The sequence below is a fragment of the Bos grunniens genome, chromosome 18, assembly GCF_055505025.1.
Source record: "Bos grunniens cultivar Pamir isolate PY7600 chromosome 18, Bosgru_T2T1.0, whole genome shotgun sequence".
NCBI classification, from domain to species: domain Eukaryota; kingdom Metazoa; phylum Chordata; class Mammalia; order Artiodactyla; family Bovidae; genus Bos; species Bos grunniens.
This window is the reverse complement of record NC_141182.1, coordinates 55,721,463-55,823,453: the sequence shown is the minus strand read 5'-3', so window position 1 is coordinate 55,823,453 and position 101,991 is coordinate 55,721,463. Positions and strand designations below refer to the sequence as shown.

At 50.4% G+C, this 101,991-nt stretch overlaps 7 protein-coding genes and 2 long non-coding RNA genes across 35 annotated transcripts in view; 5 read left to right on the top strand and 4 right to left on the bottom strand.

Annotated features, from left to right (window-relative positions):
* Positions 1-267, bottom strand: part of DHDH (dihydrodiol dehydrogenase) — an 11,040-nt gene extending 10,773 nt beyond the window's left edge. For 2 of the 4 annotated variants that reach the window (XR_015146251.1, XM_086353501.1), the window contains exon 1: positions 89-259. Coding sequence is in view for 2 of the 4 variants with exons in the window: in XM_086353501.1 (XP_086209627.1) it covers positions 89-178 (90 nt within the window). In the remaining 2 variants the exon portion in view is untranslated. Of the gene's footprint in view, positions 1-88 lie in introns of all 4 variants that reach the window. The other 2 variants (XM_086353498.1, XM_086353499.1) reach the window with 2 other exon arrangements.
* Positions 268-7,071: 6,804 nt separating this feature from the next.
* On the bottom strand, positions 7,072-23,216 carry NUCB1 (nucleobindin 1). Of its 2 annotated transcripts, none has more exons than XM_086353492.1 (13): positions 22,873-23,216; positions 22,604-22,740; positions 18,930-19,037; positions 17,577-17,709; positions 16,375-16,478; positions 13,838-14,023; positions 13,481-13,571; positions 9,666-9,724; positions 9,275-9,367; positions 9,092-9,184; positions 8,622-8,792; positions 8,079-8,175; positions 7,072-7,964 (listed from the first exon to the last, which is right to left on the bottom strand). In XM_086353492.1, the coding sequence occupies exons 2-13, from the start codon at positions 22,727-22,729 to the stop codon at positions 7,852-7,854; spliced, it is 1,374 nt and encodes a 457-aa protein (XP_086209618.1). In that variant the 5' UTR covers positions 22,730-22,740; positions 22,873-23,216; the 3' UTR covers positions 7,072-7,851. The 2 variants fall into 2 exon arrangements, with proteins under 2 accessions (XP_086209618.1, XP_086209616.1); XM_086353490.1 differs by having other exon boundaries at positions 23,129-23,216.
* On the top strand, positions 17,586-19,300 carry LOC147354196 (uncharacterized). The gene is made up of 2 exons (XR_015146255.1): positions 17,586-18,171; positions 18,813-19,300. It is a non-coding gene; the product is annotated as an uncharacterized LOC147354196 (long non-coding RNA).
* A 514-nt stretch (positions 23,217-23,730) lies between the features above and the next one.
* Positions 23,731-31,904, top strand: TULP2 (TUB like protein 2). 5 transcript variants are annotated; one of them, XM_086353486.1, is made up of 13 exons: positions 23,731-23,951; positions 24,244-24,276; positions 24,725-24,776; positions 25,191-25,317; positions 25,974-26,111; positions 26,357-26,479; positions 27,285-27,406; positions 28,065-28,367; positions 29,948-30,060; positions 30,555-30,669; positions 30,754-30,852; positions 31,088-31,259; positions 31,747-31,904. In XM_086353486.1, exons 2-13 carry the CDS (start codon positions 24,245-24,247, stop codon positions 31,878-31,880), a joined length of 1,530 nt encoding a protein of 509 aa, XP_086209612.1. In that variant the 5' UTR covers positions 23,731-23,951; position 24,244; the 3' UTR covers positions 31,881-31,904. The 5 variants fall into 5 exon arrangements, 4 of the variants coding, with proteins under 4 accessions (XP_086209612.1, XP_086209611.1, XP_086209614.1 ...); XM_086353485.1 differs by lacking the exon at positions 23,731-23,951 and having other exon boundaries at positions 24,092-24,276; XR_015146249.1 differs by lacking the exons at positions 23,731-23,951; positions 30,555-30,669; positions 30,754-30,852 and having other exon boundaries at positions 24,094-24,276.
* Positions 31,905-33,001: 1,097 nt separating this feature from the next.
* On the bottom strand, positions 33,002-36,671 carry PPP1R15A (protein phosphatase 1 regulatory subunit 15A). Its single transcript, XM_086353483.1, has 3 exons — positions 36,451-36,671; positions 33,832-35,754; positions 33,002-33,422 (listed from the first exon to the last, which is right to left on the bottom strand). Exons 2-3 carry the CDS (start codon positions 35,743-35,745, stop codon positions 33,078-33,080), a joined length of 2,259 nt encoding a protein of 752 aa, XP_086209609.1. The 5' UTR covers positions 35,746-35,754; positions 36,451-36,671; the 3' UTR covers positions 33,002-33,077.
* A 1,843-nt stretch (positions 36,672-38,514) lies between these two features.
* On the top strand, positions 38,515-62,803 carry PLEKHA4 (pleckstrin homology domain containing A4). 15 transcript variants are annotated; one of them, XR_015146247.1, is made up of 20 exons: positions 38,515-39,080; positions 39,556-39,645; positions 40,756-40,863; positions 42,591-42,718; positions 42,835-42,935; positions 43,093-43,202; positions 44,717-44,935; positions 45,292-45,571; positions 46,201-46,275; positions 47,522-47,569; positions 47,699-47,779; positions 47,945-48,094; positions 48,814-48,912; positions 49,019-50,417; positions 51,941-52,040; positions 52,123-52,199; positions 59,450-59,611; positions 61,479-61,537; positions 61,935-62,047; positions 62,369-62,803. XR_015146247.1 is itself a non-coding variant. In XM_086353471.1 (20 exons), the coding sequence occupies exons 2-20, from the start codon at positions 39,562-39,564 to the stop codon at positions 62,629-62,631; spliced, it is 2,343 nt and encodes a 780-aa protein (XP_086209597.1). In that variant the 5' UTR covers positions 38,515-39,080; positions 39,556-39,561; the 3' UTR covers positions 62,632-62,803. The 15 variants fall into 15 exon arrangements, 11 of the variants coding, with proteins under 11 accessions (XP_086209597.1, XP_086209600.1, XP_086209598.1 ...); XM_086353471.1 differs by having other exon boundaries at positions 42,646-42,718; positions 50,277-50,417; XM_086353474.1 differs by having other exon boundaries at positions 50,277-50,417.
* A 418-nt stretch (positions 62,804-63,221) lies between these two features.
* Positions 63,222-83,739, top strand: HSD17B14 (hydroxysteroid 17-beta dehydrogenase 14). Of its 2 annotated transcripts, XM_086353502.1 has the most exons (9): positions 63,222-63,369; positions 64,012-64,050; positions 64,240-64,322; positions 64,851-64,917; positions 69,261-69,352; positions 82,536-82,640; positions 83,015-83,082; positions 83,183-83,279; positions 83,370-83,739. In XM_086353502.1, the coding sequence occupies exons 1-9, from the start codon at positions 63,282-63,284 to the stop codon at positions 83,541-83,543; spliced, it is 813 nt and encodes a 270-aa protein (XP_086209628.1). In that variant the 5' UTR covers positions 63,222-63,281; the 3' UTR covers positions 83,544-83,739. The 2 variants fall into 2 exon arrangements, 1 of the variants encoding a protein (XP_086209628.1); XR_015146252.1 differs by lacking the exon at positions 69,261-69,352.
* Position 83,740: 1 nt separating this feature from the next.
* On the bottom strand, positions 83,741-88,944 carry LOC147354190 (uncharacterized). 2 transcript variants are annotated; one of them, XR_015146254.1, is made up of 4 exons: positions 88,910-88,944; positions 88,066-88,182; positions 86,287-86,373; positions 83,741-85,949 (listed from the first exon to the last, which is right to left on the bottom strand). It is a non-coding gene; the product is annotated as an uncharacterized LOC147354190 (long non-coding RNA). The 2 variants fall into 2 exon arrangements; XR_015146253.1 differs by having other exon boundaries at positions 83,741-85,902.
* Positions 85,742-99,013, top strand: BCAT2 (branched chain amino acid transaminase 2). 3 transcript variants are annotated; one of them, XM_086353493.1, is made up of 11 exons: positions 85,742-85,787; positions 89,276-89,350; positions 89,671-89,874; positions 93,903-94,013; positions 94,110-94,229; positions 94,377-94,540; positions 96,919-97,061; positions 97,226-97,311; positions 97,492-97,632; positions 97,732-97,806; positions 98,598-99,013. In XM_086353493.1, exons 1-11 carry the CDS (start codon positions 85,764-85,766, stop codon positions 98,634-98,636), a joined length of 1,182 nt encoding a protein of 393 aa, XP_086209619.1. In that variant the 5' UTR covers positions 85,742-85,763; the 3' UTR covers positions 98,637-99,013. The 3 variants fall into 3 exon arrangements, with proteins under 3 accessions (XP_086209619.1, XP_086209620.1, XP_086209621.1); XM_086353494.1 differs by lacking the exons at positions 89,276-89,350; positions 89,671-89,874; XM_086353495.1 differs by lacking the exons at positions 85,742-85,787; positions 89,276-89,350; positions 89,671-89,874 and adding an exon at positions 90,900-92,550.
* The last annotated feature ends 2,978 nt before the right edge of the window (positions 99,014-101,991 follow it).

The following is a 101,991-nucleotide window of genomic DNA, read 5'->3' as shown; positions in this document are numbered from 1 at the left end:
TGTGGGGCTCGGAAGTCCAGAAGCCTAGTTTCCTCCTCCCTCAGACCCCCCGCCCACTCTTCCCCAGGTCTCTGGAGAGAGGGAGGACCTGGTGCTCAGAGCGAGGCAGCATCCGCAGCATCGTCGTGAAGTCGCTGGAGATAAGGCCAGCCGACACGATGCCCCAGCGAAGCGCCATCGCCGCAACCCGGAGTCCCAAATGTCCCTACCTTTTCCCGGCGGGAGTTAAGGACCAGATGCCCGGCGCTCCGGGGGGCGTGGCCCGATTCCCCGCCTCCATTGCTCTTACGCCGCTCCTCATTGGCCACGGCGCCTGTGCGCCCTGTCAGTCCCAAAGGATATTTAATTCTAGCATCCCCATTGGAAGAACCCACCGAAGGCTCCGCCTAACAGGGATGGACCAAAAACACTTCGAGAGTCGTCTTCCCTAGAGACTAGCCATGTGACACAAGGAGAGGCGCTTTCTTTTCCATTCAACTTCGAGCCTTTGAACTTACCCCTCTTTTGTTCAGAAAGCCGCGTACCCTTAGGAACTGTTCAGAGGGAGAGAGAGGATAATAATAGCAAAGGTAATATATTCATTAATTTTTACTAATATTTCTTAACTATTAATATTTATAGAACGCCCGTGGAAGTCCAAGGCCCCTAGCTCCGTGCTTTCCTTTCCCCATCCCTAATTTCTCACCACAAACCTGCGAGTGAGATTCTATTGTGCCCTATTTACTGACGCAGAAACAGACCCAGAAAACCATGATCATTTTTAGCTAGGAACGTGAGCAATAAATAAAAAGACTGGCCAACTTCACCCACAACAAATTCGTCAATTTTCCTTATAGACATTTAATCTGCTGTCGCCTCCTTCTCCTCCTGCCCTTAGTCTTACCCAGCATTTACCCAGTCTTACCCAGCAGTCTTACCCAGTCTTTTCCAATGAGTCGGCTTTTCACATCAAGTGGCCAAAGTACTGGGGCTTCAGCTTCAGCATCAGGCTTTCCAGTGAATATTCAGGGTTGATTTCCTGTAGGATTGACTTGTTTGATCTCCTTGCAGTCCAAGGGACTCTCAAGAATCTTCTCCAGCACCACCATTCAAAAGCATCAGTTCTCTAATGCTCAGCCTTCTTTGTGGTCCATCTCCTACATCCATACACGACTACTGGAAAAACCACAGCTTTGACTATACAGACTTCTGTCAGCAAAGTGATGTCCCTGCTTTGTAATATGCTGTCTAGCTTTGTCATAGCTTTCTTTCTTTCCAAGAAGAAAGCTACTTTAAAAAAAATTCATGGCTGCAGTCACCGTCTGCAGTGATTTTGGAGCCCAAGAAAACAAAGTCTGTCATGGTTTCCACTTTTTCCCCTATTCATTTGCCATGAAGTGACAAAACAGGATGCCATGATCTTAGTTTTTTGAATGTTGAGTTTTAAGCCAGATTTTTCACTCTCCTCTTTAACTAAAGAGCTTCATCCAAGAACCTCTTTAGTTCCTCTTCACTTTCTGCCATTAGAGTGATATCTGCATATCTGAGGTTGTTGATATTTCTCCTGACAATCTTGATTCCAGCTTGCAAGTCAACCAGTTCGTGATTTTGCCTGATTTACTCGGCAGAGAAGTGAAATAAGCAGGGAGACAATATACAGCCTTGACGTACTCCTTTCCCAGTTTGTTATTCCATGTCCAGTTCTAACTGTTGCAATAAAGCCTCATCACGGGACTTACTCTGTTCACGTAGGCTACAGGTGCCCTCTCAAATCGCGGGAGGTGCCCCACCTTAGGCACCTTCTCGAGTGGGTCTTAGAAGCCCAGGCAGGAAAGTGAATGCAGAGAGCCCCTGCGCTCCATGGAATCAGCCTGAATAGGAAAAGGAAAGAGAAAGAATGACATGCGGAGACCAAGCTTAGGTGAGCAAGGCCCGCACTTTATCTTCCAAAGTAGTTTTTATACCTTAAGTTGTGCATAGAGGATAATGGGAGGTGGGGGTGGGGGTGGCGGGTAGAGTCATGCAAGGTCAGCAGTCCTTGATCCTTATCAAAGCCAAGCTTTCTTTCTGCAAACTTATCATATGCAAAAGTTTTAGGTAATTTACATCATCTTCAGGCCAGGAGGCCTGTTAACATTTTATGACCCTTCAGAAAACTTATTTTTCTCTAAAGGTGATTATTCTAAAGTCAGGTGCCACCCTCTGAAAGCATTAGATGAAGTTGCATTCCTATAGGGCAAAAGTGTGGTGGGCTATAACAAGAAAAGAATTAACTCAAGGGTCCAAGGTTACAAACATTAAAGCTACTACTTACATTTTTATACATCAAAATATTAATCAATACACTCCCAGGGACACAGTAGGTAAGGGATATGGAAACTTGGCAGCAAGCATTAGCTCAACAAAGAAATCCTCTACTAGTTCTATTCTAACAATTTTAACTCTCTGAGAAGCTCTGCATTGTTAGAATGTCTTAAGCTTCCCATGCCTCTCATGGTTGGGAGGCTGTGAATCTGAACAAACCTGTCAGGCAAGCTAGAAAGTCATCAGAGGGGTTTGAATTGAAACACTCCTATTATGCCCAGGAGACATATTAACTAGAATTTTAAGTTGATTTTCTTACAGAGAAAGGTGGTCGGGGATAGCCCCGCGTTAATGTCAGAAGAGTTGGTGAAAGTCATAAAATAGTAAAACAGATTCTGGTTTTGGCGTAGATGCTCGGGCAGGTCCAGGGGGGCCCCTTGAGCCCTGACTCGCCTTTGCATATCAGGCCTCTCCGCATGACCTTTGTCATGGGTGGGCACTCCCGTGCTGGCTCCCAGCAGTCCAGCATACAGGTTTCTCAGGAGACAGGTAAGGTAGTCTGATATTCCCATCTCTTTAAGAATTTCCCACAGTTTGTTGTGATCTACACAGTCAAAGGCTTTAGTATAGTCAAAGAAGCAGGTGTTTTTTTTGTTTTGTTTTGCTTTTAATTCTCTTGCTTTTTCTATGATCCAGTGGATGTTAGCAATTTGATTTCTGGTTCCTCTGTCTTTTCTAACTCCAGCTTGTACATATGGAAGTTCTCAGTTCACATACTGTTGAAGCCTAACTTGAAGGATTTTGAGCATTAACTTGCTAGCATGTGAAATGAGCACAATTGTATGGTATTTTGAACATTCTTTGGCATTGCCTTTCTTTGGAATTGGAATGAAAGCGAACCTTTTACAGTCTGTGGCCACAGCTGAATTTTCCAAATTTGTTGACATATTGAGTGCAGCACTTTAACAGCATCATCCTTTAGTATTTGAAATAGCTCAGCTGGAATTCCATCACCTCCACTAGCTTTGTTTGTAGTAATGCTTCCTAAGGCCCACTTGACTTTACATTCCAGGCTGTCTGCCTCTAGGTGAGTGACCACACCATCGTGTTTATCTGAGTCTTTAAGAGTTTCTTGTACAGTTCTTCTGTGTATTCTTGCCACCTCTTCTTAATATCTTCTGCTTCTGTTAGGTCCATACCATTTCTGTCCTTTCTTGTGCCCATCTTTGCATGAAATGTTCCCTTGGTATCTCCAATTTTCTTGAAGAGAGCTCTAGTCTTTTCCATTCTATTGTTTTCCTCTATTTCCTTGCATTGTTCACTTAAGAAGGCTTTCTTATCTGTCATATTTCTCTGGAACTCTGCATTCATTTGGGTATATCTTTCCCTTTATCCTTTGCCTGTCGCTTCTCTTCTTTTCTCAGCTGTTTGTAAGGCCTCCTCAGGCAACCACTTTTCTTTTTTTGCATATCTCGGATGATACATGTCGTAATGGTGGGAACACTCGGCAGTATAGAGGCTGGGGCTGGGGGCACTCGTAGCCGAACCTGAAGACCAGGAAAGCCTGGGCAGACGAGGGCATGATTGAAATGCAATTTGAAAGATTTTTTGAAAAGAGTGGATTGATTTATTTACTTATTTCTGGCTGTGCTGGGTCTTCACTGCTGCACGCGGGCTTTCTCGAGTTGTAGAGATGGGGGCTGCTCTCTAGATGTGGTTCACGGGCTTCTCACTGCAGTGACTTCTCTTGTTGCAGAGCACAGGCTCTAGGTGCTCAGGCTTCAGTAGTTGCAGCACAGAGGCTCATTAGCTGGGGCTCTCAGGCCCCAGAGCACGTGGGCTTTAGCAGTTGTGGCGCGTGGGCTTAGTTGCTCCACGGCATGTGAAATCCTCCCAGACCAGGGATCGAACCAGTGACCCCTGCATTGGCAGGTGGACTCATCCACTGCACCGCCTGGGGAGTGCTGCATTTTGCAAGATTTTGATGTAGGTTTTCCTGGTATAGAAACAGAGATGGCCTTCCAGACAGAAGAAACAACCCATGCAGGAAAAAAGCTGAATCCAGTTAGAATTGAGAGCTTGGAGTGCAGGGGACGCATGAAAGATTCATTTACAGACAATAATTGGGCCATTTGTGAAGGGTCAAAGAGCTCACCCTGCAGGTGATGAACTGTGAAGGAGCAGGGAAAGGAGATGATGACCTGTGTCATATTCAAACGTTAGAAAAAAACCTGTGAAATTAAAGGTCACACAAACTGTCAGCCAGGCAATGACTGGGTGGATGGTGTGCTAGGAAGAGACCAATAGCATTTATACATTAACTCTTTTGTTCATCAGAATTTTTTTGAGTGTTCATGCTGTGCCAACCCCCCAACCCCCCGCCCAAACCAACCCCTCATCATTCTTCAGAGAGCGAACTTTGGATCCAGCCTGCTGGGGCTCCAGTCCCCACTCTGCCACTTACTAGCTGTGGGACATCAGGCAAGCATCTTGGCTTCTCTTATTAGCCTCATCTGTAAAATGGGAGTGATGAATGTTACCTCCCAGGGCTTTTGTGAGGATGAAATGAATTTTATTTATAATATATAATGTGTTTGGGACAGCACCTGCTACATTCTAAGTGTTGCGGGACTGTTAGCTACTGTGCATTCATTTCCATCTGTTGCTATAAGAAATTACCCACCATCAGTTGGTAATATTAGGGTTTATACTATGAGAGTTCTGGTGGCTGCTCAGAGCCCATGAAAAAGGTGAGGAGGTACATGATGGAGAGTTTAGACTATGTTTTTTTTCAAAACAGCTTTTTTTGAAGCGTAGTTGGTTTACAATGTTATTTTCAAGTGTACCACAAAATGATTCACATATATTTGTGTATGTGAATATATATGTATGTGTGTGTGTATATATATATATTCTTTTTCATTACAGGTTATTATGAGGGGCTTCCCTGATAGCTCAGTTGGTAAAGAACCCACCTGCAATGCAGGAGACCCAGGTTCAATTCCTGGGTCGGGAAGATCCACTGGAGAAGGTATAGGCCACCCACTCTAGTATTTTGGGAGTTCCCTTGTGGCTCAGCTGGTAAAGAATCCGCCTGCAATGCGGGCGACTGGGGTTCGAGCCCTGGGTTGGGAAGATCCCCTGGAAAAGGAAACAGCTACCCACTCCAGTATTCTGGTCTAGAGAATTCCATGGACTGTATGGTCCATGGGTCGCAAAACGTCAGACACGACTGAGCGACTTTCACTTCGCTTCACTTCATGAGATACTGAATATAGCTCCCTGTGCTATACAGTAGGTCCTTGTTGCCATGATCTTAGTTTTCTGAGTGTTGAGCTTTAAGCCAACTTTTTCACTCTCCTCTTTCACTTTCAACTCTCTTCAGCCCCGTGGACTGTAGTCTGCCAGGCTTCTCTGTCCATGGGATTCTCCAGGCAAGAACACAGGAGTGGGCAGAATTTCCTCCTCCAGAGGATCTTTCTGACCCAGGGATTGAACTCGATTCTCCTGCATTGGCAGGTGGATTATTTACCACTAGCGCCACCTGGGAAGCCCTAGTTGTATAAACATGTCCACTTAATACCAATAACAGCTATTACTTGCTAACCTTATATTTCAGGCCAGAGGAAATGCCACTCATGTATAGGCTTATTAGATCCTTCAAAGAATGCTGCAAAGTGGCTACCATTTTAAGCCTAGTTTCCAGATTGGGTCACTGAGGCCCAGCTTCCAGTTTTCCAAGAGAAGCAGAGAGGCTGTGGCTGAAGTTTGTGAAGGTCATTGTTGAGGTTCCTAAGGGAAGGGTGGGTGCAGCACTGTATCTTCCCAGTAAACTTCCTTGAACATTCCAGGATCTAGGAATATGTATTGCTTTTTTGTTTTTAAATTATTTTGCTTGCACTGGGTTTTCATTGCTGTGTGGGCTTTTCTTTAGTAGCGGCGATCGGGGGCTACTCTTTGTTGTGCTGCGAGGCCTCATCATTGCTGTGGCTTCTCTTCTTGTGGAGTATGGGCTCTAGAGCACACAGGTTTCAGTAGCTGCAGCACACAGCCCCTAGAGCACAGGCTCAGTAGTTGTAGTACTCAGGCTTGGTTGCTCTGCAGCATGTGAAGTCTTCCCAGACCAGGGATCAAACCCGAGTCCCCTGCATTGGCAGGCAGATTCTTATCAACTGGGCCACCAGAGAAATCCTGAGAATATGTATTGTTAATGACCCTCACAGATAATTTTTTATCACTGGGGCCTCCTTTACATTTCTTCCTTTTTGTGGATGCTAAACTAGACCTGTCTCATTCTCAGTAACATTCTGGTAAACAGGTTCTGGGTGGGCTCAGGAGGCTGATTTTTAGCCTCTGCCAATTTCGTCAGTTGTCAGTGCAGACAGGTGTGACATCCAGAGCAGCCGCAGCCACTTTGGGACAAGAGGAGTACAGGTTCCCCCCACCTTCCACGCACACCTACCACAGCAGGGCTAGCAGATGGGAGAACCTAGTTCCCTGAAGGCTTTGGAGTCACTTTACTTTGAGACTTCTTGTTTGGGGCGATAATACACTTTTCTTTCTTGTGTAAGCCTAGGTTTGGGTTTTCTGTCCTTGTGGCTGAACGGATTCTACTGAAGGTATGCACATGTGTGTAGGCAGCAGACCCATCAGGACAGGACAAAGATGCCACGATGGAGCCTCTCAGAAATGATGCTTGAATTGATTCTTAATGAAGAGGGCTTTGGCAGGTGAAGCACAAGTGGAGTTTCAGAAGAAACAGGGTTTCCAAAGAAACAGAGGCATGGCTTTGTTCCAGAAAGTGTATTTGGATGGAACCAGCATATAGAGCAGAACAGGGAGCCGTGTGAGATAAAGCCAGAAAGGCTGAGGGGCTGGAACCTAATCCTGCGGTGGGGTCAGTTCTGTGATCCTTCTGGGGATGTGGAAGGAAGGGGCTAGGAGCCATGACATCAGGGAGGGGGCTGAGATGGCTGGAAACCAGGGGTCAGGAGAGTCAGGGCTCCTGGGATCAGAGTTGATCAGCGATGCAGAGGACTCTTCTGGCCCTCACACCCAGCTGCGGGGGAGACACTATCTTTGAGGCATCGCCAGTCCCACAAAATGTAGAGAAAGGTGTTGAGGGGCCACTGAAGCCCCACAGACCAGCGGAAGCTGGGCCCAGAGCAGCAGGCAGGATTTCAGCAGCTGTGGGGATGCGGGATGCTGGAGTGGCCACAACCTGGGCGTCAAGGCCAAACCAACTAGAAAGGCAGGTGTGAGCAGACCCTCCATGGAGGGAGGGGGCTTCCCTCAGTGAAGCTGAGGCCAGTGAGCACTCAACTGGATACGAGAAGGCAAGTCCCTTGGAGGGGAACAGAAAGAGGGGACCACAGACTGGAAGGCTGTGGAGACTGAGGTGGCAGATACAGGGCCTGGGCAGCAGTATGAGAAGGAAACAGCCAGCCTGTTCCCCCTCCCGCAGGAGGCCACAAGTGTGGCCGGGTTCCCAGAGGAGGTTGATTGTGACACTCCACCCCCCTCCCATCAGCCTTGGGAGGAACCCTGAGTGTTGGGGTCCTGGAATGATCACAGGTGCTGTGAATCCAGCTGGGGAGGCTCAGGGGTCTGTTCTGGGACCTTCTTTTCTGAAGCATCCACATCCTTCTGGTCACCAGCTGGAGCTGGGACGGGTACATCATCTGAAAACGGAGGGAGAACATGGCAGGGCTAGACATCGCAGCCCCTCCTCCCTCAGACACGGAAGTCTGGGCCCCCAGCTCCCTCCCTGGCCCCTGGGCCCAGCGGGCCAGCACCTGTGTCCGGGTGGAACTTGAGCTGTCCCTCGGGGCCGGGGGCTGGGTTGTTGTGGCTTTGCTGCTGCTGTTTCCTCTGTTCCATTTGCAGAACGGCCTGCAGCGGGTGGGGGAGATCACAGAGGCAAGACGGTAGCATGCTGAGTCTCCATGGCAACCTGCTCTGTGGTCATGGACCAGTCCTTTCTCTAGGGCCTTCAGTTTTCCTCTCTCACTGAGAGTTGGACTTAATACTAGTTAAAGATCCAGTTCTCCCTTACCTGTCATGGCTTGTGTCACACCTTGGGACAGGGAAGCCGCTTCCTCCCTCTTTGGCCTTCCCCTCCTTTCCTGCTTACAACCTCACTGCCCTTATCCAACATGGCAGCTGCGCAGCAGCCAGGGATGAGAACAATGTCTGCCCTTACTCAAGATGGCGGCGGCTGCCACCCATGGATCTACCAGTGATTAACATAGTGGCCCCAGGCCTTCCCCACTTGTGGACACACCAGGACAAAGGCCACCAGGGAATCAGAGAATGGATCCATTTCCCTGGCCAGTCACCTGCTGCAGCTCTCTCTTCTGGGCCTCCAGGCGGCCCTGGGAGCGCCCCAGAGCCTCGGTTTCCTGGCTGAGGCGCTGGGCCTTGGCATTGAGCTCTGCCTCCCGGGCAGCCAGCTCCTCCTCAAAACGCCTCAGCTCCTCCTCCGTGTAGGCAGGGTGCATCTCTACCGTCTGCAGGGTGAGAACAGGGGACGTCGGCAGGGGGACTCCACCCTTGCCCTGCTGATGGAGGAGGTTCAGGGAAGATGGGGAGGCCTGGGCCAGGCGTGTGGATGGAGAGACCTAAGCCAGAACTAGGGAAAGAGGATAAAGGCCAGAGTTGGGGGGAGAGAAATTCCAGGGGGTTGGGGGAACAGAGAGCTGAGGGTGGGAGGCCCAGAGAGAAACCGAAGTGGCCAAAGACCCTGAAGGAAGGGTTAGGTCTGTGAGAGAGGGATAGTCAGGACCCAGAGTATCACCCATGTCCTCACCTCCCAGCCCTCCCCGGTGTCCCCGAACTCCTTCCTCTGCGTGGATGCGAGGAACTCCTCCAGGGTCACGAGGCGGTCCTGGTTGGTGTCCACCTGGGGAGCCAGGTAAGGGTAAGCAACGGAGCAGGACCTCCTCCACCTACCTATCTCACCCCCGCCCACGACCCAGGTCCCTGCACTCACATTCTTCATCACGTGCTCGCGCATGCGCAGCCGCTCCTCCTCCATCTCCCGCATGTCATCGTCCTCATTCTTTGGGTCATACACCTTCTCCAGCTGCAAGGGTCAAGTGAAAGGCAGGATGTACTGAGAGGTCCAGGGTTATGCTCCTTCGCAGGCTAAACTAACCACCCCCCCCCCACTCCCACATGCACAGACACAGCAAACTTCAACTCCCATCAGTCTTTGGGGTACCCTGCCACTCCTGGCAGCCTCTTTTTGCCCAAGGGACTGCTGGGAGTTGTAGTTTTCACCCTGAACCCACATCCAGGGGCACCTTAGGGGATCCTGAGGATCCTAAGGGGACATGTGGTTGATATGGGCATCCTTTTCACCCACGGCCTACAAGACACACCTCCTTGGTGAAGAGGGCCTCTAGTTCCTGCTCATCCAGGACACCATCGCTGTTGATATCTGAAGAAGAGACAACAAGGTTTCTTGGGGGACTAAGCACAGAGTGGGTCAAGTCCCTAAGTGATCTGCTAGAGAAGATCTGGCTGATGCGAGGTCTATTCTCAGAGGACGGGCAACAGCAGGGTGGTTGTTAGGATGGTGGCCTTCAGACTTCAGTGCCCCACAGACCTGATGTTAGGACACCCCTTTCCCAACCATTCTCAAGAATGGAATAGATGAAGGTCAGGCTCCATTGGGACTATTCGTGGGCCCACTGTCTTGCAGAATAACTTGATCTCTAGCTACCAGTGATCTGGCCACAGGATCAGCCCCTTTGCCCAGGATCCAGGGGTGTCAGCGGCACCTCCCTGAGAACCACCCCAGGGCTGACTCCCATCGCCAGAGAAGCTTCTCCCTGCCAATGTGCCATATGTGCCTTGCTCACTGCCCCAACAGAGGTGGCCAGGAACCCTGATCTTGCAAATCCAATGGTTAGTCTTTAGCCTGCACTTTAACTTGACTTTCTGCCTTTGGCTCCCAAAACATCATTCTCTCCTCTCCAGCTGCCCTTATTTTCCTTAGCCGGCCCTGCCCTCTCCCTGACCTCTACACTTTGGTGTACCCCAGGGGTCAGGGTCATCTTTCCTATCAAGTATTCAGATTTGTCCATTACGGTTGCCACTAGTCAGATGGGCTGTTTAAATTTAAATCAGTATCAAATAAGATTAAAGTTTCAATTTATCAGTCCCACTTGCTACATGGCAAGCATTCAATACCCATAAATGGCCAGTGGCCGCCATATTGGGCAGCACACAGAACGTTAGCCATCATAAGGAGAGTTCAATTGGCCCAGACTTCCTTAGATGGATTTCCCTCACTTTAATGCCATCCATGAGCTGCCTCCATACTTGAATATCCCACTGCCTACTCTCCATCGCCACCTAAATGTCTAACAGACATCTCTTAACTTGATGTGAACAGACCCAGCTCCCAATCTTGTTTGCTTTTCTCTCCCATTCCTTCCAGTTGCTCAGGCCAAAAACCTCAGAGTCACCCTTGACTCTCTTGTTCCATTACAGTCCTCATCCAGTCCATCTCTGAGTCCTACCAGCTTGACCTTCAAGATGAATCCAGAATCCTATCACTCTTTCCTACTTCCATGGTCCAGCCATCAGCATCTCATGACTTCTGACTTGGATCCTGGTTTTGACCCTCGACCCCTACAGCCTGTCCTTGACACAGCACCCAGCACTCAGATGAATCCTGTTAACACTTGACAGGTGAGGTCAGTTCCTCTGCTCAAAATCCGTTTTCAGTGTCTCACTCAAGACAGAATAAAATCCAGCTTTCTCACTCTGATTGTAGAACTGCTCTTATCCCCCCAACAGTCTTTCCTATCATTCTTTTCTTTTGGTTGAGCCACTCAGCAGGTGGGATCTTAGTTCCCCGACTAGGGGAACTAAGTAAAAGCTCGGAGTCCTAACCCCTGGATTGCCAGGGAATTCCATTTCTCATCATTCTTCTCTTCCAGCATTCTGTTCCAGTGACCTTGGGAAACCCACCAAGTTCATTCTCCCCGGCCTGTGTTTGCTGTGTCCCCAATTTAGACACGTATCTGTGAGACTCAACCCCTCACTTTACTGAGGTCTTGGTTCAAATGTCATCTCTCTTGAGCTGTGCTGTGCCATCCAGTGGCTGCTAGCTACACGGGGCAAATGAAATTTCAATGAGCAACAATCACATACAATGAAAAATTCATTTCCTTGACATTATGCTAAGGGAAATAAGCCAGTCACAAAGAAGACAAATGCTGTACAATTCCACTTCTATGAAGTAGTTAAGAGTCAAAAATCATAGAGAAAAGAAAACAGAAGTAACTAGGGGCTGGGGGAAAGGTCATGCGGAACTGATGATTAACATAGAGCTTCAGTTTTTGCAAGGATGAAAACACTTGCATAACAATGTGAGTGTACTTAACCCTATTGAAATGTACGTTTAAAAATGGCTAAGATCGTAGATTTTATGTCAAGTGTATTTTACTACAATTACAAAATTTTAAAAATTTAACTGCACACCCCCACCACTATACTGTTTCTTAGTTGTAAAACCCACATTTCAAGTCCTTAATTAATAGCCATGGGAACTAATGGAACACATGGGAACTAATAAGAACCGATTGTATGGCACAGGGAACTCTACTCAATACTCTCTAACGATCTACGTGGGAAAAGTAGCTTAAAAAAATAAGCTAAAAAAAAAAGCTGAAACTGAGTCACTTTGCCACAGCAGAAATTAGCACAACACTGTAAATCAACTATGCACCAATAAAAATGAATTTAAAAAGAAAAGAACAAAGGATGCTGGGTTAATAAACTTCCTCATTCATTTCAAAAAAGACTTCGCTGGTGATCCAGTGGTTAAGACTCTATGCTTCTACTGCAGGGGGCACAGGTTCAATCCCTGGTTGGGGAACTAGGATCCCATACTCTGTGTGGTATGGAAAAAAAAAAAAAAAGCAATTGGGCTGGCGGCTGCTGTCTTGGACAACACAGGCGTGGAACATTTCCATCAGCAGAGAAAGCTCTGCTGGACAATGCTGATCTAGCAAACACCTTTCCAGACCAAGTTATCTCAAAATCATCTGTAGACCCTAAATTCCGATGTCGTTGTTTCCATGGTACATGTGACTCTCTGATCATCTACAATAGAACCAACTTCACCAACTCTAAAAATGTACTTTTTTTGCTCCCCATATTTTATCATGCATGAAATTGGGAGGTATCTTATCATTGAGGGTGTGTCAGTTTAAAGGACAGTTTGTATAAAATTCGAGTGTGTCTTATACTCCAAGGTCACTTTGATTCACTGAAATAGAGTATTTGCCTCGTCACAGGCTCTGTGATGGCAGGGAGGCTTTCTTTTGTTCACATCTGTACCCACAGGGTCTCCATGAAACTCAGTCCTTAAGAGGTCACTTAGCAAACCTTTGTTGAATAAATGAATCAGACCCTGCTAAGCTCTGGTGACAGGCTATAGCTTTTGCGTGGGGATCCTGGGCACACCTGAGGGGGCCTGGCAAGAAGTGACATCAGGGGGATTCCCTGGTCATCCTGTGGTTAGGACTCTGCGCTTTCACTGCCAAGGGCCCCTGGTTCAATCCCTGGTCAGGGAACTAAGATCCTGCAAGCCTCAGGGCACAGTTAAAAAAAAAAAAAAGTGACGTCAGGATATAAGACCCAGCACGGGCCAGATTTAGAGTCAAATTCCTGTCATTTGGAGGTTTTGGAATTTGAGGCTGGATACAGAGGTGATGTTTCCAGGCAGGAGGAGGATGAAGGGGAATATGCCCCTGAATTAGCATGCAGAAGGGGCTTCCTGGCTCCTTGGAGGCCCAGTAACTAGAGCTCAGCACCCCCACCCCCAATACCCCTCCTTAGCAATAGGACCCCCGGGGGGACCAGGGCTTCTGTACTGCCATGAAGTAGGGCGGGGGCCGGGGGTGGTCCATACCTAGCCAAGCCTGGTTTGCTCTGTTAGGGATACTGATCAGTCCTTACAACCCAGAAGTCTGGTGTACCTCAGAAGAAAGGACCAGCTCTTGTATGCAGGATCTTGGCCCCAACAACAGGGAGTGACAGGGTCTTTCTGACCACCAGGGGAGAGGGGCTCAGCATTCTTAAGCCCCATGACATAAGGGAGACCCCTTTCCAGCATTCAGGCCCCAGACAGGTCAGACCTCAGTGTTAGCCTGGGTCCTGGACTCCCTCCCCACCTTACCATGCAGTATGAAGAAGGTCTTGGGGTTAAACCTGTTGGGGTCCAATCCATCCAGTTCCTCCCATACCTCCTTCAGCTGGGCTTGGCTGCCCTGTGGAAGGGAGAGCCAGGGGCTCATGAGCAAGAAGGCTGGGTCCCACAGGATGAAGCTAGAGAGAACCCTTTACCCCCATCCCTCGAATGTCTTACCCCTCAAACAAAAAAACTACAACTCCCAGCAGCCCCTGGAGGTAGCTAGGCACATTAAAAGGGAGCTCTGCCTTAAGGTCTGCTGGGAGTTATAATTTTTCAGCTGCTTTCCTGTGGAGCTCGGAAAGTTGGACGTGGTGGGGGCTGGGCATAAATGGGGGTTCTTACAGGCACATTAACTTTGGGGTGTTCTCGGTGCCGGCGCTGTTGCTCTTCCAACTTCCTCTCCGCCTCCTTCCGCTGCTCTTCCCCCAGGGACTCCAGATAACGGCGTCTCTCATGTTCCTTGAGCATTTCGTAGCGTTTGAACTCTTCATGATGGGCTGCGTCGTACTGGGCCAGGTCCCGAGTAGCCTGGGGAAAGGCAGCTGGTCATTCCCACCTCACCTCTATACCCAGTTCCTAATTCCAACCTCTGAATAGCCAGGCCTTTGGCTCTGAATCTGGACCGCCCCCCCCCTCCCCGTTCCACCTGTGCTGGGTCTTAGGTCCCAATGTCACTTCTTGCCCCATAACACAGAGCCTCCCTTCTTTGCTCAAAAAAAGATGAGGATGGTTACACAATAGCAACATTAACTCACCTGTTTCAAGTCCTCCACAATCTCAAGATCTTGGAGGAATAAATACTAAGGAATAGCTCATGAGGTGGCTTACAATGGAAAGCAGTACAGTTAAGAGGGTAAAGAACATGAGGGCTCTAATTATTCTGTCCAGGGTTCAAATCTAAGCTCTGTTATGTGAGCAAGTCCCAGTCGCTGTATGACCTGGGGCAAGTCACTCATTCTCTCTGTGCCTCTGTTTCTGCCTCTGGAAATTGGAGATAACAATACATAGTGGGTGGTCCAGGGTCTCCCCTCCCCCACCTCAGAATTCATGTGAACAGAACTGCAGAATGTGACTTCTTTGAAACAGGATCTTTGAAGATCTAATTAGGTAAGATGAGGTCCTGCTGGATGAGGGTAGACCCTAATTCTAAGGACTAGTGTCTACAGAGAGGACACAGAGAGAGACAGAGAGAATGCCATGTGATGGTAGAAGCAGAGACTGGAGTGAGGTGTCTACAAGCTAAGGAATGCTGGCAACCCCCAGCAGCTAGAAGTAGAAAGGAGCAGATGCCTCTAAAGAAACTTTGGTTTTGGCCCAGTGATACTGATTTTGGACTTCCGTCCTCCAGAACTGTGAGAGAAACCTTTGTGTTGTTTTAAGGCATGAGTCTGTGGTAATTTGTAATATGGCAGCAATAGAAAGCCAATACAGCTGTTGTGTGGGGAACAGACAGAGGTTCTCAACCTGGGCTGACTGCGGTCCCCAGGGGACAGCTGTCAATGTCTGCATATATTGTTGGTCACAGAGGTCTATTGGCATCTAGTGGGTAGAGGCCAGGGATGCTGCTAAACACCACACAATGCACAAACAGCCCCACAACAAATTATTCAGCCCCAAATGCCAAAAGTGCTGAGAAACCCTGCTGGCATGCGTGAAAGGCAGAAGCAAGAAGCCTATTTCTCAATATGATAGGGGTTGAGACCAGGAGAATGACAGTGGGGCTGGAGGAAAGCACAGAGTTTCCAGAATGTTTTGGAAAGAAGCGGCAGAAACATCCCTCAGGGACAGAGGTCAGACATGGACCCAATCAAATGACTGCTATTAGCTTTACAGCCACTAGATGGCGCTCCAATCAGCCAGGAAAGCAGGCTCAGGTTCAGGCTAGGAGGAAGGGAGTGGGTTCTGTCCAGGGGGTGCTGGGCAGCTACAGCAGGGCTGTGAGCCAGGGAGAGGCAGAGGCGGGGGCAGGCCTGAGTATCCCTGGCCACTCCCCAGCCCCACACTTGGCTTTGCACACGAGGCATGGTTGTGGATCCCACTTCTCACATGAGGACTATTTAGTTGCTGGGCTAGTCTAACAAATTACTGCCAATTTTGTGGCTTAAAAAACACACACTTATCATCTTACAGTATGGAGGCTGGAGTCTGAAATTAGCTTCAGTGGGCTGCAATTACAGTGCTGGCAAAGCCGTGCTCCCTCCGGAGATTCTAGGAGAGAATCCTCTTTGCTTTTTCCAGCTTTTACAAAGACCTTTTTTTCTTGGCTGCCCTGATCAGGGAAATGAACCTGCACCCTCAGCAGTGAAAGCTCAGAATCCTAACCACTGGACCCCCAGGGAACATCCAGAAGTAAACTCAATTTCTTTTTTTCTTTGCCACGCAACACACTTGGCAGGATCTCAGTTCCCTGACCAGGGATGAAACCTGGGCCCTTATAGTGAAAGCCTGGAATCCTAAACTAGGATGCCAGAGAACCCTATAAGGACCCTTTTGATGACACTAAGGGCCCACCAGGATAACTCAGGCTCATCCCCCATCTCAAGATCCTCGGCTTAATCACATATGCACAGGCCCTTTTGCCGCATCAGGTCATATACTGAACAGGTAACGTCTTTCAAGGGGCCGTTATTTTGCCTACAACAAGGACACAGAGGAGAGAGGGGAGAGATCTGAATCCAGGTGTGAGTGAAGCCAACTCCCCCCACCCCCCAACTCTGCTTTCCTGTAGAGAATCTGGGGAAGGCGTTTAGGCACAACCAGCCCTCTGCAGCCTGCTGGCCTGTGAGAACACCAGGCAGGGGTGAGCAGGCTCAGTCCTGGGCTCCGTCCCCTTCTTCCCCTGGGGGCAGTCCTCTGCCTTCAGGTCCCCTGTAAGTTACCGTCTGGATCAACAGCTCTAGGTCCCGGGCCTCGAATGTGTGCTGATTCTGAGGGTCCAGGTGTTCAAACTGCTTCAGGAGGTTCAGGTGATCCAACTGTATGTCTGGATGAGAGGGAAGAGTGGGGGGAAAGCATGAACTCATGGAATGTTCCTTCTTCCAAAATCCCTATCCTGGACTGGATGGGCTGGATGTGCTCTAAAGGAGGTCACAGAGGGCATGGAAGGATGTCACAGAGGACAGCATGAATGGGCCTGGAGCAATCAGGGAAGGCTTCCTGGAGGAGGCAATGAACACAATTGAGTCTGATGCTGAAAATGATAATAACCAACATGTGTCAAATACATATTATATGCCAGGCCCTGCTCCCTAAACACATTAAATATATTAATGCATTTACTTTTCACAAAAGTCTCACATAGGTTCTGCCATTATCTCACTTTATGGTTGTGGAAACAGGCTCAGAGAGGGGAAGGGACATCTAGGTCACCATCTAAGAAGAGGCAGAATGAAGATTAGCTGGGCTTCAGAGCACATGATACTCAGCCTCCTTATGGGTTGAACTGCCTTGCCCCCACATTCACACAGGGGTTCAAATCCTGACCCCCAGTATCGCAGAACTTATTTGGAGACAGGGTTTTAGAGGTGATCAACTTAAAATGAGGTCATGAGGGTGAGCCCTAATCCCATATGACAGGAGTCCTTATAAAAATGGAAAATCTGGGGGCCTCCCTCGTGGTTCAGTGGTGAAGAATCTGCCTGCTAATGCAGGAGACACAGGTTCAATCCCTGGTCTGGGAAGACCTCACATGCCTTGGAGCAACTGAGCCTGATCGCTGCAACTATCTAGCCTGTGCTCTAGAGCCGGGGAGCCGCAACTACGGAAGCCCACTGCGCCTGGAGCCCGTGCTCCACCACAAGAGAAGCCCCTGCACGGCAACTAGAGAGTAGCCCTTGCTCTTTCACCGGTGGTCTGCCCAGCAAGGAAGACCCAGCACAGCCAAACAAATAAATTAAAAGAAAAAAATTTTAAGTACATTGTGGTAGGAAGAAAATTTGATCAATCTTCTACACAGATTTTACAAAGGCCTTGAGAAGGAGGCCCCGAAGGCGCCCCCCCGCCCAAATCACTTAGACGCAGGGGAGGGAGGCCGCCGGCCCCCGCACCGCGCCGCCGGCCCCGCCCACCGCGCCACGCTCACTGGGCTCCTGCTGGGCGTCCATCTTGGCCTTGAGCAGCATCCTCAGCCTAGACACCTCCTGCCGCTTGAGCTCGTCCAGCTTGGTACGGACGTGGTGGCTGACGAAGTCCAGCTCCCGGCTCAGCTTCCCACTCTGCCCAGGAGAGAGGGGACACTGGTCAAGCCGCCTTCTCTGGAGCCTTCTGCAAGCTTTCTGATGCCTTCCTGGGGTGCCCCAGAGCCCCCAAAACAGGATCGACATTTAGCGAGGGCTGATTCACACGACACCCCCCACTCCCGTCCCTGAAACAGAGAAAGTGCTGCGTGAGCCTGTCTTTTTCTGGGGGTGGGGGGAAAGGCACAGAGGGGTGCGTCCACTTGCTCAGAAGAGCGTGAGGGGAGGGGCTGGGATTGGAACCCAGCACCATACCACTCCAAAACCCGCCTGCCTACGTGGCAGCGTTTCTGACGTGGCAGCGTTTCTGACGTTATTTCGCACTTGTATGACCTTGAACAAGCTAGGTAGGCTCCAGAACTGCTGTTTCTCTGGCTAGGCAGCGGGACGGGCTGGGCTCATTGATCTCTGGTTCCACCCATCCATTGTCCGGGGGTCCAGGTGAGTGGGGACAGATGAGAACCCCAGGAATGCTGGGAGGTTTGCGGGGAGCAGGGCTGCCCTCCTCATCAGTCCTCGGTCAAGGAGTTTGGGGTAGGGCGAGGAGCGAGGCAGCCGTGTGTGTGTGTGTGTGTGTGTGTGTGTGTGTGTGTGTGTGTGTGCGCGCGCGCATTCTTTTCAAGAGACTCTGCTTAGGGGTTAGGGGATGGGGCAGGGTATGGGCTCAGGGCTCAGTCAGTCCAGGGACTGAGACCCAGGCCTCCTGGAAGGACAAACACTGCTACCAGGACCTCAGGGTCCGCCTCTGTAAAATGGGGAGAATCCCAGTTCCTCTGGAGGCTTAAGGTGAGAGTTAGAGGAGATGTGTGTGATGGCAGCATCTCCCGTGTTTTGAATTCTTCCTGTGTGGACAGCACTTTGCTGCGAACTCACAGAACCAGCCCTTTCAGGGTACAAACTGAAGACAGCCACTGTGCAGGTCCACGTCTTTTACACATCAGATAGTCCTGTCATCGCCCCACTTTACAGATGGGAAAGCTGAGGCACAGCGCAGGGAGGCCACACAGCTGGTAGAGCTGATACTGGAAGCCATGGGCCACCCATATCCACACTTAACCACACATTCTGTCTTCCCCGCCCAGATCCTTTCTCAGCTGTGCGACCTGGAGAAGCGACTTCTTCCGCAGGCTCAGACTCTGCCCTCTGAGCACGCATCCCCTCATCCCTACCCAGCGCGCTCGAAACCAGCCACAGCGCACCTTGATGTCCTCGGCATTGGCGGCCTGCAGCTTTTCCCGGAAGTGCCCATCAGTCTCCAGCACATTGATGACTTCCTGGAGGTACCGGTGATAGTACAGGCCTGTGTCCTGGGGCAACAAAGATGAACGTAGCAGTGCCAGCCCTGGGCCTCTCTCTGGTTCTGCCCTGCAGATAGGACCCAGAGACCACCCCACAGCCCTGAGCAGGAGATCTGCCCCATGGGACACAGGCTCTGGAGCCAGTGACCTCGGTTGCTCTGTAATCCCAAATTACCCGACCCTATGGGCCTCAGCTCTCACCTCCTCTTAGATCTGTCTGTGCTGGAGATGAAATTAAAATCACATGGGTAAACACCAAGCCCAATACTGCCCCCAGAGTGGACATACTGCAATTTATTGGCAAGCAGTGAAGCCGTCATTCATTCGATAAGCATTCACTCAGCCCCTACCATTTCCCAGGCACTGTTCAAGAGAACACAGCCAGTGAACAAGACAGACAAAAATCAGAACTTCCCTCCTGGTCCAGTGGTTAAGACTTTGCACTTCCAATGCAGGGGGCGCAGGTTCAATCCTTGGTCGGGGAACTAAGATCCCACATGCCTCATGGCAAGGCCAAAAAAAAAAAGACTGACAAAAATCCCCAGGCTCCTAGTCCTAGCCCTGCCACTTTTCTTTTCCAGGGTCTCACTCTTCCACAGACAATAAAATTCCCTACTTCTCAGAACTGTAGTGAAAAGTGATGAGATAAAAAGCCTGACACATAGTAAGGCTTTAGAAGAAACTCAGTCTACCGTAGCAATCATTACACGTGTTGAGGAAAATAAATGGGAAGAGATTGCCCAGCTATGGGTGTAACAGCTTCCTATTGCTGCTCTAACAAATATTACAAACTAAGTGACTTAGAGCTGTAAAAATTTATTCTTTTACAGAGTTCTGGAAGTCACAAGTCCAAACTGGTTCAGCAGGACTGGGCTTATTCTGCAGACTTGAGGGAACAATCTGCTTCTTTGCTTTTTCCAGCATCTAGAGGCTGCCTGCTGGAGAAGGCAATGGCACCCCACTTCAGCACTCTTGCCTGGGAAATCCCATGGATGGAGGAGCCTGGTAGGCTGCAGTCCATGGGGTCTCGAAGAGTCGGACACAACTGAGCAACTTCACTTTTACTTTTCACTGTCATGCTTTGGAGAAGGAAACGGCAACCCATTCCAGTGTTCTTGCCTGGAGAATCCCAGGGACGGGGGAGCCTGGTGGGCTTCCGTCTATGGGGTCACACAGAGTCGGACACGACTGAGTGACTTCACTTTCACTTTTCACTTTCGTGCATTGGAGGAGGAAATGGCAACCCACTCCAGTGTTCTTGCCTGGAGAATCCCAGGGATGGCAGGGCCTGGTGGGCTGCCGTCTGTGGGGTCGCACAGAGTCGGACACGACTGAAGCAACTTAGCAGCAGCAGCAGCAGAGGCTGCCTGCATTCCTTGGCTTATGGCCTGGCCTCACTCTGACCTCTGCTTACATCATCACATCGCCTCTGACACTGACCTTCTTGCCTCTCTGTTCTAGGGGACCATTGTGGTTACACTGGGCCCATCTGAACAGTACCAGACATACAGAAGGAAATAGCCAACCCACTCCAGTATCCTTGCCTGGGAAATCCCATAGACAGAAGAGCCTGGCGGGATCCAGTCTGTGGGGTCACAAGGAGTCGGACAGGACTTAGCAACTCAACAACAAAATACTACAGTATACAGAACTGTGAAAAAGAAAGTGAAAAGTGTCAAGGAGAAAAACAAAGTTTGCAGCATGGAATGTTTTTGCAACTCTTTCTGCACATGGATACTCCCTTGTGTATGCCAGCAACTAGACATATGTATTCAGATACAAGGTGTTTTTTTTTGTTTCATAAAAGTAAAGTCATACTCTGTAAACAAAACAAACCAGACAGGATTACTTCTCCACCTAACTCAATCACACCCGCAAACACTCTTTTGCCATATATTCACAGATTCTGGGCATGGACATCTTTGGGGGCCATCATTCAACCACACAGAGTAGGCTAAATCCCAAATCTGCCAATGACTAGCTATGTAATGACTAGTGGAACTGCTAGGATGCCTTCTTACATTTCAATTTCAGCTAAAACAACAAATAACTTTCAGAATATGGATACTGCATGGAGGGCATTTATATTAATAATTATTCACTGTGTATGTGAAACTCAATTTTAACTGAGCAAATCCTTTTTTTGCCAAGTCTTGCAACCTTAGTCCTTGGTCAAGATACTTAACTCTGTGCCTCTGTTTCCTCACCTGTAAAGTAAGGTTAAGGAATACCTACCTCATAGGGGCTGTTATGAGGATTAGAGGAGTTAATATCGCTAAATATTTAACTCAGAGCTTAGTTGTTGATCAGTTGCTCAGTCCTGTCTGACTCTTTGTGACCCCATGGACTGCAGCATGCCAGGCTTCTCTGTCCTTCACTATCTCCTGGAGTTTGCTCAAACTCATGTTCATTAAGTTGGTGATACTATCTAATCATCTCATCCTCTGCTGCCCCCTTCTCTTTTTGCCTTCAGCACTTAGTAGGAGCTGTCAGTGTTATTATGACTGCTGTCATCGCCATTTATAACCTTCTATTCACCTCAGAATAAAGTCTCCACCACGGTCCACAAGGCCCCGTGTGATTTGCCCCAGCCCGTCTCTGACCTCGTCTCCCCTTCCCTCACTCTGTCTCAAGCCACACTGGCTTCCTCTGCGTCCTTCTACTCACTCTGCTCTCCTCCACCATACAGCCGTTGCGCAGGCTGTCAGATCTCAGTTCAAATGATCCCTCCTTCCTCCCTGACTATCATCGCTGGTGGTCCATTCTTAGCAGCCCCAGCCTTTCCAGTGAGCTAGGCTGGTCTGAGAGGGCAGGGGGCTTGCTCTAAATGAACTAAGGGAAAGGGAACTCAAGCTGCACTTCTGTATCTGCAGAGAATTCACAAGGCAAAGGTCTCAGCTGCTGGGTGGGGACCTGCCACACCACACACAGGAACTCGGAATGATCTGTTCCAGAGACAGTAACGTGTCCATTCCTAGTGGAAGCTGTAGGATTCGGGCCACGAATCAGGGCACTGGCCTTGAGGATCTTTTAAAGTTCCAAATTCCCTAAGACCATAGGTTTCATAGTGTTTGACAGACACGCACTGGAATAAATGAGCATTTTCCATGCCCCATGCCCATCATACTTTAAACTACAACTCCCATGAGCTCCCTGAAGTGAGAACACCCCAGTTAGCTAACATCACCAGCTCAGCGTGCTACTGGGAAATCTTTTTTTTTTTTTTTCCCAGCTTCCTTCTTGAGGGGAGGGCGTCTTAAAGGAGCAGAGAGATTTAGGTGTGTGTGGGGTGGGGGGCAGGGGCCCGGGGGCGGGATGCAGATTTTCTATCTAAAATCTGACCTGATTCCCCATACCTCATAGTCAGAGAGAGACTTAAAATCTGACAGACAGACAGACACACACACACACACACACACACGCCCTCAAGTTTTTCACCACGTCAAAGCCCTGGGACTGCAAAGAATGGCAGGCAAACTCCAAGCCACATCCGTAGCCACCCAGGGGCCACGGGGGAGCGGGAACTGTAGTACCACTGTAAACACATGGCTGGCAAGCAGGGCAGGGCCACTCACAGGGCTCTCGGTCGCGGGATTCTCCTCCTTGGGCGCCCCCCGCTCCAGGGGCACGGCCAGAACAGCGCGCAGCAGCAGTAGAGATGGCAGAAGGAAGAGGGCTGCACGGGGCCCAGAGGGAGGCATGGCGGCGTGGTCTGTGGGGGGCGGAGAGGTGGAATATGTCTGTCCCAAGACTCCTCCTCCCCTGGACCCAGGAGTCTGGACTTCCAGCGCCGCTCCCCGCCCCCTTCCAAGAATCAAGATCCCAAGCGTTTAGTTATCCGGACCTAGGAGTCTGAGCCTCCAGCCTTTCCTTCCTCAGACCCAGGAGTCCTGGCTTCCAGCATCCTCTTCGCTTAGACTCAGGAATCCGGGATCTCGACCCCCTCTTTGCCTAAACCCAAAGGTCGAGGCCCCAGCCTCCTCTTCTCCCAGGACCTAGAGGTACCGGGGTCCTCCCCCGAGATCCAGTTTTCCAGCCCTCCGGTCCCCCGCCTCCCTTCTTCCCAGGACCGAAGAGTCTAGGACCCTCCAGCCCCTTACCTCTCCTTCACCGCAGAGGGCGTCTTCCTGGCATAGGACCTCCGGAGCTTTCTTGGTGTTTTCCCCCCTAGGCCACGCCCACTTTCCCGCATAGGACCCGATCTCAGCAGCCTGATTGGTCCACGCTGACTCCAGGTTCCTCGGGCCTCTGTCTAGCGGCTCCGCCCCTTGTCGAAGTCGCTGGCCTTTTCTCGAAAGCCTATCCTCCTTTCTTGGAAGTCCTACCTTTTGACGCCACATATCCTGCTTTTTAGGAGAAAGAACGGAGACTTTCAAAGAGAACTACAACTCCCTCTCGACCGGGGCAAAATAAGTCTACTTCCGCGGGCATCTTGGCCTCTTTGGCTCATGGGAGTTGTAGTTTTCTCATTTATTTTCTCGCCTGGACGTGGCTGTAAATTACAGATCGATAGTAGTTGGCACAGGTCACATTATAACTTTCTTATGTAAGAGAGAAAAGAGCTTGCGACGAGGCCCCTCGAAGGTCCCTTTAAGGAACACTTGCACGTTCTTCCAATTTAGAACCCCTGGAGTAGGGTTGCCTGGCTGCAGCAGAGGCCAAAGGTCATTGCTTTGTTGGAAGTAGAGCGCGGGGTGGGGTCAGAAGGGAGGGGGATTAGGGCAGGTTCCAAGGGAATCCCCCGTCCTCCCTCTAAGCCCTCTTCTCTCCCCTGCTTACTTCCCAGAGACCCAGAGATTATGTCCCTGGTTTCCAAAGAGAGGGTCAGTTATGTTTAGAAATTGGCCAGACAGGCAAGGAATTGAGGTGTGAATGTGAAAAGTTTCTCCAGGTAGGAGAAGAGGTCTCCAGGATCCCAGGCAGGTGGGTACTGAGGGTCTGGGATCACTGGGGATGGGGTGTTTGGAGTCCAGTCTTGAGTTCTCATGTCTGGGTGAAGGAGAGAGTTAGGTATTGGGAGAAGAGCAAGCTGGACTCCTGGGCTCCTGATAGTGGTGAAAGCTGGAACAGGCTTCAGGGTCCCTAACTAATATTAGCACTGGAATTTGGGTTGCCTGGGTCCAGGAGAAAATCTCAAGCTTAAGATCAGGTGTTGGAGGGCAGAGCCTATTGGGATGTTGGGTCTGGTTCCTGACTCCTTGTTTTGCTTCTCCAGAATGTCTCGGGAAAGTGATACATGGAAGAAAGAGTAAGTGGGGGAAATGGGATGGGCAAGGGTAGAGATGGAGGGGGCAGCACACCTCCACAGCAGCTGTGGATTATGCCCACACCTGCTCAGCAGCTCTGGTCTCCTAATGATGTGTGCCTTGCAGGGAGGGGCTGGGGGCTTGGACTTCTGGGTCCTACCTACCTAACCGGAGGGAGCTACAGATGAGGACCCCTGGGTCTGAAAGAGGAAGGGCTGGGGGCTTTGAGTCCTGAGATAGGAGGGGCTTGAGATCTCTGACCCCTGGACTCTAGATAGGCCAGTGCAGGGAAAAAGAACTTAAGCACTGGCGGAGCAGACTCAGGTTCTATCTCTTCTGTGACCTCACAAGTGTTCAGAACCCTAAGTTGGGCAGCGGGAAGAAGGGGAAGGGCTCTTGGGCAACGGGGGTGCCCTGCTTGCTGTCACTATTAGCCTGCACCTCTCTCAGGGCCCTGGGAGATGAGCTAGCCGCTATGAGACTGCAGAAGCTGGAACAGCAGGTACTGTGCCCAGGAATCCTGCCAACCCTCCCCTTCTATCTTCCATACCCCCTCAGGAGTCCCACCCCCAGGACTTGCTCTGGGAGTGGTCCTCGTTGTGTCTCTCGTAGTCTCAAGTTTTGCAATTGGGAAACGAGAAAACAGAAATTCGGAATCCTCAGGAAGCAAATCTTGGTGACGAGACTCTGAAATTTCTAAGGAACAAGAGTTCTGGGTCCTTAGGACTTCTAGGTCCTTCGGGAGGAGGGGCCTGGATGCCAGGACTCAGGGTTCTATGGAAGGAGTTGCTGAGAGACTGAAGGCCTGGAACTCTCCCACCTATGCAAGGACTCCCCTTGCCCCAGGTCCCCTTTCACCCCAGTCTTCCGGTTCGGTTCCTAGACCCCCCACCCCACCTCTTTCCCGCTCCCGCAGTGGCGTCTGTTTGAGAAGAAGCAGCGACGGAAGCGCCAAGAGCCCCTCATGGTTCAGGCCAATCCTGACGCTTCAGTGCGGCCGCGGAGACCGAGGCGGCGGGAGGAACGCTTCTCGGCTGACAGCGGTGAGGAAAGGTGCCCGGAGTCCGGCAGGAGCACAGGCTGGAGGGAGGGGCCTGTGGGTGTGTGATGGCGGGTGGAGCTAAAGGGCCTAGAGGGGAGGGGCCTAGTGGAGCTCGTGGAGGGTGGGGGCGCTTTGATAGAGCGCGGGGGCGGGGCCTGTGAGAGTTCGGGGACGTGGCCAGAGAGATCGAGAGTGCAGGGTATGGTGCAAGTAGAGGTGGGCCCCGAAAGAGATCTGTGATTCGGCTAGGGTGGAGCCTGGGAGAGCCGGGGACCGCCCAAAGAGTGCGGGGACGGGGTCTAAGGAGTCGTGGAACTCGTGGGCTTGGGAGAGTTGGGGGAGGTGCCTGGAAAAGCGCCGGGACGCAGCTCCTAAGAAACTGGAGGGCTGAAGTAGGCAAAGCCCCGGGGCCAGGCCTGGGTAATTGAAAGCCGATTTACTGGAGAGCCCGCGTGGGACTGTTTACACACGGAATCGCGACAGTTTAGTGGTAGGACTGTGCTTCTTTGAGACTTGAGGTTCGGGTTCTGAGTGGGTCTCAGGGGTTTGGGTAGTCAATCAGGGACGAGGTTTGGGAGACCAGCGAGGAGGCGGATCTTCTCAGAGGACCAGGATTTTATGCTTCGTGTTAATGGGCCTCGCCACACCTTCTTCCAGGCCCCAGGAACCCTTTCCTTCAGGAGAATGTGCCAGAAGCGCATTTGTGCCCTGGATCCCACGGTATCCTGGGCACCGTGAGCTGTGGTGGAGATGGCAGTGGCGAGCGTGACCCTCTGTTACCGCCGACAGAAGCAGGTAATCTCAAATCCTTGGGCAGTTGATACCCCAGAACTCCACTCCCCCTAGAACCCAGAAGTCTAGAACCACTCAGTCCTTGATGTCTCCAAAGGGCCCCCGCGGGCCCGGATATGCTTCACCGCCAGGAGTCCAGGTCATGAAACTTCTCCTCCAATACCCAGGAATCTGCATCTCCAGCCCTCTTCCTTCCCTGGTATTCAAAAATCCCAGTCTCCAGTTCTCCTCCCTTTCTTGACTACCAGGCAGTTCTGATCTGGAGTTGGAGGAAGTCTCCGTGGAGGATGTTCCTGCCTCGCCACCTCCTTGTGAAGAGCCTCCGGGGACTCTTTTGCAGCGCAAAGGCTGGCCAGCCCGCCAACGATCTGGTAATTTCTGTGACACTGGGTGAAATCTGGTGCCCTGGTCCATTTGGCACTTCCTCCCCCTTTTTTTTGTAATAGCTCTGTTGAGATGTATTTCACATATTATACAAATTCACTCATTTAAAATTTTACAATTCCATGGTTTTCAGTGTATTTACTGAGATGTGCAACACACACCACAATGAATTCTAGACTATTATCATTACCCACAAAAGAAAACGCTATACATTTTATCAGTCACTGCCCCATCCCCCATTTCTCCCAGACCTAATAACTACTAACTTAATTTCTCTTTAGACACTTCATGTATAGAATAATACAGTATATAATTTCTTGTGATTGGCTTCTTTGGCTTAGCATGTTTTCAATGTTCATCTATTTTATAGCATTATCAGTATTTCATTCCTTTTTCTTAATACTATTCAATGGTAGGGAGATTTCCTTTTATTCTCATGACTTGACCAGTGATTTCAATAACAGGACTCTGGGTTATAACCCCAAATTTGCTCCCTCCTCCCATTTTAGTTCCCCAGTCTCGCGGATGCTCTCTCTGGGACAAAGGAAAGAGAGGACTTTAACCCCTCCCTGTCCTTAGATCCAGGGCAGTCACAGACTTCTCAACTTGTATAGACCCCTGTGCACATAGAGGAGGAGAAGAATCTGGCAAGTGAGGTTGATGATAAATAAGTAGGAGTCGGAAACCTAGGAGTTCTGAGCTTCTCCAGCTAGCACTGATGACCTTGTCCCAAGCTCTTGGGTCCCAGGTGCCCTGAGCTCAGTCTTTTCAGGGCTTTTTTCTACCCCTTAGGCACCAGTGCTGAGGACGAGAGCGAATTACAGGATGTTGGAATTGAATACGAAGTGCCCAGTGCCAGATCAAGCCCTGGAATGGATGGTGACGGTGGCCTTGGAGACTTGGCCTCCAACAAGGTGGGAGGTGGCACAGCCAATAAGGATATAGGAGAAAGAGGGCTAGTCTCAGGCTCGCGGGGCGCTAAAATTCTGCAGTCTAATCAAGGGCCCTTTTTACTGGTGGGTGGAACCTGTTATGTTTGGGCTAGCAGAAGTTCTTTGTGTGCAGCATTTATTTTCAACCTAGAGGATCGGAATTGATGTGAGCATATACCTTAAAACCCAGCCCACCAAAAGGCAGTGAGCTTTGGAGAGGGTGAAATAGTGATAGGAAAGGGCCAGATGGCACTCATTTTGGTATGAATGAAAGCGAGATAGTTTCAGTCGAGAAAATCTGGGCGGTGTTATATGTTAATATATAGACCTGGTGAACACGGGTATTAAAGGAATGGGCAGTACTTTCAAGAGGATTCTCCAATTGGTAGGTGAAATGGGTGTGGCTAATGTTACTGGCCAATCAACAAATGAAGCGATCTTGGGGTTTGAGCTTGGGAATTGAACGTACTGGCCAATCAGCAGGCGGCTGAAATATTTGACCAATAGACAGAAACTTGGTCGAGAGACAGAGCTGGGATGGCCAATCATCAGTTGGCAAAGCAGGGAGCCGGGGAGGGTGAGCGGGCTGAGGAGGGCGAGTCTCAGCTGTCTCTCAACTTGAATTTGGTGCGTGGGCCAGGGCGAAGACCTCGAAGAGAAGAAAGAGGAGCCGGAGTTTACCATGAGGAAATCCCCAGGGACAGCCGACGAAGTGGTGTCCGAGGGCGCGCGCAGCGCGGGCAGCGGCGATGTGGGGAACTCGCCCCGCACGCCTCCCTGCGCCCCAGGCCCTCGGCTGGGCGAGGACATGAGAGCATATGTGCTGCGGCCAGCGATGCGCGGTCGCACGGTGCAATGTCGCATCAGCCGCGACAAGCGCGGGGTAGACAAGGGCATGTTCCCGTTCTACTATCTCTACCTGGAGGCGGCCGACGGCCTAAAGGTGTGGTCTGGCAGCTTGGAAACAAGTCCCACCTCGCAGGGTCTGAGTGAGGTCAAGACTTAGGCGAATCGAAGCCTAGCTCTTCATTGAACTAGGACTAATCAGCTCCAACGCCAGGCCCTGCCCTTCAGAGAACTGGGCTCCTTTATTCTCAGAGCCCAGTGGCATAGGCCCTCTCCATCCCATAACCCAGGCTTGTCCACTTTCGAATTGAGCTGGCCTTTATCACAGCTAGGCCACGCCCCCTCAGAGTCCCAAACCCCACCCCTTACAGACCCTCCAGGTATTGGCCACCTTTTGTTGGGGCTTCCCTGGTAGCTCAGCTGGTAAAGAATCTGCCTGCAATGCAGGAGACCCCGGTTGGACTCCTGAGTCGGGAAGATCCCCTGGAGAAGGGAACGGGTATTCTGGCCTGGAGAATTCCATGAACTGTATGGTCCATGGGGTTGAAAAGAGTTGGACACGGCTGAGCGACTTTCACTTCTCACTTGGTCCAAATCTAGGCCCTAGTCCCCCCCAATCCTGAGACAGGTCCCGGCCTCTCTCAGGAGCTAAGCTTTTCCCTTCGTGGATTTTCCACTGATAGCCAAGCTACGCCCCTTTGAGTCAGGTCATTTCTCTCACGTGTGACCGCCTCTCAATTATTCATTCTCCCCCAGAAAGAGGCTTTTCCCCTACTCAGTGCCAGACAGGGTTTTCACAGATGAAACACTGAAGTCCTGCTGTAATGTTCCAAGTGAGGCCCGTCCCTATTCTAAAGCCAGGCCCTGCCTGCCAGGCAAGTTCACCCCCTGCCTTGGCTTTCCCTCAGCCCTGGGCCCAATATCCAAAGGATTAGGGGGAGATATTAAGATGTGAAATGAAACTCCCCTTTCGGGACCCAGCTGACACCCTGCATCTACCAGCAAGCCTCAGTTCAGTTGTTCAGTCATTTTCGACTCTGTGACCCCATGGAGTGCAGCACGGCAGACTTCCCTGTCCATCACCAACTCCCAGAGCTTACTCAAACTCGTGTCCATGAGTCATGATGCATCCAACCATCTCATCCTCTGTCATCCCCTTCTCCTGCCTTCAGTCTTTCTGAGCATCCAGGGTCTTTTCCAATGAAGAAGACCTTTGCATTAGGTGGTCAAAGTATCGGAGTTTCAGCTTCAGTTATCAGTCCTTTCAATGAATATTCAGGACTGATTCCCTTTCCTTTCCAGCAAGCCTTAGGACACTTACTGCTCCATTACCCTTTCCTCTGTCTTGGGACATGGTATTTCCTTGTTTTTGAACCCCTGTGTGCACGCTAAGTCACTTCAGTCCTTTTCAACTCTGTGACCCTATGGACAGTAGCCCACCAGGGTCCTCTGTCCATGGGATTCTCCAGGCAAGAATATTGGAGTGGGTTACCATACCTCCTCCAGGGGATCTTCCTGACCCAGGGATTGAACCCTCATCTCTAAGGTCTCCTGCATTGGCAGGTCGCTTCTTTACCACTAGCACCACCGTCACCAGGGAAGCCCCGGTGTTTTGGACCCCTAGCTCTAGCCAAATATCAGAAGTCGATTCTAATGGGCTATTTATCACATCCACAGCACTTCCTTCTGGCGGGGCGCAAGAGAAAAAGGAGCAAAACCTCTAATTACCTCATCTCCTTGGACCCTACAGACCTGTCTCGGGATGGGGACAATTTTGTGGGCAAAGTCAGGTGGGCAGAGTTCTGATGTGTGTGCTAAACAGGTGGCAAGGGGTGGGAGGAAGGGGACAATTGAACTACACTTCCCAGCAGTCCAAGGGTACAAGTTCCACCTGTTCTAGAACTTTTTCTCGTAGGGACTGATGGGTTATGTAGTCCTTCAAGTTTTAACTCCAGGGTGGTTGGGAATAGAACTGAAGACTTCGGAGGCAAGGCTGGCATTAAAGACATTTGACTTCTTGAGCAGCAGAGAGCTGGGACTTCTAAGTTCCTGTGACAGAAGAGGGCTCGTGTATGTGAGTTCTGTCTTAGAGGAAGAGCGTTGCTAAAGGCCCAAGGCAGGAGCCTAAAAATCCTTCTCCCCAGAGGAAGAGAGGGACCTGGGACTGGTAGATGGAACAAGAGTCTTATGTAGAGGATGGATCGAAAGACTTGATGAGATGACATGGGAAAGCAAAACAGAAATAATTATTGTTTTTATTCTGACCATTTCCCTCCTGGAGCAGATCTAATGTCTTGGGCACCAAGTTCAGCATCTTCGACAATGGGGTGAATCCGGAAAGGAAACATTTTTTTCCGGAGACAGCTCGGATCAGGGAGGAGCTGGGGGCTGTATGTTATGTGAGTGTCCGGGCGGATGAGAGAGAGGAGTAGAACGGTGGGGAGGGAGAAAGAAGCAGGCCAAATAGAGCATACCACCCTCAGGAGACCAACGTCTTGGGATTCCGAGGGCCCCGGAAAATGAATGTTATTATTCCGGAAATCAACGCCCAGAACCAGAGAATCTGTGTCCAGCCACAAAATGTGAGTCCACCAAACTTGAGAATCTCTGGGTCAGTGGAGGAGGAAGGTCTAGGGGACCGGCCACAGGTGCTAAGAGGAGAGGGGGCCGATGGGTTGCATAAGGTCACATAAGCCTGGAGGATTTTGTCAGACTTAAATGTCTTAGGAAGGGAAAACTAGGGACTCAAAATTCTGCGTTCAGAAGAAAAAAGCTGGTTGGTAGTTGGCTAACCACGCCTCCTACTTTACCCTTAAGGAACAAGAATCGCTACTGAGTCGCCTCCAACGGGGGGCCAGCCAGGGCCTGGTCCTGCTGCAAAATAAAGCCCCATCGTGGAACGATGAGAGCGGCGCCTACGTGCTCAATTTTCATGGTCGGGTCACACGGGCCTCGGTCAAGAACTTCCAGATCGTTCATCCGGATGACCGTGAGCTCCTAGGAAACGGTTTACCTTGGCAAGGGGGCAGGAGGAAAAGTACTTGTCCCATTAGCACTTGAGCGTTTTTGCAGGGAGGGCCGACTCCACGCTATTGCAAAGCCTATGGGGAAGTGTAGTGTACATGGCTGAAAGTGAAGTCGCTCAGTCGTGTCCGACTCTTTGCGACCCCATGGACTGTAGCCCACCCGGTTCCTCTGTCCATGGGATTTCCCAGGCAAGAATACTGGAGTGGGTTGCCATTTCCTTCCCCAGAGGATTTTCCCGACCCAGGGATCGAACCTGGGTCTCCGGCATTGCCGGCAGACGCTTTACCGTCTGAGCCACCAGGGAACTCGGCTAAGGGCCCTGTAAACACACTTCCGGGATTCTGGGCGGAATAAGGGCGCCGCACAGCCTCTCGGGAGCCGTAGTTCTCGCGGCTCAGAGGCCCGCGGCAGGGAAATAACACACCCTCAGTTCCTGACTTCCTCTTCAGCGGACTACCTCGTGCTCCAGTTTGGTCGTGTAGCCCCAGACACGTTCACCATGGACTTCCGCTTCCCACTTTGCCCGCTCCAAGCCTTTGCCATCTGCTTGTCCAGTTTCGATGGGAAGCTGGCATGTGAGTAAATTCAATAAACAACTCTCATCAGCTTCTGTGCCTGCTCATTTAAAGGAAGGGCCTCAGCATGCCTTTTTTTACATGAGTTTACTAATAACCAATACTTACTAGATGGCGCCTGGGCGCTCTGTTCTGTGCCCTAGGGAGTGGGCTTGTGGGCAACACTTGCTCTCCTGAAATCATAGTCTGATCATGGGGGATGGGTCTTAACAAAAATTCAAAATGCTCGCCTGCTATAAAGGAGGAAAATATAAGGTGGCTGGGTCAGAGCAAGGCATCTCTAAAATATATATACTTTTATGCTACATCTGAATAACCACAAGGAGCTAGCTGAGCCAGAGAGGTCAGGGACGAGCTACATAAGGCAGCGGCTCATACAAAGGTGGAAGGGGGATTAGTGGTTTTCGGAAAGGGTGGTGTAGCATCAGCTTGCTGGGGAACCAGTGGGGAGGCGCAGGGTATGAGGCTGGACCGGGTGCAGGACATTTGGAGCACTCTTGTTTGAACTGCTGAGAAGAGTTTTTGAAGTTGGCGCAATAAGTAGGATGGGTAATTGACATGCATGTGTGGATGAAAGAATAATTACAGTAGTAGCCAACACTGAACAGGTTAACAAACATTGTTTTAATTATGACTTATTTTGGGATCTTACAAGCTCTTAAGGTATGTGCAGTTGTTAGCCGCATTTTACAGATAAGGAAACAGTTTATGGACATAGGATTTATAAATGTGAAATCAGGTACATTTATAAGTTTAAAAGTCTTGGGGAACTCACTACATCTGCCAGTAGGGAGGATAAGTCTTTGTATTTAAGGAGCACACAGAAAACTGGAGCTTAACCCTTTTTTAGGAATTAGTGAGTTCAGCTCCCAGACCCTTTGGGGATATAACTGTCCTAGGTTTAATAAAATGTAGGCAGAAGCCAAAAAAAACACAAAAAAAGAAACCCGACAAAACCCACCAGTCCTTGGTTCAAAGAAGCCTCAGGATGGGAAGAGGCAGATTTAAGGGATGATGGGAAATGTAGTTTATCTTCCATGAAAGTGCTGGCCTTTATGTATTCCCCTAACCGTCCTGGGGACTCAGGAGTAGTGAATGCTGTCAGTTCAGACACACACGGAGACGCTACTTACTACAAAAAGCTTTATTTATTATATAAACCTACATTCAAATAAATAAATAGTTAACACAAAAACTACTTCACATTAGCCACGCCTCCCACTGAGGTCTAGGCTAGGAGACACACAGGGAGGGGAGGGAGAGGCCAGAGCGTGGCTCAAGGGCGTGGCCTGGATGGGGGACATCGGTGAGGTCTGGGTAGGGGCAGGGACAGTGGCCAGGGAAGTGGGAGGGTTCCCGAGACGTGCCCAGGCCCTGGCCCGGGCAGCAGGGGTGAGGTAGGGACCCAGCTCCTCTTGGACCTGGGCGATGCGTCGGGCGAAGCGGCTTCGATCCCGGGCAAACTGCTCCCAGGGGCCTCTGCGGGCGGCCTGAGCCGGTCCTGCCCAGACAACCAGGGGATGGATGGAGACCTTCTCAGAGAAGCGCACCTGGAGATGGACGGGCACAGATACGGGGAGACACACACACACAAGATCCAGAGGGCCGCAGGTGGGGAGAAAGAGAAACAACAACAACAAAAATGAGTTGCACAACAATGCTTGTCATCTGGCTTGTTATCTTGCCTGCCAAGTGATTCCCCAGCTGACTCACTGAAGGTAGAGGTGGGGCCCTGGGGTTGACATGAGCTCAGAGGCTCCTTCCTCCCACAGGGGCCAGCCTCTTGCAAAGGATTGCATTAACGTGAACACAGCCCTCCCAATGGAGCTCACATGCAACCCTCTGCAAGTTGGGGGAGCCAGGAGTCGGGGCCTCCAGTCCTTTGGTCCCCAGGCCCAGGAGTGCCAGCTCCCAGCCCTCTCCTCCCTAACCTCAAGAATCTAAGTTCTCAGTACCCACCTTTCTGGTCTTCAGGAGAGGTTCAAGGTCCTGATGCCTGGTGGGGGTTTGTGCAGACTTGAGCCGTCTTTGCAGTCGGAGGGGCAACCGAGGAGGAGCCCAGGGAGGTGGGGGCTTCTCTCCAGGTAGATAGATGGCCACTCGGAAGGGGCAGGACTCAGCTTCTCCCCACTTCTCAGCAGCTTCTCCTCCGTCTGTTTTCTCTCCAGGCTGATAAATCTGGTCCCTGAGGAGGGCACTCTGGGTCTGAAGGGAGGGGCTGGGCCCCAAGTCAGCTGCTCCTGATTCATTATCTTCGTCCTCATACTCATCTTCTTCCTCCGTGTCTTCTCCTGGTCGATACACCCAGGCGCTCAGGAAGGCACTGGGGGGTGGGGTGGCAGAGGAGACCTCGGCTTCTCCCTCATCTTCAGTTGCTTCTGAATCACAGTCCTCCTCTTCCTCTGTGTCTCCTGGTCGATACACCCAGGCACTCAGGAAGGCACTTGTCGGTGGGGTGGCAGAGGAGACCTCAGCTTCTCCCTCATCTTCAGTTGCTTCTGAATCACAGTCCTCCTCTTCCTCCATGTCTTCTCCTGGTCGATACACCCAGGCACTCAGGAAGGCACTGGGGGGTGGGGTGGCAGAGGAGACCTCGGCTTCTCCCTCATCTTCAGTTGCTTCTGAATCACAGTCCTCCTCTTCCTCCATGTCTTCTCCTGGTCGATACACCCAGGCACTCAGGAAGGCACTTGTCGGTGGGGTGGCAGAGGAGACCTCAGCTTCTCCCTCATCTTCAGTTGCTTCTGAATCACAGTCCTCCTCTTCCTCCATGTCTTCTCCTGGTCGATACACCCAGGCACTCAGGAAGGCACTTGTCCGTAGGGTGGCAGAGGAGACTTCAGCTTCTCCCTCATCTTCAGTTGCTTCTGAATCACAGTCCTCCTCCTCTTCATCCTCCTCCTCCGTGTCTTCTGGTTGATACACCCAGTCGCTCAGGAAGGCACTTGTGAGTGGGATGGAAGAGGAAGCCCCCATTTCCTCTGAATCACAGTCCTCCTCCTCCTCTGTGATCGCACTGGATGGATGCTGCCAGGTCCTGAGAGAGGGCCTCTGGGCTAGACTTGTGAAGTGTGGCCCTGGGTCAGCATCTCCTTTCTCAGCCTGTTTGTCCTTCTCCTCCTCCTCAGACTCCTTTCCTGAACAACATTCCCAGGCCCTGAGGTGGGAGCCTACAGATGAGGGGGACATGGAGGTCTTCGTGGCTGCTTCAGTCTCTGTTCTTTCTTCTGTGGCTCCATTCACCGGGCGGCACACCCTAACAGCTTCTCCATTCTCTTCCTCCTCTTCTTCCTCCTCCCCTGGGCAACACTTCCAGTGTGACAGAGGAAAAGAGAACGCGGTCACTTCGTTACCTCCACCTCCAGTAACGGCTTCTTCCTTCGATTCCTCCTCCCCAGGAAGGTCTGGCAGAGATCTTATCAGAAGGCTGAGGGGCAGGGGAGCAGGCTGGCCATCCATAAATTCTTTCTGCTCTCTAGGGACACCAGTTGCTTCTTCCCCACCGTACTTTTCATCATCATCATCTGAAAGTCCCCAGGCTTCGGGAAGAGAATGCTTGGCTTCCAGGTTGGGGCAGGCCCCCGGGGAGGCTTCTCGGTCCTCCTCAGCCGCTCCACTGTCTTTGGTCTCCTCTTGAGGGTGCCTGCCCCAGAGGGCATGGTAGGTGGCCAGAGAAGCCTTTGCTTCATCCTCCAGGCCAGCTCCTCCCTGATCTGCTTCGGTTACTGCTTCCACTAGCCAGGGCTCTGGAGGTCCTGGGGCCCTCAGGAGGCTCCAGGCCCGGCTGAGAAGGCCCATCAGTGGGGACAGGAGGAAGAGGGGGTGGGTACCTCTCCAGGGGGCAGGCTGATAGGGCATTTGGCCTGGAGCCATCTGTCTGGGCTGGGGAAAGGGGAGGAAAAAAAAAGGGGGTCAAGTTTAGAAGCCATTTAGGGAATAGCATCAGAGGATGATGACCTTGAGTCATCGCAACGGAAATAGTAACACAAATAGCAACACAAATAGCAACGTAAGAGTTCCTGCCTCACATTCTTTTCTGATCCCAGCCACTCCCATCTCTGACCTTTGTTTCCCCACCTCTTCTTTCAAAACCCAGGAGTTCCTAGTTCTCTCCTTCCCTTAGTCCAACAAGCTCCCAGCCCCATCTGCTCTCAAACCCGTAAGTCCTGGTCCCAGGAAGCCAAAACTCAGGTCCTCTACTTGCTTCTCTTGGGAACAAAGTCCTAGTCCTTGCTTCTCTCAACTCCCGAGGACTGACAAATCAGCTCCCATCACCCACCCCCGCCTTGGAAACTCAAAAATTCCGATCCCTAGATGGTTACTTTTCTGGGGACCCAAGAGTCTGGCTCCCAGACCCCTCCTCCGTCTGCCTCAAGACTCTCAAGTTCCCAATTCTTTCTGCTTCCTAAGTCGGAGCCCTGGGGTTCCTCCCACCCCTCCAGAATCCCTCAGGTTCCCAGGCCTTCCTTAGTACCCACCGGAATTGAGAAGTCTGACCTCCCGCCTTCTAACTGGCCAGGAGTCCGGTCCCAGCCCCCAACCCCTGGGAACCTAGGTGTTCCGATTCCCTCAACTCACCAGCTCTGGACTGCGCGTCAACCCGGAGGCAGGAGCGCCGGCTGAGGTTGCCACAAGTGATCGCAGGTTCGGACGGCTCGGGAGATCAGCGCGTTCATCTCGCCCTCCGGCGTCGGGCTCGAGGACTCAAGTTGTCACCGGCTGCTGCAAGCGCTGTCGCGACAAAGAGGCATACGATCGTCCAGGGAAACATACAAATACATTCAGGCCGGAAACTTCATGAAGAGGTGACGCCACCCTCAGCGTTTTTATGGACCAAGGCAGCCGGACGTGCTGACGTCAAAGGGGAGGCGGGGTTTCGAAACGTAAACGTGAGGGAAGGGAACGGAAAACAAGGTTGGACTTCTCGCGGAGATTCCGGGCTTTGTGACATCACGCGGCGGCGGTGTTTCCAAGCGTGGCCACGCCCCAAGGGAGCGAGCTGTCACTCAAGCGCGTGAACTGCTCAAGCAGAATGCGAACTCGTTTAACCCTTGTTCCAGGCAAATGCCTCGCCTCTCTAATTTAAAACCAGGCCCCGCTACCTGGTGTGGGAGAGTATTATTGTTCCCATATCACAGATGGGGAAACTGAGGCTTGGGAATGAAATCACTTGCCCAAGGCGATCACAGCAGAGTCTAGATTCATTGCCAAAGAGACAGAATGTGTAAGGCCCCTGAAGGCAGGCACTTTGCTTTGCTCACTGCATGGCACATAGTAGGTACTCAACAAATACGTGGTGAAAGTGAAGGTGTTAGTCGCTGAGTTGTGCCCGATTCTTTGTGACTCCATGGACTGTAGCCTGCCAGGCTCCTCTGTTCCTGGAATTCTCCAGGCAAGAATACTGAAGTGGATAGCCATTCTCTTCTCCAGGGGATTTTCCCGACCCAGGGATCGAACCCAGGTCTCCTGCATTGCAGGCAGATTCTTTACCGTGGTGAGGGGATACTTAACCAAAAATTCACACGCCTTCCCTGTCTCGGGCACAAGTCTCCACTCGTAGGTTTCACCTGCTTCAAATTTATCAAAACAAAACAAAAAACCTCTGCTTACACAAACTGAAATTCTGGCTGTGTAGCACCAACGGACTCTTGCCTGGAAAATCCCATGGACGGAGGAGCCTGGTAGGCTGCAGTCTATGGGGTCGCTAAGAGTCAGACAAGACTCAGCGACTTCACTTTCACTTTTCACTTTCATGCATTGGAGAAGGAAATGGCAACCCACTCCAGTGTTCTTGCCTGGAGAATCCCAGGGACGGGGGAGCCTGGTGGGCTGCCGTCTATGGGGTCGCACAGAGTCGGACACGACTGAAGAGACTTAGCAGCAGCAGCACCAACGGAACCTCATGGGAGTGAGGGGGGGGGGGGGGAATCTTCTGTCACAAATTCCAGGCCCAGGAACACAGTCCCAGTCCTCCCCCCGCACCGCCCTCCGCCACTCACCCCTTCCCTCCCGCCCCACCCCGTAATCCTGTTCTTCAAAATATGCCCAGGACTCAAGTCTCCCTCCTGAAGGGGTCATCCCCAGTATAGAATGGAATTCTCACGTGAATCCGAGGTGGACATTGACCCTGGCCACTTGACCCTGCTCGCTCAGGAATCTGGGCCACTCCTCGTCACTGGCACACTTGGACCCGTCCACTTAAAGCCACCCTTCCAGATCCCAGCTCCATTTACAGCCCAGCAGTCCTGAATCCTAGCTCACACCTTTCCAGGTGTCCAGGAGTCTGAGCCCCCGCTCCTTCCAAGATCCTAGTGATCTCTACTCAGGGTGCGCCAGTGACCCCGGCCCTTGACAGCGACCAATCCACTGAGGCCCTGGAGTCCAGGCCCAGTTCCAACTCGCCAAATATTTAGGAATCCTAGCTTCAGCTTTTATGGGACCCCGGTGGCCCAGTCTCCAGTCCAGCAGGGATCTAGCGGTCGGGGAAGGGGCTGGACCTCGCCCCCAACCCCTCCCCTCGGCTGCGGGGGCAGCTGAGCCAGAGGTCAGGCTGCGGTGGGGAGGCCAAGAGGGGCGGGGTCAGCTGGGATTGGGAGGGGAGACAGACGCGTGGGCGGCTGGCAGAGGGAGGGAAGGACCCGCAGAGAGGAAAGAGAAACTGGGCGAGCGAGGAAGAGAGAAAGTGAGAAGGGGAATCCGGGAGAGGAGGAAAGAGCGGTCGTAGAGGGCCATGGAGAGAAAGAGAAAGAGATTGTAAGGGAGAGGGAGAGACGGGGCGAGACAGCGAGGGAGAGAGAGAGAGAGAGAGAGAGAGAGAAAAGGGGATGGAGACTTAAAGACGAGAACTCCGTGAGTCCCAGAGAAAGAACTGGACAGAAACAAGAAAGACGGAGAGAAAGTGGGGTGGGGGTGCTGCAGAGGAGAGAAGGAGTGAGGGAGAGACTGGGAGAGACAAGAGATTCGAGCGCCAGAGACGCGGAGACAGAAGGTGAGACTGGAGAGAGAGAGACAGGGTAAGAGGAAGAGAGATCGTCCGAGGAAGAGACACCATCAGAGACAAAGAGACAAAAAGGGTGTGGATGAGCAGGTGAGAGCGGAGGGCTATGAGAGGCGACCCCTGAGAGGCAGCCGAGTAGGGGGACTGAGGCTGGGTGTCCCAGCACCCACGCTGCCCTCGTGTGCTCTCTGCCCTCCGGACCCCAGAGCTGGTAAGTCCCCTGGCTGAGCTGCGAGGAGCTGCCAGAGTGCACATTCCTGGTGTCCTGGGACTTGGCAGGGATGTTTTAGGGGTGCAAGTGGGAGGGAGGGCAGGAGACAGGTAGCTGCCGGGGCGGGGGTAGCCCCGGAAAGAGTCAGGGAATGAAGGGTTCCTGAGCACAGAGAGGGTCAAATTCCTGGCCAGAGGGCAGGGGGGCAAGAATAAAGGGGCCCCTATTCTCTGGCCCGGGCTACAGATGACTCCCCTCTCCCCTCCCCACAGCTGCCAGGGCCGCCCACCTCTCTTGGCATCACTCTTGGTATGCGGTCCCAGGCCCGGGCCTCCCCCAGCACCCCCCAGGCTTCAAACAACAGGCTCTTTCTCCTCAGCCTCCTCCGACCTGCAAGCCCTTGACCCTGTCTCTGTCCCCACCCGGGTCATCTGCAGAGAGAGGCGCACACAGCTCCCTTTTTTCTCTCCTCAAGCCCCCAATGGAGGACGGCAGACCTCGGAGCAGTCTCAGCCTAGCCAGCAGCGCCTCGACTATCTCCTCGCTCAGCGGCCTGAGCACCAAGGTTCGACTTCTTGGTGGGGCTGGGGAGGAGCCAGGGGGTGCTCTGGGCTCCCCCATCCTCCTGTTTCCAAGCCCTGCTTTTGGCGCCACCCAAGGGACTCCGGTTGTCAAGAGCAAGGATCTTTAGCAATGGGGTCTGCCAGACCTAGCAAGGTCCCAAATTGCCCACCCGCCAAAGCTAGGAATTCAGAGGCACTCCCAGCTGTCCCCACCCCGCGGTATTTTCCTAATTTGAAGCCAGACTAACAACCCTGCATGACTCTGGTTGCTAGGATAAGGCCACTCCCCAGCCGTGACCTCCCCCCTCCCCAGCCAGGAACTCAGTGTCTACACTTATTAGGGACTAAGAAATCCTGTCTCTAGCCATGCCATCTCCCCAGTTCTGAAATCTGATAAAGGAAAGACCTTTCTCTGACCATAAGGCCTCATGGGGCCCGAGATACTTGCCTCCCAAATCATCTTCCCAGACCAAAGTTCAGCAGTGACATTCATTTTCTTGTCCTCCAGCCCCTCCCCTCACTCATTTCCAGCTTCCCAAGTTCAGATTCTGTAGATTTGATTCTGACCTTCGTCAGCACCATTGCCAAGGAAGGGCATTCTTTGGGAATCTGGCCTGGGATATCCGTGGGGACGGGGGTTGGGGGGGTGGCATCTATTGGAATGGAGGGATTTGGAGCTCGCACCACCACCCTGGATGTGGTCACTATGGAATGCCATTCCCTGGCAAATCAAAGGTGTCCTTTGATTCCAGCTGACTCATCACCAGGGACTCAGCCATGTTGCTGGTTCAGATCCCAAAGGCTTCGGATCTCCATCTCTGGCTTTGGTGGCTAAGGGCATGATCTCCTTGGCAATGGACCCTTTATTCCCAAAGTCCCTCCCTAGTGGTCAATGGCCTTTTCATTGACTCCAGACACCTCTCTCCACCCATGGAAAGTGTCTCTTAACTCTGCACTATGCACATACAATTCTAATGCCCAAACTCAGCTCCCTCCTTGACCAGGTTTCTAAAGACAGCTGAGCGAGGGCCTTGGGTTGCCTGGGTCCCACTGCATGCCTTACCAAGCCCATCCCAAGTCCGTGTTCACTTCTGTCCTCCTTGTCTCCTCAGAAGTCCACCCGGGCAGTGAGCAAGGTGCACGCCTTCGGCAAGCGGGGCAATGCTCTCAGAAGGGACCCCAACCTCCCTGTGCACATCCGAGGCTGGCTTCATAAACAGGTAGAGTGAGTGAGAGAAGGGAAAGGACCCTCCAAGTGATGTCAGAGGCTGTGCCTTTGGCTGTCCACTGTTTCTCTCCTTCCAAGTCTCCAAATATGTTTTTTTTTTTTTTTTCCCCTATCCCTGCTACCTCCCTTATTCTGTCAACTCGTTCATTCCTGCCATGACTACTTCTTGAACATTTACCCTGTGCCAAGCCCTGGGGCACATATCATGTCAATAAACAAGTATCTAGCTACATCCAAGATGGCAGGGATGAATAATAAATTAATGTATATAAAAATGGATTCGATGATTTCAGATGGTGGGAAATGAAGCGCTGTGAAGAAATAACACAGGCTTCCCCAGTGGCTCAGTGGTAAAGAACCCACCTGCCAATGCAGGAAATGCAGGTTTGATCCCTAGGTTGGGAAGATCCCCAGAGAAGGAAATGGCAACCTACTCCAGTATTCTTACCTGGGAAATCCCGTGGTTAGAGGAGCCTGGTGGGCCACAGTCCATGGTGTTGCAAAGAGTTGGACATGACCTAGTGACTCAGCAGGAAGAAATAACATAGGAAAATGTGCTGGAAGGTGGCTGAAGGATGAGAGCTACATTTGACTGTTGGTCAGGGAAGGTGTCTCTGGGGAGATGACATTTGAGCTGAATTATATGTCAAGAAGGATCCCACTGTGTTAAGATCTGGGGAGCAGAGGGAATCTGAAAGCAAAGGACCATGCAGCAGGCAAAAATTTGGTGTTTTGTGGAAGCTAAAGTGAGAGAAGGAGGAGCGACAGGAGGTAGGGAAGGGTTCTTTAAGAGTGGTCCCAGACCAGCAGTATCAGCATCACCTGAGAACTTTCTAGAAATCCAAATTGTCAGCTCCCACCCCAGATCTACTGAGTGGAGAACGCCGGGGGTGGGAACCAGGGGTCTGTGTTTTAATAAGCCCTGCTGCTGATTCTTATGTGTACCAGAGTTGGAGATGCCTTGTAAGGCAGCAAGTTAGGGTAAGGAATTTGAGATTTATTCTAAGTGTGACAGTCATCTCTGTTTTGAGCAGGGGATTCACATGATCTGATATATAATTTTAAGGAATCATGAGTGGGGACTTGCCCAGTGGTCCAGTGGCTAAGACTCCTCACTCCCAATTTGGGGGCCCAGGTTCCATCCCTGAATGGAGAAGTAGATCCTACACGCTGCAACTAAAAATCCCACATGCCAGGATGAAGATCAAGAGTGTTGCAGTTAAGATCTGGCACAACCAAATAAATAAGTTAAAAAAAATACTTTTTTAAAAGATCATGCTGCTCCTGTGGGAAGGGATGGAAGAGAAGAGGAGAACAAGGTTGGAGATGGATTAATTCTGTCAGAGGAAATGGGGAGATGCAGGGTATGGTTCAGCATCACCTTCTTGACCTCTCTGTCTCACATGCCATATTAAATGGGCCAAGTTATCCTACAGAAAGCTGATGCCAGTGTGTGGTGAAGTATCTTTCTGTCCCAGTCTTTCTGTAATTTCTCAATCCCCGAATGACAGATGAGAAACCATGAGGTTCCTAGTGGAGAAATGACTTGCTTAAGGGCACGGTGTGAAAGTGCTGGGGTTGGGAGTCATACTCAGGTCCCGCTGTGTCTAAAATCTGTGTCCCCTCAGCTGCAGCCCACTGGTTTCCAGTTCTCCACCTGAATCTGTTCCATCTAATATGTCTCTTTTCCTCCCCTTTCTGTGGGTCTTTGCTTCCAAGTGTCGCTGTCTCCACCTTTTCCCCGCCCCTCTCTACTTCCACTCTGTCTCCCCAGGACAGCTCCGGGCTCCGGCTCTGGAAACGCCGCTGGTTCGTCCTCTCTGGCCATTGCCTCTTCTATTACAAGGGTCAGTGCCCCAGCTGTAATGGGGTGGGCGGGGGCCCCCCTCCCCGTCTCCCTTTCCTCAAGTCTCTGGGCCTCCAGGTCTCTGTGTGATCCGTTATCCCAGCCTCTCTTTTGCAGACAGCCGCGAGGAGAGCGTCCTGGGAAGCGTCCTGCTGCCCAGCTACATTATCAGGCCAGATGGGCCAGGAGCTCCCCGAGGGCGGCGCTTCACCTTCACCGTGAGTCCCTTCATCCCCAGTGGGAACTAAGGCACTGGGCGGTGGGGGCAGGCATGCAGCATCCATTACTGGAGATAAAAGACCTTTACCAGGGTCCATGGCATCCTTCTTTTTAGAGGGCCCGATATCCTGGTCCCCCAGCTCTCTCTTCTCGCAGGCAGAGCACCCGGGCATGAGGACCTACGTTCTGGCTGCTGACACGCTAGAGGACCTGCGGGGCTGGTTACGCGCGCTGGGACGGGCCTCTCGCGCGGAGGGGGACGATTGGTGAGTATACGCCTAGGCCACGCCCCTGATCCTATACCTCCAATCTGGGCCCAGCTAATCATCCCAAACTCCTCCCCTTGAGACCCTGACACCTTCACTGTCTAATCACTGGTCTTCTAGCTAAGGCGACTCCGCCCTTCAGGCCCCACCTCCAGGAAACTTCATCTCCAATCGGCAAAAAGTATCTCTCTCCGCCGACCACTTTGTCCATCAGTATTCAGTTCAGTTCAGTTTAGTCGCTCAGTCCTGTCCGACTCTTTGCGACCCCATGGACTGCAGCATGCCAGGCCTCCCTGTCCATCACCAACTCCCGAAGCTTGCTCACACTCATGTCCATGGAGTCGGTGATGCCATCCAACCATCTCATCCTCTGTCGTCTCCTTCTCCTCCCGCCTTCAGTCTCTCCCAGCATTAGGGTCTTTTCCAGTGAGTCAATTCTTCGCATCAGGTGGCCAAAGTATTGGAGTTTCAGCTTCAGCATCAGTCCTTCCAATGAATATTCAGGACTGATTTTCTTTGGATTGACTGGTTTGATCTCTTTGCAGTCCAAGGGACTCTCAAGAGTCTTCTCCAACACCACAGTTCAAAAGCATCAATTCTCTGGTGCTCAGCTTTCTTTATAGTCCAGCTCTCACATCCATACATGACTACTGGAAAAACCACAGCTTTGACTAGATGGATCTTTGTCGGCAAAGTAATGTCTCTGCTTTTTAATATGCTGTCTAGGTTGGTCATAGCTTTTCTTCCAAGGAGCAAGTGTCTTTTAATTTCATGGCTGCAGTCACCATCTGCAGTGATTTTGGAGCCCCCAAAAATAAAGTCTCTCACTGTTTCCATTGTTTCCCCATCTGTTTGCCATGAACTGATGGGACCAGATGCCATGATCTTAGTTTTCTGAATGTTGAGTTTTAAGCCAGCTTTTTCACTCTCCTCTTTCACTTTCATCCAGAGGCTCTTTAGTTCTTCTTCACTTTCTGCCATAAGGGTGGTTATCTGAGGTTACTGATATTTCTCCCGGCAATCTTGATTCCAGCTTGTGCTTCATCCAGCCTGGCATTCCGCATGATGTACTCTGCAATATAAGTTAAACAAGCAGGCTGACAATATACAGCCTTGACGTACTCCTTTCCCAATTTGGAACCTGTCCCGTTGTTCCATGTCCGGTTCTATTCCATGTCTATCAATACTGCTCCCCCAGAAATCTCCACCCCATGAGGCTGCCACCCAAACAATGTCAGATTAAAAAAAGGGAAGGCTCTAGGCTGTCTCTGTCTACTTGCCCCATTGTTCGGTCTGGAGATTCATAGTTTGGGCCCAGAGACATGGATGGACCTTGTGGCGTTGCACAAGACACTACTCAGGCCTCAGTTTCCCCATCTGCAAAATGCGGACAATGGTTGATAGTGCACTACCTCCCTTTTTTTTTCTTTGTAGATTCCTTGTCGGTGAAATGAGAATAAGGGCTGTTATAAGATTCAAAGGAGTGATGTCTTTTTTCTGTGTCCATTCTTTAGTGGGCAACCGAGGTCATCTGCACGGCCCCAGACTGGGGAGGGTCCAGGAGGCCCCGGTGGTCCCCCAGAAGTGAACAGGGGCACGGAAGAGGGGCGCGGCTCAGAATCACCAGAGGTGGCGCGGCTCTCCAGAGGTCGTGGCCGACCCGGGCTGCTCACTCCCAGCCCCACGGCTGACCTGCAATCTGGACCCCGAATTAGGAGGACGAGGAGCCCAGAGTAAGTTGGACGAGGGAGTCTGGGATGAGAAGGTTCTACAGGGCTGAGCTTCCGAGGGCATTCTGAGGGCGTGGCCGAAGGGCAGGGCTGGGACTGGTTAGGGGCGTGGCTTAGCGCCTTCTCGAAGGTGTGTGTGACTTGCTGGACGCTTGCTGGGTCAGAGTCTGTTGAGAAGTCCTAAGGAGGGGATGTCACAAAGAGGGAAATTATTCGGGATCGAGCTACTAGAGGAGGGTTCTGCTCCAGAGAGACAATGAGACACACTGAAGGGAGGCACGTCTTTGAGGCTGACTTGATGGATGGTGGGATGAGGGAGCTCTTGTTGACGCAGTTCGCCTTTTCTCTCCTCTCCACAGCCTGTTCACACCCCTCTCTCGTCCTCCCTCGCCTCCGAGCCTCCCCCGGCCCCGTTCTGCTCCTGCACGCAGACCTCCGCCCTCCTCTGGAGACGCGGCACCTTCTGCCAGACCCCATACCCCTCTGAGTCGCATCGATGTCCGGCCTCCCCTGGATTGGGGCCTCCAGCGCCAGACCCTCTCCAGGCCCCCCACTCCCCGCCGAGGACCGTCTTCTGAGGCAAGGGGAGGAAGGCCTCCCAGGAGTCCTCAGCACTGGAGTCAAGAGGCCAGAACACCGGTGAGCAGAGATGGCAGGGAGAGGGACTACAATGCCCATATGGCCAGCGGGCTGCCTTTCCAGGCCAGTCTCTAAGCCATTGGCCCCTGGGTATCATGGAGATTGTAGTTCAGCATAATCGCAGCTGGGTTCAAATGTGAAAGGGAGAGTGAACTTTATCTCCTGTCAGTTCTCAGGGCTGTCTTCAGGCTAGCCTTTGGCAGTTATTACCCCTTAAACATTATGAAATAGTCCAGAATATGCTCCTCTGATACAGTACTGTGAGAGACAGTGTGCATTGCATCTGCCTCGTGTGTCCAGTTTTCTCTTTCCAAATTGGTCACCTACTATTTTCTCTGAGCATCACGGGATTGCAGCCCAGAAAATCCAGAGCTAACCACAAATGTGAGAGTAAGAGTAGACTGCAACTTTCATTGGTCCCTGGGACTGTTTTGCAGGCTGTTCATTTCTTATCATCCTGCGTGTCGCCACAGTGGCACACAGCTGGAGAAAAGATAGTTGAAGTTCGGGGGCCCAGTTCTGAACCTCAGAGAGTCTCCTATGGCACTTCAATGCCAGACACATCCTTTCTATATCTGTTACTAAGACATGCCAATTTCTAAACATCTCTATTTGAATATTCCTCCCAGGCCCACTCTGGAACCTCCACATATCTCCAGCTCCCTCCAAGGCCTCCTGGGACCCGGGCTTCCATGGTTTTATTGGTAGGTATCCTGGGGCACCTTGAACCTGCCAGAGCCCCTCCCATGCTTTCTTTGCTATAGTGAATGTCATCTCATTGACTAGTGTGCCTGGAGAAGGCTGGGCATTTCAGGGTGCCTGCATAGGTGCTATGTCAGTTTCCTAGGGCTCCTGAAAACTCAGCTCCTGAAAAACAGCCTGCAAACAGCATATGTATACAGAATACCTCTCCACCATTCACACAATCTTCTTGTTCAGTCGCTCAGATGTGTCCAACTCTTTGTGACCCCGTGGACTGTAGCACGCCAGGCTTCCCTGTCCTTCACCAACTCCTGAAGTTTGCTCAAACTCATGTCTATTGAGTCAGTGGTGCCATCCAACCATCTCATCCTCTGTCGTCCCCTTCTCCTCCTGCCTTCAAGTCTCTACCAGTATCAGGGTCTTTTCTAATGAATTGGCTCTTCACATCAGGTGGCCAAAATATTGGAGCTTCAGCTTCAGTATCAGTCCTTTCAATGAATATTCAGGATCAATTTCCTTTAGTATTGACTGGTTTGATCTCCTTGTAGTCCAAGGGACTCTCAAGAATCTACTTCATCTTTCATTTGAGTCTTAAAGTTTTTCCATAGAGATTTTGTATGCCATTAGTTAAGGTAACACTGATAGTTTTTATATTTATTTGAATGGTGTATTCTTCTTTTTTAAAAATTATTTTCTATTAATAGTTATTGATGATGTAGAGATGTTTGTATCTTCCTTTTACATCAGGCATCCTTGCTGAATTCTCTTATTTGCTCTAATAATTTTTAAAGTTTTTTTGTTTTTTTTTCTTTTAATAATTTTTTTCTGTTGGTTTTCAGGGCAGATGAGTGCATCATCTGTAAATAATGATGGTTTTATCATTCTCCTTCCTACCCTTACACTTTTCTTTTTCTTAAGTTACAGCTTTTGTCAAGATCTCTAATACTGTGTTAAACTGTCACAGTGGCAGTGAGCATCCTTGTTTTATTCTCAATCACAAAGGAACTGTCTAAATTTTCTCCATCGGTTATTGTATTTGCTATAGTTATTTGGTAGCAAAGCCCACTGGGTCTTCCTAAAGCCAAAAATCTAGCAATTAGTCTACTGAGGTTTGCTTTTGCTAAAGCTTGGAACAAAGGTAATAAGGACAAGGGGTGCCAGCCAGTAGAAATAGGGCTCAGCTCAGCACTGAGCTACAATGAGGACTTGTTTGGGCATGTGACCCCCAACTTTTCTCTTTCTCCTCAGCCAGGACCCCCTCTAGACTCAACCTTCCATCAAAGCTTGGAGACAGATGTAAGTGCTACTGATGCAACCCTTGTTGAATTCGCAGAATTGGGGATAGAATGTTTTGGAAGGTGGGAGGGTGGGCAGGGCAAAGAGCCATGTCTGGTCCATTAGCAGCTCCTGTCTTCCTTTCTCCAGACTCTGCTGACCAAGTTGTGTGGGCAGGACCGGCTCCTGAGAAGGCTGCAGGAGGAGATAGATCAGAGGCAGGAGGAGAAGGTACAGGACTCTGGGACAGGGGAGGGAGGGGGACACTTGGCCTCTCCACCTGCCCTTAGCCCATCCTGACCCCCAGGATACGAGAGGATACCAGAAGCCAGCTTTTCTCTTGCCCTGAGGCTGGGTATGGTTTCAGAAGTCTAACCATCTTCTCTCTTGGTGCAGGAGCAATTAGAAGCAGCCCTGGAATTGACCCGACAGCAGCTGGGCCAAACAACCAGGGAAGCTGCAGCTCCTGGGAGGGCTTGGGGGCACCAGCGCCTCCTGCAGGACCGATTAGTCAGTGTGAGAGCCACTCTCTGTCACCTGACTCAGGTGAGCGTCTGGGAAGGGGCATACCTCCTAGGAGACCCCAGGACTCCAAGTGGTTACTAAAGGGAACTTTAGTTACTTTACCTTTCTGGACCTTAGATGCCTCTTCTGTAAACTTGAGATGATTAAAGTAATATTTACATCTTACGGCCATTGTGAAGATCTCATAAGTATATGTAAACGAATCACAGAATATTTAACGCCTATGCACCAAGTATATGGTAAGCATTACCTGTGTTAGCTGTAATTATTGTTACTGTAAAATGGAGACATTGATAGTACCTACCTCACAAGAATTAAGTGAGAGCTAAGAACAGTGCCAAGTAAATGTGCCAAATAATGCTAAGTAAGTGCCGAATAAATGTTAGCTGCTCTTGTTACTATTGGGACTGTCAAAGAAGTTTCTGCTGCCCCGTGGGGCATAAAGTTTGTAGCTTTGTCTGTCCAAGAATTCATTAGATCTGTGGACTCTGTCACCCTAGAGGAGTGCAGAGGTAATCCAGAAGATTCAGGAAAAGCTGTTCTATGTCTGCACTAGCTGTTCATTGAATGGCAGGTTCCACACAGATGCTGGGGTTCCCAGTAGTCTGAGCAGAGGCCCTTGGGATTGTGGTCCATATAGCCCCAGGGGACACTTCCTCCTGCTCAGCTAGGAAAAGATAGAATGGGGAAAGATATGGTGGGTGGGCATGCTAACTGTCTCTCTTTTTCTGGGACCTGAGGAGCGAGAGCGTGTTTGGGACACATACAGCGGCCTGGAGCGGGAGCTGGGCACCTTGAGAGAGACCCTTGAGTACCTGCTGCACCTCGGGTCCCCCCAGGTACACCCCTGCCCCAAGCCCCCAAGCCCTGCCTTGCTCTCCCAAGTTCACTCAGTCATCTCAATAAATGCAAGAAAAACAGTTATAAAATGTAATATCCTTTCAGGGTCTTCCCTCATAGCTCAGTTGGTAAAGACTCCACCTGCAATGCAGGAGACCCCGGTTCGATTCCTCGGTTGGGAAGATCCCCTGGAGAAGGGAGAGGCTACTCACTTCAGCATTCTGGCCTGGAGAATCCCATGGACTGTATAGTCCATGGGGTTGCAAAGAGTCAAACACGGCTGAGCCACCTTCACTTGCACTTGACTTTCAATATCCTTTCATAATAAAATCTCTCAGCAAAGTACGAATATAAACTACTTCTTTAACCTGATTAGGCATCGATAACAAACCTACAGCAAAGCATTGTTGTTGACAGTGAAATACTGAAATCTTTCCCCTGATGTTCAGAATAAGGCCAGGATGTATGTTATTGCCAGTTCCAGTTAGCGTTGTACCAGGGATCCTAAACAGTACAAGTGAGTCTAACAAATAAGTCAAAGGTATAAGGACCAAAGAGGAAAAAGTAAAGCTGTTTTTACTTACAGATGATGAAATTGTATATGTAGAAAATCCAAAATAATCTCCAAAATAATCTGTTAGCATAAGCAAATCCAGCAAGGTAACTGAATGCAAGAGTAATACACAAAAATCATCTTCCTGTATGCTAATACCAACAATTAGAAAATAAGTATGTATAAACACTAGTGTTTACAATTAACATAAATTAGCTATCTGAAAGAAGTCTAATGAAAGATATGCAAGACATCTACTCTGAAAGCCACAAAATGTCATTGAGAGAAATTAAAGAAGGCCTATATAAATGGAGAGATGTACCATGTGCATGGATAGGAAATATACTAGTATAAAGATGTGGTCTCCACAGATTGACTTCCCCAGCAGGGATCTGCTGTCCCAGTACAATATGTGGAGATTGACAAGCTGACTTTAAATCGTCTCTGGAAGTGCAGAAGGCCGAGAGTAAGCCAAGGCAGCCTCCAAGAACAAAGCCCGAGGACGAACACAACTGGATAGTGTCTGACTTTAAAGCTACAGTTAACAAGAAGGCAGTGTAGTACAGACACAAATTTCGACGAATAGACTAAAGGGATGGAATATTCAGAAACAGACTCATATTTACTTATATGGTCACCTATTTACAACAGAGGCAACACGGCAGAACAGTGCAGAAAAAGACAATATTTATGATAAACGGTAATGGGTCAGTAGAATGGGGAAATTTCAGACCCTTTCCATGGCTTACCGACTTTAACCCTCCTTGCATTTTCCCACCTCTGAGTAACAGATTCCTTTCCTCTCTCCAGGACAGAGCATCTGCTCAGCAGCAACTGTGGATGGTGGAAGACACGCTGGCAGGTCTGGGGGGCCCCCAGAAGCCACCGTCCAACACTGAGCCTGACTCCCCATCCCCTGCTCTCCAAGGCGAGGAGTCCTCAGAGAGGGAGGTGAGGCCACACACATCTTTGCCACCTCCAGTTTCCTGTCCCGTCTGCCCCTGGCCTAACCCACTACCCACTCACCTCTTTAACCCTTGATCGGCTAACCAACCCCAGGTACATATCCTCTATTTCCTCGTTTGGTATTATGGTCATAGTCCAGATGTGTGCTTGACCCACAACACAACAACTTGGTGAGTTGCCAATACCTCGCAAGGTCCAGTTGCCTGCATCTCAACTCCACACTCAGTGATGACACGTCGGTAGCTTAAAAATTGACTATGGTGGGAGTATTTACACCATGGAAATTGGCAGACTGCTGCAAAGGAGGGCTCTTTTCTTCCAGAGGGCATTTGTTAAACATTTACCTGATACCACTGATCTTAATCCCTCCCCTGCAAGGTTTTTTTTGGGGGGGGGGAGTTTTAAGTTTAAATATTTGTTTGCAGTTTATTTTGGTTTTTCTAAATAGACATTCACATCTGTAAACAGTAGGATTTTGGTTTCAGCTCCAACCCCCAATTCCTTACAAGTTTTTATTCTCACACATTGGCTAGAACTGCCATTTGTTGCTGTTCAGTCGCTAAGCCGTGTCCAACCCTTTTGTGACTCCATGGACTGTAGCACACCAGACTCCCCACGGGATTTCCCTAGCAAGGATACTGGAGTGGGTTGCCATTTCCTTCCCCTGCAGGGCTCTTTAGAAAGTAACTAGAAAGTGCCTGACATAGAGTAAGCCCTCAGGAACCAGGAGCCATTGTGGTCATAGCTGAGTAGAACTGTTGCCGGCCCTGATCATCAGGTCATGTATCTGGGAGACCTGGATTTTGATCTCACCTCTGCTGTCTTTGTGACATCAGTCATTGACCTCATTCTCTGAACCTCAGTTTCCCCATCTGTCAAATAGGGATAATAATAGCATCTCATACATTTACTGAGGGGATTCGATGAGATAATTCTGGTAAAGTAGTTAACACCATGCCAGATGCATAATCGTTATAAAATCTCGCACATGGACCAGTGTGGGAATCCCTGGTGGTCCAGTGGTTGGGAATTCACCCGGCAGTGCAGGGGACATGGGTTCTATCTCTGGTTCGGGAGGATTCCACATGCTTTTGGGTGACTAAGCCCAAGTACTCCAACTACTAAGGTCCGTGCCACCTAGAGCCTGTGCTCCGCAACAAGAGAAGCCACCACAGTGAGAAGCCCATGCACGGCAACTAGAGAGTAGCCCCACTCGCTGCAACTAGAGAAAGTCTGGGCAAAGCCACAAAGGTTTATGTGCCAGGCACTGTTCTAAGCGCCTTCCTTGTATCCATTCGGTCTTCATATCAAAAGGGTGAAATGAGGCACAGAGAGGGAAAGTAACTTGCCCAAGGTCACACAGCAAGCAAAATGGCAGAGCTGAGGTTTGAAAACAAGGTCTGGCTCCTGGTTTTCAATCTTAATCCTACTTATGCAGTGTCTGTACTGCTACGTGCTTGAAAACTGTAATCCTAGTGATCTATTATCCACTTTCCTGACCTCCCCAGAGCCTGACGGAGTCCCTGGAATTGAGCTCATCCCGGTCCCCCGAGGTGGACTGGGGGAGGCCCCCAGGGGGCGACAGAGAGCTCTCCATCCCTTGCTCAGGTGAGCATCTGGGGTTGGGAGGGACTCACTGGGCATTCTGCATCCTCACCACATCCTCACCCGTCCCATTCTGCTCCTCCAGGAATTGTATCTCCAAGGGTCTCCCGGGCTTCCAGCCCCGAGGGTCGCCGCCCCACTTCCCCTCAGCCAGGAACCAAGGTAGGCAGTCCATCCAATCTCCTTGGGTCCATTGTAACCCTTTGCCCACTACAGATCCCCTACTTCTGGGGAAACATCTGGGAGAGGAGTATTCTAAGCCACACCCCAGAGCAGAGAGAGAGAGATTTGTTAAGAGCACTGGGATTGAATTTTGTCTCTGCCACTTCTAACCTGTGTGACTTTGGGTTGGTTAAGAAACCTCTCTCCCTCCATTTTCTCATCTGCAAAATGGAGCTGATAGCAGTGTCTACCACCCAGAGCTGTTGTGAAGAGTCCAACTAGGTGAATGCCCCTGAAGTTTGAAAGTAGTGACTTTGAGCAAGCACTTCATTCATTCATTCATTCATTAATCATTCATTCAACAGACATTTATTTAATGCCTTCTTTGCTATCTAATAAGGTAGCCAGCAGCCACATGAGGCTATTTAAGTTTAAATGAATTTAAATGAAATAAAATAAAAAATCACTTTCATTTGAGGAATTCAAATATTCAGGAGATACACGTGACCAGCAGCTATCCTGTTGAATAGTGAAAATATAGAATATTTTCATCATTCAGGAAAGTTCACTCAGGACACAAATGTGAGCAAGATGAGAAAAAAACATCCTTCTCTCATGAATCTGACATTCTAGTGGGAAGAGGTAGATAGTAAATAATTGACTGTAAATTATTTTATGTAAGTGCTAAATAAATAAAAACAGCCTGGGGAGGGGATTTGGAATATTGGCGAAGGCATGGAGTTGTAAATGTTTTGATCTGGGGAGGCTTCTGTCAGGGAAGGAGCCCTGGGGATGTCTGGTGGAGGAGCGTTAGAGGCAAAGGGAAGAGTGTTTGCAAAGGTTCTGAAGAGTCTGGCGTGTTGGAGGAGCAGCTAGAAAGTCAGTGTGGGTGGAACCGAGTAACCGAGTAAGGGGAAGGGGGTGCTGATGAGGACAGAGAGGTAATAGGGGCAGGTCGAGCCGGGCCTTGTGGGCCAACGTGAGGACTTAACTTTGACACTGGGTGAGCTGGGGCCATGGAGAGTTCTGAGCAGAGGAACGGGAGTCTCCACAAGTGGAGACTGGTGCTCTCTGGCGGCCACTTGGGGAAGTGGACTGTGTGGATACCGCCTGAATCGTGGTTGAGGGGCCAGTGGGATATTTGGCCGGGACTGATAACAATTGTTTGCACTGACTTAGAAGTGGCGACCGGAGAGGGCAATGGCACCCCACTCCAGTGCTCTTGCCTGGAGAATCCCACGGATGGAGGAACCTGGTGGCCTGCAGACCATGGGGTCGCTAAGAGTTGGACACAACTGAGCGACTTCACTTTCACTTTTCACTTTCATGCATTGGAGAAGGAAATGGCAACCCACTCCAGTGTTCTTGCCTGGAGAATCCCAGGGACCGGGGAGCCTGGTGGGCTGCCATCTATGGGGTTGCACAGAGTCGGACACGACCGAAGCGACTTAGCAGTGGCAGAAGTGGCGACATCAAGAGGGAGTCAGATTCTAGATATACTGGGTTTTCAAACTTTTTTAAAAACCCTTGGGACCTCAGATGCCGTTTTTGTTTTTGTTTTGGCTGCTCTCCACCAGCTTGCCGGTTCTTAGTTCCAGGACCAGGGTTGGAACCCCAGTCCCGGGTGGTGAGAGTGCCAAGTCCTAACCACTGAGCTGCCAGAGTTTAAAATGCAAAATGTTGCAGATTCTAGACTGGTAATGTGGTGCTTATACTGTGTACTGTGTGTGTCTGGAGCAGCGTGTGTGTGTGTGCTAAGTTGCTCCAGTCATTTCCGATTCTGTGTGACCCTGTGGACTGCAGCCCGCCAGGCTCCTCTGTCCATGGGATTCTCCAGGCTAAAATACTGGAGTGGGGCCATGCCCTACTCTGTCTGGAGCACATGCTTCATCAAATACATTACCATTTCTCTAATAAAATGTATGAATCTGCATATGAAATGGGATAAAGGCTATAAATAATATCGCCATTTAAATGTCAAGCTAAAAGCAGAGCAGTAAATTACTTAAGTGAAGGAGTCAGTGGAATAAAATTAGATTATAATATCAGCCGCTTTTTATTTCTCAGGAAAAGGTTTAGTAAACATGTCACACATCCAAGTACAAAGGAAGCCAAGAACCTAACTATTCACACGCAGTGAATGCACACGACATCTGGTGGCTTGAGGACTCTGGGGACAGAGGTCATTGGTCGGGCCAGCAGTACCATCATCAAGTTGGACATAAGAGGCAGGACCATGGGTGGGGGTTCCTGAGGATGAAGCAGGTGACCTCTGTAGAGTTTCTTGCTGTGTCATCTGTTTTTTTTTTTTTTCCCCCAAGCTGCTTACTTCCCCAAACGGAACGGACCCAGGCCACAGCAGTGAAAGTGCCAAGTCCTAACCACTGGGAGTTCCCTTGTCTGCTCCCTAATAAAGGGTCTTGTCTGGGCCCTGTCCTTTTAATTGAGTACACTGGTTAGTCTCTTGGTTGCTCATAAACACAAACCCCTGAAGGTCAGCAATGAACTGACTGCTCATTTCATCATTTCGTCTGTGGGGAGTTTCCACTCTGTAGCCCCAAGGTCATCAACAGCATTGCTGTAATCTCCCATTTCAGAATCTCAAGCCACAGCCTCAGTTTCTTTGTCTCCCAACCAGTGCCCACTGAGCAAGTCATTGCGGGACCAGTGGGAGCTTCCAGTTTTACCTGATCACCTTGGGTAAAAAGAACAAGGATCAGGAACTTCCCTGGTGGTCCAGTGGCTAAGAGTCGTGCTCCCAGTGCAGGGGCCCAGGTTCCATCCCTGGTCAGGGAACTAGATCCTGCATGCCACAGCCCCAGACTAGGAGACTTCCCGTGCTGCAACTAAAGTTTCCATGTGACACAGTGAAGATCGAAAGTCTTGCAAGCACATATCATTGGGGACTTCAGGGGACAGCTCCCAGGCCACCTGGACATGTTGGGGATGGTTTCCTGGAGGCAGACAGACCTTGAAGAAGGAATCCATGGCAAAGAATTTATCCATGGCAAAGCAGGACAACAGCTGGTGTAAATGTCTAGACTGAAGTGGGGATTTAGGAAGCCAGGGCTTCTATTAGCCTAGAGGATACCTTTTTTGTGAATTAGAGACAGGCGCCCCCTTCTACGTGGGCAGAACCTGGAGCCATCAATGGAGGGCTCAGCCCTTGGGCAGTGAGCAACCCATACAATTGCACATGGCCTCTTTCGAGCACAGAACTCTGACCTCCGGAATGCCATCCACCAACTGAAGGGTAGTTCAGTTCAAGTCAATGAATTTGTCAGACCCTTCCTAACTGCCAGGCCCTACAAGGCAAGATCCCCAGACCACGTCCTATTTTCAAGGACCTATGTTTCTGAGTTTGCCAGTGTAGTGAATCTCTGCATCACAATCTCTAGTTTTTTTTTAACTTTGTTTTTGCTGTTTATTTTTTTTGGCTGTGCTACATTGCATGTGGGATCTTAGTTCCCCAACTAGAGATTGAACTGGCACCCCCTGCATTGAAAGCACCCTGTTTTCCTGTGGCTTCCCCCATCCTGAAGCTGGCAAACAGATTCTGCAGGAAAGCATGGCCGCTGGACTTGGCAGGACCATTCTGATGCTCACTAAACCATCAGCAGATGACTAATCCAAGTACAGTGTCAAGAGGAGTTGCTGTTTCTCTCTTTCTCCCTAAACTTTGGCGAGTGCAGGAAGAAACCCCAAATTCCCTTATTTGTTCAAGATTCTGATCTTCTAGGGGCCAGCCCATGTGGAAGGTGTTGGGGGACCTGCCAGGAATTATTCCTGATGCTGGAGTCTGATGGGGGAGAGGCATGAATGCAATCCTTACACACATCTAACAGAGTTAAGCTATTTCCTAGGGAGACTCAGCATTAGGAAGCCTTTTAAAGGTTAGGTAAGCAAAAGAGTTTGGACATGACTTAGCGGCTAAACGAGGACGACAACAATAAGCTGTGTCTGGATGAATGAAAAAACTTTGGCTGTGCAGGAAACTGTACTCCAAAAGGGAACAGGCTATGCATGTAAAGGCATGGAGCGGATAAAGGAAAAAGCAGCTGCTTTGTATAGGAAACAAAGCTGAATTTATTCCGTTGTGGCTCAGATGGTAAAGAAGCGGCCTGCAATGCAGGAGACCTGGGTTCAGTCCCTGAGTTGGGAAGATCCCTTGGAGGAGGGATCCCTTGGCCACTTGGGCAACCCACTCCAGTATTCTTGCCTGGAGAATCCCATGGACAAGGGAGCCTGACGGGCTACAGTCTAAAGGGTCGCAGAGTTGGATACGACTGAGCGACTTAGCACAGCACAGGCAAGACGGACCTCTTGTAAGACCCAGCCGATCTGAGCAAAGCGAAGAGTTGATGTCATATGGCGTAGAGTTGGGACACGGGTGGACTTGTGGAGCCTGGAGTGTTGAGTTGTTCTATCATAAGCTGGGGAAGCTTTGTGTCTGTTGCTGATTGGCTGATTTTCGGAAACGCAGGACCGGCGCTGATTGGCTGGCTTTTAGGGCGATGGAATGCCAGTTATGATTGCTTATTCGAATAGGTTTAAAAGCTTCTCTGTTGCTTCCTTACTATCGGGTGGAAACCAAATACTCAATCTGGCCTTTCTTAGGAAGAGAAGAACTATTTTCAGTGGTGTGTGTTAAGGATTGCTGAAAAGTGTTAGTCGTTCAGTCGTGTCCGACTCTGCGACCGCATGGACCGTAGCCCGCCAGGCTCCTCTGTCCATGGAATTTTCCAGGCAAGAAAACTGGAGTGGGCAGCCTTTCCCTTCCCCAGGGGATATTACAGACCCAGGAATCGAACCTGCATCTCCCGCATTGCGGGAAGATTCTTTGCCATTTGAGCCATCAGGTTGGGGCTGCACCAAGTAACATCTTGGGGGACTTCCCCGGTGAAGGTCCAGTGGTGAATGAAGATCCCGCATTTCCAATCCAGGGGGTGCAGGTTCAATCCCTGGTCCGGGAACTAAGACCTCACATGCGATGTCGCGCGTCAAAAAAAAAAAAAAAAAAAGAATTATCTTGGGAATGTCTCCTCCCCCAACCCTATGGGCGAGGGGAGCCAGGAATTTCAGAACTGATCAAGGAAAAAGATATAACCACTAGGTGGCAGTAGGACAAAGAGCTTCAGTAGATCCGTGGCTGACCGGTTTGCTTGTGGAATAAGTCCCTCACTGCAAGGGACCCTCCAGAGGTCACTGCGTGGGGGCCACCGCCCAGGAGGAGAGGGACCGGGGACAAGGGGACTCACAGGAGAGAAGAGACTGGAGAAGGGACTTGAGGATCTAGGTGATGTGCTTAGCAGCACAGAGGGGAGTTTCCTAAGGGCAGCAGCCTGTTGAGGGGGTACGTGGGTGGGGTTTTTATAGCTACAAGTTAATCCTGCTTGTGGCTAGCAGATGCTGGTTACAACTTCAGGAAGAATTTAAAACAGGCAGGCTTCAAATGGCTAAAAATATCCACCCATGTGGGCTGTCTTTGAAGCAAGTGGATGTGTCAAAAGTTTCAGTTTGCCCCTGGCGGAGACTTTCGGGTCAGAGGTCTAGCCTGTTGTGAAGAAGTAGGTGATACAGGGCCAGGGAACTCCCTGGCGGTCCTGTGCTTAACACTCTGGGCTTTCACTGCAGAGGCGCAAATTCAATCCTTGGGAACAGAGATCCCACAAGCCCCACGGCTCGACAGGAAAAAACAAAAACCATAGGGCCAATTTCCAGGGGGCCGTGTGACCCAGGATCGGTCAAATCAAAGCGAGTAAACTGCAGTGATTGGTACAGATCCAAGCTGTCTGCCTAGAATTTTCTAACTGGAGACTGCAGTCAAGAGTTCTATCCCCACTCACCTTCCCTTTGTTTTTTGCTTAAACAATAAATGTATTGTCTTGTAGTTCTGTAGGCTAGAAGCCTGAAATCTAGGTGTCCACAGGGCCACGCGCCTTCTGAAGGCGCTAGGGAAGGATCACTTCCTGGGCTTGCGGCATCATGACTTCACTGTCACGTGGCGTTCTCTCTGGGTTCACGTCTGTGTCCAAATTACCCCCTTTCCTGAAAGATAACACATGTTTGCTGCTCTGTTGGCCCCTTTCCTGCTCAGAGCATCCCAGATGTCCAACAGCCTTCCTTCATTTTATCCCGTCTCTGTCTCCTTCGTTTTGACTGGGCAGCTTTTCTGCTGAGCTGGTTTACTGGACTCACACATCACATGCCTGATCTCTTAGCAAATGGTTTTCCGGCCACACCCTTGGCATTCTCTTCAGAGCAAGCTTCCTTGCAAAGCAGATAGATTGAGAATGTTCCAGATTTCAAGTTCTCCTTCCGTTCATCCCCGTCCTCTCATGGTTTGAGTTCCTAAGGCTCTAAGCCCAAGATCAAAGTGTCGTCAGGATCATACTTCTGGAAGCTTCAAAGTTCCCTGGCTTGTGGCAGATAACCATAATTACCATAATTATCACAGGACAGTCTCCCTGTGTGTCTCTTCCCTCTGGTTATGAGGGCACTAAAGAACTTGTCAAGTCCTCCCTCAGGCAAACCCAAAATGATCTTCTTAATGATCTTAGTTACACAATAAATCTCATCCTTCATGTTAATGTTTTCAAAGCTGATTGAAACCAGACTTTTTTTTTTTTTTTTTTTAAATCATGAGCAAACCAGAGTCCCGACTACTACTTCCAAGAGACTTGTTATGTCCAGAGAAGAGTGGGTGTTGATCAGGCTGGCACTACAGGTTCCAATAGGGCAGCTGATGGGCTTGAGGCTAGACAGGTGGGTGGGTAGCAACCAGTCACACAGGAAGTGTAACACCTTTGTCCTGAGAGCCTTGTGGGATATGGAAGGACTTGAGCATATCCAGCAGAGGGTCAGCCTGGGCTCCAGGTGTAGAAATAAGTCCTCAAGATCCAGGGTTGAACTTACTGGGAAGGGCAAGACACAGGAATTCTCCAGGCCAGAATACTGGAGTGGGTAGCCTTTCCTTTCTCCAGGGATCGAACACAGGTCTCCCGCATTGCAGGTGCATTCTTTACCAGCTGAGCCACAAGGGAAGCCCAAGAATACTGGAGTGGGTTGCCTATCCCTTCTCCAGGGGATCTTCTGGACCCAGGAATCAAACCAGGGTCTCCTGCATTGCAGGCGGATTCTTTACCAACTGAGCTTTGAGGGAAGCCCAAGACACAGGAGGCTGAGAGGTTCAGGGAAGAGAGAAAACAGAGGCCATGGTTGGAACCTCTAGATGTTTCTCATCTCCCCAGGTCCCCCTGGCCCGACCCCGGATGAGTGCTCAGGAGCAGCTGGAGAGAATCCGAAGAAATCAAGAGTGTGGACTGCCTCTCCCTCGCCCAGCCTCCCCCCGGCTCCTCACCCTGGGGAGGACACTGTCCCCAGCCAGACGCCAGCCTGATGCGGAACAAAAAGTGAGGGAAACGGGGGTGGGTCAGTGAAGCGGCAGTGGGTTCTCAGTTCCTGGTTGGAGCCTCAGTTTTCCTCTCTGTAAAATGGGGGTTTTTTCCTTCCTCTATATCGGGTTTACTTGTACCTGTTTTGAATTCAGCATCCTGTCTCCCTTATCAGTGGAGAACAGGATGGGCCAGAGGCAACATCTCCATCCTCACCAGCATTCTCACTCCTCTGGGAGGAGTGGGTTTTAGAGCTGGATTGGAAGCTAAGTTTTCCTGTTCAGTTACTATGCTGTCAAAGGCAAAGAAAAAAAATGTATTTACTCTGTTGCCATGGAGATCACACTGCCAATCTGAAGATCAAAGTGTCTGGGCAGGATGGTTTTTTCACTTGTTTTTTGTTTTGGGCTGTGCCACTGCACAGCTTGTGGGATTTTAGGGCTTGGGTTCAGTCCATGTTTGAGGACTTGGCTGTGGCAGCATGGAGCCCTGCCTACTGGACCACCAGGGAATTCCCCATGGATAGTTTCATCTTAAGACTCTTCTAGGAAGGAATTAGACAAGTGGGGTGATTTTGTGGTTGTGATTGTTTTTGTAAATGGGGGGCATCTCAAGTCTGTTGAATATCAAACACTGATCTCTATGTCTAGCTAGTTTTTCGGGGGCAACAAGCTTCATTAATCATTTATGACAAAAGGGATGTGAATTTGGAGGGTCTGTTTCTGGCCTTGTCACAGGGGGCTCATCTGTGAATCTTGTCGATGAACATTCTATTAAAATCAAGTTAACAAGAAAAAAGGGGACTTTTATTTGAGCCAAACAGGATTAGAACTTTGGAGAGAGACTCAGAAAATTCTGAGAACTGTTTCACCATCTGTTAGAAGTCAAGAGGCACACTCGTATCTGTTTTCCAGACAAAAGATCGAACATCAAAATGACATATTGACAGGACTTTCCTGGCAGTCCAGTGGTTAAAGAGTTTGCCTCGCAATGCGGGGGATGAGGGTTTGATACCTGGTCTGGGAACTAAGATCCCACATGTCTCTGGGCAGCTGAGCCTGTGCGCCACAACTACAGAATCTGTTGTTTAGTCACTGAGTCATGTACGACTCTTTTGCAACCCCATGGACTATAGCCTTCCAGGCAGTCTTCCTGACCCAGGGATGGAACCCACATCTCTGTTGAGCAAGTAAGTCTCCTGCATTAGCAGGCAGATTCTTTACCACGGAGCCACCAGGGAAGCCCCATGCACTGTGACAAAAGATCCCACATGATGCAACTCAGATCCCAAGTGCCACAACTAAGACTTGATGCAGCCAGACAAGTTAAAGCAAAGAAGCAAAATAACATAGTGATATTTCACCTCAAGTTCACCAAGGATACATAGTCTAGGGAAGCACATGCAAAGCCAGCAGCAAGTTACTATGATCCCTTGCAGACTGTGAAAGAAGCTATTCTTTTAAGAAGTTACATTGGTAGTGTCAGAAGAAAGGGAAAAAAGAAATGATCTTCAGAACAGAGCAAGCACTGCCAACTCTGAGGAGCTCAGCTCCTAATGAGCTACTGCACATTAGGGATGGAGGAGCCCCAAACAAGCACACAGAGAGACTTTGATCTTTAATTTTCCTGTCCTGTCTTAAAATATCAATTTCACATCATCAGGCTTATCTAAGTCATATGAAGCTGCTTACCAGAATGCAAAAAGGCGTGGGGAAGTTGGGGGGTGGTGATTTTCCAAACTCTGTCCTCTGTCCCAGGAGTTCAGGTAAAGTTAAGAATTAGCAGTGTCTTTGGGGCAATTTTATCCTCTGAGCCCCTTCACCCTCAAAATGAGAACATGGGAACTTCCAGGGTGTGGAGTTCTAACGCCCCCATTCCTTTGCAGCCTGTCTTGGGACACTCAGGAGCCCAGAAATGGCTCAGAAGTTCGGGGTCCTGGAGCAGGTAAGGAATTGGAGATCGAGGCAACAAGGAGGGAAATAAAAAATAGAAGGGGAGTAGTATTACTGTTAATGTCTCTTGAGTACTAAAGTACAGATCTCAGAATCTTTTAGAGTCGCTTGAGTTCTTGGGGAATCAGAAAACCCTAGTTCGCGGGGAGAACGGCAGTTCCTTGTTCTATAGCAAACTCCGCCCCCCTGTCAGGAAATCGGCGAAATTTTCGGGCAACTGGACTACAAATCCCACAATGCACGCGGGCTTCTAAAAAAGAGGGTCGCTCCACGTTTAAAATTCTTTAGAGACACGTGCTAGGGACCACAACTCCCAGAAGGACACGCGCGGCACTGTATCCTTTACTGTACTGGCTAATTGAAGTTTTCGCCAAACTCTTTCTTTCTAGTCCAAGGAACACCACCCCTTATTTGCTGACATCCGAAGGGCACCGGGAGCGAGTCCTCAGCCTCTCTCAAGCACTGGCCGCTGAGGCATCGCAGTGGCGGGGAATGATGACAGGTGAGAATGAGCTGGGGACTTAGGACTTATAGGTTTTAGGGATGAGGAGGGGTCGGAGGTCTGGAATCTCAGGTCGTGATGTGGAGGGGTCTGAGGGCCCCTGGGAATCCTTTGTCTTGATGAGAGAAAACCTGGACAGGGCTTGGGAGTGCTAGATTCCAGGCAGGAGGGGGCTGGGGTGCAGGAGTGCTGAGTCTAGGAGAGCAGTGGGCAGGGAGGCCGGACTCCTAGGTTTGAGAGGAAAGGCCTGGAGGCGGGGGGCGGCGGCTGGACTTCGGGATTCCTGAGTTTGCCATTCTCATTCCCCATCGTCCTCACCAGGTGGAAATTTGGACTGTCGAGGGGACCCTCTTCCCCCTGCGCCGCCGCCTCCGTCAGACCCCACGCCCCAGGCGTCCTCACCCCGAAGATCTCCTCCAACAGCCAATTCCTGCTCCACGGGTTTCTCCCCCAGAGGTAGTGGGCGCGGCGCAGGCCCCGCCTCCTGGGAGCAGACCTGGGATTCCGAGCCCGCCCCCCCCGCCCGGACCCCCGACGAGGGGGCGTGGCCTCTGAGAGTCACCCTGCTGCAGTCCAGCTTCTGACCCGCCCAGACGTGGCAGCCAATCAGAGCGTGAGGGCGTGGCCTGGCGGGACCACCTGAAGATCTGGAGCCTCTCGCCTCCCGTGACCTAGAAATGGTTTCTGTGGCCAAAGTTTGCTTTTCCTAGCACTTGTCCAAATTTGGATTAAAACTTTGAACTTTTTAGTCAATAACTTTTTGTCTGTTTGAGGTTGTGACCCTGGTGTCTCTGAGTGGGTGTAGAGCTGGGGTCGTGGATTTCTGGGTCGCAAAGGAGGAGGGGACCGGGACCTTGGACTTGTAGGTCTGAGGAAGGAGGAAATCTCAGGGTCCGGAGTACTGGGTCTGAGGGAAGAGGGAGATGGGGACCTGGATTCTTCCGTCTGAAGGAAGACGAGGGACCTGGACTTTTAGGTCCGAGGGCAGAGGGCGGCCGGATGCCAGGAATCCTGAATTTGAGGGAAGACGATCTGGGCATCCAGACTCTTGGATCTGAGGGAGGGACCAGGCTTCTAGGCTTCTGGCTTTCCTGGCAACGCCCCCCACCCCCACCCTCAGGGCCGGGCTTCCAGTATCCGGCCCTTATTTACGATTCGACCCACTACCTCACCCGACTTTGGAGGTGGATAGAAGCCCGGAGTGACTGACAGAGGAGAGGCGGTGTCTGGCGGAATGGCAATGGGAACGCGCTATGCTGGGAAGGTGGTCATCGTGACCGGCGGCGGCCGCGGCATAGGAGCCGGGATCGTTCGAGCTTTCGGTGAATGGGGTCTGGCTGGCTCTAAATATTGGGAATCTGGGAGAGGAGGGACCCCCGAGGGCTAACTAATGGGTGTGAGAAAAAGTAGGTCCTATACTGGAGTCTTGGAGAAGGAAATGGCAACCCACTCCAGTGTTCTTGCCTGGAGAATCCCAGGGACGGGGGAGCCTGGTGGGCTGCCGTCTCTGGGGTCACACAGAGTCGGACACGACTGAAGGGACTTAGCAGTAGCATACTGGAGTCTAGATTCTTATCTTACAAGATCCGGTTTGCAAAGTGAACGAAAAGGTAGGCAGTGGTTGCCTAGGGCCTGAGATTTTCGCAGATTTCCAAACGCCGTTTCTCTGTTCTCAGCTGTCTCTGCAAACAGGCGGTTTGGGGGACGATGTCTCTTGCAGATTTCGGGTTTACTCTGGAACCCACGAAGGCAGGCTCAGGAGCCCCAGCAGGCACCTAGAGTAACCCAGAAGAGTATCTGTCAAAACTTCTGCCCTCTGTCCTAGGGAGTCATCACGAGACTTTGGGGTCACGAGGGGAGCAGAGTGGGAGACGGGCCCCACCCACTGTAAGTGGCCACTAGAGGGCAGCAGAGGCCTTCGCCAAGATCTTCGCTGGGGTAACCTCTTCTTTTCCTATTCTCAGTGGAAAGCGGTGCACAAGTGGTTATCTGTGACAAAGATGGTGAGTGAGGGTCCCTCAGTCCTCATCCCCAACCCTCCAGGAGGAGTCCAGGCCCCTAGACCCCTCTTCTGGTAGACCCAGGAGTCCAAACCCCTGGCTCCCTCCTCCTTCAGACCCAGGATCCGGCCCCCCAGCCCCCTCCTCCCTCAGACTTTGAAGTCCAGACCCTCAGCCCTTCTCTTCCTGCAGAGGCCAGGGGCAGGGCGGTGGAGCGAGAGCTTCCTGGCACTGTCTTTCTGCTCTGTGACGTGACTCGGGAGGAAGATGTGAGGGTGAGCGTATTTTCTGTCTCTACTACCCGCCATGTCCAATTGGTTCTCTCTCCCCACGACCCCCCCTCCCCTGGCCGCCCCGAAAGCTCTTGCACATGCCGTTTCCCTCTGCCTTTCCCCGTTCTCCTGGCTTTATTGTACCGTTCAGCTCAGTATTACTTCAAGGCTTTCCCTAACTGTACTGACCAGGTCTTTTGTTTCCTGGGAGGATTTGCTTTTACCTCCCACTCATTCAAGGCTCTGTCACAGCTGTCACGTGGATTGGGATAAATACATTCCTCACAGGGGGTCTCGTTCTGCAAGATTCTTTTCTCTTTCCTCACTTTCCATTCCTTCTGTCTAGTCAGTATCTCCGACATCTGTCCCCAGTCCCAGGTCTCTAGGGTAGTGACCGCAGTGCAAATGTCACCAGCCTGCTGGGCTCCAGCCCCTCAACTGTGACTCCTGTCCCCACCTCGCCTTTGGGACCCCTGGCTCTATAAGACCTGGTGCCAGCACCGCTCACTCACAAGACCTCTCTCTCCCCAGACCCTCGTTTCTGAGACCATCCGCCGTTTTGGCCGCCTGGATTGCATAGTCAACAACGCTGGCTACCGTGAGTCGTGAGGCCTGAGGGCCTTTCCCCAGTGGTGTCAACCCACCTCCTGGCTTCTCACCCCAAGCCTGGCTCTACCCCTGCTGTGTGCTCCCAGGCCTGTGCCCTTAGTCCTTTCTGCATCCGTTTCTACATTTCTAAAATGAAAATGACCATTCTCATCATCGTTATAGAGTCATTGTACTGAACAGTGTAACCGCTCAGCCTTATAATTATGGGAACTGTCTTGGATGAATAACGTCCATCTTGTAGCCTGTTTCTTATCTAGGAAGCAAGGCTGATGGCCCTTCTCTTTTTCCATGACTTGGAAGACGTATTTTCCACACATGGGTTATAGGGCTTGGTGTGGAGGCTTTTAAGAGAAATTGCCATCCAGTTAATGACTACCCTTTATAACAAGGCCTCACATGGCTACACTGAGACTCAGAGAGGTGAACTGATTGGACTGGGATCACACACCGTGGTAGAAAGAAGCCTTTCTTCTTGGCTGGGCAACGTTGAGCAATTGACTTACTCTCTCTGGGCTGCACTCTCCTCTTGTTGTAAGGATTTAAAGAGATACTAGTGACTCCTTTCTCTCCATGTGCTTGATCCATTCGGCAGATATTTATTGAGAATCTACTATACTCCACGGACAGGGGAGCCTGGCGGGCTGCTGTCATGGGGTCGCACAGAGTCGGACACGACTGAAGCGACTTAGCTTAGCTTTAGCTTATACTCCACCTTCTGTCCTAGGGACTGGAGATTTAGCAGTGAGCAAAATCCACCAAGCTTTCCTGTCTTCATAGCTCAGTTGGTAAAGAATCTGCCTGCAATGCAGGAGACCTGGGTTTGATACCTGTGTTGGGAAGATTCCCCTGGAAAAGGGAAAGGGTACCCACTCCAGTATTCTAGCCTGGAGAATTCCATGGACTGTATAGTCCATGGGGTTGCAAAGAGTCGGACACGACTCAGTGACTTTCACTTCCTGTCCTCATGGGATTCACATTGTAAAGTAAGGAAATAGACAATAAAAGGCAGATATAGTTAATACTCATTTATTCACAGATTCCGTATTTGCGAACTCACCTACTTGGTGCAGGTGCGGGTTGTAACCTCAGAATCCCACTGTGCTTTCTGGGTATTTGCGGACAAGTTCAGAGAGGCAAAAGTTTGAGTCACCAGCAGCACGTGTTCCCAGCTAAGGTCAAAGAAGGTGATGCTCTGCCCTCTGAGTTCAGCTTTCAAACAAAGAGATGCCCAGAGGTGGAGACAGAAGAGGGCAGTGTCTTGTAAGCCCCCCTGGGGCTAGTTGGACAGGCTTGAATCCTAACTCTGGTACCTGGAGTGGGGCAGCCCCAGGCAAGTCAGCTACATTCCTGAGTCTCCATTGCTTTATTTGCAAAATAAATAAATCCACCAGTCCGAGTTATTTTTAGGATTTAAGATTATAATCTATGTTAGAGAAACATAATTGTACACATGTACATATGTGCCTATATGGGCTTCCCCTGTGGCTCAGCGGTAATGCAGTGCAGGAGACGCAAGAGATTCAGGTTCCATCTTGGGTCCGGAGGATCCCCTGGAGGAAGGCGTGGCAACCCACTCCAGTGTTCTTGCCTGGAGAATCCCATGGGCAGAGGAGCCGGTGGGCTACAGTCCATGGGATCCCAAAGAGATGGACGTGACTGTTGCGACTGAGCAGGAGCACGATGTTCACGATACACATAACACAATATGTTCTGTCTTGGTCTGCTCATGCTGCTATAATAGAAATACCATGGACTCAGTGACTTAAACAATGAACATTTATTTCTGGAGGCTGGGAAGTCCAAGATCAAGTCAGAGGCAGATTTGGTGTCTGGTGAGGCCCCACTCAAGGTGGGAAGAACGAAGGACCTCACTGGGGTCTCTTTTATGAGGGCACTAATCCCATTCAAGAGGGCTCCATCCTCATGACTTAACTCCCACAGACCCCCGCCTCCAAATACCATCTTATTGAAAGTTAGGGGTTTTTTTCTTCTAACAGTTATATATATATATATATATATATATATATATATATATATATATATATATAGGCTGTGCTGGGTCTTTGTTGATGCACGGATTTTTCTCTAGTTTCAGAGACTGGGGGCTACTTTCTAAGTGCAGTGCTCAAGGTTCTCATTGTGATGCCTTCTCTTGTTGTGGAGCACGGGCTCTAGAGCGAGTGGGCTTCAGTAGTTGTGGCTCCCGGGCTCTAGAGCACAGGCTCAGTGGTGGGGCTTAGTTGCTCTGCTACGTGTGGGATCCTCCTGGATCAGGGATCAAACCCATGTCTCCTGCATTGGCAAGTGGATTCTTCACCACTAAGCCACCAGGGAAGCCCTGAAGTTAGGAGTTGAATGTATGAAATCTGGGGGAGGACATAAGCATTCAGTCCATAGTATGTATATGTTATAATGTAATATTATATATACATGCTTCCCCTTAGAAGCAGTGGGGTCACTATTCACTACTTCAGTGTTTTCTATGACTTTGTGGACTATAATTGCCCCGAAGAATGAGAATTGGTTGTATATATTAACATATCCCGTAGTGATAATGGCCTTGAAGAAAAATAAAGCTGATGGAGGGCTTAGAGAATGGCAGGGGTGGTTTTGGATATAAGATCTGGGCTAGATTCTCTGAAGCTGAACTGTTTTCTGAAAGAAACAAAGCCATAAGCCCTGGGTCTCCAGGAGGAATACCCAACATTTCCTTAATTGTCCGTCATCTTGTTTCCCATCTCTCTTTCCTTTCATCCACTTTTATAATATATTTATTTATTTGGCTGTGCTAGGTCTTAGCTGCCGCACGTGGGGTCCAGTTCCCTGACCAGGGACCGAGCCCTAGCATTGGGAGCGTGGGATCTTTAGTCCCTGGACCACCAAGGAAGACCCTCTTCATCCACTTTGACTCCTAAAGCCTTTGGAAGGTTTGGGGGCCATTTTTCCCAGGTTTTTTTTTTTTTAATTTTCCTGTTCTTGTGCGTATCTTTCCTGCCTCTTTTCTTCTGAATGTTGATTTTCCTGTCCGTCTACTATCTACCCAGTTCTATTGACTTAAACACATTTATTGTACTGGGTGTCAGGCACAAATATTGACTTGTGAAATTTCTGAGAATGAGGTGTTACCCTCATTTTGCAAATGAGCAAACAGGCGCAGAGAAGCAAAGTGACTTGCCTGAGGTCACATAGCTAAGAGATGGCAGGGTTGAGGTTTGAACCCAGGTTTTCTGGCCCTGTGACTGCTTTCAAGGTTTTTTTTTTTTTTTCTCTCTCTTGCTGCTTCTTTTAAATGTTTTAATTGACGTATAGTTGATTTACAGTATTATGTTCGCTTCAGGTTTGCAGCAGAGTGACTCTGTTTTTACAGACTATATTCCATCCTGGGTTATTTCAAGATAATGGCTACAATTCCCTGTGCTATAGAGTATATCCTTGTTGCTTATCTATTTTATACATGGTAGTTTGTATCTGTAGGAGTTTGCATACCCCTAGTTTTCTGATTTTGTTTTTTCATCTTGTATACCCCCAAATTTTCCTCCCTCCTTCCTTTACCCCTTTGGTAACCACAAGTTTGTTTTCGATATCTGAGTCTGTTTCCATTTTGCATATATTAATACATTTATTTATATTATTTGTTAGATTCCACATACAAGTGATATCATACGGCATTTGTCTTTCTCCATCTGACTTATTTCACTAAGCATAATATTCTCTAGGTTGCTGCAAATGGCAGAATTTCCTTTTTTAAGGCTGAGTAATACTCCATTTGTACATATAAACCACATCTTAAAATTTGTTTTTATTATTTTTTGTTGGCAGTGCTGTGTCTTTGTTGCTGCGTGAGGGCTTTCTCTAGTTTCGGAAAGCAGGAGACTGTTCTCTAGTCGAGGTGCTGGCAACTGGTGAGGAGATGGCTTCTCTTGTGAAGCACAGGCTCTAGGCACAGGGGTTTCAGCAGTTGCAGCCTGGGCTTCGTGGCTGCGGCACGCGGGCTTAGTTGCCCGCGGGGGCATGTGGAATCTTCCTGGGCCAGGGATCGAACCCATATACTCTGCACTGGAGGTGGATTCTTAGCCATCGGCCCCCCAGGGAAATCCTAAACTCCATCTTCTTAACCCAGCTGGATGCTTATTTTTTTAGTAACCATTATGCAGCCTCCTTTCCTCTTCAGGACGCCTGACCCTCTCGTCTGCCACCCCCCATGCTCTTCCCCACCCCACGCTCTCCGCCCCCGACCCCCTTCCGCCCCCGCATGCCTGTTTCCCTTCCCTGTTCTCCTGTCTTCACGGTTCCCTCATCCTTTCGTCCGTCTCTCTCTCACCCGACCCTTAGACCCACCCCCACAGTGGCCCGAGGAGACCTCCGCCCAGGGCTTTCGCCAGCTGCTGGAGCTGAACCTGCTGGGGACATACACCCTGACCAAGGTGAGGCTGGGGTCCCCGCCACCAGGCCTGGGTGACCTCCTGACCATGAGCTTTTCAGACCCACTTTGTCTAAGAGCCAAATGTTTTGTGTGCCTTGCTTTGATCTTATTCCGGAAGGGCTCCGTTCTTCGTAGAAAAGAAATGCCCATAGATCCCTATATCCAGCCAAAGCTACCTGTGTTGGCTACATAGCCCCATCTTCTTAGCAACCTTCCAGAACCTTCCAGCATGGTGTGGTGAGGGATGTTAAGGATATGGAGGGAGGGGTTGGGACAAGGAGTCAGTAATAGACAGATACAGCTTTGCCATCCAACGAATAGCTATTAGGAGGAAAGAGCATCCCCCCTCTACCCCTATGCCTTTCCTCTGAAGCTTGCTATAACCGCCTCCTATTTACTGTCTCAGTTCAAATACCACATCTTCAGAAAGGCCCTTCCCAATCATCCTTGCTTATGTGGCATCTACACCTATATATGGGGCTTCCCTGGTAGCTCAGCTGGGACAGAATCCACCTGCAATTCAGGAGACCACGGTTCGATTCCTGGGTTGGGAAGATCCCCTGGAGAAGGGAAAGGCTACCCACTCCAGTATTCTGGCCTGGAGAATCCCAGTTGCAAAGAGTCGGACACAACTGAGCGACTTTCACTTTCACACCTATATGTTCATTCTCTATGATAACAGCTTGTTTTCATCAAAGTATTTTTTAAGATTATAGTTTACTCTCTTTTTTGGTAAGGTGTTGTTTTTTTGTTTGTTTGTTTTTTTTTGATGTAGACCATTTAAAAAGTCTTCATTGAATTTGGTGCAGTATTGCTTCTGCTTTATGTTTTGGTTTTTTGGCCGATAGGCATGTGGGATCTTAGCTCTCTGACCAGGGGTCAAACCCTCACCCCCTGCATTGGAAGGTGAACCACTGGACTTCCAAGGGAGCCCCATCATTAGTAAATAAAATAAATTTTAATTAGTTGATTACTTCTATTTTTTATTATAATACATTTTGGGGGCGCTACTTAGCAGCTTGCAGGATCTTATTTTCCCAACCAGGGATTGAACCCATGTCCCCTGCAGTGGAAACTTGGAGTCCTAACCACTGGACCACCAGAGAATTCCCCATCATAATACTTCTGTATTCACTCATTCAACAAACAATTATTTAGCACCAGACACATGCTAAGCACTGGCCGTGCAGCAGGGAACAAAATAGACAAAGAGCTGTGACCCTGGGGAGCCAACATTCTCATGGGGGAGACAGACAGTAAGCCAGGAAATATGATATAACATCAGGGAGTGATAAGTGCTGTGCCAAAAAGTGAAGAGAGGTAAGCGGATCAAGAAGGATGGGCAAGTGTAAATGCTATGTTATAAAACTTTTTCTTGTGGCATTTTACACGCATGCATGAAAACACAGAGAATTGTATTAATAGTACTGAACCCGCATACCCATCACCCAGTCCTAACAATCAATATTCTACCATTCTTGCTTCTTGTCAACTCCTCACTTTTTTCTTTTATCTTTTCTGGAGTGAAAAATGAAAGTGTTAATGGCTCAGTTGTGTCTGACTCTTTGCAACCCTATGGACTGTAGCCTGCCTGGCTCCTTTGTCTATAGAATTCTCCAGGCAAGAATACTGGAGTGGATTGCCATTTCCTTTTCCAGGGAATCTTCCAACCCAAGGACGGAACCCAGATCTCTTGCCTTACAGGCAGATTATTTACCGTCTGAACCTCTAGGGAAGTAAATCTCAGATATCATATTTCACCTGTAAACAATTCAGTATAATCTTTACCAGATAAGGTTTTTGTTTGTTTTCTGTTTGTGTGTGTGTATGTGTGTGCTCTTTTAGACAGGGTAGGTAGTCAGAAGGCTTCTCTAAGAGGTGACATTTGAGGCAAGCCCCCAAGGAGGTGTGTGAGCAATTGCAATCTAGCAGAGGAACAGCCAGTGCAAAGGCCCTGGGGTGGAAATCTACAGTGAGAAGGGAGCTTGACAACACAGGCGAAGCAGGGAGAGGACATAAGCTGACGGCAGATCGTGCTGGGGCTTGGGAAACCCCAGAGAGGACTTGGCTTTGACGCTGACTGAGCCAGGAGCCATTTATTTTCTTGGGCTCCAAAATCATTGCAGATGGTGACTGCAGCCATGAAATTAAAAGACGCTTGTTCCTTGGAAGAAAAGCTGTGACCAACCTAGACAGCATATTAAAAAGCAGAGACATTGCTTTGCTGACAAAGGTCCATACAGTGAAAGCTATGGTTTTTCCAGTAGTCATGTATGGATGTGAGAGGTGGACCATAAAGAAAGCTGAGCACCAGAGAATTGATGCTTTTGAACTGTGGTGTTGGAGAAGACTCTTGAGAGTCCCTTGGACTGCAAGGAGATCAAACCAGTCAGTCCTAAAGGAAATCAATCCTGAATACTCACCGGAAGGACTGATGCTGAAGCTGAAGCTCCAGTACCTGATGGCCACCTGATGCGAAGAACTGACTCACTGGAAAAGACCCTGATGCTGGGAAAGATTGAAGGCAGGAGGAGAAGGGGATGACAGAGGATGAGATGGTTGGATGACATCACCGACTCGATGGAAAGGAGCTTGAGCAAGCTCCAGGAGTTGGTGATGGACAGGGAAGCGTGGCATGCTGCAGTCCATGGGGTGGCAAAGAGTCAGACACGACTGAGTGACTGAACTGAACTGAGCCAGGAGCCATAGAGTATTCAGAGCAGAGGAACTCGAACTGCTGTAAGTGGGATATTGTGCCATCTGGCAGCCGCGTGGGGAACAGAGTGGGGCACGAGGGCAGAGGCCGCAAAGCCAGTAAACAGGTGCTGATGGGGTGGTCCAGGCTGGAGTAGGTGATGTCGGAGGCCACCAGTCTGGTGGATTTGGTGAGAAACGGTCCGATTCTGTATGCATTGTCATGGTGGATTGTAAAGATTTCCTTATAGTAGACTAGATGTGGGGGCAGATTTGCCAAAGAAAGGGGCGGTGGAGTTTGTTTCTGATTTGTTTGTTTCCCTCACCCCCATCCCCAGCAACTGGCAGAAGTGTGTGGCCATCCACTGCCCTGGGAAGGCCGGGGGAGAAGTACATGGCCTGGGGGACTGTTGAATGAGAGATGCTAACCGGATTCCCACGTGGGAGCCCTGCATCTAGAGCAGGGGTTGAGGCTTGAAGACATCAGTTTGGAGCCCGCTAGCCCAAGGCTAAAGGAGCTCAGAAAAAAAAAAAAAAAAAACCCTATAAACTGGAACTTCTCTGGGGGTCCAGGGGCTGACTCCACACCTCCAATATAGGTGGCTCACATTCCATCCTTTGTCAGGGAACTAGATCCCACAGGCCCCAACTGAAAAATATCCCGTGTGATGCAACTAAGACCCGGCATAGCCAAATAAGTAAATATTAAAAAAACCACAATATAATCAGAGGGCAGAGGCCCACTCTGTGGGCCAGGGGTCACCTGTGTGGGGATGCTCAAGTGCTCCCCAGATCTTGTCGGAGATCCAGGTGAAATGTCCCCAGGGAAACTGGATAATTTGTTGCTCAACCAGTCAGCCTTGGCTCCTGTCCCCAGTTTCTGTTCAGCTTCTAAGACTGGTGCCTAGCTCAGCTGGTGAAGAATCTGCCTGAAATGCAGGAGACACTGGTTTGATTCCTGGGTCGGGAAGATCCCCTGGAGAAGGGATAGGCTACCCGCTCCAGTATGCATGGGCTTCCCTGGTGGTTCAGACCAGTAAAGAGTCTACCTGCAACGCAGGAGACCTGGGTTCGATCCCTGGGTTGGAAAGATTCCCAGAAGGAGGGCATGGCAACCCACTCCAGTATTCTTGCCTGAAGAATCCCCATGGACAGAGGAGCCTGTCAGGCTACAGTCCATGGGGTCACAGAGTCGGACATGACTGAGTGACTAAGCACAGCCAGAATTCCCTGACAGTCCAGTGGTTAGGACTCTGTGATTTCATTGTCGAGGGTGTGGGGTTAATCCTCAGTCTGAGAACTAAGACTCTGAAAGCTGTGGGGCGTGGCATAATAATAATAATAAGAGGAAGATTAGCACCTCTGTACAGTAAGACAGTCATAAATCACAGCCCATAAAGGATATGTGTGTGCACATATATATATATATATTTTAATTTAATTAAAAATTTTTTGGCTGTGCTCAGGCTTTTGTCTAGTGGTGGAGAGTGGGGACTGCTCTGTAGTTGTTGTGAGCGGGGCCTCTCACTGCAGTGGCTTCTCCTGGTGCTGAGCACGGGCTCTAGGTTTCTCCTGCTTCAGTATTTGCAGCATGAAGGCTTAATTGCTGCACAATATGGGGGATCTTCCCGGACCAGGGATTGAACCTGTGTCTTCTGCATTGGCAGGTGGATTCTTTACTACTGAGCCCCACCAGGGAAGCCCTATATATTTTTTTTCTTTCTCTCCCTCCCTCATTAGCTATCAGCATTTTTAAAAGGGAGAGAGAGAAATTTCTCATAAACAACCGGTTTTCTGGTTTCTCCTGGAAATTTGACAGCTGGACCCACAGGGAGGGAGACAGTCTGCCAGACGTGGCCTGACTCTCCCAGTCCCAAGCTCTCCCTCCTGGGTCTCCTTCCTGTGACTCTTACCTGTGAACGGCTGGTGCAGAGACCGCTGAGGGTCTAGATCTGGCATCTGCCTGCCTGGGTTCTCTGTCACTTCTTGCTTATAACATTGGGTAAGTTACTCAGTCTCTCTGCATCTAGGTTTTCTCATCTGTAGTAGGAAGCTGAATCAGTTCAGTTCAGTCGCTCAGTTGTGTCCGACTTTTTGTGACCCCATGAATCACAGCACGCCAGGCCTCCCTGTCCATCACCAACTCCCAGAGTTCACTCAAATTCACGTCCATTGAGTCAGTGATGCCATCCAGCCATCTCATCCTCTGTCGTCCCTGTCTCCTCCTACCCCCAATCCCTCCCAGCATCAGAGTCTTTTCCAATGAGTCAACTCTTCGCATGAGGTGGCCAAAGTTCTGGAGTTTCAGCTTTAGCATCATTCCTTCCAAAGAAATCCCAGGGCTGATCTCCTTCAGAATGGACTGGTTGGATCTCCTTGCAGTCCAAGGGACTCTCAAGAGTCTCCAACACCACAGTTCGAAAGCATCAGTTCTTCAGTGCTCAGCTTTCTTCACAGTCCAACTCTCACATCCATACATGACTACTGGAAATACCATAGCCTTGACTAGACGGACCTTTGTTGGCAAAGTAATGTCTCTACTTTTGAATATGCTATCTAGGTTGGTCATAACTTTCCTTCCAAGGAGTAAGCATCTTTTAATTTCATGACTGTAGTCACCATCTGCAGTGATTTTGGAGCCCAAAAAAAGAAAGTCTGACATGTTTTCACTGTTTCCCCATCTATTTCCCATGAAGTGATGGGACCAGATGCCATGATCTTCATTTTCTGAATGTTGAGCTTTAAGCCAACTTTTCACTCTCCTCTTTCACTTTCATCAAGAGGCTTTTTAGTTCCTCTTCACTTTCTGCCATAAGGGTGGTGTCATCTGCATATCTGAGGTTCTTGATATTTCTCCTGGCAATCTTGACTCCAGCTTGTGCTTCTTCCAGCCCAGCGTTTCTCTTGATGTACTCTGCATAGAAGTTAAATGAGCAGGGTGACAATATACAGCCTTGACGTACTCCTTTTCCTATTTGGAACCAGTCTGTTGTTCCATGTCCAGTTCTAACTGTTGCTTCCTGACCTGCATACAGGTTTCTCAAGAGGCAGGTCAGGTGGTCTGGTATTCCCATCTCAGAATTTTCCACAGTTTATTGTGATCCACACAGTCAAAGGCTTTGGCATAGTCAATAAAGCAGAAATAGATGTTTTTCTGGAACTTTCTTGCTTGTTCAATGATCCAGCAGATGTTGGCAATTTGATCTCTGGTTCCTCTGCATTTTCTAAAACCAGCTTGAACATCTGGAAGTTCACGGTTCACATATTGCTGAAGCTTAATAGCATTAGCTAATTCACATGGTTGTCCTGAGAATTGAATATGATTAAATACCCACAAAGCCCTTAGAACATGCCTGGCACCCAGTTTACTCTCTGCAAGGTATCACTGTTATTGTGAACCTTGCTCCATTTCTGTTTCTTGTGGCTACTCAGTCTGTAGTCTCTGATATACATATTGGGCAAATGAAGCCTGGGAGGAGTAGAAGGGAAAGGTTAAGGCTTGAGCTGAACTTTGAATGGAAGTGAAGGAAGTAGAGAAGTAGGACGTTTTGCTGCCCAAAGAGTAGCAAAGGCCCTGGGGCAGAAACCACCCAGGTAGATTTTAACCCGAGAAATTCTCCATCTCCATTTGCCTTTAGCAATTATAAATATTTTCCAAGGCAAATGTATTTTATTTATTTTTGGCCACATCGTGTGACATGTGAAACTTCCTAACCAAGAAGTCTTAACCACTAATCTTCAAGGAAGTCCAATTATATTAGAAACATTTTGTTAAGCTTGTTGTATCCATTGCCTTCTACCATCCCGTACCCGGACATCATATAATTTCATTAGTAAGAACTTCATGAATACTACCAATGGATTAGAACATTTATTTATTTTTATTTTGACATAACTTAAGACTTACAGAATATTTCCCGGATAGTACAGAGAATTCCTGTATATCCAGACTCCCCGTTGTTAACACTTTAAAAAAAAAAATCATATTTGCTATATCCTTCTATCTCTGTATTTAGGAATAAGTTGCAATCTATTTTGAGGGCTTCCCATGTGGGGCAAGTGTTAAAGAACGCACTTGCCAATGCAGGAGCTACAAGAGACTCGGGTTCGATCTCTGGGTTGGGAAGATTCCCTGAAGGAAATGGTATCTCACTCCAGTAGTCTTGCCTGGAGAATTCCATGGACAGAAGAGCCTGGCGAGCTACAGTCCATGGGGTTGCAAAGACATAACTGAGCCTGCATGTATATGTATGATGTCTCTTTACCCATAGTGCTTTGGAGGGTATTTCCTAAAATCAAAAGAACATTCTTCTATGAAATCACAGTAAGACTAACATTGATACCATGGTCTTAGCTAATCTTGAAACTTTCTTATTCAGATTTTTAGAATTCTTGTCATCACAGTTTCGTGGCCACACCTATGTTAGCTGGGGTTCCCCCATAAGCAGAGCCTAGGTGGGGATTGAAGGGCAGGGTGGATGGAAAGCCATCCTGTGAATCGCTGTCTTCAGCCTGGGGAGTAGTTGTCAGGGAGCCAATGAAGGGCATCACCAGGGCAAGTGGGGGCCACTCCCTGCGGACACTCTGGGAGTCATGGAGAAACATGAACCCAAGAGTTACCCTCCACTCCCAAGAGGCAAAGGACAGCCAAATACTGTTTTAATTTAAAAATACATTTAGGGAATTCCCTGGTGGTGCAGTGGTTAGGACTCAGTGCTTTCACTGACAAGAGCCCAGGTTCAGTCCCTGGTCAGGGAACTAAAACTCCCACAAGTGGCTTGGGGTGGCAGAAAAAAAAAAGAATAACAATGAAAAATTTGACTTCATGTTAAAAATTAAAATTAAGATTTTTTTACATGACCAAATTACTATTAGATCTCCTAAGAAAATGAACAGTATTTCTTAATACCATTTAATGCCCAAGCCCTATTTAAAGTCACCTGCTGCTGCTAAGTCATTTCAGTCATGTCCGACTCTGTGTGACCCCATAGATGGCAGCCCACCAGGCTCCCCCGTCCCTGGGATTCTCCAGGCAAGAAGACTGGAGTGGGTTGCCATTTCCTTCTCCAATGCATGAAAGTGAAAAGTGAAAGTGAAGTCCCTCAGTCATGTCTGACTCTTCGCGACCCCATGGACTGCAGCCCACCAGGCTCCTCCGTCCATGGGATTTTCACCTAGTTGTTCCCAAATGTCTTATTATTAATAACAGTTGATTTGTTCACACCAAGCTCCAAAGTCTGCCTGTTGCCTCTGGTTTTTCAGAGGGCAGAGACTTTTGTCTGCTTGTTCTTGCCTCTATCCCAGTGCCTATTGCAAAGAAATTTGTCAACATGCGTAAGTTGCTGCCCTTGCCACCACTGTCATCATAACCATAACCACCATGACTGCCATTGCCATCATCATCATCATGAACCTCATCATAGCCATCGTCACCATGATGGCCACCTTCACCATCATTTTAATCACCATCACTTCCATCACCACCACCATCATCATTTACCATCATTATCATGACCATCTTCAACATCATTGGCATCATACTCCCACCATCATCATCACTACCTTCATCACCACCATCAGGATCACCACCAGCATCCCTTGCAAGCCCTTTATTTATTTTTAAAAATATTTACCTGTTTATTTGGCGGTGCTGAGTCTTAGTTGTGGCACGAGGGATCTAGCTCCCTGACCAGGGATCGAACCCATGCCCCCTGCATTAGGAGCTTGGAGTCTTAGCCACTGGACCACCAGGGAAGCGCCTCCTTGTAAGCTCTATAAATATTGATTCTTGGGACCCCAGCCCAGGCCTCCTGAGTCAGAATCTCTGGGTCTTTGACCTCCCTGGTGAATTCTGATGCGAAGTTAGCCATTCCCCAGGTTAGAGAAAACGCCAGAGGAGGTTGGGATATTTATATAGTTAAGGAAAGAGAATCTTGTCAGGAGGGTGTTCACGGAAGGCATTTGAGCACTGGAGTGTCCATCGTAAGCGCTCAGAGCCGGATTGGTTCTTAGAGACCCATCCGTTCACTTATCTATTTACTCATCAAAGACTGAGCAAGCATTTGTAGGTGCTGCGGGGTGAACCACGTGGTCTTTGCCTTTGTGGAGTTTATAGTCACAGGGCAGCCAAGTGTTACCAAATAAACAAGAGACGAGTTTATATGAGTGAGTGTGTTCTGGAAGTCATGGTAGGCTTCCTGGAGAAAATGAAAGATGAGAGATGTTAACTCGGGGAGAGGTGGGAGAGATTGGTGTCTGAAGGGGAGGCAGTCAGGCCGTTAAGAGTCCGGTGGGTCCTTCATGGAGGTACACAGAGGTGCAGACATTCCTGGAAGGGAATAGGCTGTGCAGAGGCCTGGCCCTGAGAGAGAATTAGGAGCCCAAACACACTCTAGAACATTCCACAGTGCACTTGCATTTGCTTCTGGCTGCCTCCCCATGCAACTTGAGCTCCATGAGGGCAGAAGTTTCTCCCAGTCTTGTTTCCTGCAGTGTCCCCAGCTTTTACCCTGTTACCTGGTACATAGTAGGTCCTCATGAAATGTTGGTTGAATGAATTAATGAGCAAGGGAATCGTAGAGATTCAAGAGTGCCTTGGCCTGTTGAGGACCCAAGGCTGAGGGAAGGGGTTGGTGCACGAAGGGGTTGAGGGGCACATACACGGGGCCTGGAGGGCCCTATTGGGGCATCTGGTCTTTTTTTTTTTTTTTTTTTTAATTTTTCAGCCATGCTGAGTGGCACGTGGGATCTTAGTTTCTTGACCAGGGATAGAACCTGCGCCTCCTGCATTTGGAAGCGTGGAGACTTAACCACTGAACCGCCAGGGAAATCCCTGAGGCATCTGGTCTTCACCTCAAGAGCAGCAGGGAGGCATCGAAAGCATTTGAGCAAGAAGGTGATGTGCATGCTACATCGCTTCAGTCCTGTCCAACTCTTTGTGACCCTATGGACTGTAGCCCAGCAGGCTCCTCTGTCCATGGGACTCTCCAGGCAAGAATACTGGAGTGGGTTGCCAGGCCCCTCCTCCAGGGGATCTTCCCGACCCAGGGATCAAATCCGTGTCTCTTGCAACTCCTGCATTGGCAGGCAAGTTGTTTACTACTAGTGCCAGCCGGGAAGATGATGTTAGCCCATGAATACTAAGATCGTTACTACTAACAGACCACTCTAGCTCTTGTATGAGGAAGAAATCAGCGGGCAGAGTGGGGTAGGAACTGACATCAGGAGGCGGTTGCATTTGCGCACTTGCATTTCAAGGCCTCACGCAATCTGACCCCTATCGCTCCTCTGATGTCACTTCCCTCCACAATGCCCTTCTTGTTGCCAAACACACCCCACCTGGTCTTGCCTCAGGGCCTCTGCACTCCGTGTTCCTGCTGCCTGGCATGGTTTTCTCTAAGAGATGCCCACAGCTCACGCCTGGACTCAAAATGCTCAAATCTGGGATTTCCCTGGCCATCCAGTGATTAGAACTCCGTGCTTCCACTGCAGGGGGCACAGGTTCAATCCCTGAGTCAGGAAGATGCCCTGGAGAAGGGAATGGCAACCCACTCCAGGATTCTTGCCTGGAGAATCCCATGGACAGAGGCCACTGAAGGCTTACAGTCCATGGGGTCTCAAAGAGTTGGACACGACTGAAATGACTGAGCATACACGCACTTTCCCAAAGCCTTCACTCGGGCACCCTGTTTGAAACTGCACCCAGCCCAACACTCCCATTCTCCCTTATCCTGCTCTCCTTCTGGTTCCGTGTCCCCAGTCACACTCTTTATTTGTTGTTTAGTCGCTAAATTGTGTCCAACTCTTTGCAACCCCATGGACTGTAGCCCACCAGGCTCCTCTGTCCATGGGATTTCCCAGGCAAGAATACTGGAGTGGGTTGCCATTTCCTTCTCCAGGGGATCTTCCGAACCCAGGGATCAAACCCAAGTCTTCTGCTTTGGCAGGCAGATTCTTTACCACTGAGCCACCTGGGAAGCCCAAACACACTCTAGAACATTCCACAGTGCACTTGCATTTGCTTCTGGCTGCCTCCCCATGCAACTTGAGCTCCATGAGGGCAGAAATCTCTCCCAGGCTTGTTTCCTGCAGTATCCCCAGCTTTTACCCCGTTACCTGGCACACAGTAGGTCCTCATGATATGTTGGTTGAATGAATTAGTGAGCTAGGGAATTGTAGAGATTTAAGAGCACCTTGGTGATGGGTCAGTTGAGGACCCAAGGGGGAGTCTCCTGAAGCCCCCCCCACACATCTCCTGAGACTCTGATTTGAGAGGCTGAGTGGGAGTGGACCCCACGTCAGAGACTGGGGGCCAGGGATGGGGGCAGGTTTGGGAGGACCCAACGCTTAAGTTTTGCCCTTGAGACACAGAGATGGAAATGCCCGCAGGTGGCAGATCCAGCTCCACAAGGGGGCTCCGAGGGAGACTTAGGAGGTGCCCATGGAAACCCAGGAACGTGGGCCTCCCATGGCAGAGCAGGGAAGGCAAGAAGCGGACCCAGGAACCCCAACATTTAGGGGAAATGGAGTCAGGCCAGGGTGAGGCTACAGTGTGTCTGCTGAGTGAGCCAGGCTCTCTTAGGTCGGGTTGTCCAAGGGAGGGATGCGCAGAGGTCAGGCTGATAAGAGACTAGCAGGTCCTTGATGTAGCCACACACAGGCATAGGTGACCTTGGCAGGAGGGGTGGGGGAGGAGCCAGCATGTGGGGAGGGATTGGGGAGGAGTGTGTGTGAGGGTTGGAGAGGGGCCACAGGAGTACGGGACAAATATTTATTGAACACTAGCTGTGTGCCCAGTGCTGAGATGAGGTGGCGAATAAGCCTGGCTCAGCTCCCACGGACCTCACCTTGCCAGGGTCGGGGAGAGGAGGGAGTTAAATGGCTGGGGACCCAGGGATAGGCAGGTTGCAGTTTTAAATAGAATGGTAGGGACTTCCCTGGTGGTGCAGTGGTTAAGACTCCGTGCTTCCTCCGTAGGGGTGTGGGTTCAATCCCTGGTCAGGGAACTAAGATCTGAGGTGCTGCCAAAAAAGAAAGTAACAGCATGTTGAATGTATGTGTGGATGGCCACTTGGGATTAATAAGCCAGATTCTTACAGAGCTGGACACCTAGCCATCCTTTAAAAAAAATATATGTTTTAAATAGAATGGTCAGGGAAACCTCACTGAGGAGGTAACATTTGCACTAAAGTTGCTGAGGGGATAGGACTATCCCCTTTCAGCCCTGAACTGAATGTCCTGTGTCCTCAGAAACCCTTCACTCCTGGACAAACTGGGGAGAGTTGGTCACCCTAGGAGTAAGTCACATGCTATATCAGGAAAAACATTCCAGGCAGCGAGAATAGCAAGTGCAAAGGCCCTAAGGTTGGAACACTTGGGGGAATATCTGAAGATACAGCACTGAGGATGGGGCAGAGGCTGTTTTGTGAGGGAGTGGAGGTCTGCAAGAGCTGGTGGGGTGATACAGAGAGGGAATAGATTAGCTTCCCATTCTGAGTATCCCTTGGGGGGAGCCACCTTGTACCCATTAATCAATCTTTAGCGATAGGAAGGGGCCTTGCCCAAAGCAAGCAAGGGGAGGGATAGAATTGGAATTTACTCAAGGTCATTCGAGACTGAGGAGCAGAGACAGACTGGAGTGAAGAGAAAAGGAAAGGGAGAGAGAGTTGAGAGTTAGTTTAGGGACCTCCGGGTGGCCAGGGGGTTGCAGGGTTGGCAGAGTAGGGAGTTCATTTCATGAAGGTCTGCCATGTCACGTTTGGACCAGAGTTTTCCCTGAAACTCAGAGAAACTTATCTTCCCCTTCATGTATAAAAGGGATTCCTCCCTTTTTTTCTTTTTTTGTAACATATGCAGCCATCTTGGTCTATCTTTCATTTTCCTATCTTGTAATGAACAGGAGTTTGAGTAATATACAAAGAGCTAGAGAGAGAGGCACAGGGACCCTGAGAGATGGGGTCAGGGACACAGAAGGGGGAGGCAGAGACAGACAGAGGCAGAGAGAGAGAGAGAGAGAGAGGCAGGCAGGCCAAGAGACAGAAGGATCCTTCCCAGGACTTCCCTGGTAGTCCAGTGGTTTAGAACCTGCTTACCAATGCAGGAAACACACATCTGAACCCTGGTCCAGGAAGATCCCACATGCCTCGGGGCAACTAAGCCCGTGCACCACAAGAGAAGCCCTGTAGAGAAGAGAGAGTAGCCCCCACTCTCCTCAGCTAGAGAAAGCCTGCCTGCAGCAACGACGGCACAGTGCAGCCAAAAAAAGAAAAAGAAAGAAAAATTCCTTTCAGATAAAGACAGACTCCTCAAGGGCTGCTACTCAGAGACCACGGGGAAAACCACAGAAGGTGCCCTGGAGCCCTGGCTGCTGTCTGTACAAGGCACCCAGATCCGCTCGTGAGCACATCAGGGAGACGGCCAGGAGGCATTTCAACGGGGCTGGGGGGAGATCCAGGGGCTTGGGCGGCTTACTCCGCTCTCTGTCTCCCCAGCTCGCCCTCCCTCACCTGCGCAAGAGCCGGGGAAATGTCATCAACATCTCCAGCCTGGTTGGGGCGATTGGCCAGTCCCAAGCGGTTCCCTACGTGGCCACCAAGGTACACCGCCGAGATACCCTGCCCCTTCCTCCAGGTGTCTCAGCCCTGAGGTATGGCCTGAGGCACGGCCACCTGGCCTTCCAGGAAACAGAGCCTGGTGCAGCCGGAGGCAACCTGCAGAGAGAGTGTGACTTCCCTCTTCCGATGCCCCTGCTTGACGCCCCCTGGTTGGGTGCATGTGTGCCAGGTCATTTGCTCAGTCGTGTCTGACTCTTTGGGACCCCATAGACAATAGCCCGCCAGGCTCCTCTGTCCATGGGATCCTCCAAGCAAGAATACTGGAGTGGGTTGCCATGCCCTCCTTCAGGGATGGGAGGAGACAGCGGAAGGAACCTCATTTCCTCTGAACTTTCTCCATGCCCTGTCTTCTGCAGGGGGCAGTGACAGCAATGACCAAAGCCTTGGCCCTGGATGAGAGTCAGTATGGCGTCCGTGTCAACTGGTGAGCAGCTTCACGTGGGTTGAGAGCCTCTTGAGGGAGTGAGTCCAAGGGGCAGTGTGTGCATTGGACTTCCCTGACCTCCTCTGCTCCCCCACCCCAGCATCTCCCCTGGAAACATCTGGACCCCTCTGTGGGAAGAGCTGGCGGCCTCAACACCTGACCCCACTGCTACAATCCGAGAGGGCACTCTGGCCCAGGTAGGAGTGGGGCCCGGGTCGAGGTGGTGTGGGCGTGGAGGTCAGGTGGGGGCTCCTCGTGACTCTCCTTTCCCCCTTGTCTCTCCCCAGCCCCTGGGCCGCATGGGCCAGCCAGCTGAGGTGGCGGCTGCTGCTGTGTTCTTGGCCTCCGAAGCCACCTTCTGCACGGGGACTGAGCTGCTCGTGACCGGGGGTGCGGAGCTGGGGTATGGGCGCAAGGCAGGCCAGGCCGCCCCGGCGGAGGCCCCCACCACCCCTTCCTGATCTCCCACATTTCCACCTGGGCCTCCTTGATGAGGGTCCTCCCACCCCAAACTCTGTCTCCCAAATTCCAGTTTCCACCCTCTGCCTCTGAGGTGCAGCACTCCACCCACCCCAGCCCCGACTGTAGACATTCAGACCACTCACCAATGTGCCAAACCACCCCACAGTTTCCCATAAAAGCACTTTGCAACCAGGAGGAGGAGGGCATCACTGCATTTATTTCCGACCCTTTATGAGTCCTACCATGCCAGGACCGGGTCCCCCGACCCCGCCCCACCCAGCTCCCACGCATTCCCACGCGTGGCTTAGACCCGAGGGACTACAACTCCCGGCAGGCCTTGCGGCAGGAGACTGCAGCCCAGGGCTCCTGGGAAAAGTATTGCAGGTTGGCTTCACCGGCGAGCTAATTAAAAAGGCCCGCAAGGGAGAGTCAATTAAGCTCTAATTAGGAGATAATGGAGGGGGTTAAGCAAACAGGCCTCCACTTTATTCTTGGCCCTTAGGGGAAAGGAGCTTTGACTTCGCTTGCAGCGGAGTAGGAGGCTGCCCAGCACCAAAAATAATGAGGGAAGAGAAAGCTAGGCGGTTGACATTCCCGGGTCAGAGGGAGAAAGGGCTGGGATCTGGACTCCAGGGTTTGAGGAGGAGGGAACTAGGCGGTGTGGACTCCCTGGCTGGGAGGGAGCGGAGTCTGGCCGCCCCCTCCAGATGGGGCGAGGGGCCCCATCGGGGGTAAGTCCCCCGGGTGCGGAGGTGGGGCTGCATCGCTGCTGCGGGATTGGCCGAGGCGGGGGTGTGTGCGGCAATCCCTGATTGGCCGCGGCGGAGGCGGGGAGCCGCCTGGGCGCCGCACCCTTGCGGCTCCAGCCTAGGTGGTAGGGGAGGAGGACTGGGCAGGTGGGAAGAAAAACAAGGAGACGTCCTGCGGGGAAGGACTCAGAATCTGACTGCCCGGGCCTGTGGCTTTTCGTACTGGGGAACCAGAAATTGGGAACAAAATGTCTCAGGGTCGAATTACGCAGACACAGTGACCTAAGGAGCGGAGTTTGAGGATACAACAGGAACAACAGTTTGGTGTCACTGTAACCTGGGTGCAGGAGATGGGGGAACTTTGACCACGGAAGATTTGGGGAGGGGGTGCGCACGGTGACCTCGGGGCACGATATAGGGAACACTGAAACAGGTTTGAATTGCTAGCGATTAGAGAGATCCTGAGGGGCTGTAGGGCTTCCCAAGTTGCTGAGTGGGTAAATAATCCGCCTGCAATGCAGGAGAAGCGGGTTCGATCCCTGCTGAGTCGAGAAGGAGGAGAGCATGGCAACCCACTCCAGTATTCTTGCCAGGAAAATCCCATGGACACAGTCGGACACAAATGAAGCAACTGAGCACGCACGCACTCAGCAGGGACTGTAATCGACTGTCTGCCTCTGGGGGTCATGAAACTGGGGCGACAATCTTGAAGGGGCGTAACCAGGGAATCCTGCCTAGAGGCTGCTCACTGAAGCTCATTGATGAACTGGCTGCTGCTGCTGCTGCTAAGTCGATTCAGTCGTGTCCGACTCTATGCGACCCCAGAGACGGCAGCCCACCAGGAACTGAACAATTTCAGGCGTCCCTGATGAAAAGGGCTGGAAGGAGGCATGGTGAACTCTTGTGTGTTTATCTCTTTAAAAAGTTACCAAGAATACACGTATATCTTCTAGTTGGAAAGGAAACCTATATTCAAACAGGGAAGTATCCGGACAGAGTCAAGCTCTCCCTTCATCCCTATCTGCCGCCCTCTTCAGAGTCCTTTCCCTTCAAAAGTGTATTTTTACATAACATCTGCGGCCACCGACCTTAATTGCGTGGTTTTTCACCAAGAATCGCGATATGTGAAGATTTCTGCTCCCCACCCCTCCCTTCTTTTCCCTTTAGCTCTCCACCACGGTACTGTACCTATTAAAATGCATTTCTGAAAACCGCTGAATGCACACTCTAGCGTCGGGGCTGGAAGGAAGATGTGTTTCAAGTTACTCCCTTCTGCTCGCGGGGTCTAGCGCATGCGCTCTGCGGTAGGGCCCTGCTCCCCGCGGACGCCCTGCAACTGGGAAGGCCAGGCCCGCCTGGGGTGCTAGGCTGACAAACCATCCCACTGGAGGGGGCGTGAGCGGGGCGGGGCCGGAACGTCTTTATCCCGGGCCGCGCCCTGGGCGGGCACAGATACCAACCACACAGACCATGGCTACAGCGGCATTGAGGCAGGTGGGTTCGCGGCCCAGTGCCGGGGTCTGGGGAGCTCTTAGGGGAGGCGCACTTCCGGGACCACTCGCCGGTGGCCCATCCGGTGGGGCGCAGGTACTCCCGAACTCAGGTTCCGCTGCAGGGAGCCAAGGAGGAGGGGGCCCCTTAGAAAGGAGCACGAGGCTTTAATGGGGATGAAGGGAGAGAAGTAATCGGTGGGAAGGGGGACCCAGATGGGACTTCTAGGGATGGATATATGGAAGAGGAGACGGCAATGGGAGAAGCATGGGACTGGGGTGACGGGATGGATTAGGAGAGAAGGGAGACTTTGGGGGCGCCAGAATAAGATTCCCAGACCCTCTAGGTGTGGGAGCAGGATGGAGGCAGAGTTCAGTTTCAGGTCTGGACTGGGACTAGGACCCAAGGCCCTATTTTCTTGGCACTAAAAATAGAGGTAGAATGTTGTGCCCGGAAACCCCTTATCTGAAACTCTGCGCCAGGGTTGAAAATGAGTTAATACCTCATTGTCAGCGACAGAGATTCTCCTGCTGTGAGTGGGACCCTCCATTCTTACTGATACATGTCAACAGGCAGAGCTTCGGAGAGCCTGTGTTTTGAGAGAACAGGGTTTCTCAGTGAGGAAGGAAACAATAACAACTCGAAGAAGGGATTCTTTATAACCCTTGACAGCTGCAGCTTAACGTTGGGAAAAATGGTTCCTGTTAACTTTGTACCTGACTTTATATGGGACTCTTAGCTTGATGGATAGCAGGACAGATGTTTCCTTTCTGAGTTGAGACGGAGACCAGCCTGGGCTGTGTCTGGGACAATCTTGACTTTACGATGACACTCCTGGGCCGTGGTGGTAGGACAGCCTTGGGCTGTGAGTGCTGGGGTCAGTGGAGATTCCATCATATTATAGAGCTCTGCTCTGTGCATACGCCACCCCAACTCCAACTATTTCTCATTTCCTAATTCAGCCCCAGAGCTTTTTACAACTCTATGTCCCTAAAGCTCAGGGATTATCTGAGATTTCCTTGGGGCCCAATCCCCCAATAGTTTGGGGTATCAGGTGGTGGAGCACCTTCCCTGAGGGGAGGTGAGACCCCTGCCCCCAGAAAAATATCCTGGGAGGGTGAAGGCAGCTTCTCCCAGTGTGACAGTGTCTCTATGGCCAGTACAGATTTATAATCTCCTGGAAACAGTGCCTGGCACCTTTTCTCTGCCTTGTGGGTGTGTTTTCCTGCTCCTCTCTGTCTCTCCTGGATATCTCTGTCTCCAAGCATTGCTGAGGTAGTTTCTCTCCAGGTGTTGGCATCACTCTGTCTCTGCTAGTCTCTCCTCATTTCCCTAGGCCTCCCTTTCACTTTGTGCTGTCCCCCGACATTGGGTCTTGATCTATTACTCTCCTTTCTCTTGTTCTCTCTCTCTTACGGCTTCAATTCATCTTGCCTTCAGTATTTTTTTTTCTTGATTTCTCCAGGCTTTACCATGCCTGAATTTCCCTCCCTCGTGTGTCTTGTCTCAGTCTCTATATATATGGTGGTTGTGGTTTAGTCACTAAGTTGTGTCAAACTCTTGCAACCCCATGGACTGTAGCCAGCCAGGCTTCTCTGTTCAAGGGATGTCCCAGGCAAGAATACTGGAGTGGGTTGCCATTTCCTCCTCCAGGGGATTTCCCCCTCTCTCTGTATGAAAGTGAAAGTGTTAGTTGCTCAATCCTGTCTGATTCTTTTTAACCCCCTGGACTGTAGCCCTCCAGGCTCCTCTGTCCATGGGATTCTCCAGGCAAGAATACTGGAGTGGGTTGCCATTCCCTTCTCCTGGGGATCTTCTCGACTCAGGGATTGAGCCCAGGTCTCCTGTATTGATAGGCAGATTCTTTATTGCTGAGCCCCTCTATGATCATATCTAATTTGACTTCTCTTGGCCTTGGATTCCTGTTCCTTAATGTCCGTGTCTTTTACTTCCTTGTCTCTTATTTTTTCTCATTCTTCTTCTCTACTTTTTTCCTTTCTGCCTTCCTCTGAGGGCTGCTTTCCTGTCAACCTGCTGCCTGTCTCCGCCCTGCCAGTTGGTGTTATCTCAATGCCGGGGGTGTCTTGTCCCCCTCCTGGCCAGTAACCCGGCCCTGGCTTGGTCAAGCCAGAGAGCGCCACCTAGAGGCCATCCCAGGACCCACACTCCGATCATCCCAGTAGCCCTCCAGTGCTCATAACATCCAGGACCACTCCTCAGACTTCATGGCCTAGACTTTAGGACATTCCAAACCCACAGCCCCTGTCTCACCATGACTCACCTACTGACCAGTGACTTCGGCCATTCACATCTGTTCTCGGTTCCCTCAGCTCACAGGGCAGGAGCAGGCTAGGCTGTTCTGTCTGCCAAACCTCATCACAGCTGCCTTCCCACTGGGCTGAGGAAAGAGGTATCGCGAGGTCAGAGACTGTGGGGGAGAGGCCATCCTGCTAGACGCAGACAGACCTTCTCTCCCCCGCTGGCCTCGGGCCGGACCACAGGGGAAGCGTTCATCTGAGCAGTGTCTCTCGATGACTGGGGTGGTCCCCGAGTGTATGTGGCTGCCCCTCAGTTCCCTACAGCCCTGGGAACCATAGGGAATTGGAATTGCTGGTGTCCAGGGTGTGGGACTCGGAGAAGGCAATGGCACCCCACTCCAGTACTCTTGCCTGGAAAATCCCATGGACGGACAAGCCTGGAAGGCTGCAGTCCATGGGGTCGCTGAGGGTCGGACATGACTGACTTTTCACTTTCATACATTGGAGTGTTCTTGCCTGGAGAATCCCAGGGACGGGGGAGCCTGGTGGGCTGCCGTCTATGGGGTCACACAGAGTCGGACACGACTGAAGTGACTTAGCAGCAGCAGTAGCAGGGTGTGGGACTGGGGCCTCAAGTAAGCTGAGCCCAGTTGATCTAATACCCCAAAGGGAAGGACTTGCAATTCTGGGTCTGAGGGCAGAGGGGGCTGGGGGTCTGGATCCTGAGGTGGGGGCCTGGAATCCAGGGTGTGTAGTAGGAAGGGCTGGGGCCCTGGGCCCTGGGCCCTGGGGGAGCATGACCTATGGGCCCTCCACTTTTCTAACTCTTTTCAGGATTTGAGTTCCCCCGGGGAGGCCTTCACTTACCTGCACACCTTCTCTTGTCGTCCTCTGTCTGATCTGGGCTCAGGCAGGGCTGGGGCCAAAGTTCCCTGGGGTAGGAGGTGCCTGTATTTGACTTTGCCCCAGCTTGGAGGAAGGGATGGGAGCCGATTCAGCTCTTTATTGAGATGGCCCTTGTGGGGGCAGGGAGCAGACTTGGCCTCCTTGGGGATCTCCTGCTCCATGCTGATCAGGGCAGGGGAAGGGACCTGGCCTGGAAGCACTGGGCCTGGGACAGAGCATGCCCGAGAACATCCCCAGTGCAGACTGTGGAAAAGATGGGTGCCAGGACCCCCTGCGCTCTCTGTCTCCTGGTCTCATCACCTTTCTTACTTCTGTCCCCACCCTCAGATTTGGATCCCCAGATTTCTCCCTGTTCCTTGGTTTCTGTGTGGTTCCAGAAGATATGCCTCATCCAGCTTCAAGGTGACAGTGGGGATTAGGGTTTGGATCTCAAGGAAGAGGGGCTGGGGGCCTGGACCAGTGGGTCTAAGGGAGGCAAGGGCTGGGAGCTAGCTTTAGGCATCTCCAAAAGATCCAGGGTCCGAAGGTGAAGGTGGGTGGCAATGGGTTAGCCTAATTGCTTGCCATCAGGCCGTGGAAAAGAGATGAAACTGCATGTCCCAGGAGCCTCTGGGACTACAGATCCTTCTTCTCTCTGGTTCTCAGCTCCAGGGGTTCCTGGGAGTTGTAGTTTTTCAGATTGGAAGCTGTGGTCAGACTCCAGGATGCCTATCTTTTCTCAGGCTGCTGACCTGCAGCTGGAAATGACACAGGAGCCTCATAAGAAGCCTGACCCCAGCCAGCCCCTGCTGTTCGGGAAGACATTCACCGACCACATGCTGATGGTGGAATGGAATCAGGAGAAGGGCTGGGGCCAGCCCCGAATCCAGCCCTTCCAGAACCTCACGCTGCACCCGGCCTGCTCCGCTCTGCACTACTCCCTGCAGGTGGCAGGGCGACTGCCCTCCCTCCCCTGCCTCTCCCTGCATCTCTTCCATCTTGCTGAGTCTCTTGCTGGGTCTACCTCCCTGGGTTTGCTTTTTGTGTGTTTCTCATTTCCACGCACTCCTCATCCATTTTTCTCAGGCTTGTCATGTTCCAAGTCCCATATTTATTGGGTGATGCCAGGTCCCCAGAGATGAGCAGACCCAGTTCCTTCACTTGAAAACCCCCACACTTTGGTGCTCACCCAGGGGGATCTGGACTCTGATGGAGGCAGCTGAGGTATTGTGGGAGGCCAGAAGAGGAATGCCCACCCTACCTCTGATTCGACCGAAAGTGGGGTCTTTCCTGGCAAAGAGGGGAGCTGAGGCTCTTAGTGGGAGAGGCGACATCAGTATAAAGACACAGTCCAAAGAAGAGCCTGGTATATTTGGGAGGGAAGCGTGGGGTTGGAGGCTACGGGGAGGCTGAGGATGCCATCAGAACCCCAGAGGAGCTGGGACCTTGTCAAGGGCACTGGGAGCTCCGAGGGCTCTGAGCAGGCACAGAGCAGGTAGAGTAAGACCCTTCTCAGGCCATGTAAAGGATGAGCTGAGGTCGGAGCCAGGGGGATCACCAGGAGTGGATGGGGCAGAGAAATTCAGGGATACTAGGGATTGACCCGCTGGGCTAGAGAAGGGCAGGGAGGGCTGAGGACTGTGCCCAGTGGTTTAGCCGGGTGACCATGTAGACCACGGGACCATGCCGATATGGGGACATAGGAAGAGGAGGATTGGCTTTGTGGGACTTGGTGAGGGCCCACGAGGAGAGAGATGCAGGAGACATTTGACCCAGTTTCCAGCTTCAAGCTATGGCTGAAAGCAAAGTCTTTTCCAAAGAAGCTTTACTTGTTGCAAAATTTTGGAGGGACACACTGCAGTTGTAGCTGGTTGGCACTTTGACTGATTTTTGTCCGTTATGGAGTCGTTCTCCAACATTAGGCATGTTCCACCCGCCCCCCCCCCCTTTTTTTTTCCTCTTTTCTTTTCAGAATTTTGATGGTTTTTCTTCCCACCTACTCTGGACATTTGATTCAAATGGATCAGTTCTGTGCAGAGGAGACCCAGCGTGGGGAACAGATACAAAGGATGGATGGTCAGGACGTGTCTACAGAGCCCCGCCCCCAGGAAGGTGGCTTTTGGAGATCACCATTTATTTGGCTCTCCTTTCAGCCCAGCATGACAGGATGTCCTCCAACAGTACTTTTGGAGGACAAAAGTACTTTTGGGGACCCAGTACTTTTTCTTTAGTAGAGTGAGTGAAGATGAAGGGGTTGAGCATGCAAAAAAACATGTCTTTCATGATAGCTCTTACATAGGGCTCCCCAGGTGGCACAGTGGTAAAGAACCCGCCTGCCAATGCAGGAGACGCAAGAGATGCGGGTTCGATCCCTGGGTTGGGAAGATCCCCTGGAGGAGAAAATGGCAACCCACTCCAGTATTCTTGCCTGGAGAATCCCATGGACAGAGGAGGCTGATGGGCTACAGTCCATGGGATCACAGAGTCAGACAGACCGAGTGACGAACACTTTCATTTTTCCTTCTTTTAATGTAGCCTAGAGATTCTTGGGCAGCCCTTGAAGAGCTTTGTCCTCCTTTTCTGCTGCTGTGTAGTATTCCATCCTAAAAATGCCTCCTTTAGGCAATCACCTGTTGCTGGACACAGGTTGTTCCCAGTCTTGTGCTATTATAAACAGCACTGCAATAAACCAGCAAACACTTCACTTCCCTTAAAAGCAAATGTATCTCTCCTTTCAATTTCTGGAACTGTTGGCTCAAAGGCTGTATGTGCTTGTGATTGCTGACAGATGTTGAGTCATCAATATCTTCTGTGACAGATGTTGTGACAGAGCTGTGTCAATTTTCACATTTACCAGCCAGGCCTGTTTTCCCTGTTCCCAGGATGACCCTTGTCAAACTTTTAGATGTCTTGTAAAGTGCTTTTAAAGGTACTAAGTGGTTTTAAAGGTACTTCAAGGTAATTTTAATTTGCCTTTTCCCCCCGATTATGAATGGAGTTGACCATCTTTTCACAATGGAAGAGCCATTTTTAGTTCCTTCCTGTGAACTGTCCATTTTCTTGGCTGATTTTTCTATTAGAGTGGGTTTCTGCATTTATTTGTAGGAGTACTTTGTGTATTAAAGATAAGTCATTTGTGATGTGAGTTCAAAGTTTCTACCCAGTTTGTTTATTTTTATTTTTATGCAGTCTTTTCTTTTTGATTTCTGTGATTTGTCATATTTAGAACACCAGCCCCAATTCAAAATATAAAATGGTCCTTTTGTGTTTTCCTTTATTGCTTATAGAAGAAATTTCATTTAAACCTGAAAATTTTCCTGATGTGAGGTATGAGGTAGCTGCTGTTGCTGCTGCTAAGTCGCTTCAGTCGTGTCCGATTCTGTGCGACCCCATAGACAGTAGTCCACCAGGCTCCGCCGTCCCTGGGATTCTCCAGGAAAGAACACTGGAGTGGGATGCCATTTCCTTCTCCAATGCATGAAAGTGAAAAGTGAAAGTGAAGTCGCTCAGTCGTGTCCGACTCTTATCGACCCCATGGACTGCAGCCTACCAGGCTCCTCTGTCCATGGGATTTTCCAGGCAAGAGTACTGGAGTGGGGTGCCACTGCCTTCTCCGGTATGAGGTAGGGATCCAACTTAATTTTTGCCCCCCAGAAATGGATATTTGGTTGTTCAGCACCATTTAACTGAATTGATCATGTTTTGTACAATTTTTACTTAAATACAGTTGGGTTACAACATTGTGGTGGTCTCAGGTATACAGCAAAGTGATTCAGCTATACGATAATCCACTTTCTAGTCTCTTGCATTGTTTGATCTGTCAGTTCATTTGTCAATGTCACTTCAAGTGTTGTAGATTCATAATCTGTTTTCATATGTGATAAGGCAGCTTCCCACTCTTACCTCTTGCCCTTATTTTTACATTTTTTCCCAAAATACTCCAATTATTTTTATTTTGCATTCTTCATTCTTCATTCATTCATTCATTCAGTCAGTCAACAGAAACCTACTATGCACCAAGAACTTACCTGGGGTTGGTGGGATTAGGAGGGTGGTTCTTTAGTGATTTATGTATTTGTTGATGAACATTTAAATTGCTTCCATATCTTGGTTATTGTAAATAGCACTGCTATGAACACAGGGGTGCAGGCATCTTTTTGAATTAGTTCTGTCTGATATATGCCCACAAGTGGGGTTGTTGAATCATACAGCAACTCTATTTTTTTTGTTTTTTGTTTTTTTTACTGTTGTTGTTTTTACTGTATTCCATAATGGTTGCACCAATTTATATTCCCACCAACAGTGTAGGAGGGGTCCCTTTCTCTACACCCTCTCCAGCATTGGTTATTTGTAGACATTTGAATGATGGCCATATTGACCTATGAAGTGGTACCTCTCTGTAGTTTTGATTTGCATTTTTCTAATAATTAGCGATATTGAGCATCTTTTCCCTATTGGCCATCTGGGTGGACATTGTATGATTTCATCCATGGCTATTAAAGTATTTCTCTAAAACACAAAAAGGCTATTTAAAAAGATAACTTCTGGGAATTCCCTGGTGGTCCAGTGGTTAAGACTTTGAGCTCTCACTGCCAAATGACCTAGGTTCAATCCCTAGTCGGGGGACTAAGATCCCACAAAGCATGTGGTGTGGCCAAATAAATAAACAGGTAACTTCCATGTCATCTTCATTCCTGAGAAATGGTCCCAGTAACATGGAAAGGGTTTAAAAAAGCGTGCTCCTTGCTCTGGGTCTCTCTGTTCTGCTTTCTCCGGCTTCTGTCCTTTGCTGTCTCCTCTCCTGGTCTGTCTGGATCTTTGCTCTCTCTCCTCCTCTCTGTGCTCAGTGGGTTAATCTCTTCCCTGCTCACTGTATTTTTCTGTGTCTGTATCCCTGTGTATCAGCCTGTGTTTCTCCCTGGCTGGGTGAGCTGTCTCCCTGAACCCTGACCTCCTGCCCTGCCTGTCTCTGCAGCTCTTTGAAGGCATGAAGGCATTCAAAGGTGGGGACCAGCGCGTGCGCCTCTTCCGACCTTGGCTCAACATGGAACGGATGCTGCGCTCGGCCCTCCGCCTCTGCCTACCGGTGAGGGGCCCCCGGCCGCCCAAGGAGGGTGGGGCAGGGGGCATGGGCGGGGGCCAGGGTCAAGAGGGTACCCTGACTCATCTTCATCCCGCCCAGAGTTTCGACAAAATTGAGTTGCTGGAGTGCATCCGCCGGCTGGTGGAAGTGGACCAGGACTGGGTCCCTGGCAGCACGGGCACTAGCCTCTACGTTCGGCCCGTGTTGATCGGGAACGAGGTGGGCCGGCTCCGGGGGCTGGGGAGCCACACTTGGGGGGCGGGTTGCCTTCCTGAAGGAGAAGGGCCGGGGACCTAGGCTTGGGTCAGGGAAGGGGTTGGGGGCCTGGATTCCTGGGTCCCTGATGTCCCCTTCCGCCCATCACAGCCCTCGCTAGGTGTCGGCCACCCTACTCGAGCCCTCCTGTTCGTCATTCTCAGCCCTGTGGGCGCCTACTTCCCTGGAGATGCCTTGAAACCTGTCTCCCTCCTGGCAGATCCATCATTCATCCGGGCCTGGGTGGGTGGGGTCGGCAACTACAAGCTGGGAGGGTAAGTAGTCCCTTGCCCACCCCAGGGTCTGGTGCACTGGGTGTCAGAGACACAAGGTGTGTCTTTGGATGTCCAGTGGAGAAACTCAGACTGGCCCCCAGGAAAGTCTCTAGAAATGAATTTACACTTAGCTCACTGGTCTCTCCTCCAGGTAGCCTCCCCTGAAAACCCAACCTTCCTCAGCTCCCATAATGCCCAGGGGCTCTGGCACCCACCACCCTGCCTGTAGACTTCCTGTGGATTTATCTGTCTTGCCAAGGGCATCAGCTCAGCAGGGCAAGGAGGGTTAGGATGGGGATAAGGCAGAGGGCGGGCTTAGGATGTATTGGGACAGCAAGTGTGGCCCCAGCTGGGAGTTCATTCAGATCCTTTCAAAACATATCTCGTTGAAGTTTCCTGATGGTCAACGTGAACTTCTCGATGTTCAAGCTGGTTTTAGAAAAGGCAGTGGAACCAGAGATCAAATTGCCAACATCCACTGGATCATGGAAAAAGCAAGAGAGTTCCAGAAAAACATCTATTTCTGCTTTATTGACTATGCCAAAGCCTTTGACTGTGTGGATCACAATAAACTGTGGAAAATTCTGAACAAGATGGGAATACCAGACCACCTGACCTGCCTCTTGAGAAACCTATATGCAGGTCAGGAAGCAACAGAACTGGACATGAAACAACAGGCTGGTTCCAAATAGGAAAAGGAGTACGTCAAGGCTGTATATTGTCACCCTGCTTATTTAACTTATATGCAGAGTACATCATGAGAAACACTGGGCTGGATGAAGCAGAAGCTGGAATCAAGATTGCTGGGAGAAATATCAGTAACTTCAGATATGCAGATGACACCACCCTTATGGCAGAAAGCAAAGAACTAAAGAGCCTCTTGATGAATGTGAAAGAGGAGAGTGAAAAAGTTGGCTTAAAGTTCAACATTCACAAAACTAAGATCATGTCATCTGGTCCCATCACTTCATGGCAAATAGATGGGGAAACAGTGGCAGACTTTATTTTCTTGGGCTCCAAAAACACTGCAGATGGTGATTGCAGCCATGAAATTAAAAGACGCTTGCTCCTTGGCAGGAAAGTTATGACCAGCCTAGATAGCATATTAAAAAGCAGAGACATTACTTTGCCAACAAAGGTCGGTCTAGTCAAGGCTATGGTTTTTCCACTAGTCATGTACGGATGTGAGAGCTGGACTATAAAGAAAGCTGAGTGCTGAAGAATTGATGCTTTTGAACTGTGGTGTTGGAGAAGACTCTTGAGGGTCCCTTGGACTGCAAGGAGATCCAAACAGTCCATCCTAAAGGAGATCAGTCCTGAGTGTTCCTTGGAAGGACTGATGTTGAAGCTGAAACTTCAATTCTTTGGCCACCTGATGCAAAGAGCTGACTCATTTGAAAAGACCCTGATGCTGGGAAAGATTGAAGGCAGGAGAAGAAGGGGAAGACAGAGGATGAAATGGTTGGATGGCATCACCGACTCAATGGACATGAGTTTGGGTAAACTCCGGGAGTTGGTGATGGACACAGAGACCTGGCGTGGTGCAGTCCATGGGGTCGCAAACAGTCAGATACGACTGAGCAACTGAACTGAACTGAACTGAACCCCTATGTTGGGTGAAGCTGGGGACACAGATAAGTCTGATCTGGGCCCTGCCCTCCATAGGCTCCCAGGCTGGTGGGAGCCCGAGTATCCAGGGCAGCACGTGCTCTGATGGAAATGACCAGAACATGGGAAAGTCTTCACAAAGGAGGTCCGATGGGTAGGCTGGAGATGGTTTCCTGAATACAAAAGTGGTGTGTACGTGAGTCGCCCAGTCATGTCTGACTCTTCACGACCCCATGGACTGTGGCTCGCCTGGCTCCTCCATCCGTGGAATTCTCTAGGCAAGAATACCGAAGTGGGTCGATTTCAAATCCTGGGAACACACCAGTGGAGACAGGGGGGAGGGGCAGAGTCACCGAAGTTGTCAGAGAAGAAAAATAAGTCTGGCTTTTGCAAAAGGCTTAACAGGTAGTCCCAGACCAGGCCCAGCCCTGAACACTGGACTGAAGGGCTGGGATCTTGTCCTAGAGGCAGTGGGGAGCCCCGAGAGGCTTGTGAGCAGACGAGGTGCGAGGTCAGCTCTGGGTGAGAGACAGTGAGTGTTAAATCAGGGCAAAACGGGAAAGCATCGAGGTGGCCAGTTGATCGCGAGAGCCCAGAGGAGGCTTGAAACCCAGCCTGGAGGTTCAGTAAGCCTCTCAGAGATGACGTCACAGCTGTTTGTGAATGGGGCGGGAGCAGGATGAGCGCTGGTCTGGAAAGACTCACATCGGGCCACGTCGGGGGAAGGCTGGGGGTCCCTTGACCTGGTCCACCATGTTGCTGTCCGCCAGGAATTACGGGCCCACCGTGTTAGTGCAGCAGGAGGCACAAAAGAAGGGCTGCGAGCAGGTCCTCTGGCTGTATGGGCCTGATCACGAGCTCACGGAGGTGGGCACCATGAACATCTTCGTCTTCTGGACCTATGAGGACGGGGGTGAGCCCACCCATGACCAACCCCAGGCTGGGCGGAAGTGGGCGGGAGCAGAAATTCTTAGTGGCTGCAGGTCTTGGGGCTTGGCTGTGAGTGGGGTGGCTCCTAAGAGGATGGGATGGTGTGAGGTAACACGCCCCCTCCCCCTTCTCTTCCACCTGACCCAGTGCTGGAACTGGTGACCCCCCCACTGGACGGCATCATCCTACCTGGAATAGTCCGACAGAGTCTGCTGGACCTGGCCCGGACCTGGGTGAGGGCATGCTGTCTTCGGGTGGCCAGAATGATGGGGTACTCCTCTGTTGCAGGACTGGAGTATTGGGGGTGGTGGAGGGGACTGGGCACAATGGCATGGCTCTTTTTCACCATCCACACAGAGCGGGGAGCAGAGCAGCCCCCCGGGCTCAGAGGTTATTTGTGTCTCGCCCCGCAGGGTGAATTCCGAGTGGTAGAACGTAAGATCACCATGAAGGAGTTCCTGCGGGCGCTGAAGGATGGCCGGGTCCGAGAAGTCTTCGGTTCAGGCACTGCTTGCCAGGTCTGCCCCGTGCACCAAATCCTGTACCAAGGCAAGGTGAGGAAGGGCCAGCTTAGAGCGTGAGGAAGGGCTGGCTTGGACCGTCACAGAGAAGAAGGGGGTGGGGGCCCGTTCTTACCACCCTTTCTTCCCCAGCATTTCCACATTCCCACCATGGAAAACGGGCCCCAGCTCATCCTCCGCTTCCACAAGGAACTGAAGGCGATCCAGGTGAGGTGCACCAGCTGGGAGCTGGGCTGGATGCTTGGTTGCCCAAGAGAAGTTCACATCCCACTAGCCTCTGAACTGAGGCTTCCCTTCCCCCACCATAGTCCCACCAGCTGAAAATGGCTCCTTCCATTGGCCTCTGGGCCTCCGATTGAGTTTGCTTTCCTCAAGGCCCTGTGGCCTAGAACACTTCTTGGGACTAAATGGTGCTTCTCTGTGAGCCTCGGGAGCCCTGGCTTGAGAAATTCCCTTCCCATGAGCCTTCGGGACCTGAAGCCAACCTTCTGGCCACTGAGTTCCAAGTCCCAGAGATCCCCAGGAGCCCTGGGCTATTCCGCTGGCTTGAGAATCTTGCTCCTACCAGCCTCTGCACTCTGCCCCGACTCTGTGGCCTAAGAACGTTTCCTATCATAAGCCCCTGGAGGTACTTTCATACGTCTGAACCGAGCTATCTGGCCTTTCCTGGCACTGGAACTGGAGCTCCTTTTCTGTGAACTTCTGTAAATTCCAGAGTATCTGGACCGAGAACTACACCTCCTGCCTATCCAGGTTTTCTCAGCTGAAGAACTTTTCCCCCGAGCCTTCAGGGCCTTACAAGAACTCCTCTTTGCAGAACTACAACTCCTTTGGGCCTCTGCGCCACCTTTGCCACGTTCGGTGGGCTTCCGGGAAGTGGCCTCATTTCCCGTGAGGCCCTGGGGCGTAACTTTGCCGGCGCTCAGGCTAGGATGCCCCAGGGCCTGCTGGGAGTTGTAGTGTGGTTTCCTCTCACCTCCGCCTGTGTTATTCTATAGTACGGATCAAAAGCCCATGAATGGATGCTCCCGGTGTAATGCTCTGGGCTACGCTGGACCACTCCACGGACCACCGACCTGTAGCATCCAGCCCCTGTTGGACCTTCACCTCCGTACCAATGACTCACCTGAAGTGCAATATGAAGTAAAAGACGGGGGAGCTCGGACGCCTGGATCTCCGGTGCCCCCATGTTACACTCCCAAAGCCATAAGGGCCTGACCCAGGCGTCTTGGCCCCTAGCCCCGCCATTCAGGCCTTGGGGACCTGTACTCCCCGCTGCTCCGTGTTGTGGGTCAGGGATACACTTTGACCCCAAATCTGCATCTCCGTTTTCAGGCCAGATCTCCCGGTGCTACAGTTGATTTTTTTTTTTCCCCCTAGCTGCGATTTTGAAATAAAATGCCAAAGAACAAGACATTAAGTTTCATCTTCAATGAAGCAATTCAGCGGCTCTAGCGTCTTAACCAGGAACCCACATGTTCAACCCATTTCATTTTCAAGGGCCCAGCAATCCAAACCCTCAGAGTCCTGATGGTTTCTCAGATGGGGAGATTTTTCCACTTGTCACAAATTGAGCTTAACATCTTCCCTCCCTAAAAAGGGACCCGCATCCCCATCTTGCAGGACAGCCCCACTGTACACTCCAGTCACTCTGCCAGACCCCTCTGCACTGTACTTCTACCCCCAAAAGCCTCTGAGTCCCCAGCCCTGTCCTCTTTCCCCAGACTCTGTCTTCTTGGCTTCAGCTCAGATCTTGTCTCCTGCCTGGACCCTTGTCCTGGCTTCCAGTTTGACCTGGAAAGGATCTTTCTACACTCAGAGCTGCCCCTGCAGGGCCAGGCATAACTGGCTACAGATCTGGATTCTGGACTCTAACTTTCTTCTGTTATCTGATCAGTGTGTAACTTGGGGTGTGCCTGAGCTCTGATCCTGGGGGAGACCCTGTGGGACTAGTGGGTAGACTCCATTTGTGACCTGTCCAGCAGCCATCAGCTTTGGTACCAGGACTCTGATCTGTTGAGACAGCAGGCAACCATTGCCTCATTGAGAATGAGGCACCCCCCTCATTCTCTTTTTCAATCGTTGTTCAAGGGAAGGCCATGGGCCAAGGGCATACAAGAGGAAATTTGCCTGGAGGCCTCTGGGAAAGCTGTCCTTCCTAAATTAAACATTCCAGAAGGGCTACGTCTGCTTTTCTTTCCTCTGTTTTGGCTTAGTTACAAGTGTGATGCTTGGAGCTGCTGCAGCCATTTCATGGCCAAGAGTGCCAGGCCTACTTTGAATATAACAGAGCACAAAGAAAGATCCTGGCTCCTCCAACTGGGAAGCCTCTGATTTCTGGATTGTTTTGTTTAAAAAAAAAAAAAAAGAACAAAAAGCCATTTAAGTCACTTTTGTCAGATGGTTTATCTTTTGTTATTTGCAATTGTATTATGTGTGTGTGTGAGAGAGAGAGAGAAACTTACAGTCAAAAACTTCTTTGCTTCCCTGGATCTTCTGTTGGCCAGAGCTGATCACATCAGGAAGAATTCCTGATTCTAGTAGCCAGGTCCCAAATGAAGACCTAGGCCAGATTTTTATCTTAGATTTGAATCCTGAGGGAATGATCAGGAAAGGGTAAGTAGCTGTCGCTTAAAAAAAAAAAAAAAAAAACTCAGAATTATGCTTTATTTGGTGGACAAAACTGAGGACTTAAGCCAAAGACATGGCATCTCATATAGTGAGAGATGCTTCAAAGAAGCAAAGAGTGGGGGAGCCAGGATATATAGGAGTTTTTGCAATGAAGACTAGGTAGTCAAAACATCAAGAGATTACTGTGAAATATGGTGGTCCAGTGGCTAAGACTCTGTGCTCTCAGTGCGGGGGTCCCAGATTCCATCCCTGATCAGGGAACTAGATCCTGCGTGCCACAATGAAGACTGAAAATCCTGTGTGCCGCAACTAAGACCCAGCACAGTCAAATAAATAGATAAAAATAAAATTTAAAAAACAGATTGTGTGTGTGCTAAGTTATGTCCAACTCTTTGTGACCCCATAGACTGTAGCCCGCCAGGCTCCTCCATCCATGGGATTTCCCAGGCAAGAATACTGGAGTGGGTTGCCGCTTCCTTCTCCAGGGGATCTTCCTGACCCAGGGATTGAACCCAAGTCTCCTGCCTCTCCTGCATTGGCAGGCAGATTCTTTCCTACTGAGCCAACCCACCTGGGAAGCCAAAAACAGAGATAACTGTCAATTAAAGAAAACCAAATACCTAAAGTTAAGGAATTTAGCCCTTTTCTGTGTATGGTAAGATGCAAGAATCTGCTCCCTGAAATCATTCCTTTGCTATGCTCCTTAGCTATCTAGGGTCAGTGTCTTATTCTTGTCCATCTTTGGTCTCTGAGTGCACTGCTGGGGAGAAGGGCGGCTGTAGCAGCTGACTGATGGCAGGCATTCTGTTTCTACCCTGAGTTCCCTCAGGGCTCACTGTCAGGGGGACTGTGATGTGCTGACTTGGTGGCTGCCACATCCTTTGTTTATGAGGTGGCAGGCAACATTTACCCAGCTTCCCAGCTGGCGCTGGTGGCAAAGCACCCACATGCCAATGCAGGAGACATAAGAGACCTGGGTTTAATCCCTGAGTTAGGAAGATCCCCTGGAGGAGGGCATGGCCACTCCAGTGTTCTTGCCTGGAGAATTCCATGGACAGAGGAGCCTGGCAGGATACAGTCCATGGGGTTGCAGTGAGTCGGACACGACTGAGTGACAGCACACACGCACGTGTTTTGTTAGTCTTCTTTAGCCACTATTAGGAGATAAGGCAGAAGCCCGCTCAATATTTTTTCCTTATTTCTCTGACCAGGGAACAAACCTGTGCGCCTTGGAGAGGAAGGGCAGAGTCTTAACCCCTGGACCACAGCTGTGTGTGTGTGTGTGTGTGTGTGCACACGCGTGTGTCCGACTGATTGCCATTTCCTTCTCCAGGGGATCTTCCCAATCAGGGATCAAACCTGTGTCTCTTGCGTCTCCTGCATTGGCAGGTGGGTCCTTTACCACTGATACCTTTGCTTCCCTGATAGCTCAGTTGGTAAAGAATCTTCCTGCAATACAGGAGACCCTGGTTTGACACCTGGGTCGGGAAGATCCCCTGGAGAAGGGATAGGCTACCCACTCCAGTATTCTGGCCTACAGAGCCCATGGGGTTGCAAAGAGTCGGACACGACTGAGCGACTCTCATTTTCACTTTCCTTTACCACTAGTGCCACCTGGGAAGTTCCTCAACTCGATTTTTGAAAATCACTTGAGGCAGTGGCATCTGAGAATAAACAGCGATATGTTTGACATGCCATAGGCTAAGGCTTGTTATCTTTAAATGAATATTTAAAGATATTATAAATCTTTAATATTTATAA

Bases quoted from the DNA above. Each gene is read 5' to 3' on its own strand.
- NUCB1 (XM_086353492.1), bottom strand. From the start codon at position 22,729: ATGCCTCCCTCTGGGCCCCGTGCAGCCCTCTTCCTTCTGCCATCTCTA. The intron at 13,572-13,837 runs GTAAGAACCCCC...TCCCTTCCACAG, and splicing joins ACCCCAAAGTTAATGTGCCT to GGCAGCCAAGCCCAGCTGAA. The intron at 8,793-9,091 runs GTGAGGACATGG...CTCACCCTGCAG, and splicing joins ACACCGGGGAGGGCTGGGAG to ACGGTAGAGATGCACCCTGC.
- TULP2 (XM_086353485.1), top strand. From the start codon at position 24,203: ATGTTGGGTCTGGTTCCTGACTCCTTGTTTTGCTTCTCCAGAATGTCT. The intron at 24,277-24,724 runs GTAAGTGGGGGA...CACCTCTCTCAG, and splicing joins AGTGATACATGGAAGAAAGA to GGCCCTGGGAGATGAGCTAG. The intron at 26,112-26,356 runs GTAATCTCAAAT...CTTGACTACCAG, and splicing joins GTTACCGCCGACAGAAGCAG to GCAGTTCTGATCTGGAGTTG.
- PPP1R15A (XM_086353483.1), bottom strand. From the start codon at position 35,745: ATGGCTCCAGGCCAAATGCCCTATCAGCCTGCCCCCTGGAGAGGTACC. The intron at 33,423-33,831 runs GTGGGTACTGAG...GTCCATCTCCAG, and splicing joins CTCTCCTGAAGACCAGAAAG to GTGCGCTTCTCTGAGAAGGT.
- PLEKHA4 (XM_086353471.1), top strand. From the start codon at position 39,562: ATGGAGGACGGCAGACCTCGGAGCAGTCTCAGCCTAGCCAGCAGCGCC. The intron at 43,203-44,716 runs GTGAGTATACGC...TCCATTCTTTAG, and splicing joins CGCGCGGAGGGGGACGATTG to TGGGCAACCGAGGTCATCTG. The intron at 45,572-46,200 runs GTGAGCAGAGAT...TATTCCTCCCAG, and splicing joins GTCAAGAGGCCAGAACACCG to GCCCACTCTGGAACCTCCAC.
- HSD17B14 (XM_086353502.1), top strand. From the start codon at position 63,282: ATGGCAATGGGAACGCGCTATGCTGGGAAGGTGGTCATCGTGACCGGC. The intron at 83,083-83,182 runs GTGAGCAGCTTC...CCCCCACCCCAG, and splicing joins TATGGCGTCCGTGTCAACTG to CATCTCCCCTGGAAACATCT. The intron at 83,280-83,369 runs GTAGGAGTGGGG...GTCTCTCCCCAG, and splicing joins GAGAGGGCACTCTGGCCCAG to CCCCTGGGCCGCATGGGCCA.
- BCAT2 (XM_086353493.1), top strand. From the start codon at position 85,764: ATGGCTACAGCGGCATTGAGGCAG. The intron at 85,788-89,275 runs GTGGGTTCGCGG...CCCCACCCTCAG, and splicing joins CTACAGCGGCATTGAGGCAG to ATTTGGATCCCCAGATTTCT. The intron at 89,351-89,670 runs GTGACAGTGGGG...ATCTTTTCTCAG, and splicing joins ATGCCTCATCCAGCTTCAAG to GCTGCTGACCTGCAGCTGGA.